The sequence below is a fragment of the Podarcis cretensis genome, assembly GCF_951804945.1.
Source record: "Podarcis cretensis genome assembly, chromosome: 6".
NCBI lineage: Eukaryota > Metazoa > Chordata > Lepidosauria > Squamata > Lacertidae > Podarcis > Podarcis cretensis.
The window spans coordinates 74,368,765-74,501,143 of record NC_137175.1 but is presented as its reverse complement, the minus strand read 5'-3'; the positions used below and the strand labels follow the sequence as shown (position 1 = coordinate 74,501,143).

General features: G+C 41.7%; 1 protein-coding gene and 1 long non-coding RNA gene across 12 annotated transcripts; one reads left to right on the top strand and one right to left on the bottom strand.

The window, feature by feature from the left end:
- Positions 1 to 31,124: 31,124 nt before the first annotated feature.
- On the top strand, positions 31,125 to 117,669 carry ZNF644 (zinc finger protein 644). 10 transcript variants are annotated; one of them, XR_013840016.1, is made up of 12 exons: positions 31,132 to 32,367; positions 33,546 to 33,605; positions 45,439 to 45,495; positions 77,344 to 80,350; positions 80,551 to 81,153; positions 83,633 to 83,755; positions 94,953 to 95,055; positions 96,228 to 96,582; positions 97,976 to 98,116; positions 99,630 to 99,796; positions 100,704 to 100,844; positions 116,536 to 117,669. XR_013840016.1 is itself a non-coding variant. In XM_079981105.1 (9 exons), the coding sequence occupies exons 4-9, from the start codon at positions 77,380 to 77,382 to the stop codon at positions 96,418 to 96,420; spliced, it is 3,567 nt and encodes a 1,188-aa protein (XP_079837231.1). In that variant the 5' UTR covers positions 31,505 to 32,367; positions 33,546 to 33,605; positions 45,439 to 45,495; positions 77,344 to 77,379; the 3' UTR covers positions 96,421 to 97,900. The 10 variants fall into 10 exon arrangements, 7 of the variants coding, with proteins under 7 accessions (XP_079837230.1, XP_079837225.1, XP_079837229.1 ...); XR_013840017.1 differs by lacking the exon at positions 116,536 to 117,669 and adding an exon at positions 104,280 to 106,324 and having other exon boundaries at positions 97,976 to 98,022; XR_013840018.1 differs by lacking the exons at positions 99,630 to 99,796; positions 100,704 to 100,844; positions 116,536 to 117,669 and having other exon boundaries at positions 97,976 to 99,595.
- Positions 55,191 to 70,738, bottom strand: LOC307219010. Of its 2 annotated transcripts, none has more exons than XR_013840252.1 (3): positions 70,667 to 70,738; positions 69,016 to 69,303; positions 55,191 to 55,428 (listed from the first exon to the last, which is right to left on the bottom strand). It is a non-coding gene; the product is annotated as an uncharacterized lncRNA (long non-coding RNA). The 2 variants fall into 2 exon arrangements; XR_013840253.1 differs by having other exon boundaries at positions 69,036 to 69,303.
- Positions 117,670 to 132,379: the final 14,710 nt, after the last annotated feature.

The window sequence follows — 132,379 nt, the reverse complement described above, 5'->3', positions numbered from 1 at the left end:
AGAAGATCAAACCTCTCCATTCTGAAGGAAATCAGCCCTGAATGCTCACTGGAAGGACAGATCCTGAAGCTGAGACTCCAGTACTTTGGAGAAGGGGGTGACAGAGGACGAGATGGTTGGACAGTGTTCTCGAAGCTACCAGCATGAGTTTGACCAAGCTGTGGGAGGTGGTGGAGGACAGGGGTGCCTGGTGTGCTCTGGTCCATGGGGTCACAAAGAGTCGGACACGACTAAACGACTAAACAACAACAAAGCAGCACCAAAGCGACCTCCCTGGGGCACAAGTGTGATTGGAGGTCCAGGGCTGTCCAGACAACAAGACCCGCCTCTCAGCCTCGCAGATGTGGTCCAAAGGAAAGCAGAGCAATACGTTTGGCACCAGCTTGGTTACAAGAGTTGCTGGAAGGAGGCATACAAAGTGTCATCCAACCATCTTAGGAACTCCACTCTGGATTTGTGTAGGTTTTACTCCTTAGCCTATTCTACTCCCAAAGATATCCCACAAGACAGCAGAAGGTTAGGTTCTGAGTTTTCCTTCTCCCAGATGGGCTACCTTCTCAGGTTGTTGAGCCCCCATCTGCCCCTATTGGAAAGCTATTATGTGGTTGAATCGGGGAATAACCGCAGAACAACTAAGAAAGCAGAATAAGTCCACCACTAACTCGCTATTGGTGGCGCTGTGGGTAAAACCGCAGTGCCTAGGACTTGCCGATCGTATGGCTGGCGGTTCGAATCCCCGCGGCGGGGTGAGCTCCCCTCTTTCGGTCCCAGCTCCTGCCCACCTAGCAGTTCGAAAGCACCCCTAAGTGCAAGTAGATAAATAGGTACCGCTTTATAGCGGGAAGGTAAATGGCATTTCCGTGTGCTGCGCTGGTGCTGGCTCGCCAGAGCAGCTTTGTCACGCTGGCCACATGACCCGGAAGTGTCTCCGGACAGCACTGGCCCCCAGCCTCTTAAGTGAGATGGGCGCACAACCCTAGAGTCGGACACGACTGGCCCGAAAGGGCAGGGGTACCTTTACCTTTTACATTTAACTCGCTATTATGGAGCGAAGAACATGCGGCAACAGACATCTGCAAGAAAACTCCCATTCTGAAGCCCTGCAACAAGCAGTAAGTACAGGAAAAATCCACTCAGGTGGCTCATGTCTTGCCCTACAAAAAGAAGTTAAAAAGCCCTGAAGGTTACCATCTAGGTGAATTAGGAGAAATCCTTTTTGTGACCCACAACAGGCCGGTTCTTCTTTGTAAAATGTGCAAAACATTACAACATTTATTCTTGTGTTTTTAGAAGAAGTCTCGCCACAGACGATGGCAAAAGGAACGGACGGAAGTACGCTTTTGTTTGGATAAATGAAATTGTGTTTCTCTTGTAACTGTGAAACTTTCTATTAAAAGATGCATATAAGTTTCAAAATACGAAAGAAGCTTGGAATGGCAAATAGATATGATAGATTTGCTACTCCCCCACCTGTTTAAAGGCAAAACCTATTTATGAGGCTTTATTAAGTGCAAATAATTCCCAGAGCTTCAGCAGAGAAGAAACAGCTGCAGAATGTGGACTCATTTGCATATAAATTACATGATTTCAGCTCAGAGAGGAATATTGAAAAATATACATTTCTACAGTGAAAGCCTGGAGAGTCAAACATATTAAGGTCAGATTGTGTGATTTCTGTCTCTCCCCCACCCAACTCCTGCATGTCAGTGGTAGCGAATGATCACACTTCCAAATATGTGTAGGCAGTGTCAATTTTACCCTCTCAAATAATATGTATTTTTAAATGTGCATTAATTAAACTACCACTTTTAAGTGTGCGTGCACATACATCCCCCACCCCAAAAATAAATTAGGTCAACTATCTAAGCCTTTTTTAAAAAAAATAAAAAATGGTAGGAACAGGCATGAGGGGTGTGCCTGACTGTGAATATTCCTTATCTCTTGTTCTGAGAGGTTGTGATGTGAGAGAAACATTGTGATTTAGATGAGGCAAAAAGAAAGAAAGAGAAAGAAATTAACTAGCCTCTTCAATCTCCGGAATATACCTCTCAACACTAATATGTAAAACACAAAGGGATATTTATTTTAACAGCTCAAGAAAGGCGGTCATTATGTATCTGCACAGAAATGGATTTAGGATGGTAAAGGTGGTCCCCCCCCCCACCGGGCGCACAAAATACAATATAATAATAATAATATTACCTATATTTATGCAGGTACCTACTGAGAAGATCCATAAAAAAGCAACTGTGCCAAAAGGAATTATTGTGACAATAAGACATATTTAATGTGCTGTTGTTTAGTCGTTTAGTTGTATCTGATTCTTTGTGACCCCATGGACCAGAGCACACCAGGCACTCCTGTCTTCCACTGCCTCCCGCAGTTTGGTCAAACTCATATTCGTAGTTTCGAGAACACTGTCCAACCATCTCGTCCTCTGTCGTCCCCTTCTCCTTGTGCCCTCCATCTTTCCCAACATCAGGGTCTTTTCCAGGGAGTCTTCTCTTCTCATGAGGTGGCCAACGTATTGGAGCCTCAGCTTCAGGATCTGTGATTCCAGTGAGCACTCAGGGATGATTTCCTTCAGAATGGACCGGTTTGATCTTCTTGCAGTCCATGGGACTCTCAAGAGTCTCCTCCAGCACCATAATTCAAAACCATCAATTCTTCGGCGATCAGCCTTCTTTATGGTCCAGCTCTCACTTCCATACATCACTACTGGGAAAACCATAGCTTTAACTATACGGACCTTTGTTGGCAAGGTGATTTTGTCTGGGAAAGGTGCAGGTAGAGGGAAGGAAGCCTGGTGTCATGATGACCCCAGACTCTGACTCCCCTTCTTCTGGAGATGGGGTTGGGGGTTCAGAACTGGAGAGAGAATTGCCTTCAGGGCTGACCCCAGAAGCCCCTTCACCCACTGGAAGCACTTCTGCAAGAAGAGCTGATGGAGACCATGCTTGGAGGTGTCATGGTGACTTCCTTAGATTCAGAGGACTCTGTGAGGTATCTCCCCTGTTCTGTTGGAGTAGACTGGAGAACGCTGGGGCCCCCAGGAAAGACAGAGCGAGCCACAGAGCCCCTCTTTTGGCGAAAGTTCCTGAAGCAACATCTAAGCACTGCTCTCATGCAGTCTTCAGCTCCGCATGGAACTGCCACCTCTCCGCTGAGACATCAGAACATCTGTTTCCTTCTGCGCTTCTCTCACCCTTTGGGAGCTCAGTGACGGAGACAAGATCCTATGTTCCGGATCTTATATGGAAGCAAGATGAAGTTCCAGCAAAGGAAGAAGACTTATTAAAATGATGGCTCATGCTAACAGCAAAGATTAGCAATCGAAATTGCGAAACATTCTTTGAGGATTGGAAAGCTGTTGCAGAATATCTAAAGAACTATTATAACTGCAAGAAAACACGAGCAGGATTTGAAATACAAGCAATCGTGGAAAGGCACTGAGGCTAATAATTTAGGATGTATATATTGAGTGTTAAGCAACGCAGGTGGTGCTGTGGGTTAAACCACAGAACCTTGCCGATCAGAAGGTCGGCGGTTTGAATCCCCACGACGGGGTGAGCTCCCGTTGCTCGGTCCCTGCTCCTGCCAACCTAGCAGTTTGAAAGCACGTCAAAGTGCAAGTAGATAAATAGGTACCGCTCCGGTGGGAAGGTAAACAGCGTTTCCATGCGCTGCTCTGGTTCGCCAGAAGCGGCTTAGTCATGCTGGCCACATGACCCAGAAGCTGTACGCCGGCTCCCTCGGCCAATAAAGCGAGATGAGCGCCGCAACCCCAGAGTTGGTCACGACTGGACCTATTGGTCAGGGGTCCCTTTACCTTTATCTTATTGAGTGTTAAAAGGTAAAATACACACCATTAAAGAATAAACATAGAACATCATGGAGGGGGGATGGGGAAGTCAATGGATAAATTAAACGTGTTGTTGAGGGTAAAGAATGCAAACTTTTGAAAACTAAATAAACATATTATATATCTCCCATGTTCAATGCCTGGCATCTGCAGTGAGAAGGATCAGGTAGCAGGGGGTGGTGCAGATTTCTGCTTGAGATTCTGGGCAGCCACAATACCTGGCTGGATGGACAAATAATCGGAGGTGATCTAAGGCAGATTCTTATGTTCCCTCTGCAGCAGCAGCATCTGTTCCTTTTGCAAACAACGGTGCTGAAGGAAGACTAGGTGGCAACAGAAGCACACGTGATGGGAAAGAGTGAGCCATGAAACCGACATCCTTCAAACTTTGCCAGCCCGAAATGATGCATTCTTGAGTCAGGAGAGTTGCCGAGAGGCTGAAGCCATATAAAAGAAAGACAAGGCACCGGCGTGCGACTGCTGCCTGCTCTCTCTGGGGCACAATTGTCTCCGACAACCCTGTCAAGAGAGGCTTGGACACATTCTCACTTCCTGGAACAGCTTTCCCGAAATGCCAGCATACATCGGGGAGGATGGTAATAAAATGGACATTGTGTCCTGCAAGAAGATAAAGTTGGCAGTTTAGATGGTTGAGAAACAGTTTGCGATAAGCTTGTGGTTCCATAGAAATTAATCCCAGCCCCTATATTTTATATCAGCCAATCAGAGTGTTCTTAAAGTTCAGGCAGTTAATAATATCTCACATCTTTGTAGCTTAAGGGATACAGTTTTCAAAATTATTGTAGTGGGGGAACAATAAATTCCTGCACCAGGAAGGCTGCATGCCATATAATTTATTTTAGATTTCCATCTTGGGTACATTATGACACTCCGCATGAAAGTCAAATTGTCCATGTAAAATGCTTTCCAGGTGATAAGTTTACCCCGAGGGTTCCTGTAAAATAATAGATTCAGAGTTATATCTGACTCTCACAATCTATAAAGACTAGTTATCAGCTTTTTGAAGGATCTGATAAGCAGGAGCAAAAAAAAAAAAATGTAGCACTTGGAGGCTGACATTTTTCTCATTAATGGGAGTGATGTTAGAGCCACTCGTTCCTTCTGGATTCGGCTGCAAATACTCCACTGATGTACATTTTGGGATGCGGCAGCTCAGAGTGAGTCAAAGTGCATTTGTCTAACCTGGTTCAGAAAAGTACTAGGCTTCTGGCACTTGTAATATTTCTGCCTTGTACAGCTTGCCCCAGCAGCTTTTTAAAGCACGGTCGCTCGCTGTATCTTGACCCGTTGCCGAATTCCAAACCATCACAATGTTAATGATTAGATTTGATCTATAGCATGTAGCATATGGATTTTATAAGAAGAGGATTGTTTGCCTATTATGCTTGGAAGGGGCGAGAGAGGGAGGCCTCTAATAGGCAGCGCCACATCCTCAGTGTTCTTTTCTTAACATGCAGAGTCAAAACTAGTTCAACACAGTGGCGTAGCATGGTTTGCTGGTGCCTGGGGCAGGCGTGCAGGAATGCACTTGCCACAAGTGTGTGCCCCCCCCCAGTGCAGCCAAACGTGGCTATGTTGCGCTGCTTGCTCACTCATAAAAGGGGGAGCTGGCTGGCCAACATGGCCCTTGGGCGAATCCTTGCCAGCCTGTATGCCTACCTGCAAACTGTCCGTTGTGCAGGACGCGACAGCCACGCAAAGCGAGACTGAGGCTAAGATGGAAGAGTGCATGGCTTTTGTGTCCTTTTACTGCTGCCCTGCCAGCCCTGTGTTGCTTTGCGAGGTTGGGATCCGATCTGAATGATTTGCCAGGTGAATCATCCTGCTGAACTCTCACCCTGATTGCTACTAAATGTAAGAAAGAACAAACTCTGCTATAACTTTCAGGGGTTAGAAGCTGGGTAGCCCCAAAGGTGTGATGGAAACCCATCTCCTTCCTGTGTTGAATTTCATTGCACCAACCTCTCGGGCTATGCAGCTGGGTGTCCACCAGCCAAACGCCACGCTTTGTATCTGTGGCTTTGGGGGAGCAACCTGATCTGTTTCAGAGCCGCTCCTTCCGAAGCGACTTGTTTTTCTGAACTGGATCTGTTAAAAATGAATCTGTTTTACCCAGTTAACAATACACACATGGTTATAACCCTCCTGTTTCACAGATGTGGGTGACATTTGCAGGCCTTCGATTTTCAGAGTGAATTAAGCCAGACAAATTCTTGTATTCTTTTAGAGCGTGGGTTCCTGGGGTGCTTCAGCTGCTATTTGGGGGAGGCAGGTAGGGGGGATAAGAAGAGGATTGTTCGCCTATTATGCGAGGGAGGGAGACCTCAAATAGACAATGCCACACCCTTCATGTTCTTTTCTTAACATGCAGAGTCAAAACTAGTTCAACACAGTAGCGTAGCGTGGTTTGCTGGTGCCTGGGGCAGGTGTGCATGAGTGCACCCCCCCCCCCAGCCAAGCGGGGCAGTTGTTCCTGTCTGAAACTTGCCTTGCCTGCCTGTATGTCTACCTGCAAACGGCCTGTTCAGCCTGGAAAATAAACTGATATCGTGAAAGCTCCACAAACCCCAACAGTTGCTGGCTTCTAAAGAAAAGTAACTCTGTAAAGCTGGCCTGACACTTCCCATGTATGGGAGAGGTAGGGAGAGTAAAACCATAAATTTCTCCATACATCTGGCATTATTTCTCACTTATGAAAAATTGCACGCTTTATAAACCCTTTGATCAGCATTCTGCAAACACAAACAAATGCACATTTGGGTCTAGTTATCCCGCAAGGTGCTGTGTTGCTAGCGTATTCAGAACGTTTATTAGGCAAATGCAGCAAGGGGGGGGGAGTCTTCTTAGGCCTCCTCTCCTCTTGCCTGCCCCTTCCCTCCTTTTTTTCCCTAGCAGCATCTTTATTTTTCCCTCCTCCGCCGAAAGGTTTTGAAAACAGATCATCGCTGCATTCATATTCCCAGTTGCGACACAAGTGGAATGAGAGATGAATCTTTGCCAGGAAACGGCATTGGTAATATTGTTTCATGTCCTGGCTAACATCTGTAAACATCTGTGCTTGCATACAGATTTCGGCAGGAGATTTCAGAACATATTTATTTAAAAGGTCAAGGAGGAATACAAACCCCATGATGCACTGCACACTAAGTGCTTTAATATGGCTTTCATACAGGTCTCATATTGGACATTTCCCCCTTCTAATTATGCTAACAACCTCCAGCCTGAGGCACGCTGAAAAATCCTCCATCTGCTTTAGGAAAAACACACACACAGAAAAGCCCTCCCCCCTTTTAAAGAGATAATTCCTTGTTTCTATTCCTAATACGAGCACTTAAAGAGGCACAGCCTGTTTTAAAAAAAAATGGGTTGTGTTCAGCAGTCCTCAATCTCTTTTGAAAGCAGAACATAGGAAGCTTCCTTCTGGAACATAGGACTGGCCCATCTAGTTTAGTATTTTTCACACTGGCTGGCAGCAACTCTGGAGGAGATATTTTCCTTGCAAAGCAGATCAGATACTCTACCTCTCAGCTGTGGCCTGTCCCCCAGAACACTCTATGTGAATTTATAGCTGTGTGGTCCAGATGGCTGCAATCCTAACCATGCTTGTGGGTGTGTAAATAACTTTGAACCCTGAGGGACTTAACCCATACACTCCAACATTCCTCAGATGAAAATAGGGACATTTCCCCCCTCAACTGGCCCTTCTGGCACCCCCCCCCCATTTTTGTCCTCCGCTCTCGCAGAGTATTTCCTATCAGAAGAAGGGCAAATGTCAGCATCACTACACTGACAAGACACGGCACACACGCCCTCCGTTGTCCTGAGAAAAACCCTTAATCCCGATTTTATTTAATTCTTTGGTAGATTTACAAACACAGACACACACACCAATAAATAAATTTTGGAAAAGGGGCAAGGTTAGATGCGGATGCACAAAGCACTGGGTTGCCATACAGTGGTACCTTGGTTCCCAAACTTCTTAGTTGTTGAACAAATCAGCTCCCAAATGCTGCAAACCTGGAATTGAGTGTTCCAGTTTGTGAACGTTTTTTGGAAGATGAACATCCAACACAGCTTCCGGGGCTTCTGATTGAGTGTAGGAAGCTCCTGCAGCCAATCAGAAGCTGCGCCTTGGTTCTTGAAAGGTTTCGGAGTCAAACGGACTCCCGGAATGGATTAAGTTCGAGAACCAAGGTACCACTGTGTTTCAAAAAGTAAACACCAGGACTCCCCAAAAGGCGTTTTTAAGGATTCCACCAGGAAAGTCCAGACATATGGCAAGACTCCTTCCGCTTCGCTCCCCCTTTCTTCCCACCCTTTCCTCTGCCTGCCCGTCAGAGCCAGCACATCATGAGGGGCTGGGACTCAGCAATGGCAGCCTCTTCTCCTCCTTGCCCGTTCTCCAGCAGCCTCTGCAAACTGCCCAAAGAGGGAGACTGGCTGAGGCAGTCATGGAGAGGCAAGGAGATGATCCTTCACTATCACTACTGTTAAGTTGTTGGTGAACATATCAGACGACACAGCGATTCTTCAAACAGCTCTTGCTTATTCACAGGCCAGAACAGAACTGAACTGAAGGGTTCAGCCAGCCTGCTTATACAGAGCTCCAGAACAACGTAATTGTAACAACTTTCTGTAACTATCCAATCACTGAACATCACTTTCGATCCCTTATTTGCATATGTGGACCTGAACTATCTACAGTATCCCCCTGCTGGCCCAGGGTGAGAATTTCAGTACATAACAACCACCACCCGGCCATCATCACTGCAGCTTCCCCATCTCTGTAGGAGTTGTGGACACAATTTGATGATTTTTCCGAACTGTATACCACTTGGCTCCTTGCCTCTCCTTGGGTTGCTTGCTCCTGTGTTTTGAAAACTTTGGAATGCTGGCTCCGAAGCCTCAATTCTCACATTCCTTTTGAAAACGCTCAAGTCCCTGTGTCTTAAAGCATGAGAGCCAGGTCAAAGTTTATTATCACTGCACTCGCGCCATGAAGGATAGCCAACTCTTTCAACAAACAAACAATTAAAATGCTAGTACGTAGGAGAGCCAAGGAGCAGATCTCTCTGGCATTAGGAACAGAAACCATAGCAGGACATAGCCAGAATTATGTTCCAGGTGAAACACATCTGAAATATTGGTTCAGTGAAAAAAAATACAGTAGGTACAGTGGTACCTCAGGTTACACATGCTTCAGGTTATAGACTCCGCTAACCCAGAAATTGTACCTTGGGTTAAGAACTTTGCTTCAGGATGAGAACAGAAATCGTGCAGCAGCGGTGCAGTGGCAGCGGGAGGCCCCATTAGCTAAAGTGGTGCTTCAGGTTAAGAACAGTTTCAGGTTAAGAATGGACCTCCGGAACAAATTAAGTTCTTAACCCAAGGTATATGAAAAGGAGAATTCCTGGATGCCCGGATCCAGGTTTGGGGCGAGTACTCCTTGGTGTGAAGATCTCAGCACAGATTTAAAACCACTAAACATGCAGCAAAGTAAAGCATGAAAATAATACTGGCTGTTAGGCCTTTAAAATATGGTCTTCCAAGTTCCTTCTGAAGTTTCCCTCTTGCCCTAGCATAGAAAAAGACCACACATTTGGTAAGTTTAAAATGGTTTACTTACAAACTCTTCAAACATCAGGTTCATGTTCAGAAAGTTGCACAGGCAGTAAAACTTGGCTTACTTGCAAAGTGGTGAAAGTTCTCAAATTATTGCTGTAGGAACTCAAGAATGCCTTGTGAGAGCTACCGGTATGTGGTTGAGCTGGACAAGCTCAGCCTCTTCACATGATGAACTTCTCAGGTAGACTGGGAGGGGAACAATAGGCTTGATTACCCATTTCCTCCCAAAGTAAGGAAAGTCGACATAGCTAAGCCTGGGATGACAGCTTAACTCTATGGTATTAACCCCTTCATGTATTAATTAGACTTAAGTATGTTGGTTATATGGGACGCAGGTGGCGCTGTGGGTTAAAGCCTCAGCGCCTAGGGCTTGCCGATCGAAAGGTCGGCGGTTCAAATCCCTGCGGCGGGGTGCACTCCCGCTGCTCGGTCCCAGCGCCTGCCAACCTAGCAGTTCAAAAGCACCTCCGGGTGCAAGTAGATAAATAGGGACCGCTTACCAGCGGGAAGGTAAACGGCGTTTCCGTGTGCTGCGCTGGCTCGCCAGATGCAGCTTGTCATGCTGGCCACGTGACCCGGAAGTGTCTACGGACAGCGCTGGCTCCTGGCCTATAGAGTGAGATGGGCGCACAACCCCAGAGTCTGTCAAGACTGGCCCGTACGGGCAGGGGTACCTTTACCTTTACCTTATGTTGGTTATAAGGGACGCGGGTGGCGCTGTGGGTAAAACCTCAGCGCCTAGGACTTGCCGATCGCATGGTCGACGGTTCGAATCCCCGCGGCGGGGTGCGCTCCCGTCGTTCGGTCCCAGCGCCTGCCAACCTAGCAGTTCGAAAGCACCCCTGGGTGCAAGTAGATAAATAGGGACCGCTTACCAGTGGGAAGGTAAACGGCGTTCCGTGTGCTGCGCTGGCTCGCCAGATGCAGCTTGTCATGCTGGCCACGTGACCCGGAAGTGTCTACGGACAGCGCTGGCTCCTGGCCTATAGAGTGAGATGAGCACACAACCCTAGAGTCTGGCAAGACTGGCCCGTACGGGCAGGGGTACCTTTACCTTTTATGTTGGTTATATGGGACGCGGGTGGCGCTGTGGGTAAAACCTCAGTGCCTAGGACTTGCTGACCGTAAGGTCGGTGGTTCGAATCCCCGCAGCGGGGTGAGCTCCCGTCGTTCGGTCCCAGCTCCTGCCCACCTAGCAGTTCGAAAGCACCCCTAAGTGCAAGTAGATAAATAGGTACCGCTTTATAGCAGGAAGGTAAACGGCGTTTCCGTGTGCTGCGCTAGTGCTGGCTCGCCAGCTGCAGCTTCGTCATGCTGGCCACGTGACCCGGAAGTGTCTTCGGATGGCGCCGGCTCCCGGCCTCTTGAGCGAGATGAGCGCGCAACCCTAGAGTCGGACATGACTGGCCCGTACGGGCAAGGGTGCCTTTACCTTTATGTTGGTTATATGAGAGAAGCTACCCCACATGAAGGGCCCTCCTTCCCACTTTATTCAACTTTTGAATATCTTAGGGTTTTTTAGTTGTATTAGCTGCACATTCCATGTCTTGTGGTGCATGATTTACTCCTGTCCTGCAAGAAGATAGATTTGCAGTCGTAGATTGCAACAAGTCACACCGTTTGTTGAATGAGCACTGACTTGTACATTTTCCTGCGAATAAAAGCAAACAGTGGTCACACATAGGCTAGTGTTGTCAGGCTCAGATCAACAATTTGTACTGTTTTTTGTTTTGGCTGTGGGGTGGATAGTTTTGGAAGCCTCTGACAGGTACCCTCTGATCCTGGTGCCTCCCAGGTATGGTACCATAAGCAGGCACTGGGTAACCTGCCTCTCAGTCTGGTCTTGGGTTTGGAGCTGAAACTGGCACCTGTGAGAAACTGGTCCTTCTCTTTTGGTTCCTGTCCAATCTAGGATGGATTTGTCTACTTTGTGTGTCTCAATATCTGAGCTAGGCCTACATGTCTGAAATAATGTTCCAAATGGCCCAAAATGAATCCTCACAAATATCTAAGGAGCCTACCGACATAATTTTTGGACTCTTGCAAGCAATGGCCGTAAATAAAAGCATTACCTTCTATTTCTTAATCAGCTCTTATTTCCTCAAATAATCCAGTGTTTAACTTTATACTAAACCATCGTCGAAAGCCATGTTTAAATTCAAAATTTATAAGAATGCAGATTCTCTTCTCTCTCTACTTTTTTTTTAAAATTAAATCCCCCATTGACTTTTAAGGTTCCTATTGTTGTTTTCATCTCAATAGGAATTTTTAAAAGCTCCTTAACAAGATCTCAAAGGGGTGATAAATCTAAGCAATTGTCCTTATTAGTAGTAGATTATCCACTTGGGTCTTTAACAGCCATAGAAATATTTAAAACCACTGGGATTAAAGTAGAAAGACATCCCCCTCCATCCGCCTCAAATACTAAACAACTTGTGAATCGGTCGCCCACGTTCCCAAATTAAATTAAATGGTATTTTGTTGATTCTACACATTTTTCAGCAATTAGGTGTTTGCTGATAAATCTTAAGGGTTTGGCTCTTCAGGCAATTGCCTTTATCAAGGGAAATAAAATGCAGGATTTCCCTGGATTCTTTTGTTAACGACTTTAACAAGACTTGTTTCTCATCGTTTTCTCCTACGCAATACATCGTGAGAAAAGTCATCACTGCGAGGCAAAGTTCCTATAGGTTCTGAATACTTATTCTCTTTTTAAAACGAAAGCTGGGAATTTGGGTATTATGGTTCATTGGAGTAGGGTGGGTAGGGGACTGTGTCCCCCCCCACCCCCACCCCAATGGATACCCATGAGTGCGATATATACAGACATGCATATGCAGAGAGCCAGTGTGGTGTGGTGGTTAAGAGTGGTCGTCTCGTAATCTGGGGAATCGGGTTCGCATCTCTGCTCCTCCACATGCAGCTGCTGGGTGACCTTGGGCCAGTCACACTTCTGTGAAGTCTCTCAGCCCCACTCACCTCACAGAGTGTTTGTTGTGGGGGAGGAAGGGAAAGGAGAATGTTAGCCACTTTGAGACTCCTTAAAGGGAGTGAAAGGCGGGATATCAAATCCAAACTCCTCCTCCTCCTCTTCTTCTTCTTCTTCTTCTTCAGTACTTTTTTTCTTTAAAAATGTTCAGGGGTACTCTCATTAAACGCTCACTTCCATCTGAGACTCAGGAAACACCATGACAGGAAACAAGGCTGCCATTGGGGGTAACAATGGAACTGATAATTCACCGTGCTAGAGAAGAAACTAATTTTTTTTTTAAATTTTTAGTTTCTTCTCCTGTTAGATTCACAAAATGTTTAGGGGTATGCTTCCCCCCAGGAAAAAAAAGCACTGTGCATATGAATTATGTATTTCCGTCCCCAAAATTCAAGTACAGGCTGTGTTAAGCGAACAGAGATAAAGTTAAACAATAAAAGTTTCCACAAGGATGTTTTCATATCTTTCTCTTTCTTTTCCTAAGTAAAACATTGCTTTCCACCCTCCTCTAGTACAGCTGTATTGCGAGCCAAGTTTGCATCCCCGTATACACAGAGGTGGTTAGCTTGGGAAAGCAACGAGAATACTAAATGATTACTAATAACACTTAATCAAATGCCAGTAAGCCTTTTCTATATTAATGCTCTCCTTTTGAGGATAGATTGAGTCGCATTTTATTAAAGAATGGAGAAAGTAACTCAGGAGTAACTCTTTAATCTTCAGCTGGAAAATGCAATTTTGAAAACCATTATCTTAGGAATGCAGTAATCAAACCAAGTAATCACAGATGTTAAGCCTACTTTGAATATTATTTAAAATACTTCCTGGATGAAAACAAAAATTGACAGGGCCATATCAGCATCTGCTGGGCTGCTGCTTTGTTTAAGCAGTTGCACATATTAACAAGAAAGGTTTATTCAAATGTGTTTTTGTGCCGGTGTGATTCTTCCTGAAAGTATCAAAGACTCTAAAGTCATTACGTGATTCATAAATATTTTCATTTTCCATTTGTTCCCACACAGGCTGTTAGGATTACACCGCAATTATTATTATTCTTTTGTTTTAATAAGCACTTTCTTCTAAGAAGAACAAAATCATTTTCACCAGCTGTATCCTGGGGCTCAGATGATGCAAAGGGAAAGAACTGAAAGGGAATCTGGCCCATATCTCTTCTAACATTATGCTCTAATCTCATTTTCACCCTACATTAGGGCTGCCATACGTCTGGATTCCCCCGGACATTACTGGGATTTGAAAGGCGGAATTGACACCTGGAGGGGATTTCTGAAAGGTGGCACTTTTGTCCTGGCGTTTTTGTAAAAAAAAAAGCTAATCAATTTTTTGGGTTTCCTTAAGAAAAATCTTAAAAACAACTGGTTTCCGGACAGAAAAGTTATTAGGCTTTTTTTAGTTTTGCCCACAAAGCTGTTAAGGAGCTGCTTTTATGGAAAACGGCACTGTCGACATGGGCTTCCGTACGTCTGGAATTTCCCAGACCTTTATTTTATCCATTTCCACTCAACCATTGCTACTGTATCCTTTCTTTTAGCATGATAACCAGGTGACAGCAAAAACTGCAAAAAAATTAGCAGGGGCAATTAGAATAATATCTAATACAGTGGTACCTCGGGTTAAGTACTTAATTTGTTCCGGAGGTCCGTTCTTAACCTGAAACTGTTCTTAACCTGAAGCACCACTTTAGCTAATGGGGCCTCCCGCTGCCGCCGCACGATTTCTGTTCTCATCCTGAAGCAAAGTTCTTAACCCAAGGTACTATTTCTGGGTTAGCGGAGTCTGTAACCTGAAGTGTATGTAACCTGAAGCATATGTAACCCGAGGTACCACTGTATTTGATTATTGATGTAAAGCTTCAGAATGTATTTTGTCTAGTTAAGTTTTTACCTCTAGCTTCAATACATTTTTTATTTTATTTTCTTGCTATGGCTCGTGGCTGATGCAGATAAAGGTTCTTCCGGCTCTTGCAGACTTCACAGCTGAGTGCGGTTTTGATCCCAGGTCTCTACACTGGCCAGCAGTGGCTCTCCAGGGTTTTTTACACGGAGGCATTCCCAGCCAATCACTTTGTGCTGTGGACATCCCTAAGCTTGGGAGCTATATGCTTTCTAAATTGGGATGGTCTCCCTTTAGAAATGTTGCCGAATAAGGAATAATCTGATCTGTGAGAGGACAGGAGAGGTGACCACAAAGAGAGATGGTTTGGCAAAGCTGCAGACCAGACAGCAGGCGCCTCAATGTTCTGGACAAACATCCTGGTTCCAGAGGGGCACAATAGGCCCAGGGTCAAGCTGGGTGGGTTGCCAAGGAAACCATGACCCCCCCTCCTTTATGACATCTCTTGTTGATGGCCTATAAAACAACCACCACAGGTGTCCACTGTGGGTTAGGAAGCAGGAGACAGGGAAGTGTGGAGTATTAGTCATGAGAGAAGCAGGCTCTGTTTTGGTTTGTTTTTGTTTTCTGACTTTGTGTTTTCTTATTTTGAATTGGTTATTTTAATATTTTAATATTTTTATTTTAGTATTCTTATTTTTTTAGTGTCTTTCTGCATATTTTGTATATAGAGAAACAACCAGGGTTATACACAAGGTTCGGTGGGCATTTCAGGTGGATAGTTTAGGTGGGGATCTTCATGAAAGAATTGTCCAGCATGTGTACACTGTAAGTAGGATTTTCTGCTTCTCTTTATTTCCTGAGGTGAGGGTCTGGGGTCCCCTGCGTGCTCAAGGCCTTGGTACCCCTTGGCTTCCAGTTCTGGCCTGCCTTAGATCAAGGGAAGTAATAGTGCCACTGTATTCTGCTCTGGTCAGACCTCACCTGGAGTACTGTGTCCAGTTCTGGGCACCACAGTTCAAGAAGGACACGGACAAACTGGAACGTGTCCAGAGGAGGGCAACCAAAATGGTCAAAGGCCTGGAAATGATGCCTTATGAGGAACGGCTAAGGGAGCTGGGCATGTTTAGCCTGGAGAAGAGGAGTTTAAGGGGTGATATGATAGCCATGTTCAAATATATAAAAGGATGTCACATAGAGGAGGGAGAAAGGTTGTTTTCTGCTGCTCCAGAGAAGCGGACACGGAGTAATGGATCCAAACTACAAGAAGATTCCACCTAAACATTAGGAAGAACTTCCTGACAGTAAGAGCTGTTCGACAGTGGAATTTGCTGCCAAGGAGTGTGGTGGAGTCTCCTTCTTTGGAGGTCTTTAAGCAGAGGCTTGACAACCATATGTCAGGAGTGCTCTGATGGTGTTTCCTGCTTGGCAGGGGGTTGGACTCGATGGCCCTTGTGGTCTCTTCCAACTCTATGATTCTATTATTCTATAATGGAAGCAGCTCCCACAACAGCGGGAGACCATTGGCAAAGGAAAAACAAGGATGATTGAGGGTAATTACCCATGCAAATTTCCCCCAGAGACAGGGGGAACAGTCTTCACTCACAATTGGTCTCGGTACCTGGCTCTCGCTCCAGCATGGATTGTGAGAAGAAGGGAGATGCTGAATGCAAAAGCACCACCTGCCGAAAACCCTCTTCAACAGGCACAATGGCACTTTTCCCTCTCACACTGCTGGATCCGCTCTCACTTAGATAAATTTCCCCCACCTCACTGTACAACCCTTTACCTGAAGGTTTCTTTTCCTTTCTAACCCAGATTATCCTGCGGGGGACCTTTGTGAGGGTATGTTTAGTAAGTTGGAGTCTTAGACAGGTTTTCTTTAAATAAACTAAAGATTTATTTAAGGCTAGATAGAATATCACACAAATGGATTAAACTTAGGTTACTTCAGGAATACAGTGCGATTTCACTTTAATTTGTCCTCAGTTGTTTTTGCGTTATAGGTTTGGTTCCTTTATATGGTGATACTTTCTTTCACAATCCTGCTCCTGAGATACTTTAAGTAATAGACCAAAGGGCTCTCCACACCCCTCCCTTCACTGGGTTTGGGAGTATCTTCTTTTCCTTAGAAGAATCTCTCCCCTCCAGACTAGATTTGAGTCCCAAGTAGGCTGTTCCTTTCCAGCTCCTACTTCTCCTGGCTCAACACCTGCCTTCCAGTAAACTTCCGGTCGATTCTTCCTACAGGACACCACACACTGTCCTTCACAATACAGTGTATGCTCAGAGTGGGAATTATTTTTCCAAAACCAACTCTTTCTCCCATTCACTCTTAATACCTCAACCTGTCTTCTAACCTATCTCCCAACCTCTCCAACCTCAATTCCAACCCACCTTAACCAACTCTCACTCTCCAATAACCCTCCTGGAACCACAGCCAATCAGAGGCTGCCATTCGTTAACCATTTGCTGGCAGGGAAAGAAAGAAAGAAAAGAGAAACACTTGTTGATCCAACCTGTCCAGCAAAACCAACATTTTCGTCACACCCTCCAATGCCGCCATTAAGAAGCAGAGGCTCTCCTGTTAATTAGAGTTTAATTGAACTAAAGTACAGGCACGTTCTAGAAAATATGAGATCACAAACTGCAGAACATAAACAACCACAAGGATTTTAAGGTTTGACTTTGAGATAAAGTCAACTTTGAGATGGTGTGGGGGGAGGAGAGCCTATGGTTTCTTCATTTAAAGTTTTCTTCTCTACATTTATGATTTGGCAACCCTCCTCTGAATGTTTAGTTCAAATTATATTTCTACAAGCAAGGAGGGAAGAAACTGGATTATAGATATGTAATATAACATTAGATGGAACTGTGTAAAAAAAAAAAAGGAAAAAAGGGAGAGAAGCTCTATTTTGCAAAAGGTTTATGATGGAAACTTAAGGCTGACTCTTCCCTATACTTTATTATTTACAATTGTGAACTGAATAACACTAAGAGGCTTGGAATTTAATTTAATTGGAAGTATAATTAATAATTTTTCTTCAGTTGGACGGAAGATTGAAAGAAGTCTGTGAACTTGCCAAGGAACTGATAAGGTTCATTATTGAGTCATCTGCAATTCGGCAGACTACTTTTCTTCCCAGGCTAAGAGGGAAAATTGTGAAAACAGGTTATTTATTGGGACAGAGTGATTTTTGCAGCTGTTGTTAATGTTGCAAAACAACAAAGGATGGGGTGGAGCAATGGAGAAATTTCTGAAACAACAATGGGATATCAGCTTTGTCCAAGGCATGATGGAGAACAGCAACAACTGGGGGAACGAAAGACATAACATCTTACAAGGACAGGAAGAAACACCACGGACAGAATAATTGCCACACACAGGAAGAACAAGGACATAGTTTGAGTTCCTCACTTGTAGCTTTATAAATCATTTAATGTGTCAACAGGAATAGAAGTTATTGATACTGTAGTTGTTGTATAAGGGATTATGTAATGAAAATTAATAAGATTTTGGAACACAGAAATAAAGCAAATAATCAAACCATCTATTCTAGCATGTGAGGGGCCCTACCTTATCTAAATTATATAATTCTGTATTTTAACTATTGGTATTAATAATTGTATTATAAATTGGTATTGTTATAATGAAGCTATTATTGGGTTGTAATTCAAAACTAATAAAAATTATTATCAAGGCCCCCCTCACTGCTCCACACTCTTTCCCTGCCAGCCTTACTGTTCTCCCTCTCATTTTATTCTGTATATTTATTATTACATGCATAGGAGCTGAAGGTGGCACAAATGATTCTCCACCACCCTAATTTAAACTCACAACCGCCCTGCGAGGTAGGCTAGGCTGAGAGAGAGGCCAGTCCAAGGTCACCCAGTGAGCTTCATGACTCCTGATCTCCCAGCTCCCTCGAGTTCAGCACTCTAACCACTACACCTCTCTCTCTCTCTTGCCTCTTTCTCCAACTGTCAACTACAACAGATATTCTCCCCCTGCCTGCAGGTCACTTTGCCTCTCTAAGCAAGATTCCACCCCTTTCCTCTCTCTGCTGTCCAATCTTCTTCTGCTCATCTTCTCCTAGGGACTTTCTCCATCTCCAGGCAGGGCAGAGTGGTCCTGAAATTATTAGGCTGAGGATGCCTTTGAATGCTGGAAACGCCTTGCTTTTCTTTTGGGGTGGCATGCTGGGATCCCTCCAGGGGATCTGTCACAGCCGTAAAAGGGGCTTCAAACTCCCACCAGCGACAATGTCTCTGTGTACATGAATATATATATGAGCCCTTATGCTGGATCTAGTTGATTGGCCAAACCGAAGTCTCCAGAAAACCAACAAAACAACATCTCACTCCTGTTGCTTTATCCTCTAGCAGGTGGCTTCAGTGGTAGCTTCTCTCTGAATCTGGAAGTTGTATATCTCTGTCATTTAAAAAAGGTAGAGGTAAAGGACCGCTAGATGGTTAAGTCCAGTCTAAGGTGACTGTGGGGTGTGGTGCTCATCTTGCTTTTCAGACCGAGGGAGCTGGTGTTTGTCCACAGACAGCTTTCCGGGTCATGCGGCCAACATGACTAAACCGCTTCTGGCACATTGCGACACCGTGATGGAAACTAGAGTGTACGGAAACGCTGTTTACCTTCCTGCCAGAGTGGTACCTATTTATCTACTTGCACTGGTGTGCTTTCAAACTGCTAGGTTGGCAGGAGCTGGGACAGAGCAACAGGAGCTCCATTGTGGGGATTCAAACTGCTGACCTTCTGATCAGCAAACCCAGGAGCCTCAGTGGTTTAGACCACAGCGCCACCCGTGTCCCATGCAATCGCTGTCAATCTTATTCTTCTCTTCCAAGAATTGTTGTCATCCTCTTATAACCCTGTTGCAGCTAGTAGTCTTTGCCACATCTTGGATATCATAAACCAATTAAGACTTATGTGAAGGAGTCCCTGCCCACGTTTTAGGTGACCTGAAGAATCTCCGTGTCTATTTGCTTTCTCTCCAAGCCCTCGATCCTCATGGCTGTCTCCTTTCCTACTCCTTTCCTAGTTGTTCTGATATCCTACAGTTCAGTTAACTGCACAGGGAATGCATGAAATCAAGGCTACCATCATTTCTGTTCCGGCTATTCTGCAATAATTCTTTTCCATAACCCCCTGGTACATGAAATAAGGCTAAGACAGGGTTTCTCAAACTTGGGTATCCATCTGTTTTTGGACTACAATTCCCATCATCCATGACCGCTGGTCCTGCTAGCTAGGGGAAATGGGAGTTGAAGTCCAGCAACAGCTGGAGACCCAAGTTTGAGAAAACCTGATCTAAGCGGAACCCAGCTCTCCGTAAGGCCAATTGAAGCAATACACACTGCAATCTTTAAAAAGTGGGGAGGAGCATTAGAACATTAAGTCTAGAGGTGCTCCTGCCATAAGAACAGTGAATTCAGAGTCCAAAATTACCAAACCCCACCGCAATCAGGGAGGGGGTGATGGAAGATCAGGTGGTGTTGCAGGTCAGAGTAGGTAATGCTCTCAAAAGTCTCATCTGGTTTAAGGGAGGTATGCATGGCGAGATCCAGGATTTGTCTTTATTTATTTTTCTCATTGTGTGTGAAGCAAGCATGTTTTTTTAAAAAATTAATTGCTGTGGGTTTGGTCTTTCAGCAGTGTAACAAAGAACCCGGCTTAAAATAATAGTGAGCTGCCATCTGCTGGTGTGAAAGTGTTATGTAGGTGATAAGACTGGATTTTGTTTATTATCCTGGATGTTTATTTGAGAGGCGTATTACAGTGGTACCTTGGAAATCGAACGGAATCCATTCTGCAAGTCCATTCGACTTCCAAAACGTTCAGAAACCAAGTCACGGCTTCTGATTGGCAGCTGGAAGCTCCTGCAGCCAATGGGAAGCTGTGGAAGCTGTGTCAAACGTTTGGGTTTCAAAGAATGTTCGCAAACCAGAACACTCACTTCTTGGTTTGCAGCATTCGGGAGCCAAAACATTCAACTCACAAGGCATTTGGGATCCAAGATACTACTGTATTATGCTTTTGTAACTGGCAGGTTACACAGTGAATTAGAGGCAGCTTGCCAATGTAACTCATAGAATGAGGCATCCCCGTTGGAGCAGCAGTTTCCGTATCATGAGGGACAGTATGTGTTTTGTGAGAAAATAATGAGTGGCTACAGAGAGCACTGTTGTACCTTTATTACCTTCAGTTGCAGTATAGAACCGAGGTACTGAGGTGGCTGTTGAGGGAAATTGCTTCGTTTCCCACATTTCTTTGCCTTTTGATGCTTAATTTCTTCCCAGCAAGTGGTAATCAGAGGCATACTGCCTCCGATAGTGGAAGCAGAACATAGCCATCATGGTTAGAAATCACTGGTAGCCTTATCCTCCGTGAATTTGTCTAAATTCCATTTACAGGCATAAGAGTTGGTGGTTATCACTACATTTGATGGGAGCAAATTCCACAGTTTGACTGTAGGACTCAGCTGTCAGGAGTGCGTGCAGGAGCCAGGCCTAAGTTTGTTCTGAAGAGGCAAGGTGTGGCATCACAGGTAAGGCTGATTGGTAACTCACAGCACGTGGTGGCAAGAGCCAGGAAGGAATATAAGGTCAGCATTTCCCTTCAGCTCTTTGCCACAGCAACACGCTTCCTGCCTTGCTGCATTTGGCTTTTTGCTTCCTGATCCTCGGACCCTTGTTTTTGTGACCCCCTGCTTCCTGACCTTTGGACCCTTGGCTTCTTGACTCCTGGCTCTCGGACCCTCGGACCCTTGGCTTCCTAACTCCTGGCTTCTGGACTCTTGTTCCTGCTCCCACCCGGACGTCCGGACGTCCTCAGCCGGGGCTTCGATCGCCTGTAGACATGACATCAGCAAAGAAAAGGTGTTTTAAATGCGTTACAACACTGTGACACCAGATGGCAATGTTTTGCCAGCGTGATTTCCCATTACAGTGGTACCTTGGTTTTCGAACAGCTTAGTTCTTGAACAACTTGGAACCCGAACGCTGCAAGCCTGGAAGTAAGTGTTCCGGTTTGTGAACGTTTTTCGGAAGCCAAACATGCTACGCTTCCAATTTGAGTGTTATGCTTCCCTTCTGAGTGCTATGCTGAGGTCTGTCAGCTGGTGAGTCCCGAGCACAAATGCAAGACGGAGGTGATATTTGGAACTTGTATTTGACGCTTTTGTTTTTGCTTTCTATTTTGCGTTTTTGTTTTTTGGGCTTTTTCAGTTAATTTGTTTTTGTGACTGTGCGGAACCCAGTTCAGTACATTGTTTATTGCTTTCATTTTATGGATCAATGGCCTCGTTAGATAGTAAAATTCATGTCAAATTGCTGTTTTAGGGGTTGTTTTTTTAAAAATCTGGAATGGATTAATCCATTTTGCATTACTTTCTATGGGAAAGCGCGCCTTGGTTTTAGAACGCTATTGAGCATCACCCAAAACACCCCAACTGCTGAACAAAACTAATGGCTTTTCTTTTTAAATGCCTTCTTCAAAATGGCACAGCTACCCTCTCTTATTTGTAGCTTATTATTATTATTATTTGTTCCTATTGTAGCGACATCAAAGCAGTTTCAAAGGAAAGGGGCAAGGGGGAAAAAATAGGTCAGCCCTTCATCTGAAATTGGAGATGAGCAGGTATTTGTAATGTTTCTCAGGTTTGTTTCCTCAGAGCGAGGTTGGCAGGTATGAGAGGAAGTTAAAGATTTATTTTTGGTACTACTTACCAGATGTCACACTTGCTCTTCGGAGACAGTTGCTTTCATCTTTCGCAGTACCTGTTCCGGGAGCGACGAAAATGTGATTTTCATCCAATTTTAAGCAGTGTAGCACATACTCTTTGCATGCCATTGAAGGCAGTGGTGGTGGGGGCCTGGATTGCTTGAGAAGGCTTCAGGCAGAGACTTTAGGTGTGATTTAAAAACTAAACACATCTATACCAGCTTTGTTGGTTCTGGAATAATCATAAAGGAATCCTATATAGCAGGGGCTCCCAAACGATCCCTCCGATGGACCACTTGAAACTATCCGAGGGTTTTGGCAGACCGCTTAATTTTTTTCCCTTTTCCTTTTTTTGCCTGTAGTAATAGTAGTAATATTTTTTTATTTATAACCACCCATCTGGTTGGGCTTCCCCAGCCACTTTGGGCGGCTTCCAACAGAATATTAAAAACACAATAAAACATCAGTCATTAAAAACTTCCCTAAACAGGCTGCCTTCAGATGTCTTCTAAAAGTCAGATAGTTGTTTATTTCCTTGATATCTGAAGGGAGGGTGCCACTACCAAGAAGGCCCTCTGCCCAGGTTCCCTATAACCTCAGTTCTCGCAGTGAGGGAACCGCCAGAAGGCCCTCAGAGCTGGACCTCAGTGTCTGGGCTGAGCGATGGGGGTGGAGACGCTTCTTCAGGTATACTGGGCCGAGGCCATTTAGCAGTTGTATTATAGCTTCGTCTTTGCCTCCCTGGAGAAAGCATTCCCCAAGCATGGGGCCACCATTGAAAAGACCCGTTCTTGTGTCATCACCCTCTGAATCTCTCTCATGGAGCAGGAAACACAAAGATGGACCTCGGAGGATGATTGCATGTTCTGGATTGGGTCATGTGGGGAAAGGTGGTCCTTGAGCTCTGAGGGTCCTAAGGTTTTATAGATCAAGATGTACACTTTGAATTGAGCCTGGAAACCAACTGGTAGCCAGAACTGACGTTATATGTGCAATATAATTCTCATGGCAAGGAGAGACAAAGGGAGCTGCTTTTGAGACTGACAGCAGTTTCGGAAACAAAGACATTCCCTTTGATACCCATACTTTGTCAGTATTCACGACAACATTAACTTACGGAGACCTTGGGTAGCGTGGGGAACGTTTAACAGCAAAAGGCCCAAACTCCAGGCATTTGTCAAAGTGAAACTTTGTGAATGACTAATATCCTAATCCATCAGGCAGTGCATGGAAAAGAGACGCTGAGCGCCACTCTGCCTGCTGATAGGAATTTGGCCCATGAAGGTGCAAGATGATTAATCAGTGAGGGATTCTCCCCCCTCCCAACTATTAATGTTATGTTTGGGAGCGGCTGCCCGCAGCTCATTAAAGCGTAGAAAATTTGAATTAAATTGTGAAGGACAGTACAAAACATATTCTCTGCACATCCCCTGCTTGAGCCTTGGAAATTAGAAAAATGAAGTAGTGAAGGAAGCTCGTCTTGTGATAACACTGACCCAGTGTGGTTTCGTGTGGTTTTTTTTTTTTTTTTAAAGTGTCAGGCCTGTCAGGAGTTGTACAGGCAAAAAGGGATTGAATATAACGCTGTCAGGAACTTGTGAGGACAGGGTGAAGGTAAGCAGCTGCTAATATAAAAGTGGGTGATTTAGATTACATTCATGCTAGAGGAAGAAGAAGAGAAGGAGTTTGGATTTGATATCCCGCTTTATCACTACCCAAAGGAGTCTCAAAGCGGCTAACATTCTCCTTTCCCTTCCTCCCCCACAACAAACACTCTGTGAGGTGAGTGGGGCTGAGAGACTTCAGAGAAGTGTGACTAGCCCAAGGTCACCCAGCAGCAGCATGTGGAGGATCGGGGATGAGTATGTGCCTCTTTGAAAGGTACAGCTAAGTGCAATTTTAAATGGGCTTTGTTCCATCTTAACTACATTAGCCTCTCCCAGAGGACCCCATTCTAGCTAGGGTGCCAGCAATGATGTTAGAGATCCATGGATCCTGTAAGAATGAGTCTCAGACTATGGTCTCCCTCACACACATACCCAGGAGTATAGAATGGAGTATATTAGGAATGCTGTCAGACTGTGGCCCCTCCAGGATGCCTCGTGACCTATATGGTGTAATCTAAGCCACTCAGGACTCAGCTACAATAGTCAAATGACAACGTTATAAATGTGTTATAACACGGTGACACCAGATGGTGCTGTAGAGCTGAAATCACAACTCAATTCTATTTTCCACTGTGAGCTTTAAAAGGGGTTTGTTTTTTCCTCAGAGTTTTTCAGAGCATTTTTTATAACTGTAGATCTAGCCCCAGATTATATATGCATTAAGGAAATGCTGGGAATAAGGGGAGACACGTCCAAGTGTCTCCAGCATGCTGTGTGTTAAAGGATGCCTGAATTTACAGAATTCAGAGCATTTGTTCACAGAGGCAAATTCTTTGTCTTAGTGCAGGGGACTCTTTTTTTTTTTAATGTATCACATAATTAATTGTTATCAATTGATTATATTAATTGATGTTATTGCTACGGTGTTTAAATTAATTCCCCTGGTTCATTAAATTAACAAATTCCCACCCTACTTGCAATTCCTAATCCAGACTTTCACACTCTCTGATCTGCATTGAACGTTAAGCTAATGCACTTGATATATTCCTATTACCGTTCGTTCAAACTACCCTTAAAAGCCACACACACACTTCCAACTTTTTATATTTGATTTACTGTTTCAAATTCTACCATGCCAATTAAAGAGAATTTATGTGCAATATATACTTTTCATCCCAGACTAATAAAACAATAAGACAGAAGCGATTATTTTAAAATCCCTTTGTTTTTTCTTCTATATATGTTTTTATCTTTGATCAGTTGTAGATAAAATAGCTATCTAAATAATGTGGCACAGAGCCTTGTCATTTGGATTGATAAAATTATAAAGACATTCAAATAAGATATTAATTTCTTATCCTGATGCAGTCACAGGTTGCTTTGAGAAACTCAAAATGCACCTCTGAAACAGCAAAGAAAGCCTCCAGTTTTGACTGTTCTGATTTGAAATTTTCTAGTCACCTAGCAAGATGAAATCCTCAAACTATTTACTTAGATGAATGGATATATCCCTTTCTGAAATAGTGGATATGCAAGATTTAGCCATTAAAGTGTTGGGGTAAAATTAAAATCCTCTCCAGTAGTAACTAAAGACAGAGAAAATCTTTCAAGAAAATTAAACACTTCATCAAAAAGAAGGAAGGGTTATTGTTGAGATTATATAGGAGGGTTTTATCTGATGATAGCCACCAGCTATAAATAGAAGACCCTTAGTAAATCTGCTCAGGGAATCTTCTTTTTCTTACAAAGCTATGTCCTTTAACACAAATATACAACTACATTTCATTCAGTCAAAGTATAACATAGCTCTTTCTCTCCATCTATGGGAGGCAGGAATAAACCTTCTGGGAAATGTAAATTATTATATTCTAACAGGAAAGGTAGGTTTGATACAGGAGCTGAAAAACAAACAATTAGTACATGTTACCAGTAACTTCATGTATGTGTGTATCTGTGTCCTCTGATTTGTATGTCCATCTATTCTGAAAGCTCATTTCTATAGGGGGGCTTACATTTTTTAAATTTTTGATTACCCATTGACACTATACTTTTGTGCTTTTAACTCTTGAGTGGCTTTAAAAAGAAAAAAACAGGAATAAAAATTAAAGTGTATAAACCACATCACAGACCCTCCAAGTCTCCCTGTTTTCCAGGGACATCCCTGATTTTGAGAAGCCATCCCCGTTTTTTAAATTGATTTTAATTTTATTTTATTTGAATGTCCCACTTTTCCTTAGGATGTCCCTATTTTCATTGGAGAAATGTTGGAGGGTATGGAATTATCCGACCTCCCCAGCTGTCTGAAGGCAACCCTGTATAGAGAAGTTTAAATTTTTTAAAATGCTTTTAATATATGTTGGAAGCTGCCCAGAGTGGCTGGGGCAACCCAGACAGATGTGTGGGGTATAAATAGTAAAATTATCCTTATGGCATGGGACCGCCCCTATTTTATTCGGAGAAATGTCGGAGGGTATGACATTAACCTGAGCAGGCTTGTAAATGGATTTAAAAGGGCTTGGCAAGTGAGTGGCTTAGTGGTGAAATGAATGATTTATGATAAAAGAATGCAACATTCTAAGTGACCCAAATAAGTGTTGTCTTCACTCCTCCTGGTGACTTCACTAGTAATTCTTCACTAGCAATTCACTACAGTGGTACCTTGCTTCTCAAATTTAATTTGTTCCAGAAGTCCGCTCCAAAACCAAGGCGCACTTTCCCATAGAAAGTAGTGGAAAAGTTCCAGACTTTTAAAAACAACTCCTAAAACAGCAATTTAACATGAATTTTACTATCTAACGTGACCATTGCTCTATAAAATGAAAGCAATAAACAAGGTACTTCAGTCACACAATCAGTCAGTAGCTGAACTGGGTTCCACACAGTCACAAAAACGAAAAAAGAGCCACAAAAACAAAAATGCAAAATAAATAGCAAAGACAGACAGACCTCAGTGTAACAATCAAAACAGAAGTGTAACACTCAAAATGGAGCATGTTTGGCTTCCGAAAAAAAGTTCGCAAACCGGAACACTTACTTCCGGGTTTGCAGTGTTCGGGTTCCAAGTTGTTTGAGTACAAAGGCGTCTGAGAACCAAGGGACCACTGTAGTAACATCCTTCACTATCAATTGTGATGGACGCTTTCCACTTCTTTGTCTATATGCTTTTTAAAAAAAGGTCTATTCTGGGTGCCATTTTCCAGAGCAGATAGGATGATTAATCTCTGGCTCTGTGTGGGTATTGTTATAAAATGGGGATGGGCAACGTTTGGCTCCAGAGCCACTTGTGGCCATTGGCTTAATTTCATGTTAATGAGGAGAATCTGAAGGTAGAGAAGGGGAGGGGAGGAGGAGAATGAGAGGAGGGGAGAGCCAAAATGGATGGAGAAATTGAAGGAGGTGGTGGGGCCAGGGGGAGAAGGAACCTGCCTGTGATCAGTTTAAAAAGATAAAGGGACCCCTGACCATTAGGTCCAGTCGTGGCCGACTCTGGGGTTGCGGCGCTCATCTCGCTTTATTGGCCGAGGGAGCCGCCATGACTAAGCCGCTTCTGGCGAACCAGAGCAGCGCACGGAAATGCCGTTTACCTTCCCGCTGGAGCGATACCTATTTATCTACTTGCACTTTGACGTGCTTTTGAACTGCTAGGTTGGCAGGAGCAGGGCCAAGCAACGGGAGCTCACCCCGTCATGGTGATTCGAACCTCCAACCTTCTGATCGGCAAGTCCTAGGCTCTGTGGTTTAACCCACAGCACCACCTGTGTCCCTTGTGATCAGTTTAGAGCTCAGCAAAAAATAAAAATAAAATTTATGTACCGGGCAGCGAGGAATGTTGGGTGGTGAGAAAGAAGGCGATAGTCTTGCTCACATTCAAACTCACATTCAAGCTCACATGCAAACTCACATTCCTATTTACAATAAACACACATACATTATATTGTCAGTTTCCCAAGGTTCATCTTGGAACAGGGACGTTATTTCTTCCCAGTAGTTTTACTACAATTGCAAAGATTTTTAAACAAAGACATAAAAAAGAATCTGCTCCTTTTGATATCTTTGTCCTTTGACAGCGAGAGTACTGTCTGATAGACTGACAGTGGTACTATTGCACTATCAGAAAGAGCTGTGGCGTCTGGGCATATTAAGATGCAGCAGGAGAGTCTGGAGAGAAACCCATGCTGTGTCCGGTGTATTAGGGATGAGAGTATACTCTGATTATATTATATAATCAGATCATCTTTGAAATTTAGTGAATTTCAAAGCTACTTTCAGTACTGTTTGCTAAGCTAAGCTGATTATGGATCCCTAGCGCTTACTTGGGTTTCTGCTACTACACTCTCAAGAAGTGGAGGTTCAGAATGTAGTCTGCTGCTTTCGCTAGGGGCTTCCGTTCTTTCAAATCACAAGTTTATTGCAACCCTCAATGGCACAGATTAATGGTCAAATTAAAGTTGGCGCGAAAGCAGCACGAGACCCAGTGTGAGGCCTTTGGTTGTGATAGTTGTACCCAGTGGCGCAGCGTGGGTTGTCAGCACCCGGGGCAAGGCAAGTAATTTGCGCCCCCTAACCCGTGGATTTGCGCCCCCTAACCCGTGGATTTGCGCCCCCTAACCCTAACCCCCAGATGTTGCGCCTGGTGCGGCTGGCCCCCCCTGCACCCCCCACGCTACACCACTGGTTGTACCCCCATCCTGGCTTGTTTGTACAGGTTGTGGGAGGTGTGTACATCGAGTGGTGGTTAACGCATCCGTGCAGGAAGGAGCCATCCTTTCCCTTCTGAAAGAGTTGGCAGTATGTCCACTCCTGGAAAAGTCCTTGCCAGTGTGGTGTAGTGGTTAAGAGTGGTGGACTTGTAATCTGGGGAACCGGGTTCGTGTCTCCGCACCTCCACATGCAGCTGCTGGGTGACCTTGGGTCAGTCACACTTCTCTGAAGTCTCTCAGCCCCACTCACCTCACAGAGTGTTTGTTGTGGGGGATGAAGGGAAAGGAGAACGTTAGCCGCTTTGAGACTCCTTCGGGTAGTGATAAAGCGGGATATCAAATCCAAACTCCCCCTCCCCCTCCTCCTTCTTGCTGGACTCTGCGGTATTTGACAACTACTGCCTGGTCACCAACATGCCCCAAATTATTTTATTTATTTATTTACTTCTTAACATTTATATACTGCTTGACTGTAAAACAAAACAAAAAATCTCAAAGCAGTTTACAAGGAGAACAATAGAATTATCAGTAGAAAGAGTTCAAAACTTCTGTTTAAAACATTCAAATAACCAGTGATTTTTTCGGGGGGGGGGGGATGTAGGGGTATGCATACCCCTAAACATTTTATGAACCTGAGTTTGGCCTCATTGAGGGGCAGTATTTCAATATGAGTAGGAAAATGAGAGTACCCCTAAACATTTTTTTAAAGAAAAAAAGCACTGCAAATAATAATTAAAATCTGTAATAAGCTGAACAAAGATTAAAACACATGCAGGCATTCCACATATAAAGGCAGGGTTGTCTAAAAAAAAAGTTTTTAGGAGGCTCAGAAAATAGCACAGTGAAGAAGTATGGGTGCTGTTCCACTGAAAGATTGATTCTTTACAAATGATGTGGGACTTGTAACAGTGCTAGGTGTGCCAAGTGGAAATGCTGTCTATAATAATAACGCTAATATTGATGTGTGAAAGGCTGATCATTTGCCATCTGAACTCCTTTACCATATAATTGTATGACGGAAGAGGCAATGATAATGTTCATATGTATAATGGATTATAAGTGCGTTATCTGCGATTTGCTCAGGTTAGCGGAATAACTTGAGTAATGCAAGTAGTGATTTGTACACATCGTGTAATGCAGCGCCATTGATGCCAGAACTATATGAGGTGTGGACAACTTTTACCATGTCTAAAGTCATTTCAATATGTGCCGGGCTATGTAGATTCGCCCATATGAGTTGTATACTGCCTTGGAGTTCAAAGACATGTGGTGACATTTCCTGAGAACCCAGAATAAGAGTGTATGCAATGAAGTTTTCTTTCTGGGATAGTTTGGCATTTCACTGCCAGGAAATATTTCCAGACATACTGGAGCCAGAACATCTTCACTGATCATATGACAGCCAGTGTGGATGGTCCAAAGATTTATACATAGTGGTACCTCGGGATGCGAACGAGTTCCGTTCTGGAGCCCTGTTCGCATCCTGAATGCAACATAAGCCGCGATGGCATGTCTGCGTGTGCGCAGGTCGCCTTTTGCCACTTCCGCGCATGCACATGACGTCATTTGAGCGTCTGCGCATGCACGAGCGGCGAAACCTGGAAGTAACACGCTCCGTTACTTCCGGGTTGCTGCGGAGTGCAACTCAAACGCGCTCAACCCCAAACCCATTCAACCCAAGATATGACTTTATGGGCCCAATTCCACGAGCTGGTTAATATTACCTTTAAATCCCTGAATGTCTTAAGACGAGGTTACCTAGAAGTCTCCCTCCTTCCATATGAACTGTATTATGATCTGCTCTGGGGATGTCTTGCCTTGTGTCTTAACAACAGAGAGTAGTTGATGGGAGAAACTCATGGGTAGGCAAACTAAGGCCCGGGGGCCGGATTCGGCCCAATCACCTTCTAAATCCGGCCTGCGGATGGTCCAGGAATCAGCATGTTTTTACATGAGTAGAATGTGTCCTTTTATTTAAAATGCATCTCTGGGTTATTTGTGGGGTCTGTCTGGTGTTTTTACATGAGTAGAATGTGTGCTTTTACAGTGGTACCTCGGGTTAAGAACTTAATTCATTCTAGAGGTTTGTTCTTAACCTGAAACTCTTCTTAACCTGAGGTACCACTTTAGCTAATGGGGCCTGCCGCTGCTGCCATGCCGCGGCGGCACGATTTTTGTTCTCATCCTGAAGTAAAGTTCTTAACCCGAGTTACTATTTCTGGGTTAGCGGAGTCCGTAACCTGAAGCATCTGTAACCCGAGGTACCACTGTATTTAAAATGCATCTCTGGGTTATTTGTGGGGCATAGGAATTCGTTCATCCCCCCCCCCAAAAAAAAATATAGCCCAGCCCCCCACAAGGTCTGAGGGACAGTGGACCAGCCCCTTGCTGAAAAAGTTTGCCGACCCCTGCTCTAGAGATTATGGAATATCCTTCCTAGGAAGGCCCAGTTGGCTTCCTCCCTGATGGTTTTTACTTTCGAAAAGCCATGTTTCTCAGCAGGTACCCAGCCTTTGGAACTGGGGGTGTTTTTGTGGTGTTCTTACATTTCCATAAGTGGTGTGACACTTCATCTGCTGCTTGTTTGTGGTTTTTTTTAATGTAAACAATTTTAATTGTTTTATTGCCTTGATAGGTGGTGAAGAGTTTTTATCCGCTGTTGCGCCGGCAACGTTTTCTGGTGACACCCCAGGTGCCTCTTGACCCCATTGCCGCTGCTGCTGGAAATGTGAGGAGAAGCACTGGCAGCACCGAGATCTTGTAGAGCATCACAAGATACCACTGGAACCCAGAAGCCGCCGCTGTCCCTGTTTCTCCGGTGCCATTGGACCCCTCCTGTCCTTCCCTTCAAAGTGTTGGTGCTGACCTTTAAAGCCCTAAATGGCTTTGTCCCAGTATACTGAAGGAGCATCTTCACCCCCATCACTCATCCCGGACACTGAGGTCCACTTCCAAAGGTGGTCTTCTGGTTTCCTCATTGCAAGATGTGAAGTTACAGGGAACCAGGCAGAGGGCCTTCTCCATAGTGACGCCCTGCCTTCAGATGTTAAGGAGATAAACAACTATCTGACTTTGGGAAGACATCTGTATCGGGAGTGTTTTAATGTCTGATGTTTTATCGTGTTTTTACTATTCAGGTGGGAGGCGCTGCGGCAACAGTGAGATCTGTGGAACTCCCTGTCTGTGTGCTTCATAGGCATGCTCACGCTGCAGCTCAGAAAATTGCTTCCGGCTCCTTTCGGACCATGATATCCAGCTGAGATTGAACTTCAGGGGAATTTGGTCCTGAGCGCCAAACCAGGCAATTGATCCTTGAGAAGTTATGGCGTGGGGAAGGCTGTGGGCCTGTCTGACATCTGCTTGAACAGGATGGGTTGCCATATTTTGAAAAATGAAAACCAGAAAGCCCTGAAAGTTGTTTTTAAGCCTTTTTTAAGGAAACCACCATTTTTTTTTTTTTTTTTACAAAACACCAAATAACCCTTGATTTTTCGATGGACTCGCCTAAAATTCAGGGCAATTTCCCCTGAATGTCAATCCTGACTTTGAAATGCGATGTCCGGGAACATCCGGAAGCATGGCAGCCCCAATGCAGGGCGAAAACTAGATGATAGCATAGTGTCAGAAGAAAGCGACGGGCCAGATTCCTTCCTTCAGCTCTTTCCGTTTGCATCAACTGATACCCAGGATATCGGCTGAACAACAGACCTTGTCCTCTCCCCGACGTCGCCTGGGGATCCCAGCGGCGTCCGGCCAAACCCGGGCGGGTGGCAGCCCGAACCAGGCCGGAACCCGGCAGCCAGAGGAAGCAAGTTCGGGAAAGGAGGGCAAAGGCGGGCGAGGGGCGGGAAGAAGCAGCAGCCTCCGCACATGCGCCTTTCGGTGGGTCGGCGTGATGCCGTCACGACGCCGCACGCAAGATCCCCCCCACCTCCCCCCGCTCCCTCCCTCGGCGTGACGCACGCCCTGGCGAGCCCGTGAGTTTTCCGTTATGATTATTATTCATTACGGGAGGGGTGGGAGGGAAGAGGGGAGGGGGGGGCGGTCTGGGAACGGGCGGGCAGGGCGCGCGCGGGAAGGAGGGAGGGGGGCCGGAGGGGAGGGGGAGGGGTCTCGTCTCCCTCCTGTCGCATCAGGGAACATGGCGGCTGCCTCCGGTGCGGCAAAGGGACTGCGGCCAGGCCGGGGTGAGTGGCCGGGGGAGAGGCGGCCTCGCAGGCGGGAAGATGGGCTCGTTCTTCTCCCTTCAGAGCGAAGCCTCGGACTGGGGGGGGGGGGGGAGGGGGCGGGGTAAGCCGCCGCGGCCGCCGGCCTCCTCCTCCTCCTCCTCCGGCCTCCTCGTCCTCCCGCGGCTCCGACTGGGCCGGACACCGGAGCGCCGGGGCCTCCTCTGAGGAGGGTTTTCTCTCTGAGGAGGCCGCAGGCGTGGGGAGAGGAAGCCGAGGCGACCCCCCAGCTCGGGAAGGCCGTGGAAATAGCGAGGTCACCCTGGCAGCGGGTGGGGGAAACCAGGGGCTCCTTCTCGTCCCTGGGGCGCCTTGGCTACTTTTGTTTGTTTCCCCCTCGCAGGCCAGGTGAAAGTACCTGGGCCTCCTGGGTGCCACTTTGTCAAGGCCCCCCCCCCCCAGCTTGGTCCCCGTTGCAAACGGCTCCAGCACAAGGCCGCCGAGGCTCTAGCCCCGCTGCGCCCTTGAGTTTCGCGATCCGACCGAGTCCCGCGGCTTCTCGCCGGTGGAAGCGGAGTGCTTTCTCTCCCCTGAAGCTCCCCTTTCAGCTCGCTGGGTCGGTAAGGCTCGCCTCGTCCCGCGAGCTCGGCAACTCCTATCAACGTGCCAGGGAAGTTCTGGAACTGGAACGTGTGAAAACGCACCAGGGACAATAGTAACCGTTGGTACTAATCGGCAGCGGACTCCCTGCACTATCCAGTTGCCTAGGGATGGATGGTGTCCTGAAATGTTTCCAAGCTCTTGTACACACACTTGTTGCTCTTCTCTTGGTCTGGCGCTCACATTGCAGGGCGAGAAAATGCCTCCACCGGCAAATCTTAACCAGGCACTTGCGATGTAACTGTTAAGCTACCAGAATGTGTGAGGGTGTAAATCACCTGCGTTTCGTTTTGATGGGAGAACTAACGTTCGGAATTCCTTGTCCCCAGGTTGATGAATTTCAAGATGTGAAAGAACTTGGGCGGAAGAATTTTGCTGCTTTAGTGTAGGTAAGGCTTCAGGAGACTACGATTCTACGCAGAATTAGAAATGGAGATATGAAAGCCAGGAGCACCTTAAACCGAGGTTGCAGGCACAGCAACGGAATTTCTGGGGTGCACTTTTTTACAATACGAAGCTGAAAATGAATGAACGACGGCTAAAATCTTTTCACATGGTCTAGTCCTTCCCCTGCCCACACCCCTAATATTCTTAAGAGGGTCTCTTCTCCAGTCTTTGGAGAGTAGCTGGTGGTTAGGAGGCAGAAAAAGGTCCTCCTTTCCTTCCACACTGCTGTTTTAATCGGAAATCTTAGGTGCAGTACTGCTTCTGTAGCTCAGAAGCTGCTTGCACTAAAGAAATTCCCTGTCGTAAAATGTGCCCAGAACAATGGGACTTTTGATCACTGATTCTACGTATTTCCTGGTGTGAAAGTCGTACGGCAAGGAAGACTTGAAAATACTTGACAAAACAAGATAAGCTAAAATGTACATTTAAAAAGCTGTCTATTCACCAAAACAATGCAGAGTACAAAGAAAAGGTCAATATGATAATCCTTTTACAACAATAGAGATGGTACTAGTGGATCAGTAGTTTTTTTAACATAGGAGATCTGGTTCATATTCAGGTCACTTCATGGGCTTGGACACACTGTTGGGCAAGTTACTGTTTTCTTTGCATGTTACTTTACCCTAAGTAATACAAGGTATGAGATAAGAAGTGGAAAAGTTAAAAAAGGGGCTGAAATCATGAACCTGTATATCACATCCATATTATCAGGAGTGACACATGAAATTTGCCAGTCTTTCAAAAGTTAATTCAAGAAAGGAAAAACAGTCTTAATATGTAGCTTTTCAGTTATTTGTAAAATGAGAGTAGTGGTAACCTTATTCAGAAATACAGGGCACAGTTTCAAATTAATGTATAAGTAGCACACCTTAAACCAATGACTTGGGAATATTGTCATGGTTCCCTTAAGATGGCTGCTGAAGTGTGTGCTTCATTGTAGTTTATCACATCAAATTGTTCCCAAGATACTGAAGTTCTTAAGATCCTGGATGTACCAATACTCTTGACATATGAGTATATTTCAAAATACTGGTGCTGCAAGGAAAACTACTTTTTCATACTTGATGATGCTTTTATTTTTTAATTGATCTGGGCAGGTAAAAGAGATAGCATTGTGCAGCATTAATGTGTCAGAAAGGCTTTATTAAAAGTAAGAAGAGGTGTTCAGAAGTAGGGTAGATAGACTAGGAAGGTCTGGATTTGAGTTCCTGCTTAGATACATAGAGATGTGATTGGGAAAACATACATCTTAATTACACTTTTACTTACTAATTCATTATTCATTTTGAATGTGAACAGAGCCTGCTTTGCTCTTAAGAACATACAAATGTAAGAACAGCCTGCTGGATCAGGCCAGTGTGTGGCTCATCTAGTCCAGCATCTTGTTCTCAGAATGGCCAGCAGGATGCCTGTGGGAAGCTTATAAGCGCAACATGAGCACGCAAGCACTTTACCTTCCCATTTCCACCAACTGACATTGCTGCCTCCAACAGTGTAGGTAGAGCATAGCTATCATAACTAGCAGCCATTGACAGCCCTCTCCTCCATGAATTTAATTCTGTCTTAAAGCCATCCAAGTTGGTGGCTATTACTGCCTCCCGGGGCATAGTTTGACTATGCACTGCATGGAGAAGTACTTTCTTTTATCTGTCCTGAATATTCCACGAAAGTGACAAATACATTTGAGACCTGCTATTCCAGGAAAAGTCGTCGCTGATGAGGTTTGCTGCCACCTTGCTATCTGTGGCTAAGTCATGATTTGCCTTAGTGTTGTGTCTGCACCTGAGCTTGTAGTTTTGCTCCTTCAGAAAAACCACAAATGATCCACAAAAAACAAACTTCATGGTTTGAGTGAGATAAACCATAGGCCTGAATTTGGATGTAATGCTGAGCTAATCCATGACTTAGCTCACATCAGTGAGGGAGGAGTGGGAACCCACATTTGCTTGTTCTCGCTATACCATGATTTTGCTTAGTGTTAAATGTGAATGGGGCCAATAACTTTAGCATGTGTTGGGATTAGCAAAAACCAAACCACAGAACTAGTGATCGCAATGGCCAGATGGGCTTATTACTAACAGTATTCATATTGCCTCTAGAAGGTAAACTAAAAAAGCAGTTTAGGAGTAATTGTTTTTGTTAGTGTTATATGCCTCATTTCCTCATAAATTTATTATTATTTATCCCTAGTGTTCAGAAGCATTGGAACATTCATTACATTTATGGGACTGTGAACCAATTTTTCCATATCGTTAAGTCAGGATTTGGTTAAAGTCATGTGATTTTTCTTTAAAAAAAGAGGAGCATCAGAAGATCATGTTTTCAAATTTGCATGGCTTAAAAAAAAAGTCAATTAGCATTTCTAAGATAAAAATAAGCACTCTTTGATGTAACAGTGACTTTAGTGCTGATAGGTGCTTACTTGAACATTTAGAATTCAAGCTATTAATTACTTCAAATGACAAATATAACACTGATTCTTTTATTTCAGTGAAGGATCTGAAAAAAATATTAAGACATGGCATATACTTTTGGACAACTTTGTATTGCGCTGGTGGACTTAAGTCTTGCTTAGTGAAATTCCACCAGTACTTTACAAGCTGACATATCTAGGAAACTAGGAAGTTACTGATAATTCACATTTAAAATTCTATCTAGAAATTGGTATCCCACATACTTAGGACATACTGTTGGCTGACTAGTTTTGTTCAATATTTATCCTTGGCCATGTTGGGGCAAATTATGGGACCAGAGGACAAAAGTATGTGGTGCGTAGCAAGAACTTATTTAGTTAAGTGTTGCAGCACCTTGGCCCAGTTCCATCCTGGCTAGCAGCCATCTGAACACCTTTGCCATGCACTCTGCAGCTATGCTTTTCTTCTGTATGTAGAGAGGGGAAATTTGCTGAGGATCCAGTGCAGAAGAACTTGGACAGCTGCTACGCCCAAGCACCAGTGGTGGCCTTCTTGGCAGTCTCCTTGCTCTCCAGATTAAGTCAAGAAGGCATAGAGAAGTGGAAATGGTTGTAGAATTCATTGCTGGGCATCTGTCTCCTTACGTCAGGAAGAGGGAGGGGACGAGAGATGCCAGCCAGAAACTCCATGCTGAGGCAGCTCCTAGTCTCCATGTTGCCACTTTCTTTTCTACCTGAAACAGTTCCTCTGTGTATGAAATTTAGCCTTTTACTTTCTTAGCCTTTCACTTTCAGGCTTAGACTTCTAGTTTTAGGACTGGTAGGAAGAAAGAATCACTATACACCTGTAATAAAGGGGTGTGTTTTGTAGGTAGGGCTCAGGACTTTTTTTCCCCATCGCAGAAAGGGAGAGAGCCTGGGATGTAGTCATCCGGTATGCAAGCAAGGAGTTCTTCAAGGTTCAGAGGAAGAATTGGGACACAGTAGTTGATTGCCTGGGGACAATTCTTTTTCGCCATTGACAAATGACTGTCACAGCTGTAGTAAGCCAGTGGCAGCTAGAATAACGAAAGCATCTATGTCATCAAAGCAGGGCAACCATGGAGAGAGGCTTGGATCAAAAGTGCCATTCACAGTCTCCTCTAATCTTTGGGGGTTCATTGGTTCCCCCCTTCAACAGTAGCTTCTTGTACCTGCTGAAAACAGCTTTTGAGACCCTCTGAAGGAGGGCCCTGTGAGGGGCCTCTATCACAGGAAAAGAGACAAGCTGCCTCCTGTATGGAAGTGTTTTTTCTGTGTGCAGAGACTTTGGTTCTCTGCCAGAGACTTGAATGCATGCATGTGCCATGTTGGCTTTGCTGCACGCTCATCAGAGCTTAATGTTTGTAAGATTGTTTTAAAAGCTTTAGGTGTTATAAAAAGTACTAAATACATTGTCCAGGAACATCCCACTGATAATAACAAACTGCTTTAAGTTGCAATGAAATATAAAGCTTTATACTCTTAGGCCAAAATATAAAGGCTGAATAGCTAATCTCCAAACTTTCCATCATTTTATCTGCTGTTGTGTTGTCAAAGTGTCAAGTTACCTCCTGCCTGGAGGCTGGAATGGAGTTTTTTATGGTTTTTTTTTTTTCTGTCTCCCAGCTGCTGCTAATAGATGGCAAATGTATTTTCAAAAATCACACAATTTGCAGATGACTGGGTTGTGGAAAGGAGGAGAATGATTTTCTGTTGTACCACTTTCTGTCCTGTTCTGTGTAAATATCCATTCACTGAATAGCTCTAGAGTTAGGCAGTGTTTCTGATAGTATTTGTAGTGACTGTCTTGATTCTTGAAAATTTCAAGCCATGGCTGTGTATTCAGAAGCAGCTACAGTTGCATATACTGTAGGTGTATACTGCATATACTGTAGGTATATACTGTAGGTACTATGACCAGTTGTAGTGGTTACTTGTGGTACTTGATGCCTGAGGTTTTCAACCTTTTTGGGTCCACGGTTCCCTTGATAAACTGCATTCTTTCTGCGGCACCCCTGTGGGGCTCAGGAGCCCAGTTATGTCCCCCTTTGTCTGCAGAGCTGGCAGCCTCTCACCCTTTTTCAAACACCCTCCTTTGTGTGTTCCCTCAGCCTCCTCTTCCCTTTCCCTTGGATTCCTCTGGGCAGTCCCTGGTGTCTGAGCTGCTCCATCCCACCCCAAAGAGAGGTGCATCCTCACAGGGCATCAGAGAAAGGGGGGGAAGGAAGAGGGACAGAGGATAGTATTGCCTGTGGCACCCCTGACCATCATTCATGGCACCCCACTTTCCATGGCACACTGGTTGAAAACCACTGGTTATGTTTATAAATCTACACTTTAAATTTGTTGTTGTTGTTTAGTCGTGTCCGACTCTTCGTGACCTCATGGACCTGAGCACGCCAGGCACTCCTGTCTTCCACTGCCTCCCGCAGTTTGGTCAAACTCATGCTGGTAGCTTCGAGAACACTGTCTGACCATCTCGTCCTCTGTCGTCCCCACACTATAAATTACAGGATGACTAATGACTATCACCTGTAGATCTGTGATGGGGGTGCCAAAAAGAGACTAGAGTTGATGTGGGTTTGCCTCCTAGAATCCTAGAATTGTAGAATTGGAAAGGACCCCAAGGGTCATCTAGTCCAACCCCCTGAAATACAGGAATCTCATTTAATGTTCCCGTGTCAGCTGTGGAAAATTATATTGGCATCCTTATTCACTTTAGAAATGAAGAATCCTTGTTGAATCCTTTAATGAAGATACAGCTTCAGGATTGCCCATCCTTTTACCTGTATATATTTCTGGGAAGAGGTCTCCCTTTCAGTGGTAGTAAATATAGACGACAGTGGTTGGAGATGGCACTTGCCTATCAGTCATCTCACCCTGCAAACACTGAGCTTTCGTCATTGCACACTTAGTTTTCACCTAGGCTTTTGCAGCAGCTATTTGTTGGGTGGGTGTGTGGCAGAGCTGTGGTAGCCGTCTTACGCAGGACAGAAAGATGGGTGAGTGCTGAAAGCAAATTCCAACTGCTAGCATTTGTACAGGTGTTGATGGAAGGCAGTTTGCTTACTTCTTCTAGAGGTCAGACCGTGGTTATGTAGTGAGTTAATTCTGCATAAGCTGTAATTGCAGGTTAGTCTAAGGTTCCCAGATTTTTTTCAATGAATCCGGGGACACTTTTCAACTTCCTACTAAATAGATGGATTTTGTCAGGGGACTGATTTGTAAATCTGGGGACTGTCCCCGGGAAATGGCGACATCTGGTAACCTTAGGTTAGTCTTCTACCATAGACAAATCTTGGAAATTTTTCCAATTTAAGGATGGTATAAAAATCTGACAAATGTCAGCAACTAATTGCCCAGTAAACTAGCAGTGTGGATAAATAAGAATTCTTCTTCAGCATCAACATTTTCTGTTGATCATTGACAGCCAGACGTGAATTGACATTTACAAATACTATTGATTTCAAGATTCAGATTTTGACTGCAGAATTTCATCTTTGAAAGGGATAAAATTTAAATGTGCCTGAAATTAGGCCTTTGCTGGGAAGCCTCAGGAGACATTTATAGTACTGTATTTGGCTTCATGGTGCATTCATTAGAGGCCTGGTTTGGTTGCCAGAGCAGAAAAACCTGCTTGTGTGGCCTGCCCACTTTTGGCAGCCTGGTACACAATTCATCATGATATTCTTGCTTCATACTATATTGGTGTGTTTTTATAGCTAAGTAGGAATGAACTCTGAAATCTATGTTTAAGTTAATCATATAGTTATTGAAATCTTCTGGGCATTAAAATGTCAGGAATTGTACAAGGATAGAAATGAAAATAAATTAGGATTTATTTAATCAGATATTGCATGTATGGTTGAATTGTAAAAAAAATACTATCATTTGGAAGGGATAAACATCAAACTAAAAGGTAAAGGTAAAGGTACCCCTGCCCGTACGGGCCAGTCGTGTCCGACTCTAGGGTTGTGCGCCCATCTCACTTAAGAGGCCGGGGGCCAGCGCTGTCCGGAGACACTTCCGGGTCACGTGGCCAGCGTGACAAAGCTGCTCTGGCGAGCCGGCACCAAACTAAAAAAAAGCTTAATACAGAATAAGCACTGGTGATAGAATCTGTTCACAGCTCAGCAGTATCTAAGGTGGAGTGCCTTTTGGAAATAAAAAAGAATATTTTTGTAGTAGTTTTTTCAGCACTCCAAGTTGGTAATTCAATTGAGAGAAGCTGAATTTTAATATTTAGAACAAAGTCATGAAATGTTTTATTCTACTACAGATAGAACAGTTCAATCTTGCTTTGTCTTCTGTTGATTTTGTAATGAATTACTTTCAAACTTTACAAACTCTTGTCTCAAGCTTCCTACAGTTCCTAGATCTGCTGCCTGTTGTCTTTAGTGTCTTCTGGTTGCCTCATAATTTTCCACTTTGTTCTCTTGCTTGGTTTTCATTTTTATTTTACCTTCTGATCAAACTTATAAAGCATTTTTCTCATCTCTTCACCACCTTGTCCATCACATTCCCTTCACTCTGCTGACACCCTTCTACTTATCAAGCCCAATATTTCTTCCTTCTTGCCATCCTTTTCGCTGTTTCCTTCCACCCAAATGCCCTGCTTCCTGACGTAACAGACATCTCCCTTGGTCTCTATATTTTAAAGAGCTGCTTTTATCTATCTTTGCTCAGAGTTGTCCTTCTCCCTTCTCCTCCATCATTCTCCCTTTATCTGATTTCTGTTACTCTTGGGTAGTTTGTAGGCAAAATATACCAGTTTTGTTTGTATTCAAATGCATAGTCCCCCCCCCAAATGCTGTACAGTTAATGCATATGATTAATAATCTTACTGTTGTTACAGCACATTGGAGTGTTCATAGCACTCAAGCTACAATACCTTGTAATTTGGATAGATCTGTATCTTGTGTTAGTTAGCTGGTTATACTAAAGTTGAGTTTTTGTGTTGTTCCTGGGTGTTGATTGGAGGAGTTACTTTGAGTGTAGGAGAGTGAATGTGGTAACAAATATGGCATAGACTTGCATAAAATGCTGCTTGCCAGACCCCTCTCCCCAATTGTGCTGGGCTTGGGCATGCTACAAGCATTTCCAAAGGGATGAGGCATTCTCTTCAACTCGGAGGGAAGGGGTGGGGCCTCAACCTTGCAAATATGCTGGGACTTGTAGGCATCCTGAAGATATTGGCTGAGCTGTTGGAACATGTCAGAACAATCTGCGGAAATCTCATACCAGTTAGAGATTGATGGGTCTATTTATGGCTAGTGGGAAGATGACTGGAGAAGCAGGAAGGCCTGAAAGCGTAGGAAACTTCTATGGATTTTTTCAAGCTTCCAGCTGTAAGTCAGATTTTTGAGGGGTAATTGTAGCCTACAATAGGGTAAATGAATAGCTATCTTCAAATTTCCTAGTTTAACAGAAGGAAGGAAAGTGGGTTCATTTTAAAATTGGAGTAGTTCTGTTCTGCAGTAGTGCGTAGTTGAAATGCAGATGAAAGTTGCGTTAGATGGCAATATTCTTTGGTGTAAGCTTATAGAAAAATAGAAAAGAGCACAAGTTAATTATTGCCACCTTCAGGTTTAAAGGGAGAGTGCAGTAAGAAATGCAGAATCGTCAGTGTTTGATACAAAAAGAAAATGGCTACCAGAAATGAGTGCTGGTGCAGCAACATGGCTTGCTGTAGTTTTTTATGTGCTGCTTCTACATCTTTCTGATGGTTTTGTTGTAAATTTTGATATAATTTGAAAAGAATTACATATATGTTATTTTGGTATTTTGAATTTTGTAATAAATGACGGATTCTACTGTAGAAATATCTGATTCAGATTCATTAATATACATAAAGTACAAGGAATTAAGTCTCAACCCTGAAAGATGCTGGATATCCATTTTTAACCCATTGCTCTGAAACAAAGCTAGATGCTGATCTTTTGGACACATTTAAGCATCTTAGGAACATCATAAAGTTTCTGTGGCACTGTACCTAGTTTATTTCAAATATATAGTTAAGCTCAGAAAATGTTGATGGTGAAAATGAAGTTTCTTTACATTACTATAATCAATGAAATATCCTCTTCCTTACTTGCAAATGGTGTAACCTCCCCTTCAGTACCTTCCCTCCACCTCATTGTTGAGGAATTTTTTTCTGGAATATTTTCCATTGATTCATTTCCCCCCCGAAATATGCCCGTTTCTAAAAATAAATGAAATCCATCTATAACCATGAATATGGATTCCAATACAATATTAGCAAGCTTGGCAGCTTCCAAATTAATAATTCCCAAGCAGTTATTCCTAGGAATTGTGTGAGAAAGTGTGTGTGTGTGTGTGTGTGTACGTTTTGTAGATATCTAAGCTGGGATGAGATACACAGAATAATCCAAACCAAGTAATGAACTCTCAGGACTGGCTGTGCAGTTAAATAAGAACCAAGCTGAAACTATTATTTCATTTCCTAACTACAATTGAAAGCAAAACTGAAACTAAAATTGTGATTGCTATTGCTTTCACTTTCAGCAAACACAATGAAAAGAAATTGACATTCCCAGTGTCTCTCTTTAGGGCCTGTCCCCAGACTTCCCTTTAATGTATTTGCTGTCACCACCTAAAGACTTTGGGAGCTCCAGGACTTCCACTTTGTAATATTACCCATATACCTTTTGAACTATTGACATAAGTTGAGACATATTTTGGTTTAGAATCTACCCAGACTAGAGCACAGATCAGGAAACAAACATTTATTGAGTGAGTGAATGCAATAAGCAGTCATTAAATGCAGCATTCTTATAGCTCTAGTTTTCTGATTTAACCGACTAAACATTTTATATCTATCCCAGTTACCCCAACTCTCCCTTAATTAGCCCTTGTGCTAGCCAGCACTAATTAACTGTCATTTCCTGCCTGCCACTCCCTGCCAGTCATTCTCTTTAGCTCTGCTTAATATTTCATTCCTCCACTGTTAAGTCAGCCTTCCACTTAGATGTCTGGTACAGAAACTGCTATGTGGCCATGCATGTAATTCTGCAGGTAGCGACTGTGAAACTGGAGGTGTCCAAGTTGGATTATAACTCTGAAGTAGAATTGTGGACAACCATGATACATCATGCACAATTATTTTGGTGTGCTAAAATTGTTGTGTTAGTAGTTTTCCCTGCCTTCATCCCTCCCCCTCTTATACAATGTAAGGGAAGTGCAAACTATCATCTTTATAAATTTTTTCAAGTTATTATTTCCTTGTAAGGTTTTGAGTTTCTTTAACATTTAAACCACTTTTAAGTATAATAATGTGCCTGATAAAATATGTTGATTCAAAAACTTAAGAATTACCTCATGCTAATTTTATAAGTCACATGATGAACATGTTAGAATTATGAATTTTCCAATTCAAACTCCCTACCACTTTAAAAATCCATTCTATTTTAAATTCAACTGTGGAAGAAACTGGATATCTCTGTTTGCAAATTAAGTTTTTCATTATTGATGCAAAAGAAGCATGTTTTAAGAAGGGAGATGCCAAGAAAATATGCCACTTAAGAGTTTTAAGCGCAAACATATAGATGCATCTGCTTAGGTAAGCTGAATTTGTGCAGATCAACAGTGGCCACATTTGGCATAACACTAAACCATAGTTTCATATTTTGTGAAGAAATTAGCTGTTTCCTGGGCTCTGGCATTCTCATCCCACTTAGCCAAGAGTTTGTAAGCTTTTGCCTTGCAGTATAAGAATCTTCCCATGTTGTCCAAATTGGGTGTAGTGATTTAACACTACATATGGTTTGTATTGGAAGAGTCAATTACAGCATGGTTTAGGTAACTATTACGATAGACAATAACCATCTTTGGATATAATGCTAAGCCTTGGTTTAGTGCTACATGAATAAACCTTCCAAACTTGTGTGATCTCCATTCCATGGTTTGAAGTTAGCTTTTTCTAGAACCAGTTAGCGTTAAACCATGGTCCTTGGTTTTGCCAATGAAGAAGCCACACTTAAGGAGAAGTGGTAAAAGTTTTGAATTCTGCTTCTAGACCACGGAGGGGAGGAGAGGAGAGGAGGGAGATGGTAAATTGACATTGATGGTAGGTTAATTTATGTAGAACAAAACTGGGGGCAGGTAAAGATAACTTTCAGATGGAGGACTGGATTCAAACCTGGCCAGCCTTCTGTGGGTAGCATTCTGATGGTGGACGGAAACTGTGGGGCCAAAAGAATTACATACGTTTTATGTTTAGTCTTGAGGAAAATGTATGTAAAATATATAACATTTTAAGTCTAACCAGCTGCTACATAATGATTTAGCATTGCCGCCAAACATGGCCAATGTCTATGGCTAAGTTACCTGAATCATACTCTGATAGATCCCTTTAAGTCATAGCCAATGGGAAATAGTGTTGCCTTAATAGGCACAGTAAGATGAGAGAATACTATACAGTGGAACCTTGGTTCTCGAACTTAATCCGTTCCGGGAGTCTGTTCGACTCCTGGAACAATTCAAAAACCAAGGTGCGGCGTTGAGTTGGCTGCGGGAACTTCCTGCACTCAGGCAGCAGCCACGTTGGACACCCAGCTTACGAAAAATGTTGGAAAACTGAAACACTTCTGGGTTTTTGGCATTCAGGAGCCAAAACGTACGAGAACCAAGGTACAACTGTATTGCATACTCCTTATTCTCCATGTATATCAGGAGTAGCCAGTTTGGTGTACAATTCCTGTCATCTCTGATCATGGGACTTGCTGGAGGGGCTGATGGGAGTTGTAGTTCAAAACATATGCAGTATACCACAGTAGCTGTCCCTGGTCTGTAGCTTCAGTCTCGATCCTCCATGTTCTGTGTCAAAGCAGGATTATTGCTGATTCACTGAATAAAGCTTTGAAAGGATTTTAATTCTGTTGCTGCCACTGGTATCTTGATTCCTTTGTTGCATTCTGGAACATTTTGTTTTTTTCATCCTAGCATTTTATTAAGTACTGCCTAAAATAACAGGTTTCTATTTCAGAAAAACTCTGAAAAAAAGTACTTCTGTTTGTAAAGAAACGTGTATGTACTTCAGCAGGGCTGAAGACTGATGGGTACTCAGGATACTTGAGCATTAATCACCATATTCTTCTATAAAATGTAGTCATTGGAGAGTTGGAGGAAAAACGTGTATATAGAGGTTTCATTAATGGGATAAATGTTTAGGTATAAATATTAAGAAAATAACTTATGTGGTGTTTCATTGTTGGTGAGATTGAATGATTGCATATCCATTTGTACAGCCTGGGTGCCTATCAGGGGTATAATAAATTTGCTTTCAGACAACTTTATCATAGTCTTTTATTTACTGCTTGTAGGTTTGTCTTGGTATTGGATCCAAACTTGCAGCTTGAAGAGGGAGAAGGCAAACACAGGTAAGCAGTAAAAACTTCTACAGGTTTGTATCTCAGTTGGAATAATAACTAATGAATATTCAGAATCATAACTAATTTCTTTTCCCTCGTATGATGTTATATTTCAGGTTTACAGATTTACCCTTTTTCATAAATAAACCATAGTGAAGAAATCAAAATGCATGAAGTTTTCATTAAAGCAAATGTTCTTGCATATAATCATCTCTGCAAGAAAGCCATTAGTTGTCATTATGTGATTATTTATTTGTATACTGCTCTTTATGAAGATACAGGGCAACCCAAGCAGTTTCTGTGCCAAAACGGTGCCTAAACCCTGATTGAAATGGATCTAAAAAATCAGTTTCCTCCCAAGAGTGCCTGGGTATGGTCTGCGACCACCTGCTCAAGAACCTTGCCCAAGAAAGGGAAATTGGCCACTGGCCACTAGTTTCTTAGATTTTCCAAATCCAGTGAGGGTTTCTTGAGCAGTAGTTTTACCACTGCCTCCTTCAAGCAGGCAGGTACCACCACCTCTTGAAAGGAGGCATTAATCACCTTTCTGGCCCAGCCAGCTGTTAGATCTTATCAGTCATGGGGGGCAGGGATTCAGAGCGCAAGCGGTCACCCTGACTGATTCAAGCACCTTGTCCACATCCTTGAGCCTTGCTAACTGAAACTTGAAACAACACAACAGGACTAGACAGTGTTCAGATACCCCTTGAGATTAATCTGCTGTCACAGCAGATTTACAATCCCAGTGGATGCAAGCAATTTAATTCTCACAGTGCTTTGCAAACAAGTCACAATGATACCTTCAATTCTGCCACCTCTTTCAGACCAGACTGTAAGCGGCCCGCACTACCTGGAAAAGCTGTGCCAGAAGGCACAAAGAGGATGCTATGGAGGCAGCACAGTATGCCTTCTAAAGTGGACTCTATAATGAGCCCTCTCCAGTGTGCAGTTGCATGTGACTGGAGTTTACCTGCACTTGTGTTTAAGCTGTCTCCCAGCTTGTTTCCTTACCCTAAGCTCTGGACTATTACCAGGAAGCCAAGTGGGCTCTGTGAAGTGGGAAAGGGCTCTCAAAGGCCATTGTGTCAGCATCCTGAGCAATTTGGATGTTCCAGAGGTTGGCCAGGGCTTTGACAGGAGTGCCAGGCATATCAGCAGGTAAACCCTACAAAGATGTCTGGAAACCCATTGGCTCCATCAGCCTCTGAGAGTGGAAAATCCTAATTGGCCTGTTGCAGAGGAGAAAAGGTGCTGAAAGCCTAAATCTTGCAAGAAGTGATCTGACCATCCCGAGGGACTGATGTCAATATCCCCCACTTTCAGATGGTTGAACCCCTTCCTGCCTGGTTGAGAAAACGTCCCAAGTGTGGCCTGCTACATGCTTTGGGCCGGTGACATGTTGAGATAGCCCCATGGTCGACATGGCAGCCATGGAGCCACCCCAGAGCCAGTTGCCTCAGCATGAATGTTGAAGTCCCCCAAAACCGGCAGTCTGGGAGTCCTCAGCACTACCTCTGAGACTGGCTCTGTCATCTCAGGCAGGGAGATTGTTAACAGCAGGGTGGGTTGTAAACCAGCAGAATCCCTAATCTGTTCCAGTTGCCCAATGCCAGGAACACACACTCAAGATTGCCTCCCCTCCTCTATCCAACTGGACAGTGAGCCTGGAAAGAGAAAGAGAGAGAATTTCTATAGACCACTAGAAAGAACTCCCTCTCCCCAACCTTCAAGCCTACCCTGATGCTGCATCGAGTACCCAGGTGGGCACAGCTGAGTGAGACTTGTTCCACCCACCCAGGTCTCTGTGATACAGACCAAATCTGAGCTGACCTGTCATTCAGCAACAACAGCCCAGTCGCAGATCCAATAGCTGATAGGACAACCACAATTCCCCATGTTGGAGAAGGGACTGTCGCACAGCACAGTCACTAACTGCCTGTGCTATGTGCCCCCTACTCAACCTTCCCCACCCTCCACACCATACCTTCCCCCCAGAACCACTGTGATTGGGGTTGCTCCTGCTCTTTCTAGCTCCTCTCCTTCCATGCAGATCTTATGTTCCCTTACTTTAAAAAACAGCAAACCCTCAAATGTAACAACTTACAAGTTAAAAGCAGTTAAAAACAATTTAAAACATTTTAAAGAGGGCAATAAAAATAGAGGACTTCCGGGTTGGCGCCTCCGACAATGGCAGAATTCCTCTGATTTTGCTCCTCCGTGGAAATCAGGGTCTGGCCACCACGGCGAAGGCGGAGACCCACCAAAAACCACAGGCGGGAGAAGCCTGTGAACGTGGGATTCGGCTGGCACCTTTTGCGCCTCCCCTACTCACGGGGAGACCCGGTTTGGGGGTTCCGGAGCGACGTGGGGTGAGCGGCGCGGTGCTTCGAATTGACTGCTTCTTTCACGGAGTGAAGCCACACTGCTGTTGCCGGAGAGCGCTGACTTTTTCCTGTGGACAATTTGATCCTAAACAACTACCCGTGAGTAGAACGGAAAACTGGATTTTTAAACGTCTTAATTTGGCACCGAAACGGGGAGGTTTCAAACAGGAAGTCCGCCTCCCCCTTTTGTAAATAGATTGAAGCAAAGAGCTTGCAAGCTAAAGTCTTGGAAAGTCCTCTGTAAAGGATTAAACTTCCATCGGCTAAAATCATTAAACCCCCCTTGGAAGCAGGAGAAGGGGGGGGGGAATTTGGGATCGGGTAAGCCTGCAGGAGAGAGTGAAGAAAGTTAAATTACCACCGCTCTGAACCTGGAAACGGGCTGCTAGTAAGACTGACGTTTTGGGAAAGTTCATTGACTGTGAATAAAATGTATCTTGACAGCTAGTTAAATAAGAGAAATACATTGTTTCCATTGTCTCCTGCGTTTAAAAAGGAGTAAAAGTAACTGAAAATTGAAACTAATTTTATTGCTTGAACTGTGCTTAAAAGGATTGATACAAATAGAAATTGTTTCCCTCTAGAGGGAGCCTTTGAAACTGTTACAAGAGTTGAGCTGGTGGAATCTCCAGCTGCAAGATAAAAAACCGTGAGAACCAGGGATTGACCTTGGATAGGTTAAGAATGTCGACAGAAGAAGCCTTAGTGATTGCATTATGTAAGATAAGTGATTCATTGGAACAGCTCCACAAGAAGACGGATTTGATGACGATTAAAATTGATAACTTGGGACAAAAAGTGACTAATTTGGGACAAAGAGTGAACATCTATACAGAAGCCGTTCAGGAATCGATGCAGGAATCTACTTTGGTGTGGCAGGCTGTGGAGAAGGCGAGGGAGAAAGTTGTTGTTGAACCTAAAGTAATACGGGTGGAGAGGGAGAGAGCCCCAGCCTTACAGAGGCAATTTGATGACTATAAGTTGTTGCCTTCTATGATTGAATTCAGAGGTCAGATTTTGAGGATTGGAGCCCTGCTTGGACTGGAGAAGGAAAGTTGGATAGATCACCTCATGCAGGGATTTACTGACCTTTGGGACCTGGACCTGGGTCAGGAGGAGATTGGAGTTGTGGGGACTTTCAGATTTGGAGGGATTTTGAAACACGTCCTGAAATATCTTTTGGATTTTAGTTTTAATTACGGAGATTTGGCTGACCTGTCGAGAAGGAATAAAAACATTGCTAGGTCGGAGCTTCCCCGAGATCTACTCTTCAGCATCAAAGGAAGGAAATTAAGAACAAGATCAGCAGAAGACAAAGTAAAGTGCATGTATAAATATGAAGAAGACCTGCAGAAGGGACTTGGAAAAGAGTTAAGAGCCTCGGACAGAAGATCACCAGGTTGATGAACTATATGGAATTGACGGAAATGACTGGCAGAATCCGAGACTAGGGAGAAGAGACGGTGGAAGAAGATTGGAAAAAGTTTAAAGTTTATTTATAGAAATACTGTAAAATTAATGAGTGTCAGAAAAATGTTGGAATGAAATTATAAGGCTTTAGTAGAAATGTTATAAGGAGTTAAGCATAAATAAGTATTATAGTATTAATGGAAAAGAAGGTTAAAATAAGTTAAGATAATTATATGACAGAAAATATAGAAAGATGGAAAGGAATTGCTGAAACAATTAATAGAAGTGGAATACAAAAAGGGAGGTGAGAGGAGGTTGATGAAACAAGGGAATGAAAGATAAGACATTGAAATGGTATGATGTATGTTTTTAAATTGTTTTTGCTTTGTTTTGTTTAGTCTAATGTGTTAATGTTGCGTTGTGTACTGTTTATATATTGTATCGTATTGTTTTCTTTCTTTCTTTTGCTTCTTCTTTTTTTCCTTTCTTTTTCTTTATTGTAAGGTTTAAAAGTAATAAATATTATTTTAAAAAATAAAATAGCAATAAAACCCTGCAACAAAACCCCCTGTTCAGCCACTTCAACTTTTTGTAGCTGCCCCCACCCCCGGGCAAGGAGCAGGTCATCCAGGACTCACAGCAAGATGGCAATTTGCATTTGGATGGCAAGTGCAAATCCTTCTGCAGCTCATTAACCATGACACCTGCTTCCATAAAACTTACGTCAAGCTATAAGTTCTGAGGTGTTCCAACAATAGTTTATGTGTTAAAACAAAATAATAACATTAAAAGCCAGCAGTACTTAAAATGTGTAGAAAAGAATAAATAACTGGGGTGTGTGCCCCAAAATAATATTTGGCCTGACACCCATGCATTCAGTAGAATGTCCTCTACTAGATAGCTTTTAGTTACATATTCTCTGTGCTTTGTTTGGGCACTGACCCATCAGTGGACCCATAAATCCTTTTAACTTGGAATTGCTGAAGTAGTCTACTTTTGAACATACCCCCCACCTTACTTATAAAAGCCAATAGTTATTGATGCCATCCAGGAATTTATCTAATCCCTTGTTTTACCAACTGTTGATAGAAAATTGATCGTACCAATTTGGTATTGTAGTGAAAGGTACCCAGGAGGGCCATCCCAATAAAATAATTGATGGAAGTTATTAAGCCATTTGCATTTTATTTTTTTAAATCCCTTTATTGAGACCTTCCCTTGTCCAATAAAACAGTCTAGTTACTAATAAGTACTGTGGTCAACAAGGCTCAGAGTAAAGTCCAAAACCTACACAAACTATGGAGGTGTCTTAGTAATCTCAATTTTTAAAATGTAACATATTGTGCCATAAACCATGCATATAAGATAGTTATAGCAGCTGCAAAAGTATAACTGCAGTAATCTTGAGTGTGAACTTCTAGTGACAACAGCAAATCTAGCATACTTTGCAAACTTATTGGACATGACCTGAGCATTTTCTAATCAACATGACTGTTTGAGCTGGGTAGACAGAATTGTTAAATGAAATGCATTATTGCTGTGATGTTCTCATTGCATCGTCTGAAGAGACATCATCTGCCCCTGTCCTTTATATCGGCAGCAGCAGACTTTACCAGTTCTGAGGCTATCTCTCTTGACATCTTCACATTGTGTGTTGTCTGGCTTCTATAGGCATGAAAGCAGGCCTTGTCTACCATTGTTCAAGTGTTGCTGCTGCTGTATTTATAGTGTGTAATGATTTTTATCTTTCGAAAGCTTTTGGTGCTGTTTTACAGTTTGTTTTCATAATTTCATAATTTGTGTTTTCTTCAGATTATAATCATGTTTTTATATATGGTACTGGGTCACTATTTGAGGAAGGGTTGTTTAAAAGTTGAGTAAATAAAATAAGTAAATATTAAAACAATATTAGCTGCTGCTTGATCATGAGTTTAGGATTGTTTGTGGAGACCATTTGGATGCATGAGTCCATATCACCATTAGTTTTATTGTAATAAAGGAGTAGGCAATTCAGATTCATTTATTTCATAAAATTTATACACCACTTGATAAAAAGAACACTATCAAAGTGGTTTACAGAAAAGTTAATCTGAGATTGCTTGTATACACTACTCTTCATTTATTTGCTATATTGCTTAAAAGGGTCAAATCTTTTTGAACTTCAAAAATGTTGTAGTTGGCACTAGGATTTGAGGGCAAGGAACTTTGGGGATATTTCTGTTTTTTTGATGTGCTAAGCTGAGTTAGGTTTTTCTTTGCTAAGCCTCTGGAATACTGGTGATGTTATCAGTTGCTATATTCTATTCAGAAAATAATAAATCTGCTCTTAGTTTCTTAGCCTGTGTATGGCCTTGTTTTTGAGCTTATGGGGCACTTGTCTTCACCACATTTATGTCTACCAGTTATGTTCCAGATACAATCACAACACATGTATGACGTACTTTGTGGGTTTGGATGGTATGTACACCATCATTTTCATTCAAATGGAACAAATCTGTTCATAAACGGTAACTCGCAAAGCATTGTGGGAGAGTGCACAGCTTGTGCACACAGGCATTGTGTCTCCTGCATTGGCAGTTCGGCATTGACAATTCTAATAAAATTTGAGGACTTTCTCTATTGTTTCCTTTGAAGGATGCCAGTGACATTTGGCCCAGAAGTGTTGAGGTCAACCCTCAACAACACATTTTGCAATTATCTTTCTGTGCGTAGAACAGAGAAAGATCCTTTACTGTATTAGAAGTTGCCATTAGGTCTGGCTTTCAATTGAAGTGAGTGTGCTGGTTGTCCAAAAGCATTTTTGCAGATACAGTTACATTCTTAAGGATTCCAAAACCCGGATCAGCACGTTTTTCACAAAATGAAAGTCATGATGAAATAAACCCCAGTATTGCTGGGTCAGAAGGAAGGTTGTAACTGGAAAAGGGTTTGTAACAGGTTTTATAAACCCGTGAGGTATAGATTACTAGTAAATAAAAACTTTAAATACATTTCACAGCTTCACTTTGACCCAGCACCTGATGTGCATGGTGTACACAGGGGTAAAATTGACCTCAAAAATCACAAAAGTAAAAGCTTCAGTATTTCACTGAAGTATGGAGACTCCCCCCCCCCCACACCACAAATAATTCCCAGGTTCACATAGTTGAGGACTACTTGGAATATAGAGTTGTGGAGAACGGACACAAAAGTTTTATGTAATTTCCAGTGCTATTGGGATGTTTATAGCCCCGTCTCTTGGGCAAGGGGTAAAGCCCTGTACGCTAATAGTTATCTCCATATTAGTCCTTTTCACACATTATTAATGTGTTGGGCTCTCACAGTTTCAGGGTGGAGTGCAGCTACTCATTTTGCCTTGCCAGCTCTGTCCTCTGATTGTGTTGCGCATAGCTGTCTGCAAGGAAACCCCCTACGCTTCAGCAGCTTCTCACACATAGGAAATCCGTGGGATTGGGAACACTGGTGTCCGGAATGCATCAAGTCTCTGTCTGTGAGATGCTGCTTGTGCATAGAGATTCCACTGCATACAACCATTCTTAACATGTGGTCTTTGAGGGCATGGCATAGTTAGAGTGGAGCTTGAAACCGTGATTTTCCTATTTGCAAGTAATATGCAAATAGGGCTATTGTGGTGGGCAGTTCTGTATGTTAAGTAAACAAATACAGTAATTAAAAGTAATCAAGTAATTCTTGCTTTCATGGCAACTATTTCATAGAATGATATTCTAAGGGATGTGTTGGTGGTGAAGGATACATTCCTTTCTTTTCCTTCCATTGTATGTAACACATTCCTTGTTCCTTTCCCCCCATCCAAAACAAAGCATTGTTTTTCCATATAGAATGTGCTCCAGTTATGTTTATTTCCCTCTCTTCTAACATGCATCTAACACCATGCATGGCTTAAACTGCATGTTCAGATGTGGCTAGGGCAGTAAACTTTCCTGTTGAGAAGAACTATTGGTGAAGATTTGTTCGTCCAGTGTTGGAGCATGAGTCTCCATAATCATGAGGTCTTGCAAGATCCATTTTGGTTGATTATCTCAATGCTTGGGAAATAACAGTTCCAATATTTGTGAACATCGGCGAACTTCAATTAAATCTTGATAACAGAATTAATATGCAAGCAGACCTCCATCCGAAAGGGATGTGTGTACACAAATTGTAAGTGATTACATGAAGAGTTATGTTACATCAGAGCTTTCAAAACTGTGCCACGACACATTAGTGTGTTGGCTGCACTGTGTAGATGTGTCACACAAATGCTCCCCACGCTCTTCCCGGGGCTGGAAAGGGTTAGTTTAACCTCCAGCTTCCTAGTCAAACTGAATTACACAGTATGTAACCAACTTGAAAAGTTTGAAAAGCTCTGTATTGCATGAATGTAGTTGGTTTTTTAATGGAACAACTGGTGACATTTAACTTAATGGGATGTGGTTGAGAGAGAGAAAGTTGATTAGTAGATGTCACAATACAGCTTGATATCGCCTGCTACTGCATGATCGCCTTCAGCATTACTGCTACTGTTCTATATATTATGGGGCTGGAAAATAGTCACAAATACTTGTTGCTTTCCATTCTACATTGCAACATTTATGTGTTTATATAGTTACCACCCTTTCTTCCTTGAAACCTTTGCATAAGGTCTAAGAACAAGTTGCAAGTTGAGAAGGCCTGCCTTAGGTTACACATTTCTTTTTTTTTTAGTTTAGAATGCTTTGTTATATCAAATTCACACTGCTGCTCTTTTTCAGAAACAATTTTAGGTGGGTGTTAAAACCATTAACTCACTTTCTAGGGTGTTTATTTCTGAAATGTTGCTAGTTTAATTTGTAAGAAATTTGTCTCAAGAAGCATCATAAAACCTTAGCAGTCAGAACAAAGATCCATCCAGTTCATTATCCTGTTAACACCAAACATCTCTGGAATTCTTTGAGGGCATTTATAACAGTATATTACTACTGCTGTAACTGCTACTATTTTGTTGCTGACATTAACTAAAGTGCAACGTCCCTTGGGTCCTCATTGAGCTCATTGGGGAAGCCAGAGTATCTAGTTGTATAGTTAGTTGCCCAGCCTCACCATAAACATATCCATGGTAAACTGCTGCAGTAACTTGCAGAACTACACAGCAACAGGACTCTCCATAAATATGTTTGCCTTTCTAGAAATGTAGGGAAAAACCTTTTTACCAATACCCTATATACTCAAGTATAAGCCGACCTGAATATAAGCCAAGGCACCTAATTTTACCACCAAAACCTGGGAAAACTTATTTACTCGAGTATAAGCCTAGGGTGGGAAATGCTGACAGCGGCAAAGGCGGAGGAGGAGGAAGGAGCAGCCCAGAAGGGCTGCTTTCAGGCTGCTCATTCCTCCTCCTCCACTGACAACAGCCTCTGTCGCTCGCAAGGGGAGGCACAGGAGCCGTGCTTGGTAGAGCAGTACCGGCGGCAGCAAACAGTAAGTGGGACCCTCACTCGAGTGTAAGCCGAGGGGGGCTTTTTCAGCATAAAAAATGTGCTGAAAAAGTCGACTTAAACGAGTATATATGGTAATTTTCAGATCACTTTTTAAAGATTTTGCAGCAAAACTGTTTTACACACCAAATCCAAATTTGAAAGCTAAATAAATTCAAATCATAAGAGCCTCTCAGATACACATTTTGATGTGAATGAAATGCAGAGATGAAATATTTAAAATGAAATGAAATAGAAATCTATTCAAGAAAAGCTATGAACATATGTATTTTCCAAAAGAGTGTAGTTTTTAGGTTTATTTAAATTTAAGAGAGTTGTTATAACATGATCTACCAACGGTATCTTACATGTTGGAAAAATAAAAATATACATAGACAGAAGGTAAATGTTGATCTTGCTCCAAAAGCAAAGGGAACTTTATTCAGTTGTGGATATGTGGAAAAAAGAGATGATTTTGGAAAATCTTTATAGATATTGTTTAATATTTGAAACCGTTTAATATTTAAAACTAAACTAATCAGTCAACTGATTGTCATCTAGAGCAACTTCCTTTGGTGCTGAAAGCATGTCTTCAATCAGGATTGGTGCTGGAAGTGTATCTTTGAAGAGGCTAAATCTCTTTAACTGATGTGCAGTTGATTGTTTGTTGGAGGGGAGCTCCTTTGAAGCATCTGCAGTAGGGAAAATATTCCTTTAAAAAAATGGAAACAAATCTTTCCAAAGGATGCTTGGAAGTCTGGTAAATTTTATGAGCCACTTTGCTAAATATACTAAATATATAAAAAATACTTTTTAAGAAGACTAAGATAATATCAAAACACAGAGTATACTGTAAAGAATTGTTTTATTTATTTCCCCCAACAATTATGACATTTAAGTTTAAAAAGCAGATTCACTTTACAGATAGGAAAAAATGTAAAATGCAGCGGCCACAAGCAAAAGCAGCGTTGAGTTGGATGAGAGCCCTACATATAAATATTATTTAATTGAAATCAGAATTAATTTAAAATTGCCCAAACTTCCACTGCAAAAGGAACTTAATTCACCTGGAAATTATAGGAACTACTTTCAGGTGTAAATATTAGATTTTTGAATTCAGTGAATTGGTTAATCTAAATTAGTTCATCGCAAGCCCTGCTCATATCTGAGAACTGAAAAGCCAGTTAATGTATGTGGTGCTTAACAAACAGTATACTTTATTGGCAAGTGCTGAAGTTATGCAGTAACCATTTCAGTATAGTTAATGCAGGAACTACACATGAATGAAATATAGGGTAATTTCAAGAGAAGATCTTGTTCTGTAAGCTGTCTTCCAGCTTCTGAACACAATGACTTGGATCCGAAGATCCACACAATTAGTTCTGCATGTCTCAGCAAACTTGGGGGTTATTTTTCCTCAAAGATCAGTCACCCTTTTCACAGCACTGGGCAAATTACATGAAGCTGAAGGGACTCTCGAAAGCTGTTTGATATGGCTGAGGAGTCTGCTACTAAAAAAGAGAGAGGTCAAATATAATTCTGGATGTGCCCAAGCTGTTTGACCTGCTTAAAGTAGTTATTTGGATAGAATAGTAGAATTGTAGAGTTGGAAGGGATCCCAAGGGTCATCTAGTCCAACCCCCTGCAATGCAGGAATCTCTACCAAAGCATCCATGCTAGATGGCCATCCAACCTCTGCTTAAAAAACTCCAAGGAAGGAGAGTCCACCACCTCCCGAGGGAGACTGTTCCACTGTCAAACAGCTCTTAATGTCAGAAAGTTTCCTTATGTTTACCTGGAATCTCCTTTCCTGCAACTTGAAGCCTTTGGTTTGAGTCCTACCTTCCAGAAAGGGCGAAAGCAAGCTTGCTCCATTGTCCATGTGACAGCCCTTCTGATATTTGAAGATGGCTTTGAAGATATTTGAAGATGGACTCAACTTATGTTCTCACATTTTGGTTTACTATACACTTAGTACCAAACCAGCCTATTAGACAGTGCTATAGTTGAATGGTGATAGTACAGTGCATGTCATAATGCAGTGTGTCTCAAAATTTGGTTCCCAGCAGTTGTTGGACTACAACTCTTATCATCCCTAGGGATGATGGAAGTTGTAGTCCAACAACAGCTGGAGTTTGAGAAATAGTGATGTATGGTAAAAAAACAACTGTGTCAGGTTCTGCAGCAGTTTCAGCCTCACAAATCAGGAGAACTTCTGTAATTGACATGGATCAACCACTAGATATGAGAGAATTAATTTTAAGTTTGAAGAAAGATATCCAAGATTTTAAAAATAATGTAAATGAAAAGGCAAAAGCAACAGAAGAAAAACTTATTTCAGTGGGAGTTAAAATAGATGAAAATGTGAAAATATCAGCTGAATTATCAACTCAGGTCAACAATTTAGTACAAAAAAATTCAGAACTGACGAAAATAGTGCTAGACCTTAAAGGTAAAACATAGAACCTAGAGGAAGCTCAGAAAAAATTACAAAATGAAAATAGAGAGTTGAAAAGGGAATGCGATAAGATAAGGAAAGAAACAGCAGATCTGAAAGCACAGCAGGATTCAACTTTGGACTCTTATTGCGATGTTGCAAATGCAGAGAAGGGAGAATACCCTAAGATTCAGAGGACTAACAGAGGACGCAGAGGAAATAATTGAGAAAAAAATCTCAAAAGAGCTAGCAGCTTGGTTAGACCTAGAAGAAGCAGAAGTAGCACAAAAAATAGAAAAAGCATTCAGAGTCAAATCTAATGTAGCAAAAGCAAACAAATGGCCGGCTGATTGTTTAGTCTCTTTTAACTCTATGGATTTCAGAAATAGAATTTTACAAGCTAGTAACAAGAAGAAATTTCAATTGGAAGGAAATGATATTATTGTCCACAAGATTATTCCAAATCGGTTGATAAAAAAGAGAGAAGCTTATAGACCTCTGGCCGAGGCACTAAAGGCAAAGGCGGTGGACTATAGGTGGGAGTACCCGGAAGGCATCTCTTTTTTCTTTAAAGGGAAACATAGAAAGTGCTTGTCGGCATTAGATGCGGACAAGTTCTGGAGAAAGTACCGGAAAGACCTCGGAGGAAAAAGGCAATTGTTGGGAGAATCGGAGGATATTGAACAAACAGTTGAGAGTTAGGAGACAGATCTAAGAAGGGAATTTATTAAATGTATACTGAGACCTTGAATGTGTAATTTTTTTATTTTTTATTTTTTTTTAACCCGTTGACGTATCATAAGAAATAAAGTATGGATTATAAATTTATTACTTGGAACGTAAATGGTTTAAATGAAAAATCAAAAAGGAACAAGGTGGAACATATTCTGGTTAAGCAAAAATATGATCTAATCTGTCTGCAAGAAACTCATGTAGCGGAAAAACATAAAAGAGTATTAATAAATAAGAGATTGGGGCTTGAGTTTATTGCATCAAGTAAAGAAAAAAAGAGAGGGGTGGTAATTTATGTAAAACCTCAGCTGGAGCCAAAACTGCTTTACAATGATGAAAAAGGCCGAACAGTGATTATAGAGGTTAAGATTAATAATGAAAAAGTGATAGTTATTGGAATTTATGCACCAAATGAAAGAAAATCCGAATTCTATCAATTCCTGGAAGAAAAAGTCATAGAATATTTGGGGGGGGGGAATTATATTATTAGGAGATTTTAATGGAGTAGTCAATCCAAACATGGACAGGACAATAAAGAAGAAAGAAAAGAGGCAGAACAAACTCCCAACTACATTTTTCCAATTAATAGAACTCCTGAATTTGTTCGACGCTTGGAGGTTTAAGAATCCAACAGAGAAAGAATTTACACATTACTCAGAGCCACATAAATCGGCGGGACGAATCGACGCGATCTGGACAACAAAGGATTTATTAAATAATATTACAAAAGCAGAAATCCATCCAAGGACAATTTCTGATCACAGCGCGGTCTGGGTTAACCTTAAAGGAAAAGAAGAAAAGGTTAAAAGGTGGGAACTTAATGAGAGTATGCTAAACAATGAAAAAATTGTACAGAAGGCCAAGCAAATCTTAGAAGAATATTTTAAGTTTAATTTAAATCAAGGAGTAGATCTAGAGATGGTTTGGGACGCAGGTAAAGCCGTCATAAGAGGCTTCTTTATACAACAAAACACATTCCAAAGGAAAATAAAGGAGAAGAAGAAAATGGAGATCTGGGAGGAAATTAGAAAAAAGGAAAGGATCCTTTTCCAAAAACCAGATGATGAACTAATTAAGCAAAGTATAAAAATTTTACAGACGCAATTCTCCATGATAATAAATGGATAGAATGGAAGATAAAATGGTTGAGACATAGAAATTTTGAGTTTGCAAATAAACCTGGTAAACTTCTGGCCTGGCAATTAAAGAAGAAAAAGGAAGATAGAATTATCAATAAAATTAAAATTGAAGACAAATGGATTCAAGAACCGAAGGAAATTAGTAAAAACTTTGCTAGTTTTTTCGGAAAACTATATAAAGAAGGTCCCGAGACTCTAGAAAAAATAATTGATTATTTGGGCAAAAACAAACTACCAATAATACCTAAGAAAAAACTGAAATCTTGAACTCACCAATAACCGCTATGGAGGTGCAACAAGCTATACAGAGATCAAAATTAGGAAAGACACCGGGCCCAGATGGTCTTCCAGCTAATTACTATAAAAAGTTAGAACAAGCATTATTTCTTCCCATGAAAGACCTAATGAATAATATTCTGGCAAATGGAAAACTTCCGAAAACCTGGAAGGACAGCTTTATTACTCTTATCCATAAACAGGGAACAGATGCCTCAAACATGGCCAATTACAGACCCATTGCACTGCTAAATAACGATTACAAGATATTTGCAGACATTCTTGCAAATAGATTAAAAATGGTGCTGAAAGAGATAATTCATAAAGATCAAACCGGATTTCTTCCTGGACGATTTATGCAATCCAATATTAGATGCGTGATTAATGTATTTGAATATTTGGATATTAAAATTGATAAACCAGCAGCTATTATGTTGGTAGACGCTGAAAAAGCTTTTGATAACATGTCCTGGAAGTTTATGAAAAAATTAATGGAAGAAATCGGACTGGGAGAAAATATTTGTAAAGGAATAAATGCCATCTATTCGGAACAATATGCAAAATTGATCATCAACGGAAGAATTACTGAGTGCAAAATAAACTAGGGAACCAGACAGGGCTGCCCACTGTCTCAACTGATATTTATCTTGGTGATGGAAGTATTGAACAATCAGATAAGAAGGGATCAGCTTGTTAAAGGCATCACTCTGGGGAAAAAAACATATAAAATTAAAGCTTTTGCGGACGATATACTTGTTATGACTGAAAACCCTAAAGAAAGTCTGAAAAGAGTGCTGGAACTGATTAAAGAATTTGGAGAAGTGGCAGGCTTTAAGCTGAATATAACAAAAACAAAAATGCTTGTTAAAAATGTAACCACAGAAGAAAAGGACGACTTAGAAAAAATATTGGGCCTGAAAATCTCTTCAAAAGCGAAATACTTGGATATTTGGATCACCCCCAAGAACATAAACTTATTTCAGGATAATTACACCAAAACTTGGCTAGAGATTAGAAAAAACTTGGTAACCTGGAGTAAACTAAAATCAACATTTCTGGGTAGGATTTCCATTATAAAGATGAATGTGCTTCCAAAATTAATATTTTTATTTCAAATGATTCCGATACTGGGTGAAGCAGGTTGTCTCAAGATATGGCAAAGAGAAATTTCCAAATTTCTGTGGGAAGGGAAGAAACCTAGGATTAAACACCTGATCTTAATAGACATAAAAGAGAGAGGAGGCTTTTCCCTACCCGACCTAAAACTCTATTATGAGGCAGCCTGTTTCACCTGGCTAAAAGATTGGTGCACATTGCAGGATCCGGACCTCCTGGACCTGGAAGGTTTTGACAACTGTTGGGGATGGCACGCCTACCTAATATATGGAAAAGTGAAAATTCATAAAAATTTTACTAACCATATAATAAGAAAGTCACTCTTTGCTGTATGGGAAAAATATAAAGACCTGATGGAGCCTAAAGTCCCGTGGTGGACTTCTCCAGTAGAAGCCATAGCAGTAAAACGGAAAAATACTCAGGAAAGCTGGCCAACATATAAAATACTTGTAAAAAATGAAGATAACCAAATAAAATTTAAAAAAAATGAGGAAATAAGAGAACACATTTCAGATTGGTTCCAATACCATCAGTTATTTGAAAAATTTAAATCTGACAAACAAAAGGGGTTCTCAGTAGAAATTTCCCGATTCGAATCTGATCTTGTAAATTCTAAAAGAAAAACTATTTCCAAAACTTATCGACTCCTCCTTGACTGAACAGTCAAGGAGGAGGAGGTAACAGTGGCAATGGTGAGGTGGTCCCAGGATTTTGGCCATTCAATAACCATGGCCCAATGGGAAAATTTATGGAAGATCAATTGGAAATTCACAAACTGTTACACGATTAGAGAGAACTTTCAAAAAATGCAACATCGATGGTATCTAACACCATGGAAACTTTCAAAAATTTATAAAAATGTGTCAAGTAATTGTTGGAGATGCGGAGACTCAGGAACATTCTACCATATGTGGTGGACATGTAGGAAAATACAGGTATTCTGGGAGAGTATACATGCAGAACTGCAAAAAATGCTAAAGATCTCTTTCAATAAAAAACCAGAGGCCTACCTCCTGGGAATAACAGATTTGGATATTCCACAAAGGAGGAAGGGTATCTTTTTATATGCGACGGCAGCAGCAAGAGTTTTGATCACAGCAAAATGGAAGAGTAATGAAATCCCCTCTATACAAGATTGGATCCAAAAGCTGACAGAATATGCCGAATTAGATGGTTTATCAGAAAAAATAAAGAATAAATCAAAACAGGAATTTGTTTCTAAATGGGAGGTTTTCAAAGAATATCTGGAAAATAAATATAGTAGTTTAAATTCTGTTGCAGCATTCGAGGAACTTCAGTAGTAGTTGCTAGGTACATAGAAGAAATTAGATTTATTGAGAATAAGTTTAATTATGAAAAAAATGTGTATTGGCAATAAGTAATATGAATTTGAAATATGGAATAGATGGGAAGTTGGGTCTTTAGTGTTAAGACCAATAGATGTTTTATTGTTTGCCAAGAAAATTATGTGTCTATGGTTATTTTTGTAATTTGTGTGTAATTTGGTATTTGTGTTTTTTTGTGTGTGTTTTTTCTTGTTGTATAAATATATAAAAAAATAGATAGTGACATAACGTTCCCTTTGTGTTTTTTTCTGAACCAAATTGTCAACGATTCTAAGTAGTTAGCAGTGTAGTAAAAGGACAGGATTAACATGTATGTAAACAGAAAATTAAGGACGCAGGTGGCGCTGTGGGTTAAAGCCTCAGCGCCTAGGACTTGCCGATCGAAAGGTCGGCGGTTCGAATCCCTGCGGCGGGGTGCGCTCCCGCTGCTCGGTCCCACCGCCTGCCAACCTAGCAGTTCGAAAGCACCTCTGGGTGCAAGTAGATAAATAGGGACCGCTTACCAGCGGGAAGGTAAACGGCGTTTCCGTGTGCGGCTCTGGCTCGCCAGAGCAGCGATGTCACGCTGGCCACGTGACCCGTGTCTCCGGACAGCGCTGGCCCCCGGCCTCTTGAGTGAGATGGGCGCACAACCCCAGAGTCTGTCAAGACTGGCCCGTACGGGCAGGGGTACCTTTACCTTTACGTAAACAGAAAATTTAGCTTACGCTAGGGATGAGGTATGTCATCTTTTTCACTTTGGATGTTTAAGCAAACTGATCTAATTTGCATTTCTCAAACATGGATTGGAATGCAGTTTTCCTTCAGAATTTTGAGGTACAACTACACTCAGCTCAAAAAAGTTCAAAAATTCATAAAGCAACTATTTTGGAGTAAGATATGTCTAGAAATTGATACATTGAGATGATAGATATTTAAATATGAATGTTCGTGTGGACTTCAAAATATCATTGCAGCTAAATGCAGAAAAGGTACTGAACAGATTTACGATTGAGCACATGCAAAATTGACAGAGACTGGAAATAGACTGATCCAGTCATCCATATTTGCCCCTTGAGCTAGAGGAGGTGAACAGAATTGGCAGTTATAGAATATGTTGGATGAGGGAAACAGATACTAGAAGTAAGATTGTCTGTTAGGTTAAGAGTAGAAAATACAGTCGTACTTTGGTTTTCAAACAGCTTAGTTCTCGAATATTTTGGCTCCCGCCAAATGCTGCAAACCTGGAAGTGACTTCCAGTTTGTGAACTATTTTTGAAAGCTGAACATCTGATGGGGCTTCCACGGCTTCTGATTGGCTGCAGGATCTTCCTGCAGCCAATCAGAAGCCGCGCTTTGGTTTCCGAATGTTTTGGAAGTCGTATGGATTCCGTTCAACTTTCGAGGTACGACTGTACATTCATCTGATTATTCTGTGTTCAAGTGGAAATTTTGGTTGGCTAGTAAAACTTGCATCATTTAGCTTCTGAATGTGATATGGAACAGGAATCATTTCAGCAATGAGATACTATCAAAAGTAACTGACTGAAATATAAACCTACCCAAATTTTGGTATACCTTTTTGTATGCTAAAAGACTGATAACCTGCTTCTTGTTTTAGGTACAGTTAACATCTATTCCAATGAATTACTGACACATTTAGAGATCAGTCATGTTATGAACATTTTAGTTGGGCCTTCTAGCATTCATTGATACTTTCTTATGAAAAATCCCTAAAAGCTATTTAGCCACAATAATATGTAAATTAATGTTGGCATAAAAAAAATAACTTTGGAGTGATAAGATCTTATCATGCCTGATAAGATTTTTTTTGTAACAACTACTGAAATGTCATCTATTTGCATCTATTTAACTATTGGCTTTCCCCTTAGAGGCCTTCTAAATGAATGTTTTAACTTAGTGTGTCTATCTGACATGTACGGCTGTTTGATGTCAGATTGTTAAGGCCGATGATGAAACATTTTCAGACTTAATTTGCAGAAGGTGAATTCCACTTTGTGAGGTGGTTTGAACTGAATGTTGGATACAAAATGTGACTACCACTTGGTGGCAGTGCCTTGCTTCAAGACACAAGTCTTCATTAACATTTTAATTCTGGAACTGAGTAGTGATTTGTGCAAGGGGGAGTTAGATGTAGGTTAAAATAAAACCAATATATATGTTAAAAGTGCAGAATTCTGTGAATTCAGAGATGGCCTTGAACATGCAGCATCATGGCCACACGCATACACAAACCCCAGTTCTAGGTATAATGGAATCTGTGAGTTATCTGACTTGCTAGTCCACTTCGTACAGTTTCCAGGTATGGTATCTGACTAAACTGAACTCTCTGAAGAAACAGCCCCCCGCCCCCCCCCCCACTGCCCAGAACTGCCATGATAAGGAACTGGTTCATGTTTCACAAAGATTTAATAATCAGCATGGTTATTTCTGCTAGTGCTTTACTAACATTAGATGGACAAGTTTTTGTAAATTGCTTAGAGGTGTGTTTTTTAAAGAAATATAACAATCAAGTAGTATATAACTTTTTAAAAATGAATGAATTAAATAAAATTGAGAAGCAAGTGGTCACTTGTCTGGGTATGTCTGGCAAATGAGGCTTAAAAGTAACCTACCAGAACATTCATACCTCTTTTTTCTGATTTTCCATTTCTGATTAAACGTTTTTAGAGAGAAATTGTTATTTGCATATGCAGGAAGTTTGGGTTGTCTGCATCTGCAGGAAGGGCTGCTTTCCTAGTGGTAACAGGCAAAATCATATCTGCAATAAGTTTTCAGTACCCCTCCCTCCTTTGGAAGCCAGTTTGTGATCAGTATTGTAGTGCAGCACTAACTAAAAGCAGTTCTCATGTACTTTTTCCCTATTCTTTGCAGTGGCTGTTTCACAAGAAACATTTAATTTGGACATGCCGGTAGTAGAACTGATAAGTCCATAAAAGTTATAAGCATTCCCTACCACCACCAAAATAACCCCCACCTACTTGTCTGCTGAGAGATCACAAAGATACTTCACATTTTCCCCTTGCCTGTCACTGATTGGCACCAACATTTAGCATCTTTGGGCAGCTGTCAGTGTTGCAGCATGCCGTCAGGGTTTTATAATACTGCATGCTCTGCCCTCTGACTGAGAAGAACTTGGTGGCTGGGTCAAGCTACTAGTAAAATTTCTCACGGTGCCTCTATGTAGCATCAGTCTGGGACTATGTGGAAATCTAAAATGGCAGCCTAGGCAATCAACTCTGCTACTGCCTGTCACTGCTGCTGGTTAGGGTTTGCCATATGTCCTCTTTTTCCAGGACATGTCCTCTTTTTCATGGGTAGAAGCGTCATAGTGGCCCATAGTTAAAAGTAGAAGTCGGCAAATGTGTCCTCTTTTTTGCACTTCAAAATATGGCAACCCTAAGTTTGGATGCACTGACAGGAGGAAGAGGTTGAAAAACTGGGCATCTTCTAGCACTTCATCAATAATTACAGTTCGTCAATATCCAGACATTTTAGTATGGAGAGAACAAATGTTTTTAGATTTTTGGATATGCCCAATAAAAACAGAATGTATATGTACATTTGCTATGTACACGCACCCAAGAATGAGTCTGAAGCTCAGTTGAGTTTACTTCTAAAAACAAGGTTGAATTTTAAGTCTATCAATAGATAAAAATGGAATTTCATTTTAGTAGTCTGTTTTTTGTGTGCTATTTTCAAAACTAGAGCTCTGCACTGAATCAGGATTTTTGTGTGTGGAGCAGTGTCTATTCTGCTGTTTTCTATGTAGACTCAGAGGTTGGCTTTGTTTACAGAAATTCACTATCGTGAATTTCAGTTTTCATGTGAAACAAGTATCTGGCGAAGATAAGGTTAAAACCTAAGGATATTTTTTGATAGAAAAAATAATTAATTTGAATCTCAGCAGTGCCATTCATACATTTCTTTATAATTTTTTATCCGCAAATATTTGAGTATACAATTTTAAGGGGGTATCAGTGCTAGTCTGTTGCAGCAAAAGCAACAAAGAGATGTGTGCTACCTCTAAAGGCTAACACATTTTATTATGACAAGCTTTTGTGTACTAGAATATCAGTCACAATATGATTAAGTGGACTCCAGTCCACAGAAAGTTTTTTCAGAATTAATTTTGTCTTGAGTATAGAGGGCTTTTTTCTCTTGACCCACTAGTAAACAGTAATATATACATTCCTGGATTGAAATAATTTAAGCAAAGACTTCTGGAAGATAGATGTCAGGATGCAGATTTGAACAGCAGAGGCCATCAACATGCGCAATTGCTTAGTTTGCCTGTGTATTCTTTTTCTCCCCCTTTACTAATCTACTTACTGTATTTATAGGCTTCTATATTACAAAGTTCTCAGGGGATCTTACAGTAAAAATCAAATTAAATTACAATCGAACAGCAATAAAAAAAATGGCAAAAGGATAAACACAGCACAAAATTATTCAGAGAGCATAAACGGCTTAAAACTAGCAGATTAATAAAGCCAGAGAAAATAAAAAAGACCTTTTCCTGCTGCTGAAATGATACCCAGGAACTAGCATCTGACAGGCTTATCATGGGAGAACATTCTATCATGAGCCACCACTGAAAAGGCCTCTGTCTTATACAGTGTTGGGAACTGGGATAGAAAAGCTAGGAGTCAAATGGCTCTTGTGACCTGGGTTTGGCAAGACTTTTTATATATTATTTTGATAAGCACGAACTAATACGCAGTTCACACAAGTGACACATTGTTAATATCACATTTTTAACAGAAATAGTTTACAGATTTTTAAATTGGTGTTTACAATAAAAATATTGGTACTATACTTCAGTTTACTCTTTATTGTTAAACTCCTTAACATATTGTCTACCCCTGGCATATACTTCGAGGCTTCAAAGCACATACATTTAATTGTTGAGTGTCAACCAGGTGTAAAAAATGGCATCCGTACTTTTGGAGGTGCTCGCAAATGGAGAATCTTTAGGCGCAAAATGTGCCTGGTGCCCTGCTAATTTCGAACCCTGCTCTTACAACCTTTTGCCACATCTTAGTTGGTGGAGGCATTCAGGGAAGAGCCTTCAGAGAAGATCTCATGGTCTGGATAGGGACCATGGTGAAAAGCCTGAAGATCCTTGCTCAATTGCACTTTTAGTGAACTGAAAAATAGCTTGCTTCTGGGGATGCCTTGCTACACAAATAGTTTTAGTTTGCTTTTGGCAGCTCACCAGGTAGTAAACATTTTATATTGTTATATCAAAACTGTTGTTTTTATACCTCTTAGAAGTCAGACTAAAGCTTACAATGTATAAAGTGTTGTTGTTTTTTAAAAAAAACATTTTACAAGAATGAAACCTCATTCAACTTCTTATTTATTCTATAACCATTGTGAAATGTGGAGGGAGGGAAGTTACCTTGCAGAAGCATAAATCACTGCACTGACAGGAATCTTTCTTAGCGTTGCATTGAATACAAACCTAAAACTTTTATTTTTAATCAGCTTTCTTTTTTAGCAGATCAGATTACTTACACATTTGGCTGGTCTAATAAAGGTATTGCCCTACTGGAGTTTTTGGAACATTACTACATTTGTTGTTTTTTTTTATCACTGATCATGTTTGTTTTTTCTTTCATTTTTTGTGAACTAGTACTATATAGGCACTATATAAGTATCTCTTGTTTTGATCTTAACAGCGGCTGATACTGAAAATGCCACTTCCGTTTTGGATGTTTTAAAATTAACATAAAGAATGGATGTTACAGAAACATCTAGGGATGTGGCCTTAAATTATTGAAATTTATACTAAACGGATCTCTCAGCAATAGTAAGTGCAACAAAAATTGAGTATGTAATAAGCAAAAACTTGTTAGCAGCTTTAATGAGTGTTGAATCGCAGCTAGAGGAAACTGCTGGTTATTTGCCACTGAAAAGATATTCATTTTAAATATAGTCATGTGACAAAGGTGCATACTAAGTAAGTTCTTAGTTCAGAAAACAATTTTTTTAGTTCTTGACATTTCACTACTCTAAATGGAAAACTCTATAGTGTTAATTTAGCTTGAGGCACTTTTACCTTTTACAAATAGGTTGGTTTTGTTAATGGAACATACATAATGCATGCTACTTAAGTTCAAAGAGAAGAACCCATCTTTTTATAGTTAAACTTTAAAGGCTCTGGTAATGTTGAGTTTTAAAGTACTTGTACCTGTTGTTAAGAAGTGCTTAACTTTGTTTTATTCTTAATGCTACAACATCAAATGAAGTTTTCTGGGTAACATCTCTGGCAATTAGAAGTATGTAGTCTCATTTTTGGAGGTCGTGGAAATACTTCATGTATGCTCAAAGGAGAAAAATTAATTTGACAAATGCTCTAGGGATTCTTAAGTGAACTATATATATTTCTCATGCCAAACTACTTCCGAAAACGATTACTACTTTATGTTCAAAATCTTTCTTGCATATTAATCACTGACTTGGAACTCTGCCCTCCTTATGTTAACGCTGCTCCTGATTCAAGTTTGCACTGGAAGCTGGCATGTTTTCATAGATTTGAGACCTTTTTGACTTGTAGTTGCATGAACACCATAACACCATGGGACGTATTCTCATATAAACAAGACATTACAACTTTTTAATCCTTTGTGCCCTGATAACTTGAAATTGAACTTTTAATCCAATTGCACCAAATCACTAGCAGTTTTAAACCTCGTGGCCTTAGTCCATTATCGATAATGTGCTTGAGTGCTGTGAGCCATCACATATTTAGTGGGGTAGGAGAGCTGAAAATATTGTCAATGTATTTCACATCTGGCAACCAACGCGTCCCTTTAATTTCAGATAAGTACATGGGTAGCTGAGTCTGGAAAGCTTGGGACACATTTTTTTGCGGCCTTCTAGCTTCTATGGTTGGTTCATTTACCAGAAGTAATGTATTTAGTGTTAACTCTGGAAGTGTATACTCGATTTTGACCAAACGAAGCCTCGTCTGCCCATGTACTTTCTGAAACTAAAGGAGTGCATTGGTTACTAGATGTGATTTTTTTCCCTAGCTCTCCTACCCCACTAATTGAACCTTTCCTAGAATCAGCCTTTGAGGATTCTTCTATTGACACTCTCTTTCGTCTGACTACACTGCATAGTCAGTCACCAAAGCTGCTATCAACCTCAAATCCCCCCACCCACACAAGCATAATTTAGAGCTCAAATTTCTTAGAGATTATTATGCTTTTGTTAGTGAATTACCTGCTTGAGTAGTGAATTACCTGTAACAACAACAGCTGCAACATTTTTTGCATACCAACTGCATTAAGCAGCATATGCGTAATCACCATATGCATGAGTTGGTCAGACAAAACAGTTACATGAAATGCATTGTTACTGTGATTCTCATGTCATTGACAGAGATGACACCTGCCCCTTTTCTTGATGGCAGGCCCTATCATTTCTGAGGTGTCTTCTCTCAACTTGTCCAAGACCAGTTGGCTGTGTTTCTAGAGTCCAGTTAGGATTTGATGAACTCAAGCCCCAGGTCTGCGAGGAAGAGAGAGGTATTTGGGGATGTTCATTCCATTGTGGTTTCAGTTTCCAAGCAGTTTCAAACAGTGTAGGCATTTGAGCAGGCAATGTCTAATAGATTGGAAAAACGAATCTATTGCTGTTTGATTATATATTTGGAAGTGTATCATTACAGGTATTTACACCACCTTTAGTTTAAGTATAATATACGATGATCTCAGGCTTAGGTTTGTGGTCTGAGATTGCTGCTTCTTCATTTATTTTGTATAAATATATACCCCAGCCTTCTGATACCTGTGCACCACTTAAAGTGGTGAACAACAATTAAAATCAGCCATAAAATACAGTTTTGAAGAAAGTGTCCGATTTTACAAAAGCTGCTTAACCAAGTCATGCTGTTGATCTCTTTAGGTTGGTATTGTCTACACAGATTCATAGCAGCTATCCAGGGTTTCAAACAGGTATCTTCCCCAGTCCTACTTGAAAATGCCATGGTCTCAACCTGGAACCTTCTACATACAAAGCACTTAACCCACCATTGAGTAATGGCGTGCTGTTGAGACTTCAGGATTTGCAAGGAATGTCTTAGGCCTTCTTTTCCTTCCTTCCTTCCTTCCTTCCTTCCTTCCTTCCTTCCTTCCTTCCTTTTTGATGTGCCAACCATAGTCTGATTTCCTCTTAGCTAATCCCATGAACAATTAAAATGTTAGCAATTGTTACTTTCCATCCAGAACCCTGTAAATTTGGTGTTGGTATCTCAACCATTGTCCTGAGTTTTTCAACCACTGTCCATTCTTAAGTTTTCTTATTTACTTACTAAAAACATTTAGGCCAATCTGAGGGTGGGGCACCTAATAATTAAACAATTTGAGAAGGGATAACCCCCCTCCTACAAATATACATCAATAATTTTAAAACAGCAGAGTGGTTGTACTACATTGTTCAGCATCACAATCAACAAGTCACAATGACCTAAGAGACCAACCAGGTGTTGATCTGGTGCTGAAAAGAAAAGAAAATTAGCGACAGACATGCCTTGGGTTTAGAGCTGTTGGGCTGCTTGATTATAAAGATGACAGATGCAACTCTCAACTGCATATTTTGGAAAACTCTTCCTGTAAACAGAGGGAAGGGGTCATCTAAAGGTTCTTGATTGAGAGTTGCCATTAAGCCTGGCCACCTGCTGAGGTGAGGACACAAGCATTTGCAGATGCAGTTAGGGTGAAAATGACCCCCAAAGCAAATCAGTAAGTATTGCTGAACAGACACTCAGCAAATCACAAAGATGAATTGGGGAGTGGGTGGGTGCGCATAAAAGTTGGCTTTTATGTGATGGGAAAAACAATGAATTGAATGTTTGTAAGGGGGTGCTGTAAACCTGTTGGTTCAACTGATTCCTGACGCCATATGTAGTGAGTGATCTAAAGCAGGGATGTCCAACAAGTTGATCAAGGTCGATCGCTGGGTCCCTTTCCCAAGTGTTGGTAAGCTAGAATCCGTTGGTAAGCTTGCCCCGCCCTCCATTGTTGCACGATCTGCCAAATGGAAGACGGAGTTTACTCAGAGAGGCTGTTTGTCTCCTCAGCGATCTGTTGGTGAGGGCAACAGCTTAGCCTTGAACTCCCCCAAAATGGGGCTTTTCTCCTCCCTAAAAAAAAAAGCTCAACAACTTTGCCCTGAACCACCTGAAAACGGGGGTAGTTCACCGCCATTTTTTAATTCTGTGAGTAGATCACAGTCTCTTGGGAGTTGGCCACCCCGATCTAAAGGAAAGTAAGTAATTCGTCTATTATATTATGAAAATACAGTTTTATTTCACTCTCTGTGCACTTTCATCACAAATCAACTTCTTGAGCCATGCTCTGAAATTGGTTTTCTTAAACCAATCATATTTAATAAGATCAAGGGCATTTTGTCCATGTTTGGACAACTTACAGTTAATTTAAGATGGAAGTGAAAGCTTTCAAGTTCTTCCTAGTGGCTGTTTCTGAGCCCAAGTTTGGTTCTCATAACACTAAGGCACAGATTACTGTTGTGTCTGAATAGGACTCATAGTATCATACCTTCTGCTCATTCAAGAGCTACTTCATCCCTTATATTAGTGCTTTGTATGAGAAAAGTAAAACTAAACCACTGAAGCTCATTCTTGTGATAGCAAATCATGGGTTAGTGTTGAATTTGAATTGGGCCCATGGTAGCATTATCATAACATTCAGGTTTGGGTACTGTTGGGTGGTTCCCTGTGGTCTATTTATATTTTGACCTTTTTAAATGTAGGCATGGATTCAAAGGGGTCCTTACAGAGGCAGCAGGTGTGTTATGTTCATGGAGGGGCTTATGTACTGCTCATGTTAGAGCATTGTATGAGGACAACAATGGAAGCATGAGGACAATAACAGAACCTCCCTGTTATAGCACTGTATCAACTTTTTTCCTAGCACTTGCACAAGCATTTACATAGCTGCGCTAGTGGCTATTTTCATTCTGCTCATGGTTCTTTGGATCCAACCCATGGTGCTTTCTAATTGAATATGACAAACCTTTAACTGTAACTGCTAGTGGGCAACTAGCATAACATTTAATTTGGTTATGTGGCTAAATGAGCTAACATTTGAATGAGGACACTGTTATCGTTTGTGTAACCATATTACATGGAAAAGGTTGCCATTATGAAATAGGTATTCAGTGAATATTAACCTACTTGTAATAAATACAATTAATAATGTACATAAAAGAATAAAATTAAGTGCATTTTGCTACAAAGAATTCTTAATGAACAGAAAGTGGGCAGCATAGATATGACAGGAAGGTTGAATCTAATCTGAATTACGAAGTGACCTAGGAAGTTTGCTCAGAGGGGATTACAGAATAATTATGTTAATATGCAATTATCACCTCATTTCTTCTGTAGTAACCTCAAGATGTAGTGTAGTAAGGGTGTTATAGCAAGTGCTGATAGTTTGCAAAAATACTGATGTTTGAGATTTCCGAGACAATGAGACTAGCCTGAGGCTGTTAAGTGATGATCTGTCATCTTGAAGACAGATCTGACCTTTGTGCTTCATTTCTTAAAGCTTACATTATATGGCTACAGGCAGCTATAGCTGCAGAACTCATTAAGGCTCCCCCCCAAAAAAAAAATTTGAAATGTTTATGCAAAAAACGAGGATATTTTAGAGAATTTTTTTTTTAGGTTTTGAAAAGGAGAAAATAGAGAAATGGTTATTAAAGCATTGCGACACTGAGTAGTGTTACATTTATAGAAATCTGTTGGAGCTACCTTCTCTTTAGGATTTTGAATAGAAAGCTAGCACACATTCAGCACATCTCAGGTGTTACAGTTACTCTTTAATGTCTCGTCCTATCGATGTTCAAAGTGCGAAAGAACCCCAGTTGATGGAAGGCTCTCAAATCGAATAGAAGCTTCCATGAGTGGAACTTTGGTTTTTGCTGCTCCCCCCTTTCCTTTGCAGCCCCCCCCCATATGCTCCAGATCAGGGGTCAGCAAACTTTTTCAGCAGGGGGCCGGTCCACTGTCCCTCAGACCTTGTGGGGGGCCAGACTATATTTTGAAGGGGAAAAAAGAATGAATTCCTATGCCCCACAAATAACCCAGAGATGCATTTTAAATAAAAGGACACATTCTACTCATGTAAAAATACGCTGATTCCTGGACCGTCTGTGGGCCAGATTTAGAAGGTGATTGGGCCGGATCCGGCCCCCGGGCCTTAGTTTGCCTACCCCTGCTCTGGAACGGCATGGGAGGTGATGGAAGAGGCTGCAGGAGGGAAGGGGGAATTGGCGAGCCCTCCTGCTGGATTGGAGAACCTTTTGGCAATGAAGGTGGACACAGCTGAAGCGTGTAGATGGAGGGCACAAGGAGAAGGGGGCGACAGAGGACGAGATGGTTGGATAGTGTTTTCGAGGTTACCAGCATGAGTCTGACCAAGCTGCGGGGGGCAGTGGAGGACAGGAGTGCCTGGCGTTCTCTGGTCCATGGGGTCACGAAGAGTCGGACACGACTAAACGACTAAACAACAACAATTTCCCTTCAGGCTGAAAATAATATTGAAATGTATCGACGTGACAATTCGAGGCATTTGCTGATGACCTGAATGGGTTGGGTATTATCCCTCATAACTTGACAGAGGCAGAAGAGCAAAGAACTCTGGGAGGCAGGCCCTCCATTCTCTCTCTTGCCTGATGGATCAGATCCGTTTCCCCCATTTCTGGCTGACCTTTAAGCTTAAGTTCTTCTACTTTCAAATATTCTTTTTTACTGATTGCTTCTGGTGCTTTCGCGTTCCCTCTTATTCCCCTTTCACTTTCCTACTGTATTTTATTTCTGACTTACTTGTGTTTTCCTTTTCACCACTGAGATAAACAAAAAACAGTTTAATGTGGTGCTTTGTCATATAAGATTTTAGCCAAAGTGTTTTGTAAATTTCTAATGGATTCAGTTGTTGTTTTTTAAGATAAAATGCTTAAGGAAAGATAAGCATCATCAGTTCTACTATTTTGAAAAACAAGCAAGTTGTACCTTTATAAAAGGAGTTTGGTGGATTGTTTATTTAATGCAGTCTTACCAACATGAAGCCACATTTCACACAGCAGGACTTACTTCGATACATAGGGTTCAATAGCATACTACCTAATTCCTGGCTTTCGTGAAATGTCTGCATAACTTAACTTCTTTATTTCTTCTATGTAGTAACAGAATCTTGTTTCGGCTGGCAACTCATTATTTCTTATTTTCTCAAACAGAGTTTTTCCACACAAATATTCTTTATTAATCTTAATTTAATATTCATATTGAACAACAGCTTGCAATAACACAGAGTGCACATTTAAAAGTGAATCCAGCAATCTGTATTTCATTATTCTCTTGCTCTACAAATTGTCAGAAAATAATACTGTTTAGTATTGGGGTTTTTTTTAGAGTTAAAATAGAATTAAACTAAAGGCACCCTTGGCCAAGAAGCCAAATTCATAATTTGTGTAGATTTAAAAGGGCAGTTTGTGACTTTTACAATCACAATTTTAATTTTGTACCGATGTCCGTACTGCAGACTATTTGACATCAGAAGTGCCCTGAAAAAGTCATAAACACCATGAAGTCCATCATGTCAATTCCACAATCTATGCTTGCCCTCTCAACCATTTAGGCTGAGTGATTATGAACTGAACTATCATGACCTGTATGGACTGCAGATTGGATGTGCAGTAATCCTGCAAATTAATTTGGGGTTACGTTCTGGGGATCCCGTCTAAAGCCAAAATCCCATATCGTCCAAACATAGTGGGTTCAATGGTGGCTGGGATTGTCAAAAATGTTTTAGCGTGGACACCCCCCTCATTCTGCTCCTTTTTATTTTTATAGGATTTTTTTTGCCAAGCTCGTAAAGCTGAATGCGCACAAGTTAAATGCATGTCACTTGTGGGCTTACTGTACTGCATGTGATCCAGCACTGACTTGGTTTTGGCACATGGGAAAACATCTCTGTTAAAAAAAACTTCTGGCTTCTTTTGACAGATAAAATCTGTTTTGATATTAAAATCTTTCTGTGCCTACAGATTGGTTTAAATTAAAAATCTGAGTCAGTTGAAAAGGCCTCATTGCTTGTGAACAAAATTCTATGTGGTTTAGACAAAAGGGTTATGTTTAGTTATTAACCTCAGACAATATTGTCTATAAAAGTCATACTTTTTATATGCATAAGGAGAAACAACATTTCATGCAGACTTGCTTCAGGTTCTCTTGAAACCTTTCTGATAATGATAATTGCAGTCTCCAAGCAAATATGATATTCTTAGTTTACCACCCTGCTGTTCAGGGGGTACCAACAAAGTTGCTTTAAATGGGAAGCGTCTGTTCTTTCTCTGAACCCCTAACACCAGAACAGATGGATAGAACATGAAACGTGAAAGGTTTTACCTCAGAGGTGGCAACAGTGAAGCCACTCATTAACACTGAATTTACCACTTCGTTAGCAACGTTGCTTCCTGTTGAGAAAAGCTAATATAGACTCTCAAATTGACTGAGCATACATTTGTCTACTTCTGTGAGTGTAATAAGTTGGAGAAAATACAAATCTTTCTACTGCATAAACATCACCAAACATCTAAAACTTAATTCCTGTACTTAAGTTTTCAAGATACCTTGGACTTTTGCTTTCATTTCTCGTAACATTTTATACTGCTTTTTAATATTACTTTCATGCCCATTTTTAACCTTTGTCTATGTGATGTTGTAGTTCCTACTGGGTGCTGCATTATCACCATTTTAGGGTGATAACATTTAGTTCAATTTATTAGAGGAGTCTACTTTTATTCATTTGTAAACCTGTTAATATACAAATGCAATGAATTTTAAAAGCAAAGTTATTAAAACTTAAGTATAGCTTTATAAAGCTTAATGAATACTAGAGTGTAGATAAATTCCAAGATATTTCAGTGCAAAATCCTTAAATATTTGACTTTGTTTTCAGCCTCTCATCAGTATGAAAATATTGATTATTCAATACTTAAATAAATTGAAAGTATTGGCCTGAATTTAATCAAATGCAAGACTGCTAAGTGCTATAACAGTATTATAACAACCTTTAAATGTTTTTGTATTTGGAAAATGAGTTAAGATGGTTTTGCCAACCATAAATGATTTGTCTGTTAAGTAACTGAGAAACTTTAACCTTAGTAGCGTTAAAGTATTGCTTTATAGTGTGATAATTGTTGTGCCAATTTCATTGGTTAGAAAGCAGGTTAGGAGCAAGACAATTTATTGTTTGGACTACTTGCTGACTTGCCTCACTTAAAATATATTGAGAGATCTGTACCTATTATCTTGGAAGATTTTATCTAAAAATGTCTAAGAATTAAGTCACAGTTGTTGAGAACCAGAGAGCCATGTTAGGCAAGGATGACACTTGCATGTAGGAGGGTGAAGCGATGTTCCTTATGCAGCACCATGAGGAAAGGATGGGTGCAGGAATTGGTGTCTAAATGATGCAGCAAGACTTTTAAGAATCTATAGGCCACAGTGGGGAATATGGAATAAGGTGGGGTGATATTAAGTGGACTAGGAGCTGAGAAACCAGTGTTAAAATCAGCCATGAAACCCACTGTATGACCATGTGCCAGTCACTGTCACTCACTCTGATCTGCTTCACAGGGTTGTTGTGAGGATAACATGCAGAAAAGGAGACTAATGAATGTCACATTGAGCTCCTTGGAAGAAGGTGGAATGGATACTGATAAATAAGGAACAGCCAAAATTAAAAGTTCAGCCAGCTTGTCTCTCGTTTTCAGTTGGGGGCATGTTTGGAATCACGAAAAATTAGGGACAGAATCAGAATATTCAGCCCCGACCCCCAAACACTGGACTTCACATGTAGGTCCTCAGCAAATCTAGTGTGTGCCTGTAGGTGCTGGATGTGTACTGAAACACTAAATAATACACATAAAGATTTCAACTATATTTATACTTAAAACATGATAGAGAGATTGGTTTTTATCAGGCTAAAAACAAAAAAATTGAAATTCTGTTTTCTTTGATCTGTCTCTGATTTAATGGCGGGAATAAAAATTTGGGCTTACTTAGAGTAGACCCAATGAAATCAATGGGGCCAAGATACAAGTTTGTAATAACCAAGAGTTTTGTGGCATGCTAAAAGATTGTTATGGCATAAGTCACAATGTAGTTTGGCAAGTCTGCTGTATGTCTGGATCTAACCTAATACATTTTTCTGCTTTCCTTTAGGAGACTTGTAAAAATTGTTGCTTTTTCAGTATTCATTAGAAGTAACATTTATAACTTTTCCATGACTCTTGAGATTGAGTTTTTAAATTTGGCATAATTTCCCCTGGAATTAGCTTCTTTAATTAATAGTGTTTGTGTTATATATTAGTGGTCTTACAGTGAATGGTCAGTTTAGTAATGAAAATGCTTTTTAACTGATCCAGATTTAAACATAAAAATGTTTTAATATATTATAAAAACTGCCTGTCTCAGATACATAGAAAAAAGTTCTAATAAGGATTTCTTTGCTTTTATTCTAGCATAAATGTGCTTAATGGGCAGAGCAGACCAGCAGTATGGATGAAACGGAGATCGATACTCAGATCGTTGGTGCTAAAGGACTGCTAGATGACAGCAGCTTCATTTCTGAGAAGCAGAGCAGCATTCTCAAATCACAAGAGAGTGAAACATCATTTCAGAAAAACACGTTAACTCTGCCTGAAGAGCTATCAAGGGACAAGTCTGAAAAAGCCTTAAGCGGAGGCCAAACGTCTCTATTTATACACTCTAGTGCTCCTACTGTTTCAAGTGAAAACTTTCTTCTGCCTACAGGAACTGCTGTTAATGGACCAGTTTCACACTCCACTTCCATCATGAAGAAAGGCAGCATTTCATTAACCACTGCACAAACTGTGGGCCATCAAGCAGATTCTTGCTCAGCTGGGACGGTGGCACATGATCAACTTCCCACAAAGACTTCAACCCAAAATTCAAGTCCACACCAACATTTGTTTTTGTTACCTGAAGCAGCTCATGCTAAGAACCTGACACATTCCATAAAAAATCTACCTCCCTCTGCTTCAGTTGCTTGTGACACACAGCCATCTATACGAAAAAGCATAAAACCAGATAGCACTTTAGTAAGCCAAGTAGACATGTGTGAGGATAGCAAAAGCTCGCTAGAAAAAGATGGCGGTAGCAAATCACTAACAGCCACATCCTCAGGTACAGGTGACTTCAGAACTGAAAGTGATGCAAACTGGGACCCACAGAAAGAGTTTATAGAATTTCTCATGACAAATGAAGAACCTGTAGAGAAGTCACCAGTCCAGCCTAAAGTGGGCGTACCAAAAAGGAGGAAAAGAAAGATGGATGTTAGCAAAATCACACGTTACACTGAGGACTGTTTTAATGAATCAAATTATACTCATGACAATTCAGAATCACTAGATACTGAGTTTTTGGAGCAGAGTGAGACTCTACAAGTGATAGAATCTCATAAATTTTCTTTAGCAAAAGTGAAGCCTGAATCAACAGATGAGGAATTGGAAGTTGTAGATGCCATCCAACAGTTGATTTATAACCCAAGTAATAAATGTGCAGGTGATTCTTCTCCTATTCACACTAGCACTTTTCTTTCTAATACTCTGTTAAACAAATGTGAACAAGATGAATTGGAACCACCAACTAATTTCAGTACTGATGAGCCTTCATTTTATCCCTGTACAAAGTGCAATGTCAATTTTAGGGAAAAGAAGCACCTGCACAGGCACATGATGTATCACTTGGATGGCAATAGCCACTTTCGCCATTTAAATGTTCCAAGGCCTTATGCATGTAGGGAATGTGGTCGGACCTTTCGAGACCGCAATTCCCTTCTTAAACATATGATAATTCACCAGGAAAGAAGACAGAAACTGATGGAGGAAATTCGTGAATTGAAAGAGCTTCAGGACGAGGGTAGGAGTGCACGGTTACAGTGTCCACAATGTGTATTTGGTACCAATTGTCCCAAAACCTTTGTGCAGCATGCTAAAACCCATGAGAAGGACAAAAGGTACTACTGCTGTGAAGAATGTAACTTTATGGCAGTGACAGAGAGTGAACTTGAATGTCATCGAGGGATTGCTCATGGGGCAGTGGTGAAATGTTCAATGATCACTGCAGACATAGCTCAGAGAAAATCACAGAAAAAGGCATTAGCGAAAGATTCCTTCATGGAATCGTCCAAAAAATCAGCTGACTATATGTGCAAAATGTGTCCATTCACTACATCAGCCAGAAGCATTTTGAAAAAACACATGGAATACCTGCATCCAACATCATGCATAGACCCTTTCGGTAGCCGACTTAGACTAGAAAAAAGAAAAGGTCATATTATAGAGGACCCTTTAGATTTTGGTAGCAGGACTAAACATTTCGTCAAACAATCATCTGCCTTTCCAAAGAACTCTGTTTTAAAACAAGATATAAAAAGACCATTTGGCTCTGCATTCCAGTCCAGTAACTTTGCAAAACTTCACAAGAGACCCCCCAGGATACAGAAGGCTCGGAAAAGCGTTGCACAGTCAGCTGTAAGTGTGTATGGTCATAGCTCTACAGACAAGCCTATTTTGAATAGAAATAGCACTGGCCAAAAACCTAAATATTTGCATCATTCAGGAAAGCAAAAGACTAGCGTCAGAGCTAGCAATAATTATTTATATAGATACAAACATGAAAACAATAGGATTAAAAAATCTAGCAGCCCTTATCTTTTACACTTAAAAAGGGAAGCTGCAAGATCTGTCAGGTCCTTACCTTTATTATCTTCAAATAATTCTCATAGATTTATTATGGATTCTCTTAACTATGATGCAAAAAGACCAGGAGTCTATAAAGATAAGCATGTAACTGTAAAAAGGTTGGTTAAAAGATCCAAAAGTGAAGGCTCTGTAAAAGGAGATGATTTGGACAGTTATCCAGACTTTCTACATAAAATGACTGTTGTTGTTTTGCAGAAACTTGCTGGGAAAAAAGACAGCTATGAAACGGAGGATGAAAGTTCATGGGATAATGTTGAACTGTGTGATTACACTACACGGTCTGTGGAGGATGACTCTTACAGTGATATTAATCAGGAGCATGTAAACCTGTTCCCTTTATTTAAAGGTAAAATGGAAGAAGAAACTGGTGGTAAATCCTCTCTTAGATATGAGCAAAATGACGGATTTTATTTTGAGTATTATGAAGATGGCGAAGGTAGCAATTACCTGCATGATTTTCAAGACCCTCATAATTTAGAAAACATAGGCACAACATTGCCAAAGCATAACTCAGTTTTCCATTGGACTGACTTATCGCTTGAGAAAAAAAACTGTCCATATTGTCCAGCAACTTTTGAAACAGGTGTTGGATTGTCTAATCATGTCCGTGGGCATCTTCACAGAGCTGGGTTAAGTTATGAAGCCCGTCATGTTGTCTCGCCTGAACAGATAGCAACAAGCGACAAAATGCAGCATTTCAAAAGAACTGTAACAGGAACTCCTGTTAAACGCGTTAGAAAAGGTAAGATTTTTCTTTCCTTATCCTATGCAAGGGGGGAGCGGGGTGTATAATAATGTGGTTGCAGGTCTGGCTATCTTACATCCTGCCTCTCATAATAGCTTTTATTTCCATTCATGGTAGAAACTTTTAATGTCTACGGTTTAAGCAAGCTGGGTCCTTAGTGTCTGACAAATTGATAAATGGATGATTTTTCTTTTTAGCTATTGAGAAATCAGAAAGTTCTTCAGAACACACATGCCAACTCTGTGGAGGTTGGTTTGACACTAAAATAGGATTATCTAATCATGTTCGAGGACACCTGAAAAGGCTTGGTAAAACCAAATGGGATGCACACAAATCTCCAATCTGTGTTCTGAATGAGATGATGCAAAATGAAGAAAAATATGAAAAAATCCTGAAGGCATTGAACAGTCGGCGTATTATTCCCAGACCGTTTGTCGCTCAGAAACTTTCATCAAATGAGTTTTTATCTCAAAATGTTATACCTCTTGAAGCATACCGCAATGGCCTAAAGACTGAAGATATATCTGTATCTGCATCAGAGGAAGAAGGGCTGAGTTTCCTCAATGAATGTGATGAAGCAAAATCAGTACTACATGATGAAAAAAAAAACCAGTCAGTCACACTGATAGAACTTTTGAAAAATAAGAGGTTAGGAGAAGAAAGAAACCCTGATACCTCTCCTCAAAAGATCCATAATCAGACTGCAAGAAAGAGGTTTGTTCAAAAATGTGTTCTTCCATTAGATGAAGACAGTCCTTTGATGTATCAGCCACAAAAAATGGACTTGACTATGCAGTCAGGTAAGAGGCTTGTTACAATTTTAATAACTTGGAAATACATTACAAGATAAATCCCCCCCGTCACCCCAATATTCTAAAAGTAATTATTTTCTTTGAGACTGTTTTTCCCCTTTGCAAGGTTCTAGACAGAGAAATATTAATGAAATTAGTTTTAACGTTAAAATTGCCTTAGTTTTCTGCATACAAATTGAGTTCTGAAAAGAGAGTAGCTTTTGCTCTGTAATGGCTCTTGAAGATGCATATAAAGAGGAAACGAGAACGTCTACTTAGCAAAATATGGTATCACTTAAATAGCAGACACATCTGGGAGAACCCCTTGATCTTTCTTAGACTGTAAGTGTTGCAGATATATAATCGGTTCATAGTGTTAGTATTGTTCTTTTATCTGGTGTAAGTGAATGCACGACTTACTGGTTAACCGGGTGATGTGTTGTCTGATCTATGCCTAGATTTTATACCCTGTCAGAGTAACTGTGATGGCCATACCCCCTGAACACAGCTGTTGCCGTCAACACAAAATCCTTAAAAGTTTTAGATACATCTCTTAGAAATTGTGCCAACAGTTTTATTCCTTTAGACTACTTCCTCCCCCCCCCCCCCATTCTAGCATAGTTTTAGAATGCTCTTCTGAAAGGTGTCTTTCAGTCTTGGCTGTCGTGGCTCTGGAAAGCTCTGCTCATCTCCTCCAACACCTCTGCACAGACCTTATTGCAGCTATCTTTTCTCAGTCTAGTTTGAGTGAACGATTTATGTAAACTGCTCTGCGATGAAAGTGCTTGATCTTGTCTTATACCCTTTTATCGTTTTGCTGGTACTTAAAATTATTACAGTGTGGTTGATAAAAGTCTTGTTCACTGAGCATTACTTGATTTGCAGACCCATGTGATCGACCTGTTGCTGTGTAGTACCGCTATGGACTGTAGGTAAAGGACTGAATGTTAATATTGCCATATAAAAACCCTGGATAAGTGAGGGTTTTTTTCATGGGGAAGCATTCATATATTTGAATCTATCTGCAGTCTGAAGTTCCTTAATATGGCAACAGGTACAGCACATGAGGCCACTAATTCTGTCTTCTACTTTTGTCTGGTTAGGCACTCTGTCTTCACACCAAATTCTGCCTTAGGTGACCATGGTCATAGATCATGGGGACTGAAAATATCAGTTAACTATATATATAGAGAGAGGGAGAGAGAGAGAGAGAGAGAGAGAGAGAGAGAAACTTTAAGATCAGAGCTCCCCCAATAAAGTTTATTTCTTGGACAAGCTTCACGTAAACTTGGAAGATGATGTTCAACTACAGCTTGTTAAATTTGGAAGTAATGTGCTACTTAATGTTAGGTAGCCTGCCTTCTAGGTTTCACTAAAAAAAGCTGCTTGCATAATACTAATAGTTACATGAATAGAGCCCTTAAGCTAATTGTGGTTAACATAGCATTTGACAATTAACTCACTCTCCTACTTCAGTTATTTAAACTTTCATAATTTTAAGTCTGTTTTTTTTTTAAAATATTTTCTCAAGTATATTATGAAACCCAGTTTTAGTGTATATTGCAGTAAATCTAAACTTTGGTTTTTTCATGTGTTGGAAGCAGCCCAGAGTGGCAGGGGCAACCCAGCCAGATGGGTGGCATATAAATGTTCTTCTTCTTATTACCTGACAGGATTCTTGTTTTGATAAAAAAGCTTTCAAATAAATGAAAAACCTTTTCCCAATTTGTTGAATGTGTTGTCTAAGACAATATATTTCTGAGGACAGTGAAAATTTTGTGCCTCTATGAAAGTAAAGTTGAGAAGAAACCATTTTTATTGGTTTCTTTGTCTGAAACAGTGTAGTATGGTTTGACTGTGTGTTCTTTCCTGCGATGTTTGTTGATCATTTATTTAGCACAAAGATTTTAGCAAAAACTACAAATCATTAACTTTCATTATTGATTGCGCATTCAGAGTAATGAAGATAAAATGCACCAAATAAAATGTTTTGTCTAACAGCTGTGCAGTGGTGTGTTTTACCACCTTTTCCTCCCAGCCTTCATCAGCAACCTAATTTAGTATTGAGCCTTTTACAGTCTTGTGGGTAAAACACTTTAATTACCACTTTGTCAACTAGACTTTATAATTCTCTTTATTGGGAACATTAGAAGCCTTGAAACTTCTTAACAAAACTGTGCTATTCAAATTGCAGAATTGTATTTTGGGTTTAGGAAATAATCTGTGCAATGTGAAGATAAGCAGGAAAGTGATAATTCAAAGAAGCTTAGGAATTCAAATCATGCCTTCCATTTTTTTTGTACAAAATAGCATGTTTCATGCTAAATGTCACATGCAGAAGTAATCGCCATGAGCTTGGCTCTTTCTAGTATATGAAATAATTACGTTGATGCGTAAAAGCAACTTTTAATACAGAATTTTCCAAAACGCTTTTGAGAGTTTCACTTTTAAAGAGAGAACTGGATTATAGTTTTCTTTTGAATGATAGGTATGCCTGTGAAGCTTAGAACGTGTGTGCATTGCAATACGGCGTTTACAAGTGCTGTTAGCCTGTCCAACCATTTGCGCGCTTATGCACGAAAGAAGAGTGCTGGACTTTTGACTGGGACAGGTATGTTTGTTACAGATGTAAAATCAAGTCTGTCTGTATACGTTTTCCTCATCAGACTTGACAGATTCATATGCTAATTCAGTTGACATTTAAAATTTTCTGAAACAGAAGTTGAATTTGAGAAACAGAACTTTTAGCAACTTGTAAACTTACGTTGCTAATGTCCATTTTTTTTCCATGCCTGGTTTTTATTTTCATTGGTTCATTTTAGATCCAGCATTATTTTCATGTGTACAAACAGTTGAGAGCGGAATGCCTTTTTGTTTTCTGGCTAAATGCAAAAGGAGCTGCTTTTATAAATGAGGGAGATTTTCACCAATTATTTGTTAGGTGAATTGAGAACAAGCTCGGATAAACATAGACAATTATATGTGGTACAATTTTCAGCACATCATGTTCAACAAAAGCTACTCTTATTTTCTCCCATATATTTATTATCAGTTACTTTTTTTTTACTTTGGTCTTCCACAAAATGAAATAGTAACAACAAAGTGCTGCTGTGTTTTGTGTATCCATTTGGTGCTTTATACTGTACTTGGATTTTGACAGTGATGGGACTTTTATATAAATCAGATCCACCCAACTGCAGTAGTCTTCAACTGATGGGCCCTGACACACTATTGAGTCACAGTCCGCTCCCTTCATGGGGTGGTAACATTACATTGGCTTAGGCTCCGAGGTGGCTTATAAAAACACTGTAAATGATCAAGCACTTAATCATAAACTGTCATACATAGAAGTATGATAGGTTCTTAATATCAGGCTTGTGTTATTGTAAATGTCATACTTTGCCATAACACTTGCAAATGGATACACATTCAGAATGAATTGGAATACTTTTAATTTATTGCTTAGTTTCATAGGTTTAATTGTGTAATTACCCTCTGGCAACACTGAAGGGGTGGAATGTTAATACATAAATAGCCTGCAACATTTCCATACAGATGTTTAATTTATCTGCAAACCTGGAGACTGCAATGGATATTGTCACAATTTTTTATGCTTTGCAAATCATAAACGGCTGTCTCCTAACTCTATGTGTGTGATCTGGAAATAAATCCCTTTCAGTTGTAGACTGTGCCTGGCTATTTAGTATTGTCAATTCAAGTGAATAATTCTACTACCAATTTTCCTATGAGAATTGGAGAGCAAAATCCTGGTGTTCGTCTTCAATTTGACACCATTTCTTTAAATTTCATTGTTTCCTCTTATTTCTGTTAGCAGTTTCCCTAGATAAGAGAAAGCTGCATTTTAGGGAAAGAAAATGTTTACTCTTCTGTGACAAAAATATGCCCCTGTGTTCAAAGGTCATGTTAATTGCTGTACTATGTAAATATTTTCCTCATTTCAGCTTAATTTTAATACCTAGGACTAGTATTTTTCGTAGTGTTACATATTTTTGAAGGAAATGCCATGGCCATAAATTCCTTTGAGCATTTTTCAGTTTTGTGCCCTAGTTGCATAATTGTATGCATAAATGACCTTTATTTTTATATGTGACAATTGCTATGGGACCTTTTGTATTTTACTTTTGAATAGGAGAAAAACTATCAACTATCAAACTCACTGAAGCTGAAAGGAGTGTTTTTCCCAGGGCTACATGAGCTTCTGGTCAAGACATTGGCATTTTTCACTACTCTGCCTTTGTTTATTTAATGACTTGTGGAGAACACGAGCATGCCCTTTCCTCTAATGGTCAATTGAGCCCAGTGATTAGATACAGATGCTACCATGAAAAGGGTAAGATTTAGGATAGTGATGGTCATTGTCAGCCTGGAACATTGCATTCTCCCTGACCAAACTGCTTAGGGATTAGTTCCAGGACATCCCTGGTATCATTAGATCGCTCTACCCTTAACTGTCAGTTGCAACTTGAGTCTGGTCTGGGACACCCTAGTTTTATTTAACAAAATTTATATACCGCTTGATGGTAAATAAGCAGTTTACAATGAAGAGTGAATACTCTTTATCTTCTTAATAATCACTATTGTATTTAGTCTGTGAATTTCAAGGTGTATAAAAAGACATGGTTTTAAAAGTAATTTTTAAAAAATCAGATATAGTAAGTTTCAATTATAACAAGGTGCACTTTTAAAATAAAGTCTTAATTTCATGCAAATATATGTCTTAAAACTGAATTTATATAATTTGAGAGGCTAGTCATCACAAGATTTAGTACTACAATTTACATAATGCTTATATTATGTCTTGATATTTGATGTCAGAGACTAGAAGGTCATCATAGGCTCTAGAATCCAGGTAATGCTATTCTGTTTCGCACCAGGATTATCCACTGAGCACACATAATCTACTTCTATCTAATGCTTTAGCTCCCTAAACTCTGCAATATGTTCAGTTCCAATAGACCACCTTTAATTCATGAGTCTACCAGTTAAATGAAATACACGTTCTTACTGCTTTCCCTCTTGTAGAGAAACTGTGTTTTCATTCTATTATTATTATTACTACTGTATTATTATTGTTGTTATTAATTAAATTTATCCAAGGATTACAGGGCGGTTTACAATATAAAAACGCAAAAATGCACAACCTAGTAACAAACAAAAACAGTATATAGATTATTTAATTAGCTGAAGACCTAGAAGAAGAGGAATGTGTTTTCCTAGCGCCTAAAGATATGTAATGAAGGGGCCAGGTGAGCCTCCCTGGGGAGAGTATTCCACAAACGGAGCCACCACAGAAAAGGCCTATTCTTGTGTTGCCGCTCTCTGGACCTCTTGCAGAGAAGGCATATGAAGAAAGGTCTCCTATGATGATTACAGGGTCCGGGTCGATTCATATGCAGAGAGCTGCTCCTTGAGGTTGAACCATATTGTGGCCGTAAGCCACAAACAGGGAGCCACTGCAGGAAAGGTCTGTTCTCATGTTGCCACCCTCCATACCTCTCATGGAGAAGGCACACAAAGAAGGCCCTTTTTTAGATAGATAATACTTTATTCGGCTATAAGCCCACAAGGTAAATCAAAGCAATAAATAAAATAGCATTTTACATTCTAAAATATCAACTAAAATATTTCAGCGCATAATCTCCTTCACATTACTTACAATCTCTAGATGTACCGTATTATGGCCTTGAAGATAAAGATGGTGCATAGAGTTTACTAGATTTTTAATAGTCATGCAGCATTCCATGAAGTCTTTTATATGAAAGAACTGCAAACAGGAATCTGGCAACCTGTAATGTTCTATAAGAGTCAACGTCCTGGAGTAGATAAGCTAGATGTAATTCAGGTGGTTTAGCAACAATTTCCAGAATGGTTGAACTCAGAATCTTTGATCGGGGAACAGTGTATAAAGGGCAATTAAACAAGATATGATAAAGGGATTCTATTGATTTGTTGTCACATGCGCATAAAACAGAGGTTTTACCGTTAGAAAATCTATTGCTCAGCACATTTGAGGGGAACACATTAAATCTGGCTCTAACAAATGCGAATCTATGCGACGCAACCGATAAGGTAGACAGATATCGAGGTATCTGGGATATAGATGTAATGCCCTGATTTATCGGAGAACATGTACCTCCACCTGTAGTGAGATTTTGTTGCAAATCAACCTCCTCCAATCTTTGTTTGATGACCTTTTTAGCTGTAATTAGATCTAACTTTAGTATATCGGAAGGAGAGATTCCATAAGACAACAGTTTGGAATGGATTTTTGTTGCCCATGGGCTGGTGAATTCATCTCTCCAAAGGCACTGAATAAGATGGTAATTTGGCAATATATGCCAAAGGGACAGCCAATAATTAAAGGCATGTCTCCACATCAGAATCTCTAGGGAGGGGGTCTTAAGTTCTAAGCGAATGGCAGAGTTGCTTACACAGGAGGGTAATTTCAAAAGGCGTCTGAGAAAAAGATTTTGCAATGTCACCAGAGGCATGAGATTTACAAAGGCGCCCCATGAAGGGACAGCATAGGCCATAGTTGCAACCACTTTTGCACTATAAACTTTTAAGGCGGATGGAACATGCATAACCCCCTCAGTAAAGAAGAAGCGTAATAGAGCGTAAATAAGGGCTTTAACCTTATTTTGTAGATATGTGATATGGGCTTTCCATCCCATATTATACTGGAAGTAAAGTCCTAGATATTGAAATTTGTAGACTGAAAGAAGGCCCTCAGATGATGATCACAGGGTCCAGGTAGGCTCATATGGACAGAGACAATCTTTGAGCTATTGTGCTCCTCAGCCATTTAAGGCTTTGTGGATCAAAACCAGCACTTTGAATAGGGCCCCAAAACTAACTGGCAGGGCAGTTGGCTCAGCGTTGGCGTTATATGCTCAAACTGTCTTGCCCCGATGAGCAACTTGACCACTGAATTCTGCTCCAGTTGTAGTTTCCAAACTGTCTTTAGATTCTATAGCACAAAAGACAGGTGGGTTGTATGGCCTAAGATAAGATAAAATAGTAAGGTCGAAATGTTAAGCTTATTTAAAGTTCTGATCAGGACTATCCTAAGCTGAGGTAGGTCACCATAGTTAATAACTTTATATTTTTGAAGGGATTTGGATTCTCTGACCTTGTCACCAAAATGTATTGGGCTGTTTCTAGTCCTAACTGCATTTGCTGGCGATAATGTATTTCACTGATATTTTGAGAATTATTTTCTGAAGTCATTAGAAATAATTTAGAATCAAAATGCGTGTAAGATTATTTATTTATTTTTTGTAATCTTTCATTTATTTCCAGTTAGTGTAAGATGTGTAATCTGGTTGTGTGGCAAAACTAGAAGAATAAGCAGAAGCTCTTGCAATGGGCTTCCGCTGGTTGAGCTGGTTAGAGGAATCCTGCCCTAAATGGGCATGTATTCTCTTCTTTGAGTTTATTAGCATTAAGAAAATGTGATTGGATGTTAGCTGAAATTTTTGTTTCACGTACAACAGTTCTTGTGACCACCATGACACCACAATGCGCAACTTACGTAGCGTAAATGTGTTGTCAGGTGTGTCATTTAATCTTGTCTCGGCACTGTCAGAATTCCTTCCCTACAACTTTAGTGATTATTTATTTATTTTTAATAATTTTTATTAACAGGCCAATCACATCACATTATTCAAATCACATTAGTTCCAAATTATACAGCCAAATTTTAAATTTTGTTGAGGGTACCCATACATCAAGCTCCGCACGAGTCCAAAATTCCCGATAACTCCAGGCATCACTTATTTTACTGCTTTAATTAGACAGTTCTATCCAGTTCGATCCGGATAGTCCTTTATTACTTTCTTTTTCATCTTGTTATCATATATTCCTTTCTTTGCGATCTCTGATGATTCTCACAAGCAGACTGAAAACTGACGTCTCTGTGTGGGTTTTGTACTCTTCAAAAACCAGGGACAGCCTCTGTTCAGCGCTTCCATAAACAAAGTTAATCTTCGGTCTGTCCTTTTATCAGGCTAGCCAAATAAATCAGGGGGCTCTGTCAGGTAAAACTTGCATTCCAGTACTCCTTCTCTTTCGAACGATCCTGATTCTCCTCCCCCTGTCCTTCTTTCTCCGGCAAGCCAGTCTTGGCGAGACGCCATTTTTTAACTGCGTCATAAAAATTTTCCTCTTTCTCACTGTTCACCAGTCTTCTCTCCTGTTATAATCCATCCCCACACAGTTCTTAAAATCCTGCTTATGATTAATAAAAACGTGACGATCTTATTTCTTTCTGGGGTGAAGGGTTATTAATATCACATTGTGCAAAGAAAAAAAGAGTTTTTTCCTCCACCCCCCCCCATTCGTTCCAAACATACAGTCTCCTAGTGGTGATTCATCAGAAGATTTACTTATCCATCCGTCACTCCCGGTCACAGAGATCCATTAATCAGCATCCTTATCTGTCGAGCTTTACTTGATGTATGTGCTTCAGCTTCATTTCCAATTGTATGTTTCCAATTATAATTCCGAGCTGAAGCAACCAGCATGCGCTAATTGGAATCGGCGTCAGGAAGAGCTGACTTCACCAAGGGCTCGTGGCAAGTGTTCGGCACCCCCATTTCTCGGATCAGGGGGTACATTGTGAACACCGCTGGCAAGACAGGGCCCCCCACATCCTGGGTGGGAGGGAAGGCTGCATACTTCCCATAGCAGCCCCTTAATTACCTCGTATGGGTCAGAGAGATGTTATTGTCGGCCATCTTCCAACGCGCCACCTGGTGTGATTATTTATTTGTACTAAACCATCACTGTAGGGTAACTTGCAGAGCTTTACAAAAAGAGAGAGTTCCCTAACCACCTGAAGCTTACAGTTTGAATACAAGTCATAGAATTGTAGAGTTGGAAGCGTTCAGGAGGGTCATCTAGTCTAACTCCCTGCAGTGCAGGAATCTTTTGCCCAACATGGGGTTCAAACCCATGACCCTGAGACTAAGAGTCTCATGCTGTACTGATTGAGCATCAGACAAGGGGAAGCTTGAACATACATTATTGCTTTTAGGGAGTGGGTGGAGCTGTGGTCTAAAGTCGGAAGGTCAAATCCGCGTGATGGGGTGAGCTCCCATTGCTCTGTCCCAGTTCCTGCCAACTTAGCAGTTTAAAAGCACACCATTGCAAGTAGATAAATAGGTACTGCTGTGGTGGGAAGGTAAATGGCATTTCTGTGTGCTCTGCCTTCCGCCATAGTGTCCCGTTGCACCATAAGCGGTTTAGTCATGCTGGCCACATGACTCAGGAAGCTGTCTGTGGACAAACATTGGCTCCCTTGGCCTGAAAAGCGAGATGAGTGCCACCCCATTGTCACCTTTGACTGGTCTTAACCGTCCAGGGGTCCTTTACCTTTACCTTTTATTGCTTCTCGAAGAAAGATAATAGAATTACACATTAATATGTTTAGTAGATAGATAGATTTTAATGGTTATTTATCAGTAACCTCAACTTGGGCGTGACTTCGAAAACTGTAGAAACATATTTTTCTACTAGACCCCCACCCCACTTTATTGAAGCATGTAGAAGCTTCTACCTGCTTCCACTCAGGTATATCAGGCCCTTCCTGGTTGGCTCCTGCTAGCTAGGCTGATGCCACCATGGGAAATGTTATTCCAAAAGAACGCACAGAAGCAGGAAAAGTCACCAAAGTACTGGTGTCAGTTGGGAACTTCATATTTTTGCATTTGAGAGAGGGCAGTTGAACAGGAAATTTGTCTACCAAGTGATGGGCAATATGATCTTTGAATATGAAAACCTCTTCTTAAAAAAGGAGACTTCCCTGACATTTGTCTTCCCTTCAGATGATGATAAATGTTCACTTGAAAAGAAACAAATCAATAGGGTGTTGCTACAACCAAGTGTTAATTCCTGCAGGTTTTGCAACATCCCACATGGGCTTGACCTGCAATTTGAATGCATAGACAAATGTCATGTGCAGGATCTTGCTGTGGAGTCATTTATTTGTATGTGTCTGTCAGTAAATTGCCACATCCTATGTTGGTCACAGATCATTTGTTGGAAAACTTTCTTTCCACAGTTTCCAATAAGCATTACCTTAAGTTTGATATTTGCCCGTGAAACATTAGCTGTTTATGTATCTGACTGCAGATGGAGAATAAATTTACAGATAACTTCTTGAGGTTGCAGAACTGTTGTGAAGGACACACATGTTAAAGTACAGTAAAAATACAGCATTTAAACTTTCTGTGGCATACTTCTTGGTTATTTCTGTAGGGAAGATCATTCCTGTTAACAAATAGTTTAATGTTAATCCGAGTTCAAGTATTATTAGCTAACACACGGAATGCTATGTAAGAAGCTTACAGATTTTATGTTGCTCAGTATTGTACTATCCGTTTATTTTTGTTAATTGGCTTCCATAAAACTTTGTTTTGAATCAAGCAGCTTTTATCATTCTTGTAAGAATTTATATGGCTCGCTGTCAGTGGTGATCTGGTAACATGCTATATTCTTTTACCATTGGAATTAGCTTTATTTTCTACAAGTTTGGTAGAAAGTGTTTAAATGGTGATTCCTTGGCCAAGCTATCATCAGCCTGGCATATTCAGGAATGGCAAGGAGACTTCTCTTGTTTCTCTGAGATCTTTCCCCTGTTGTACTTCACTGTGTTTCTTGGAGATTCTTCTCCCTTAGTCCAACATTTACCTTCTATTGCAACTTTGGTGCCTTCCAGGCTCCTTTCTTTTATTTAACTCTGCTTCCTTAGATAATGCTCTAAAAATGAGAGTTGGAAGGTACATCCGCTTCAATTCCCTGCCAATGCAGGAAACGCTCTATAGCAGGGGAAAGGAACCTCTTGGCCCAGCAGGGCAGAACCTCATTTAGCCCCATCCCCATTGAGTAATTTTGGCTGGCGGTGCTTTGTCCAGATCTTAGGCAAGTCAATTGAAAAATAATGTTTTCTTTTCGGGGGGAAATGCCTTCTAAAAAAAAAGCTCAACAATTTTGGAGTGTTTGGTTTGTGACCAAGACAACACGCCTGTCAAAGTCACTTCCCAAGCAAGCTGGTTATTGGGAACTTGGGAACTTCAGTGCATGGGGCTTGCATTGGATAATTTTACTAATCAGATAACTCATATTGGTCCTTGGGTAAAGACCAATGGAAGGGGGCACTATTGGCTGGCCAGCAAAATATACAAGGCCAGAGGCAGAGAAGGATAAAGACCAGAAGGCAGAGATGGCGTAAAGATTAGTGGAGTTGATGTGTGCCAAGTGGTCATGAGATGAAGACTCATAGCTTAAGGTAATCCTAGAAGAGGAAGGACCAGAAGAAAGCAGCTGGAGGTAGACACTTCTGGAAGATATGTGCTTAAGGAAGCAGATCGGCTCCAGCAAACAGGCAGCGTGGAATCCCTAAGATTGTGGTTCTGACTCAAGTGAGAACTTTTTCCTCAGAAAAGCATATTTGCTGTGACTGAACGTTTATCAGGCCAGTGAGAAGCAAAGTGAGGGTTGGAACTGAGAGAAGATGTCATTGTAGATGCTAGTCCTGCTTTGTGACTGCTGGCTGGTATAGGGAGGATAGGGAATTAAGTCCTGAATTTAAATAGAAGGTTAAATAGGGAAAAGAGATTCCATATTCCATTCCACATTCCATGGCAATTATGCCAAGTTTAAATAAGGCATAACATTTGAAGTTGTAACGTTTTATCTTTAATAATATATTAACCTGCAGTTGTTAAATTAATCTAATTTCTGCATATATTAATGCCTGTAATATATTATTTTGTTCTTGTTTAAGCTCTTAGTTGATCAGATCTTATGCCCACGCTTTGTTATCCAGACTGTTATAAAAAGGTGAAATCCAGGGAGTGGTTATTGTGGTTGTAATGGGTGTTTATCAGCAGGGCTAAGTTAAAGATGCATATATTTTTCCCCACACTATTCATGGTTGCATTTCTTCTACAGCCTATGTAAGCTTTTCAGTCATTTGGTACGGTTAGTGTGCTGTGACATCTAGAGTTTTTGCCTCCAGGAGGACATTCTAAATCAAAGTCCCAGGACTATTTTAGCTTTCAGTAATCTGTGCAAGAGAAGAGCTAGCTTTAGAGCAAATAGCTGGTGTAATCTCAGACCCCTAGAGCATTTGCTGATGGCAGGTCTAATAATTTGAGAATTGGGAAGAGAGGTAGATTTTATCCCCCCCCCCCGAAAACTGTTTATCTTGGGAAATCAAATCTAAGAAAATGTGAGGAACTAAGCAATAGTGAGCTTTTCGCTATTCTTGGTCCTGCTGCCCATATAGTGGTCTTTAATAATTCTTTAGCCTGGTTTTGCAATTTATATATCCAAGACACACATGCAGAGATAGGTGTTATTTGGAACTGTGCCTTCTTCCTTTTTTGCCAATGCTTGTCCTTTAAATAGTAGCCAGAAAATGCTGTTATGGATGGTATGGCATCTCCAATACCAATACAATTATCATAGTTTCATTCCGAAGATAGAATTTCCTTGGTGATGCTCAGTGGTTTTTGAGTGCAGCAACGCAATACATTTTCCATTTCTGTGTTTTATTATTATTATTATTATTATCTAGGTGATAGGAGGAAACACCTCATCCTATAGTTTGTGGATTTTTGTTTGAAAATGTTATGTTATTTGATTTGAGGTATGGACAAAAGCTTGCTGTTAAGGTCTTTAAAGTTTACCTTGACTCACTGGATTCCAGCATATATTCTGACTGTTAGGTTGTAGTAGTTGTCAGATGGAAACTGCAGGCTGTCCTGCCTTTTATCTTCTTCATGCCATAAGTAGCTTAGATGAGGAATTTGGAGGTTATATTATATTGAGAGCATTTTACTGTACACAGTTTCTGACATTATCCTTCTCTGTAGAAGAGGGTTACATTAATCACAAACTTAAGTAGGTATTTGCAAGTAAAATTCTTGCTTTGTTTCCAGCTCTTTTGTACTGCTGGTACATGTGCTTGGATGAAGCTGCATGCATTCATTTTCCAAAATATCCTAAGTGTTTCATGTTCAATTACATTAGGAACTAAACAGTGCATTCTTGTCAGACTAGGCTTTTCCTTTTGAATTCCCTACATTGCTTTATTTCCTTTTGTACCTCAAAAGAATTCACATCACCCTGACACAAATCAGTAATAATTCTGTAGCACATCTGATTCCAGTACACCTTATTAAAGGGACAATCAGCAACGGTTGGAGATCCTGATACTCTTCAGCCTTAAGAACTTAAAACCAAAACAAAACCATTATCATAAGACTCCTTTAGCATACAGAACAGAAAACGTTTCAGTGTAATATATACAAAAGTTCTAGTTATGAAGTTTGTGAAAACATACTTTATATTTAATCATTGGTCCTTTTGAGTTATGGTTGTTGGCTGCATGATGAAAACAATTGATATTGACATTTCAAATGATATTGAAGGCCTCTATATTGATAAAATTTACAAGCAAAGCATGATGCTTGGGTTACCAGTTAGGTAGAATGACTTAGTAGCCTGAAATGTGGTTTGGTCATCAAATACACATGTTTTAAAATTAAACTTAAACTGTAGGTGTCAAGCATGTAAGCTCATTTGTGCATGAAAATGGTGTGCACACTTCAGCTTTATGATGAATTGGAAAGTGCATATTTTCAAGTTACAAAATTTATTATGGTATAGAAAATAAGTGAGTATAGAAGTATCCTTTAACATATTTCGGGGGGAGGGAATTATCCAGTAAAGTGCTCAAAACTTATATCTATCTACATGATTTTATTTTCTCTTCGTAGCCATAGATTGTAAGCAAAAAAAATCAAGATCAAGATCTGGGAGCAAGAAAAAAATTCTGCCATTACCTCATGGTGCTGATGAAGTTTACATACTCCGGTGCAGGTATATGTGGGACTGCATTGGGTCATTTGGAGTAGCTATAGCTTGTTTCCGATTTGTAGAAATGCATCTTGTATTTGAGTGTCATGTATGTACAAAAATTATAGTTACCTAGTGACCTGTGGACCCAATGATGCTCACCATGCATGAGTGTAGCCGATAGCTGCCCCCCAAATCAAGTAAATAAATGAAAATACTTAACTAACTGACCAGTTGTGTTGCTGATAATTCGAGAAGTCCTTTGGGGGAAATGGGAAGTCATTTGGGGGGAAACTGAGAAAGCCTTATTTTCCTTGACCCCCCCCCCCTCCCAGGCCCTCATTACTTCCCTACATCCCAGCAAATAAGTCACTGCTAATGAAAGTGAATATTAGCAAGGCTTCCCCACACTCTAGGATTTTAAGGAAGGGTAACTTAATTTGGGGATGGGTAGAGTTGTACCTTGTTTTGCAACTGGGATCTGTTCCGGAGCCCCGGATGCTAGACGAAAAGGACGCACGACAAAGCGCGTGCGTGGAGAGGTTTGTGCTTCTGCGCATGCGTGAAGTGCGATTTAGCGCTTCTGCGCATGTGCGAGCAGCAAACCCAAAAGTAACCCATTCCAGTACTTCTGGGTTTGCCATGGGCAGTCGACGAAATGGACGCTCGACGAGGCTGACTCAAAACAAGGTACCACTGTACTACCTAATTAGAACTTTACTTAGGTAATAACTAGCACCTTGAACTGGACCAAGAACCTCACGTTAGCTGTTAGATTATTTTCCTTCCCCCTATTATGAGTTGGGACTCACAAAACACTTTGCAGCAGTAGCATATAGCAGAAGATCATTCCTGCCCTCATGCTTATTGTCTAAAAAAACACAACACAAATTGAAGAAAGATGGGGAGGGAAGAAGAAAACCAGACACCAGTTTTTAATTTACAGTTCTAATTTTAGAATTAGAGGTATAATTTGTGATATAAAGTTGTATGCTTCTGTTTTTTGTATCTAGAGTTACTTATATCTGTGATAAACGATAGCTGAATTAACACCCAGGAATTTTTTTAAATTTATCAGTGATATGCATACTCAGGCTTAGTTTTTCTGTTGTTATTTTGTGAATCTACTGCACCTAACATAAAGTTCAGTTGCAATGCTAATGTGCTTTATTTGGATGATTTTAAAAACTGTGCAGGTTTTGTGGTCTGGTGTTTCGGGGGCCCTTGTCTGTTCAAGAAGACTGGATAAAACACCTTCAGCGCCACATTGTCAATGCAAATCTTCCTCGAACTGGGGCTGGCATGGTGGAAGTAACGTCACTGCTTAAAAAACCTGCCTCAATTACTGAAACTTCATTTTCTTTCCTGATGGCGGAAGCAGCTTCATAGAACGTTGGAAACACTTCATATTGCATTGAATGAACATTTTAAATATCTTTGTTAGTTTTTTTAAGGTTAAAATAAATTATCTGTTTATAAAATCTGAAGCCGGAAAATGGGGAGAAGAGTGACAGTTAACATCCAAACAATTGAGTACTTAAAACAGTTACCGTAAGTAGTCTTTATATTTTATATAGGGTGGAAGATGTGTTTTTAAAGTTTACTATGTTTTTTGTCAATTACTGTGTTCACTATTGATACAAGCCCATTACACGTAAGCAGCCGTTTTTAAAATGTTGCACATGGGTACTTAAGATAGGTTTTATGAAATGAAAACATTCTTTACAGTGTTACCAGAATCAATGCTCTGTTTATTAAACAAAAACCCTTGCTTAGTAAAATATTATATTTTGTTTGTATGTATGTAGTGTTTTGTACAATACCAAGAAATGCTAATGCAATTAACTCAGTTTAGGGCATTAAATATCATGTACTTCATTGTTCAAGAGACTGTTCCATTCAAATAGGGCAATTAGTACTACTCTTATCTAGCTGTGTAAGTGTTTTTTTTAATCACTCGAGACTCTTTTGTACTAAAAGTAGAGGGAAACTTGTTAAACAAATTTCTAAAAATGTACATAGTACTGGAAACTATTTGTGGTAAGGAAATAATATTCTTTACTTGCATTTCTCACTGACAATAAAATGGTGCATCCATGCTACCTCCAACTTTGTCAGCAGTAATGGTATTTCCCCTTTCCATTTGTTGCATCAAGCACTCACAGTTTTCTTTATTTTTAATCACAATTTTCTTAAGTCTTTCTTTTTATGCCTAGCTTAAGTATGAGTTGCTTACAGGACATTTTTGACATTTTTTGCCACCTCTTTTATTTAATACTGTAGAAATGTACTAAGAAGCATTGCTCACTACATGACTTAGCCTAGACTTTTCATTTTACAATTGTTTAAAGAAATCATAACACCCTTGGACAAAAAAAATAAGTTTCTACATATGAAGAGAATGTTTACAATTTGAATTTTAAAACTTGTTTTGGATGTAATTATATGTATGAAAACTGTAACACTATGCTCATGCTAAGGACCTATTTACAGAATTATTGAAATAAATGTGCTGTGAGGATGGAAAAAATATGGTGCAGGTGTCTTGGTCAAAATAAGTATTGGCTGTTCACAAAAATGAAATGTCACGTTTCAACAAATAAGCAAATTCCTCTTTTGAAAACTGGTTCTGTAATGCAAGTAATGTTTCATTTTATTCATGTAGGGTGACTAATACTGTAGTTAAGCCAAGGAAAAGCATTGATATTGTTTTGCGTGTAAATAAAGTTATAAAAGCAGTTGAGATGTGAGGAGTATTTTGGTGGAGAATATACATACCTCACAGCCAGTGAAATTGCTTTCCTCATGGTATATCTCCTTACCAAGAATATATCTCTCTAAATAAAAAGGTTAAAAGAAAACATTAAAATGTCTGTAATGTGAACTATTATTTTACATTATGTGTGGCATACAAAGTTGATTTTTCTCTTTCGATCTTTTGAAGGATCTCAAGCAAAGTACCTGTGATGAAAATGTAATATTAGTTCCCAGGTAAAATGCATCTGTCTTAAATGTATAGAAACTTCTATAATTTGGCAATGGTTTCAAGAGCAGGCAAGGAAAACCAGTGGAAAATATAGTGCAGGCAAATCTTTTGTGTGTATGTATAGAGACGGAAGAGATTCATATCAGCATCTCCTTTACTGTACATGGTTGGTATTACTTAACAAAAAAAAGTCTTATGCTTAAGCAAATGGAAACCACAACTGCACCCAGGGAGGGAAATGGTTTTTGCCTCCTCAAAACTGAGTTTCCTAATGCAGCCAATCCCAGTTGATCATCAAATCTGTACTACAAAGCCTGGTCAATCAGCTGACGGTTGGTTGTGCAGGGCTCTCTTCAAGCAGTGACAATCGGCTGGTCGTCAGCTGATAGCCAGGGCTTCAATACTGCAGAGGGCTTTGCAGATATGTTGATCAACTGATGGGCGGTTCCACCAAAACGCCTTTGGGCTCAGCCATGACTCTAACTATAAGGCAAGTGAGTGTGGCTTGGCCAAAATGGCCTCATAGACCCAATGAGGAGGCCTGGTGGATTTAATTAAATCCATGGGCTGGGAGGTCCCTCACCCCTGTTCTCGATGGCAATGCTTCATCAAAACTGTATAACATTTGGTGTTTCTTTTAGAAATGGCAGAAGTAAAGTTAAAGTGTTCTACCTGCTTATTTGATAGCCTAAAAATCCATATTTCATACTCAATCCTGCAGTGATTCTTGCACTTGAAAGCTTGAGGAATGTCAGACTAAGGTTCATTCTCTACTTTTCAACCATCTGTGGCCCAAAGAAAGAACTGCAGGGAGACTTGCTTTTTGCAGGTCTGAGCAATTAGGAAGCCTGCTCTCGCTGACTGCTGACCACCTTTGCTGTGCTCTCCTCAACCATCTCTGTCACATACAAAAAAATATTCCTCCTATTTATCTGAGAGACTATGACTTGCCGAGTTGTCAAACCAGGATTCTTAACCCAAGACTTCCTAGCCAAAGCCCAACATACTACACAACTGTACACTTTTATCTTGAGCTTTTAATCTAAAGGTGGGTGGTGCCGTATAAAGTTATTGTGCATTGCTGCTGGCCTCTACTTTGTACCTATCATTTTCTTTCTAAGTAGATGGGAAATGTGTGACCCTCCAGATGTTGCTGGACCACAACTCCCATCATCCCTTGCCATAGACCATGCTGGTTGAGACTGATGGGCGTTGGGGTCTAACAACAGCTGGAGACCCATAGGTCCCTCTTTTCAGCCTTTCTGCTTCTTAACTGCAGCTTTGCCACTCTCAATTTACCCATGGTTATTCCCCAACCTCAGTCCTATTCCTATGGACTCACAGCAGACTCAACCTTCATTTGTTCATTGGAATAATTTTTTTTCTAGAACAGTGACTTAATAGATAATGAGATCTGCCCCCAGCCCAATCCTTTGGGGGGGTGCATTTCATGCGCTACACAACAAGGAGTGTCCATATTTGAATTTTTATATAACTACAGTTGTTCTCTACTTATGAAATGGCTACTTGATATATTATTCAAATATTTGAATAAACATACCCAGTGAGTTGAGATGATATGCTGGTAGAGTGATGGATTTATTTCTTTAAGATGCTACATCCTATGGACAAGTCTTCAACAATCATTGCCTTTCTGATCAGTGTCAAACCTAGAGTAATTGTTCCTATTGTAAAATCTCTCGTGCTGTGGATTTAAAAAGAAGCAAAGACCCAGAGTTTTACAGAACAGCACAACATAAAGCATGCATCATAGAGCAGGTATGCATCACTTTAGATACACTATTTGCAGGACCTGAATTATTGATTCCTCAACACTCCAAAGCTTTAAGATGTACAAAAGGGCCAACAAATGTTCAGTTATATCTTTCGCATTTGCAAAATGCTGTGCTGAAGAAAATTGGAATAAAAGTGGAAACATTATATGCTTCTCTTTCTGTACTGGAATCATATTGCCATTCTGATTGTTTTTCGGATATTTAAGATAGCTGCATTTATTAGTATTCCTGCTGTATATCTTAAAACGGGTACAGACACAAATCATGTGTCTATAAGTCTGTGAAACGCAACCCAGTGCAACTTGTTTATACCTTAAGTTTGTACCGCAGTACCAAATGCTTCAATCTGATTTTCTCTCATTTCATTCTGACTGCGAGTGTAAAAAGAATGACTGACAAAGTAGAGTGTGAGTTAACAAGATTAAACTGTATTTTACCTGAGTAAGGATCTGCATGTCAACATAGTATATATACCACTCACTCGAAATGCCTTTCATCTGCCTCTTTCACAAAGAAGCCAATTATATCATGTAAAAATAATGTATAAAATAGCATATCTGCTTTCTAGGATGTAGAAACTGCTGGGAACACAGCTCAAAACTGTATAAGAAACGAGAATGGCATCAGAAAATAAGGTTCTGTGTGCATTTCTATTACCTGGGAGCCTCTTCAATTTGTCATCATTCTTTGCTGAATAGAGTTCACATCTTCTTGTTAATGTTCTTGAATGTGAATGCTGAAAGTTGCTGGAAGATGTTGGCTACCAATAGAGTTGACTAAAGTGTAAAATTGTAGCAACAACTCTTAAAAGCAGATAAGCAGAATTTCTTGTTTACGTATTTATTTTTGAGTAAGCCTGTGAGTGGGAATTCTCTCTCTTCTGCGTGTAGCTTCAAATATGTTGGTTGACATGATTTAAGAGAAGAAGAACCAGGGCAATAAAGGATTGGAGCGTCTGTCTTGCCCTGGACAAAGCATCAGACTTGAGTGTTTCTCCTTAAGTGCACAGCTGGTTAGGTTCCATAATGAAGGTAAGATGCTTTTCTTCTTCTTTTTTACAACTCCTGTACAAACTTGCAGGGAGTTCTGGTTAATAATGAATGCAGTAGATGTCACAAAACTTTCCATACAAAATTAAAAGGCAGTTTCTGATTTTAACTGGAACCGTGCCAGATAAGCTCAAACTACCACCACTAGAAGCAAACAAATTAAGCAACCTGCAGGCTAACATGATTTCTTCACAGTATGGAGCAGATGGCAAATGATTTAATTAGGGGTGAAAAAAGTGCTGGCTTTACATTTCAGTTTGCTTTAAGGTCTCGTTCTATGGAGCAGACTATGGATGGTGTGATGTCAAACTAATGCGTTTTTAGACCTTGGTATTGAGTAAAAAGAAAATGGGAAGACATGTCTCTAAAAAATCAAAAATCTGCCCAAAGGAGCAATTATGTAGTTTAGTCTAGACTACTTGCCACCTTAGTAAGTTTTATTAGTAAGTTAGTTGACACCATGGTTTATAAGCCATCTGGATTCACAAGGATCTGCTACTTCCACAGTTCTGTAAGAGTTCTTGGAGCAAAATTTTCAAAGCTATTACACGTAAAATATAATCTAGCTTTTCTTTTAGTAAAAAGAGCAAACCGGGGGTTATCTTGCCAAGTTACATATACTGAAGCACTTTGATTTGGGTGGATTGCATAAGCTGCTTTCATCATTCTACAAAGCGTATCTGAAAATCCCCTAATCCTAGACCTTCAGCCGTCGTGGCTGGGGCTGATCTAAGTTGGCGTCAAACTGCATCCAGAGGGCCATAGGTCCTCCGCCATGTTCTAAAACTGTTGCTGACTTGTATTGCGGTCCCCTCTAACAGTGCTGACTATCTGTTGCAGGGTGCTGAATGCAGTGTTGCTATGGTACCACTCAGCGTAAAAAACACACACCATCCCTACAAATCCAGTGTTGCTACTTTATTCAGTGCAATCCAGAGAACCATGAAGATTCTCTTAGGCAGCTGGGTTTTTGTCTTAACAGCACTGGAGAGTCACAATGTACAATATATATGAGTCAGCAAGGGTCTGTGTGTCCGCTGGATGTAGACTGTTTTACATTGCACAGCTCCATTTGTGCATGAGAGCGTAGGTCATATATTTCATTAGCAGCTTGCTATAATGCTCTATCAATAGTAAAAAGGTACCCCTGCCCGTACGGGCCAGTCGTGTCCAACTCTAGGGTTATGCGCCCATCTCACTTAAGAGGCCGGGGGCCAGCGCTGTCCAGAGACACTTCCGGGTCACGTGGCCAGCGTGACGAAGCTGCTCTGGCGAGCCAGCACCAGCACAGCACACGGAAACGCCGTTTACCTTCCCGCTATAAAGCGGTATCTATCTACTTGCACTTAAGAGTGCTTTCGAACTGCTAGGTGGGCAGGAGCTGGGACCGAACGGCTGGAGCTCACCCCGCCGTGGGGATTCGAACCGCTGACCATACGATCAGCAAGTCCTAGGCACTGAGGTTTTACCCACAGCGCCACCTGCGTCCCTTCTATATCAATAGACCGAGTACTAAAATAAAATAGGTTGATAAAGGATTATCCATAGGTAAAAAATGGATCCTTTAAAAAATAATTCATTACATCTGGTAATATAAAGTATGATAGTTTGATCCTGTTCAAGTGTGATTCCTAGTTATTGAGCAGAAAGATATGGTAAGTTACATATAGTCCCAAAGAAAATCAGATAGCTCTGTGTCTTATGCTTTGAGGGGGTCACCAGACTTATGGGTGATGATTAGCCATAGAGTAGCAAAATCTTTAATACAAACTTTGCCCCATTGTACTTTGTAATCGATTTGAAATTTTTTAGAAACTGCCATAATGTTCTCTATACTACATTGCCAGGTGCAATTTTGTTTTGTTTTTGCCTCTTTCTGATTCTGAGTTATGATTAAATTTGCACCCACTGTAACAGAATTAACCATCAGTTTTGGATGGAGATCATTGGCATGATCAGGGAATGCAGATAGCAAACATAAAATGGGATCATGGGAAATATTTGTAATACTGTACCCATCTGTTGCAATATTTGCATCCATAGAGAGCAAATCGAACATGATGATCCATGTGTTGTTGATGAAATGCCAAACTAGGTAGTTTCTGATGCAGTTTATCGTGTGTGTGTGTGTGTGAGAGAGAGAGAGAGAGAGAGAGAGAGGAGATACCTGATGAAAGAGTTGCTGAAAGGCTGCAACCACACAACCTTGCCTGTTATGCTCGAGTTCAAGCCCCTGAGAGTTCGTTGTTGCCGGGGGTGAATGAGAAGTCGTACCTGTAGATTTATCCATCTGTTTCAAACAGAAAAGAGCCACAGTGCAATTATAGAGCACATGCATTGAATGCAGGAGGTCACAGGTTCAAACCCTGACGTATCTGGGTTGCTATAGGACTCGTTTATCAAACTACAAAGAGATGCTGCTCAGTGTAGACCACAAGTGGGGAACCTGTGGCCCTCCGGATGTTGATAGACTCCAGCTCCCATCAGAACCTGCCAGCAAAGCCAATGGCCAGGGATGATGGGGCGTTTCAGTGATTGGCTCATCCCACTCAGTATTGCCTACTGTAACAGATTTTTCAGTAAATAGATAGTCGGGTTCTTCCAAGAACAAAAAAGAAGGTAGCTGGTAAAAGCACACCACTGCCCTGAAACTAGCAGTGAGCATGTAGTCAGACAAAAATCACAAGGGGGAGGCAGCATATAAATTTTAAAGGGCTTTAATGTGATTTAAATACCATGATGAAGTTGCATTCAGCAGCAGTCTGGCCACCAAGTACAGCGTAAAATTATTCTCCACGGAGACGCAGTCCTACAAACTACTTTACCATCAGCCATCTGGCCCAGATTTAATAAGCGCAGTTCAGTGAGTGATATGTAACCCAGGGGGGTGTACTAAATTTGCCTAAACATAAGCATATAATCAGCTCATAATAAAAACCTGGACGCATCTCCAATTTTATAATGCGTTGGGAGTGTTCTTCAAAATCCAAAAAACCATTGCTTGCTTGTCAGTAAAAACCACTGTTTTCTCATTCTTCTGTTGAAGTAAGACACCTTCCGACAGAGAAAGGGAACCTCTGGGTTCTCCTATGGGGTTTCCTTGCTGTTGGCTAGAGGAAATTTCTGGCCTTGCAAGCAAAAGGAATATAAAACTCAAGTCTCTGGCCTTGCATGGGTTTCAGTTCTGGAAGTTGATAGATGGGGAACATCTTTCAGCCTGTGGGTCAGAGATGCACAAGGTTACCCTTTTGAGGGCCAAATGGGAGGGTCAGAGGCAAAGTGGGTGGGTTAAAATTTTAAATCCTCACCTTTGATGCAAATAATGGACATGCTTGTTTTGTGTTGTTTTATTTTTGCCTGTCCTCCAGTCCTCTTTTTTTCCTAGTGTAGTGTTTGCACCCTCTTTACCTTTGTGAGCCTTGCCAAGTGTGGCTGTGTGGATGTTGACGTCACTCTTGCTGCCTTTCTGTTGTCATCTGTCACAAAGATGGTTCTTGGCCTGCGTCAGCTTCGGAAACGATGCTTCACAGCAGTAGGTTGTCCCAAAGAGAGATGCTATTCTTAGTGCATGTCTCCCTAGCGCAGGAAATTCCTCCTGAGAGATGCACAGTATGCAGAATTCCAGCATAGTCATGCTGTTGCATTTGGCCTGCATTTCCGTGTTGCTTGCAGCCCTAACAGCTTGAATTGAAATCCTTGAAGGGCATCATTTGCTGAATTTTTTCTCAAAACTGATCTAGTTGTTCCCGCACTTTGGAGTCTTTGAAACACCCACGAAACTTCTCCAGAGAATTCACACACTCGGTAAGAATAGCACTGTCTGCTGTTGATTCTAGTTTCTGCTTAGCCAGAGGATGCAAGTATGTTATGCACCCCACCCCCCAGCCTGACTCCAACACACTCAGGAGCAGCTGGCTTTTCCCTTTGCACTTTTAGAGTGAGGTCTGAAAGATGGCCAGTGATACCAACAACGTAAGCAAGGTTACAGGGCCAATTGTGATCGCTAAGTTGAGGTGCAGACCAGGTCTTTTCCGTGGTCTCTAGCTACCTACTTGGGAATTGGCAGGCAGATAGGACCAGCGAGGCAGCAGAAGTTGAAAAATGTCTGCCACTGATAGTATGATCTAATTGATGGAGACTCATTGATTTGCTGCCCTTCATCAGTAATGGTTCCAGGGAGACTTACAATAGCTGCACAAAAGGTGGATTACAGCTTCCATCATCCCTGACCACTGACCATGTTAACTCAGGCTTTGGGGAGTTCAGAGTCCCAACAAGATCTTGAAGGTCACAGGTTCCCCATTTCTGGTCTAGAACCTTAAGAGAGGCCAGTCTCAGAATTGGAGCCATTGTTATGAACCTTCTGAGCAAAAGGAACATATTTGAAACTACTTTGGAGTTTTGTTTCTTTGCCCTGGAAGTGGGTTTAACACTTTCTGTAACATGAAAACTGCATTTTGGGAATTGGGAGAGCACAGTTTTCAAGACATGAGGATACCACCTCAAGTGGATCATATTCCAGTAAGCAATGCCAAACACAACAAATATTTCCTATCCTAATTTTATCACAATCGCCAACAATACATGCTTTGTTTTAACACTGCTTTGGATTTTCCCTCTTAAAATTAATAATTAGAAATCTGATGTGTTGCTACAAAGTTAACACAACATTCAAAATAAACTGCAGCTCTTGTTAGGCATCTGTTGACATTTTAAAAATAAATTAGGATAAATAAGAAGAGGTGATGGAGGAATTAAAGTTCCCTTTGTTTCAGTTCCATGGAAATGAAATCTGATAGCTTGATAACAGACTTGGGCTGAATAAGCCGCTGTGTATTAAGTTACTCAAGGACTGGGAGCAACAGCTGACCAACTGCAGTTCATTTACTGTTTGCTGTGAGGAGCCTTACTGGAAATTTATGGAGCAGATGGTCAAACAATATTCATGGCCTTATGTGCCCGAGTTGTTTTAAAACCCAGATAGGAGCCTAAGGGAGGTATTCAACGTCATGCTAATTTAAAGTCGCTTAGTGGTGTTCTAGTTGCAGCTAGTAGAATGTCTTGCGCAAGAGGAGGTGCAGAAAACAGCCATGGTTCTTGTCACTGGTTGTGCAACAGGTTGCTGCTGTGGTCCTGAAGCTTCCACCAGTGTTATTGTCATGCAGCATTTTGTATTGCACAACCTTTTATTTTTGTGCTTACACTAGTGCAACAGGCTTTGCCCTGGAGGCTGGAGAAGGTTGACTCTCAGCCTGAGTCTCCTTGACATCTTTTGATATCTCTCGGGTAGTGATGAAGTATACATTAAACCTAAGCCACGGTGTTCCTGGATTAATGTATATTTCAATTTGATCACATTAAAACACTTTTCTAGTGTTTAAAGTTATCCATTTGACTAAACTAAATAAAGAAACTGGAGGAACTGTTTGCTCCCGATATGCCAACAATCAAATAAAATTTTGTAATAAATGATAAAAATACAAATAACGAGCTGTTTTCTTTCCTTCTCTGCCTTCTCCGCCTGCTGCTGGGAGCTCTGCTTAAGAAGGCTGAAGCCAGCTGGTTCTCGTCAGCGCCTTCTCCTCAGTCTTTGAAGCTGCAGGAGAAGTCTCTCCCCCTTAAGGCTGCTGTTCAGCAGGTGAAGCTGATTTCTGTCCCAAGGTGCCCCTCCACCTGCCAGATGGGTGCCGGCTTTCGGGGAACACAAGAGTGGAAGTGTTGGATCAACTGGGGGAAGGGGAGGCATATGTGAGGCACCTTCCCAAGAGAGTTTAATGAAGTCCATGAAATTGGCTGTAAACCCCAAATCTCATGTTCTTTGGCGATCACTCATGGCCAAGTAAGATTGTCTTCCATGAACACGGTCTTAACAGTGAGTCCATAAGTGACTGTGGAGGCCAATTCTGGATCCACACGTCCTTCCACAGTGGGGACATAGGTTTCCGTGCAGGAGTCGATCATGGTGAGGGTTTGCCAAACATGCCTTCCTCTTAGCTCATTTCTCCCTTTCATCCTGAGTTTGAGTGTCTTCAAAGTCCATGACACCTTTGGTAAAGGCTGTTCTCCAACTGAAGTGCTTGCAGGCCAGTGTTTTTCAGTTTGTCGGGACCAGCCTTACGCTTTCCATTTTTAAGTTGCTTTGGAAGACAATCAGGCATAGCCCAGGCCTGTGAAGCTGCTTTTCAGGTGCTTGGAGGGGGTGGTGCGAGGCATCCGGGCATTAGCAATGCTAGCCAAGCCCTGGCTCCGTGGCCCACCTAAACCGAGGGATTTCTGTTTCCCGCGCAGCTGGCAGAGCCCCTCTTCGCTGGACATGGGACTGCCACATGCCCTGGCCTTCACAGGAGGCTCATAGTCCCTCTCTGCATCTCTATTCCTTTTTGGCCACTATCAAACGAGGGCGATGGCAACTGCCCTAATGATCCTAAGCTGAATAGCTGCCCAGCCCAGCTTCAGGTCCCCCACCAAGTGCCCCCCCCCCCGAGAACCCACCGCTCTCAACCGACTCAACTATCTCCTCCCCAATATTCACACTCCTTTTCCAAGCCTCCTCCAGTCTACTCTCTCCACCAGAATTCCACTCTCTTCCCCGCTCCCTCCCTGCTTGACATTCCCTTAGTAACTCTAACAGCATTACCTCAGTTACCCTATTACACACAATATTTCTTACAGATTTGTGGGGGGACTGCACCAAACCCTGTGAAGGGAAAGGACTTGGTATTCTCCTGGCAGACGTGGGGAATGGATGCACAGTGCACCTGCCCTGACATTGCTCCCAAAGAAAGCTTGGCCCACCCACTTCAAAGACGAGAGCACCTCATTTGCGCTCTCATGCAGGAAGGTTCTCCCATTCTCCGTTTACGCTCAACTTGTATTCTCCCCGCCCCATGAAAATCTTTCCTTCCTCTGAAATATGTAAGAGGAAGGGAAATTTCTTGATTTACAAAAATACGTGCATTGTCTCTTTTTTTCAAGTTGTGTTTGGTGTGTGGTAGCCCATTCACATGTTCAGGGATTCTTCCCTCAAAGCAACCCATAGCATAGAGTTCTGCCATGCTTCAAGGATACCGTCTTCCTTCCTGGATCTCCATTGTGCTCCTGCAGAAGCGCTCTGTAAAAAGAACAGGTAATTGATGATGATGGGCGAGGTACAAATAATAAATGTTCTACAAGTGAGACCAATGTCAACACACCCTTCAGTGATGTCATGTGGAAGAACAATAGCAAGGAGAGTTGGCTCCTAGGTCCTTTCTTTGAGCAAGACCCAGAACATGCATGTAAATAAATGTAACCCATGTTCATGGCCTTTATACCAACCTAAAAAAAAGAAGTAGTAAAGGACCCCTGAAAGTTAAGTCCAGTCACAGACGACTCTGGGGTTGCGGTGCTCATCTGCTTTACAGGCTGAGGGAGCCGGCGTTTGCAGTTTTTCCGGGTCATGTGGCCAGCATGACTAAGCCGCTTCTTGTGCAATGGAGCACCGAAACCAGAGCAGCACACGGAAATACCGTTTACCTTCCCGCTGGAGTGGTACCTATTTATCTACTTGCACTTTTTGGTGTGCTTTCGAACTGCTAGGTTGGCAGGAGCTGGGACCGAGCAATGGGAGCTCACCCCGTCGCGGGGATTCGAACTGCCAACCTGATCGGTAAGCTCAAGAGGCTCAGTGGTTTAGACCGCAGCGCCACCCATGTCCCAACCTACAGCTACCCATAAAGTCTTGCCACTGAAAAACTACGGGTGGCTGTTCTACCTACCTACAGCTACCCATAAAAGTTTTTCAGGTGTAAATTTTCATCGTCATTAGAATTTATTACCTGCACTTCACCCTAAGGTCCCAGAGTGGGTTACAACTTTTTTGTAAAAAATAATAATCAGTAATAGTTAATATGTAAAAACCCTGTCCACTCCAAATATGCTGGTCCATTGCCTTGAGGTGGTAGTGGACTGAATGTGGGCCAACAAACTGAAGCTGAATGCAGGCAAGACAGGTGCTGTGCATTTGGGGGTTTTGGATCTGGGAAATGGGGAGCTGGTTACACTGCCTGAAGGAGCCAGTGTGTAGTTTGGGGGTACTCTGAGATTCAGCACTGCCACTTGAGGCTTGGATGGCCTCCATGGTTAGAGTTAGGGTTTTGCCGGCTATGAGCCTTCTTGGACGGAGAAAGTTTGGCTATTCAAGCACTGGAAATCTCTGCTCATTACACTGCCCTTGACGACTGGAGGCTACAAGTCTTGGCAAGCAGGATACCAACTAGTGCTACAGGTGGAGTGCCTATTACATCTGTTTTTAAAAACCTGCACTCTCAGCCAGTTTGTTTACAGACCCAATTCAATGAGATTTTTCAGATATACAAAGCCCTAAATGACTTGTGCCCCCAAAATATCTGGAGGAGTGCCTTCTGCCACATTAACCTGCCCAAATGTTGAGATCTGAGGGCAGGGACTGCTCTTGGTGCCGCTGCCTAACAAAAATTGAGTGGTGGGAGCACAAGAGAAGGTCGTCATGGTGGTAGTCCCTAGCCAGAGATGAACCTTGTATGTTGTTTTGTCAGCAGGTCAAGGCATACCTCTTTTAGCCAGGTCTTTGGAGAGGGAACGGGCAAGATTAGTGCTATCTCCTTTCCCTTACATGTCTTGAGATTACTGTGTAACACTTTCACAGTGTTAAAAGGTAAAGGTAAAGGTACCCCTGCCCGTACGGGCCAGTCTTGACAGACTCTGGGGTTGTGCGCCCATCTCACTTAAGAGGCCAGGGGCCAGCGCTGTCCGGAGACACTTCCGGGTCACGTGGCCAGCGTGACATCGCTGCTCTGGCGAGCCAGAGCCGCACACAGAAACGCCGTTTACCTTCCCGCTGGTAAGCGGTCCCTATTTATCTACTTGCACCCGGAGGTGCTTTCGAACTGCTAGGTTGGCAGGCGCTGGGACCGAGCAGCGGGAGCGCACCCCGCCGCAGGGATTCGAACCGCCGACCTTTCGATCGGCAAGCCCTAGGCGCTGAGGCTTTAACCCACAGCGCCACCACTGTGGTTTTATTCAGTGTGTTTTACCTTACTGATTTTGATGTACCCTGCCCTGGGACAGTAGGTGAAGGCTGAATAATAAACACAGACAAATCCAGCTCTCTATCCTTGAAATATGTAACACAAGTTAAAATTTTAAGTAGATAACTGTCCTAAACTTTGTTGCTTGAATTTGACTGATTCCTTAGCACGCACTGATACGACACAAATCTCCTAACAACGATGAATAAATTTTTTATTTCTTGCATGTAGTTTATTAGTGATGGATAGCATATGAGATAAAGGTCATTGTACTTTTTGTAGTTTTGGATTCCTAGGCTAATTTCCTTCTCAAGAAGGTCTGAGTAAAAACAAACAAAAACCAGAGTTGCCAATTGTTTCAGGGTGGGGGGGGACCCTCTTTGTTTGTTCTATCCTGTTTGTTAATTTTTGTGGGGTAATCTATGCAAAGAAGCATTCTGTCCTAGATTCTCATCCTCTGCTGGACACCAGCTGTCGAGCGTGCTAAAGATGAACTTGAATCCCTGCAATTGAAGGCTCAGAGGCTAGAGTAAGCAGTTTAAGACAGTATTATGCAGTCCACGGCCACATGGTGGAATGTTGTTAAAATCTGATCCCTTTACCAATCCTCGGAGCCAAGAGAAGAGAGGACTGGCATTTTCCACAAGTAAGAGAAAAGTGACTACTAACTGAGAGTCTGCCTGCTCAAGGAATTGCTGCCTCCTTTTGTAAATAAGAGTTGAGATTGTGCAGCTGTGTGCGGGCATTGTTTTCCATTAAATATCTAACCCCCCAAGAAACCATTCTTTATCAACTTGCAGTCATTGTATAGATCACACAGATGTATGGCTATAGGTTTCACGTTGATCCTTAATGCCAAACACTGAAAGTCTTCACTAACCTGCATATGATCGGGGGATTACTGAGGCAGCAGTTAACTTCTTGTGCCCTGAGCATGACTGAATACTGGGGGAGAGATTTCAGGGGGCAACAAGTCACCCCTTCACAGGAACAAAGCAGCCTTGCACAGCAAGGCTTGGCTTCATGGTGAAAATGAGGCGAGCTATGGTGTTGTGGCGCTGTGGGTTAAAGCCTCAGCGCCTAGGGCTTGCCGATCGAAAGGTCGGCGGTTCGAATCCCTGCGGCAGGGTGCGCTCCCGCTGCTCGGTCCCAGCGCCTGCCATCCTAGCAGTTCGAAAGCACCTCCGGGTGCAAGTAGATAAATAGGGACCGCTTACCAGCGGGAAGGTAAACGGCGTTTCCGTGTGCGGCTCTGGCTCTGGCTCTGGCCAGAGCAGCGATGTCACGCTGGCCACGTGACCCGGAAGTGTCTCCGGACAGCGCTGGCCCCTGGCCTCTTAAGTGAGATGGGCGCACAACCCCAGAGTCTGTCAAGACTGGCCCGTACGGGCAGGGGTACCTTTACCTTTACCTTTTATGGTGTTGCTCCAGCAAATGTCAGCAACTATAGGAATCAGACCTTAGGAAGTAGATGTGGCTCTTTTTCCAGCTAGGGTAGTGTAGAGTGTCATAACCATCCAACAGATTACTTGATTAGGACTTGCAAAGGAATAAAACTTCCAAGAAATGATTGGGAGGCAAAATTACAATGTTTTGGACTTTTTAGTTTTGGGGGAGGGAGATGAGTTTGGGCGGGGGGAGAGGTGATGTGATAGCAGTGCGTGGTGTGAAGAAAGTGGAGACAAAAGGAAGGACTTCTTTGATGAAGACTAGGGCTGCCATGTGTCGGGCAAGTCAATAGGAGAATCACTTTTTTGGCGTTTGTCTAAAACAAACAACTCAACAATGTTGTGGTCTTTTGGAGTTAATGTTTGGAATTTGCTCCTGCAAGATGTAAGTGAAATATGGAGTTAATGTTTGGAATGTGCTCCCGCAAGATGTAAGACAGACTCCCGCAAGAAGTACGCAACAACTACCAGACTTTTAGAAGACATCTGAAGGCGGCAGCCCTGTTTAGGGAAGCTTTTAATGTTTGATGTATTACAGTATTTTAATATTTTTTGGAAGCCGCCCAGATGGGCGGGGTATAAATAAATTATTATTATTATGATTGTGGGGGGGGGGGCTGCCAACTTGGATGACTTTAAAAAGGGGTTAGACAAATTAATGGAGGATAAGAATGGCTTGCTAGTCATGATGGCTATGCATTCCCTTCAGGATCAAAGGTATCGTGCCCCTGAATAGACTTGCTAAAGAACAACAGAGGAGGGATATTGGGCACATGCCTTGTGGGCTTTCTAGGGGCATCTGATGGTCAACTGTGGAAACAGGACGGTGGACTGCATAGGCCTTGGGATCCATGCGCTCTTATTTTGTGCTCTTCCAAAGACCCCTCTTTGTGCTTGCTGCAGTAAGCGATCGTGTCTCTACTTGACAAACGTAACATGGGAAAAACCTCAGCTATTCGATTGCTTATCCTATTGCAAAAAGTAGCTTGCGACTTCAGCCCTTATTGTTTAACTGGGGGCTGATTGCTCGTGGTTTACGTCTGGGACAAGCTGATAAAGTCTAGTTTGTGTTTTTCACCAGCAAACTGTCAGGCCGGGCAGAAGATCTTTGGTACTCTTGTCTATCAGACTCCAAGGCAATTGATGACATTACATTGGTTGTTCGTTTCAGATCTGCTGAGCCCCATGAAAATCAATAGTTTTCCATTATCAGGTCTGGCTGGGTCACTGGTCTGTCAATGAGCTGTTACAATTGGCGTACAAGGGTGAACCTGACCAGTCAATTGCTGCTGACAAGAGGAAAACATGCTGACAGCCAATAGAACAAGTCAGAACACAGATTTGCACTTCATCGAAAGAGGCTCAGAGCAAGGCCATTGTCGAGATGTAGGGCACACAGAGTTTCTGCTCTAGGAGAGACTGTGGTGTAACCTTTCTAGGGAATAAAATCCTTGTCTGATGCAAGCTATGCATAGGTGAGCTAAGATTCAAATAGAGACATTTGCTAGCAAGTGAACCCACAGGCCATAGGCCCATGAGGTCTGACATCTCAATTTTTGCCCCACTCTTTAACATGCTCTTCCAAGCTTCTCAGCTACCATTTAAAAAAATGTTGAGAGATCATCCCAATATTAGGATATTAATTATTTTCAACCTTTTATTAGCTCCTTTCAAGTACTGAATCCCGGGCTTTTCACATTATTTATGCCTTTGGTTCTGTTTGATTCTTCCAGAATTCAACATTCAGTTGTGTTCTCTCATGAAACAGGAAAAGGAGGGGAGGGGAAAAGCACACACAATTCCCTAGTCATCACTGGAAGTCAAATTAGCTGGGGTGGAGACCGGACTCCTCCAAAAAGAAATCTTGTGGATTTTAATTTTTTTCCTGTGGTAAAGAGGGAAAAGCAGAGCTGAGTAATGCCGCCTTGCTTGGGAATAATAATAATAATAATGAGATGAAAAGTTGCCGTTTGACTTGCAGCATTTGGTAGCTCGAAACCCCGATCAGATCCCTCATAGCATTAATTAAAAAGAACTTGTTTTTTTAAATAAAATGATGCACGGTTTAGGCGCCCCCTCCACCTCCCCCATATCTATCCTCCGCCTCCTCTTCTCCCATGTGAGTCTGTGGGCTGAAGGGAATTCAGGTTAATATGTTGACACACTTAACAATGTAGGGTCATGTTGCACCGCATGCTTCACTGGTTTGCTTGAGCGCCGCCTCTGACAGGTTCCTAATCAGCCACTGCCCTAAAGGCAGAGGCAAAAGAGAGGGATTTTAATTACTGCTCCAGCCTAGGCTTTGCCAGCATTAAATTGAGACATAATTAGGCCTCCGAATTTTAATAATTGTCCTAGCTAATTGGGCAGACAAGTGCGTTTCAGCAGCATGGCGTGATTAGATAATTAGTATTTCCAAATGACAAAATTGGGCTCTTGATTACAAAGTTGAGAGAAATGAGTTAGGGGGCGGGTAACTGGGAAGGAGTGGAGGGATGGAAAGAGAGAGGACAAGGTAGCTCAGGAAAGCGGCTCTTTAGGAGTCAATTAAGAGAGAGTTTAACGGTGCAAGTAATTTGGTAGCCATTCAGAGATGTCGGAGAGCTCACTTGAGAGAGATGTGAGCATTTTGGCTGCAGAGGGCAGCAGGCTGAGGAAAGCCGGCTTTGAAACTCTGCAATTATATCATTATTTGGGGCCTTCGTGTGTTCGCTGGTGGTGGTTCACTAGGCCCTTTCCTGCAGGTGGTGCGTGAACTTCAGAAGGAGCATCTCATGGGCCTCATTCTTCAGCAGTCTTAACTCACCAAACTTCCTACGCAGCCTGCTGTGGCATGGAGGAGGGTGGCGAGAGGTCCTGCAGAGCAATGGCCTGGCCAGGTAGCACAGCTGCCTTGGGACATTGAAAGGTCAAGGATCTCATGATACCTTGAGCAGAGAGTACCTCACAGCAGCTGCAAGTAGTTCACAAGTGAGGCCTGCAGCAAAACCTTATAGTCTGGAGTGGTCCCAGACCCTCCAAGTTTCCAGGGACGTCACTGAATTATAGAAGCCGTTCCTGTTTCTGATTTGACCCTATTTTCCTTGGGATGTCCCTATTTTCACTGGAGAAACGTTGGAGGGTATGTGATCGTGTGCAGGATTCCAGCTTTTCCAGAATTCTGCATTCTATCCCTCTTTATGGTCGTCTCTCCTAGCACCTCACTAGTCAGTATTCTATGGACACTGAGCCATCCTGGTTTCCTCTCAGGATTTCCCTCTATTTTTTCAACCTGCAAACCTTGGGGCCCCCTCAATGCCTGCTGTTAACACCTTCCTATAATTCCTCACTTATAGTCTACCCTTTCATCCAAGTCTTAAGGTGACATACAGAGTTCTCCGTTGCCCCATGTCTCACAACAACCCTGTAAGGTAGGCTAAGCTGAGAGACGGTGAGTGGCCCAAGTTTGCTAAGCGAGTCTCTTAAGTCCTAGTCCGGCACTTTAACCGTGACACTGGTTAAATAACATTTAATAACATTTCTGCTGGACCTCTGCAAACTGTGGTTGAAGACATATCCATTAGAAAGCCGTAGGTATCTTCTGACATAGCTAATGATATGGACCTGCTAACCCTCCCTCCCTCAGTAAAAAAAAAAGTGTAGAAAATAACAGTAGACTGTGAAACAAAAAACACATTCTCCCTCTCTCCCGCTCCCAACGTAGCACATGATGACAATGATTGTACACTCCAAGGGTTATCACAACATACTTGTAGTACAATTATAAGTAGCACATTGCTACTATTTAACCTCCATGTGCTATACATGTGTGGCAAAGCATGGTCTTCCTATCACCAGGGGGCATAACAGTGCACAGAATAACTAACCAGCACTTCTGAGCCTTCTGCATTGTAGCCGGACAGCTTGTTGCCTCATTGCTTAGTTTTTCTTCCAGGTCAATGGGCAACAAGATGGCCAATGTGGCACAATGTAGTTAAGTGTTACACATTGTTTTATGCAATACATATTATCACTTGGATGCTGCTAACACACTGGTTTGACCTCCCCACCCAGCCACCCTTCATTGTCTCTTGAGACAGACGGATGCCAACAATATACAGTGGTACCTTGGGTTACATACGCTTCAGGTTACAGACTCCGCTAACCCAGAAATAGTACCTCGGGTTAAGAACTTCAGGATGAGAACTGAAATCATGTTCCGGCGGCGCGGCGGCAGCAGGAAACCCCATTAGCTAAAGTGGTGCTTCAGGTTAAGAACAGTTTCAGGTTAAGAACGGACCTCCGGAACGAATTAAGTACTTAACCCGAGGCACCCATGTATTGTTGCATACCACTCCAATCTCTGAGCGGTGTGAGATTGCAGGGGTCCAGGTGCCTACCCAGGGTTTCTGTATCCTTTTTGGAAATGAGGCACAACAGAGACTGTGGTGCCTTTATGATATATGGTTTATTTACACATATATATCTGAGTCTAAAATGGAGAGTTTCCCAGCATGACACTCCAAGAGGGTCTCTTTCTCTGGGGGATAGGAAATAGTTTGATGAAATTATGTATACCATGGAGAATGTGGAATATAATACTAGTACTTGAGATCATCCAAGAGGGTCTCTTGCTTCTCCCTTCCAGTAAAATCAAATGCCTGTGTGTTTAGGAGAGGCAAAAGGAAGTCCTTCATATATAAAGATGTGGTGGTAGCCATTGATTTAGATGGTGTTAAAAGAGGATTAGACAAATTCATTGAGGATTGGTGTGTCAATAGTTAATAGCTATGATGGCTAAATAGAAGCTCCATGTTCAGAGGCAGGGTGCAGTTGAATGCCAGTCACCGGGGAAGAGCAGTAGGAGGGGGCTCTTGCTGTCAAGCCTTACTTGAGGGCATCCTTGAGAGATCTGGTTGGTGACTTTGTGAAAGAAGATGCTGGACTAGATTCCCACTGGTCTGGTCCACAAGGACGCTTCTTGTGCTGCATGCCACTTCTTGCAGAAAGGAGTTGGCTGTTCCTTAAGTTACCTGCAAGATCAGAGATGAAGGTAGAGTTGGGCATTTGCCAACATCACTTGCTGAATGAGAACAATGCAAGTCTAGCAAGAACGGAGGATGTGAATTGTGTGCTCAGGATTACTTCACATTTATCCATTTTAAGTTTCTGTTTTCTAGTTTCCTTGTTCTCTTCTAGGACCAGTTCACCCATATCTGTGGTTACATCATCTGAAAAATGAACACTGATTCAGCTAAATGAACATGTTCCTTTGAAGAGTGAGCTGAGATGATATGATATGGACCAGCCATTGCTGTTCTGCTTTAAGTTGGAAATGGAATAGCAACTTTGCTTCCAGACTTCTGGAATCCAAATAACATTCTGTAACAAGTTGGACACTTGCCCTTTATCCAGACCCAAATTTTGTGTGTGTGTAATTTTCATTAGGATGGAGAGGGTTCAATATTCCCTCTCACTCTCCCCCTGCACTGCAATTTAGGGAAGAAGAATAGAAACTGATAGGGCAATGCTACTTAGAAAAGAAAAGGTTAAGGAGATAGAGTTGATTCCTAGAGAGGAGGAATGACCCACAGAGGAAGAAATGATAGAGTAAATTCTATATTGGCCATAACCAGCCAGGAAAGCTGAATAGCTGCACAGTGGATCAGCTACACCTGAGGAAATTATGCAATGGTTCCGTTGTGCTAAAAAAAGCCCACATTTTCTTACCTGTGGGGTTGAGAGTGTAGCTGAGCAGAGAAAGCATAGGCGCATGATTTGAACCTGATGTCATGCATATGCCTCATAAAAAGCAAGTGAACAAAGCATGGCTATTCTACAGTAAATGCCCAGGGTTAAAACAGCCATGGAAGGTCTACCTGTGATGTTTGGCCTGTGGTGGACTCATTACCCAGGTAAGTTGCCGTGATGCTGATCTCAAATGATGCATATGCAGTAGTGGCTGGTGTCCATTGGGAGTGGCAGGGCAGGAGGGTGGCCAATAGTAGGTAGAGCGAGAGCCAGGGGTGAACTCTGGAAATATGGTGTCCTGAGTGTGGACAAAATTTGGTGCCATCCCCCAACTTTTAGTAGGTACCCCCTTGGCAGCCTTTGAGGAGGAAGTGTTCACAGCACCCTGAATCTGGCACTGCCAGAGCCAATGAGAGCCAACTAATTCTAGTTTTGTTTCCATCTTCCCTGCTTGGTTCTGTTGGGGCATCATGGCAAGAAAGGCAATTGAGACTGGCAGCCAGTGCCATAGCCTAGGCAGGCTACAAGTACCATACCTTATTACAGGCTATTTTTTGACAGTTATTTCACTTTTTTACAAAATGGTTTTTGTTGTTGGCATAATTCTGCGTTTTGTTAACCGTTCTGATGAATAAATACTTAAAATAATATCTGAACCAATGATTGACCGCTTAGTTAATCAAGTTTGCCTCATTTTTAAAAATGACTAAATAGATGCCAAAGTTGCTGGGTCCAGGGCAGGAGAGGAAGAGAATGGGTATTAAGTCACTCAAGAGAGGCTTTTCCGAAGGCATGGGTCTGCTGAACCTCTTCCAAAAGCAACAACTTTTCCATACGTCCGGATTTTCCCAGACATTATAGGCATTTCAAGGGCAGGATTGATGTCCGGGGGAAATTACTGAAATTTGTCAATCGAAAAATCACATTTTGGGGTTTGTCTTTTAAAAAATGCTGAACAACTTTGGGGTTGTTCAACAATTTACAATTTGGATGGTTTCCTTAAAAAAAGCGTAACAACTTTTTTTTGGGGGGGGTCTTGGTTTTCACTTTTTGAAATAAATATGGCAACACTTATCTGTTTGGAAGTAGCTGGGCTCCCATTTTGAGTTCACTTTTTGCCTTCCACAGATAAAAATCTAACACCCACGGAAGAAAGGTGTAATATCAGACTGTCACAAAGATTTCGCCTGCCTGTACACAATGCGAGGGTTTCTCTCCCCTCCCTGCCCGCTTTTTGAAGAATTTCTTTTATGACTGATCACTCAACACCTTGTTGGCTCTGATTGCAGAAAACGCACCTTATAAATATATGATAACCACCCTGTAATAGGGAGTGTGACAATTTACTTCACAGTGTGTTTCAGGCTGCTAATTGATCGTTTCAGTCCAGGGACTATGCAGAATAAATTACAGCCATCAAAAGGATATCACAGTTCATTTTTGTAGAATTGTGCTTGTGTCGCTTCTTGTTCATCTTTTGTCGAATAAACCACATTAATCCGATGCGCTTGCTATTAATATGACTATTCAGACGGATCTGCGCGCAGCCACAAGGGGGCGCTCGATTTGCATCCTTTGGCAAGCCATGCCTGTTTAAACCTACCTTGATCAGATTCCGGTTCTTTTGTAAAAGGCCTGGATTATGCAAGACAGCGTGACTACGGCTGTGCTCCACTATTTTATAAATTAGCAGGAGGGGGAAAAATACATAGAAAAATGTTTTTTTTATGAGATTTTTTTCCCCTTCAATTTTTAATTCCTCATTGAGCGATCAAAGAGCTGGCAAGAGCTGGTAAGAGATTAATCCTGAGCTGGTAAGCCCTTTAAATAGAAACTGTTTTTTTTTGTTTGTTTCCTTCCAGTCCTCTTTAATTTCTTTATAAATGGTAATAACAACAGCAGCAATAACAACAACACCATCAAGATATGACCTGGTTCAAACCAACAGCCTATGTTTTGAGAAAAAACGTCTGAATCTGATCAAAGGCTCAAATAAAACGTGATGAGATGTATTCCACTTTTAGGTAATTCATCAAACACTCTTTTATTATGATGATTAAATAATAATAAAATAATAACTATTATTAGTACAGAAGAACTAATTTCTTTCTTTAAAGAAAGTAAAAGGGCTGAGTTACTTCTTTCCAAAGGCTTTAGGAGAAATCATTCCTTTCTTAAGGCTGCAATCCTATACACACTTTCCTGGGAGCAGGTAAGGTTTACTTCTGAGTAGAGAAGGCTAGGATTTCATTGAAAATCACAAAATGAATACATATATTGTTTCAAACGAAGCGTACATTTATCAGATATACGTGTGTGTTTTACATTTAGTCTATCTCCCGTATTGGAAGAATATGTTGGAATTAGAAGAACTATTTTGTTGGCTAAGGGATGAAGTAGAGGGTTTTTGGTCTGCTTGATATGATGAAAGTTGACCAATGAATATTTCAGGCGCTTGTTTTAGACAGCTTTGCAAGCAAGTACCTGTAAAGACAGTTCTTCCATTTGAAAAATAATAATAATTGGTACCCACCTTCAGTAAAAGACTCTGCCGCCCCCCTCAAGAGCACTTTTTCTTATAGCTTTCCCTAAACAAATCAGATGCTAAAGCAAAAGTTTTTTCTCTGCCAGTGCAGCCACCTGCTTGCATTGCTCTTATTCCCTCCAGAATCACATCTAGGAAAATCTGTTAAGACCATGGTGCCTAATGCAACCTTTGGGGTGAAAAGCAGTGCCTGAATTATGGGTGTGTGTGTGTGTGTGTGTGTTGATCCCTCAGCTCTCTTGGATAACACAAAGGGTACTCTTTGCAGCAGAAATAGGAGTGGGGCACACACGTACTTGAATGTGTGTGCTGAATATCAGGATAGGACCTCTCATGTGTCGAGACCCATATTATGCGTTTGAGCCGATACCCAGAAAAAAGACCGCCTGAGCTGGTAGGGATAATCCTTAGTGCATCGCTAGTTCTTCTTTTCACTCAGGTGACATGCTCGTTGACTTAGTGTTGACATGTACTTCAGTCAAAAGGCTGCTGTTATCTGTATGTATTGTCAAGATACATAATTCCATCTCTGATCATTCGTGCTGTGCTAATGAGAAATTATTCTCTCTAGAATGCAGTAACTCCAGAGTGGAGCAGTGGTTGCAGGGTTTTACGACTGTGAAATACCCGGAAGATGAAAGGACATATATGCATATAATTTTGCAGCCATCAAATCTGCATTTGCAAAATCCAAACATTTTTACACGGGGTGTGTGTGTGTAAGCATAATGAGACTTGTTTGGAGAAGAGGGAAATTTAGAAATTGGATTGGTGGCAGTAGATTCTCCCCACTCAGAGACAGGAGGCGTTTTGATGCGTTGTCACTGAACCCACGTAGCTCTGTATATTTCATAGATTGATTGAAACTGATAGCAAGACATTTCTATCTATTTCTAATATTGGCACAGTGTGTGTATATCTAGCTATCTAGCTATATCTGTATCTATAGGATAGGGATGATTTCATATTTCTTTGTTGGATAGCACCTTGCAAATATTATTATTATTATTATTATTATTATTATTATTTACTATAGATTTGCAGATCAAGACTTATGGTACAATCCTAAGTATGTCTGCTCAGGAGTAAGCCCAATAATAATTGCTCTTGCTATTATTATTTACTATAGATTTTCAGATCAAGACTTATGGTACAAAATCCTATGTGTAAGTAAGCCCTGTTGAGTTGAATGGGACTTACTCCTGTGTAAGCATGCTTAGGTTTGCAGCCTTAGACATTTGTAATCACACCTTTTAAGAGTTGATATGCATATGAGCATGAATGGAAAAGGAAGAAGATGCTCTCATTTCTCTTCACTGCATTATAACTGAAGCTACAGTATAAACTGAGTGGAAATGGCCTTCTGAAATTCTCTGTTCTGTTTGCAGGCAGTGAGGTTGGGGTATTTCTCTGAATATTCTCCATTGGGAGAAGAAAACCTCCAATAGGTTTTGTTTTTTGCAATAGGACCACCTGTTGTGCATTACAGCTTCTCTCTCATTTCTCAAGATACTATTTTTCTGCTGCTACAAGCCTCAACTCTATTGGTAACTTGGCCACCATTTTGCATCTTTCAAATTGTCCCAGGCATAATATTGTTCTGGGGTGTTATGCTTGTGTAGGGATGGAGGAGAAAATTGATTCTGCTCTCATTCAAAGGCAAATCTACCCAATTCACACTACCTAATTCACACTTTCATGAAACAACATGTGAAGTGAAACACAGGCATCCTACGAATTTTGCATTTTGTAGGAGCTAGCAGGAGTTCCTATGAAGAGCACAAAATTTATTGCAACGCCACCAATAGGAAGTAGATTTCCATCCTGCCTTCTATACCTCTCCCTTGCTTATTTTTTTTTAAAACCAGCTAGTTAATACTTAGTTATATCGATGACATGGAGAGCATCTGAAGTTTAGAAAAATAATGCTAAAACATTGAAATAAAAAGGTAAAGGCACCCCTGCCCATACGGGCCAGTCTTGACAGACTCTGGGGTTGTGCGCCCATCTCACTCAAGAGGCCGGGGGCCAGCGCTGTCCGGAGACACTTCCGGGTCACGTGGCCAGCGTGACAAGCTGCATCTGACGAGCCAGTGCAGCACATGGAAACGCCATTTACCTTCCCGCTAGTAAGCGGTCCCTATTTATCTACTTGCACCCGGGAGTGCTTTCGAACTGCTAGGTTGGCAGGCGCTGGGACCGAGCAGCGGGAGCGCACCCCGCCGCGGGGATTCGAACCGCCGACCTTTCAATCAGCAAGCCCTAGGCGCTGAGGCTTTTACCCACAGCGCCACCCGCGTCCCTTAAAAACATTGAAATAACCAGAAATAAATAAATAGGTGTGCAATTTCCCAAAAAGGCATTGTATAGCGCAGGCATCCCCAACCTGTGGCACTCCAGATGTCTTGGCCTACAATTCCCATGATCCCTAGCTAACAGGACCAGTGGTCAGGGATGATGGGAATTGTAGTCCAAAACATCTGGACGGCCGAAGGTTGGGGGTGCCTGGAAAACGGCTATAATGTCTAAAGGTAAAGGTAAAGGTACCCCTGCCCGTACGGGCCAGTCTTGACAGACTCTGGGGTTGTGCGCCCATCTCACTCAAGAGGCCGGGGGCCAGCGCTGTCCGGAGACACTTCTGGGTCACGTGGCCAGCGTGACGAAGCTGCTCTGGCGAGCCAGCACCAGCGCAGCACACGGAACGCTGTTTACCTTCCCGCTATAAAGCGGTACCTATTTATCTACTTGCACCCGGGAGTGCTTTCGAACTGCTAGGTTGGCAGGCGCTGGGACTGAGCAGCGGGAGCGCACCCCGCCGCGGGGATTCGAACCGCCGACCTTTCGACCGGCAAGCCCTAGGCGCTGAGGCTTTTACCCACAGCACCACCTGTAGATATAGTTTGGCTGATATCCTGGGGATCTCTTAACAAACAATTCTCTGCACTCCTGCAAAACTACAGTTCATTGTTTCTTTGTGGGAAGCTACAACAGTGAAATCTGTTTTCAACCCTCTTTAAATTGGTAGAGAATATTCCGTTCTGCCAGAGATTTGCAGAAGCCCAAATCCGCCTTTATACTCCAGGGACTGTAGAAGACCTTGCAAAAACAATCTGACTGGACATGTGCACAGTTTTTATTACAAAAATTATTACATCAATCAACATTCAGAAATCCCTACCTCCTATGACAAGCATCAAAAGTCTATTTAATTACATTAAACTTTTAATTCATTTCAATTTTTAAACAAATGCAAGTTGCCATGTGCCTTTGGAGATGCAAAGCCATGTTATATCGATGTTGCATATGTAACAAAACTACACTAGGTTGATTGAGTAATGGTTTTCTCACCTGGTCAACTCTCCCAGAAATAATATTAATGGACAATATTAATATTAAGTCCCAAAGTTGTGAGATCCAGATTTCAAGCTGGTCTGCACTGAGAGTCTTGCAATAGTAAGCTGTGCTACAGTCACCAGATGAGGGATGAGATCCCTGTGGGTAAGTTGTTGAACAGTTTCTGAATAGTACAATAGGAGTGGTATTTTAGGATCCAAAGAGATACTTTGTTTTCTGACAAGGTCTGCTTCTTGAAAAACCTTTTTCCAAAACAAAAAGACTTTGGGGCATTGCCACCACATGTGAACTAATGAGATAGTAACATTACATTTTCTCTAATGCATAGCTGATACATTTTTAGCTGGCTTTCTCAATAATACTGGGTATATATACCATCAATATGTAACTTGGAGTGCATTTTCCTAGATGTTTACTGAAATGGATTTACAGGGAACTTTTAGCCAGATTCTGTTGCAGAATGTATCGGCTACTCTCTTTTCCCCATCGTGCCTTTAGAGATGTGAGAGGCGGCAGCATTAGAAAGTTTAATGCTTTGTAGATTTGGGAGACAAGGCCTTTACCTAATGGGTTGTAAATGGACACTATCTTTTCAAAAGGAATTTGGATTGTTAATTGCCTTAGAAAATTCAGGACTTGGTACATTGCATACAAATTACTTGGCACTCTAGCCAATTTTTGTTGTAATTCAATTTTTGTTGTAACTTGTAAGACATTTTGGACCTGTAAGAAAACATTTGAGCCAAAAGGGCCTCACTCTCTCCCATTGTAGTAGTTCATTATCAAGTTCATTAATTTACATATTCTTTTTCTCTTTAGGTTCTTTGGGCCTTTAAGTTATAATAGCTGGGAACAATAAACTAAACAATATTCCACATGTGTATTTCATGTTCATGTTTTGTTTGTCTTCCTAAGTAGATTTTATACTTCAGCATAGCATCTTGTAATGCTCTGAATGGTGGAATTTTTATTTGGGCAAGGATTGTTTGAATGAATATGAATTGAACTATAAACTGTGTGTACACTGAACTAGTTCATTTCGTAAATGTGTGTTGAAATGAGTTCCTTTTGGGTCATGTTATACTTGAGCTAGAACAAGGTCCTTCTAAAAATGAACTTCCCAAGCTCTGTTGAAATTGCATCAGTATTTTCTATGGATCGGGGAGCTCCACTGTTTACCATAGCTCTATGTCCTTTTCCATGAGCCACGGAAGCAGAATAATTTGTGCAAAAGAAGCAAAGCTATCCAAATGCACATAATTTACACAGGTTGTTAACTGGTGGTGCAGAAAGGGCTAATCTGTTGGACTCCAACTCCCTTCATCCCCAGCCAGCATGCCCAATGGTCAGGGGTGATGGTTGTTGTATTTCAGCAACATCTGATGGTCACTAGATTAGCCAACCCTGTTGTAGATTTTAGTATTTCTTGACCCCACCACATACTATACAGAGCTTAGGATATAAAAGGGTTCTTCCAGGCTACCTGCCTATTAAGCATTCATATTGATTTTTATATATGCTGTAAACCACCCAAAGTGGCTGGGGAAACCCAGGCAGATGAGTGGAGTATAAATAATAAAATTGTTGTTTTCATTGTTTTTGTTGTTCTTGTTTGCTTGCACAGAGCTTACACAGAAGTTAAGTTAGACTTTATTAAGCATTCATTCATATTGTTTTGTGGGGAGATTGTACAACCATGAACATTTGTCCTGGATTCTTTGCTTGCACAGTGCTGATACATCTTCCTGTCGATCAATCATTTATCCCACACTTTCCCCAGTGTATTTCCCTGTCACATTCTTAACTGCAAAAAGTCCATAAAGACGTTTCTTGGATCTCTCTCTTGCAAAATACTCTCGGCCTGAGTGGTGAGCTGGCCTGAGTGGTGCAGAGGCCCTGGAAAGGTGGGATCGATTTCACATATATATGAAATCTCTCTCTGCCCCTAACCCCTGGACAGGGGTTAGGGGCACACAGAGAGACCCTGGCTGTCTAGAAAGCCCCAGAGAACGTATAACTTGAGAGCCAGACCCCAGCTTTTGTGCCAGGCTGCCTGCCTTTTCATCCTACAAAACAGCACCCCTGGCGCCCCCTGTTGTTCACTGCGGGGTGTATCATGCTAGCAGACTGTTTTCCAGGCGTTTCCTAATGGATGTGAGCAGAGACGGCTGATGGGAGCTAATTGCTTTAATTGGCCGCTGCACCATTAAAATTTCTTTTTGTAATTATAGGATTTTTTAATGTGATTATTATTTTACGTCAAGTGAAAGCTATTCCACACACCCCTCCCCTCTGGAGCAAAGATTGGGAGATGTTTCAGGCACTTTGAAATAAATAATTCAGGCTTCTCTCTCATCCCCATCCCAACCTCTGATCTCTTCCCTCCAGACCCCTCATTCAGGAATGGTGAGTCCCCAGCCTGTGTTCCCCCTCCTCTCCTAAGGCAGATTGCAGTCCCAGGTGGTGGGGTAGACGTGAGCTAACAGGGAGTATGTTGCTGCAAGCTTCACCACCATCTTAATGCCACAGTGTCATGTACAGTGGCACCTCGGGTTAAGAACTTAATTTGTTCCAGAGGTCTGATCTTAACCTGAAACTGTTCTTAACCTGAATCACCACTTTAGAGTTTGGATTTGATATCACGCTTTATCACTTCCCGAAGGAGTCTCAAAGCGGCTAACATTCTCCTTTCCCTTCCTCCCCCACAACAAACACTCTGTGAGGTGAGTGGGGCTGAGAGATTTCAGAGAAGTGTGACTAGCCCAAGGTCACCCAGCAGCTGCATGTGGAGAAGCGGAGACGCGAACCCAGTTCACCAGATTACGAGTCTACCACTCTTAAGCACTACACCACACTGGCTCCTTTAGCTCCACTTTAGCTAATGGGGCCTCCCGCTGCCGCCGCGCCACCGGAGCACAATTTCTTTTCTCATCCTCAAGCAAAGTTCTCATCCTCAAGCACTATTTCTGGGTTAGCGGAGTCTGTAACCTGAAGCGTATGTAACCTGAAGCGTAGGTAACCTGAGGTACCACTGTATTATACGAAAACTCCCTCTAAGAGAGAAGCTCACAGACCTCCTTCTCCTTTACATCTGCAGGTGGGGCAGAGGATGTGCTGGACTCTTGTCTTGCCTCAGTAATGGACTGGATGAGAGCCAACAAACTGAAGCTCCATTCTGATAAGACTGAAGCACCGTTAGTGGGTGGTTCCCAAGACTGGGGCGGAGTGGATGGGAGTTTGCTTGCTCTTGATGGGGTTACCACTCCCTCTGAAAGAGTAGGGACTCAGCTTGGGGGTTACTTCTGGACCCTTGGCTGTCGCTTGAGGTTTAAGTGGCCTCAGTGGCACAAAGCGCCTTTCGTCAGCTTTGGCTGGTGGCCCAGTTGCGCCCCTTTGGGACAAGGAGAACCTAACTTCCATCGTCCATGCTCTGATAACCTCTAGGTCAGATTGCTGCAATGTGTGATAAGTAGGGCTGCCTCTGTAGATGGTGCAGTATCTCCAGCTGGTGCAGAATTTGGCGGCCAGGTTATTCACCAGGGCCAGAAGTCTGAGCATATTACAGTGGTACCTCGGGTTACATACGCTTCAGGTTACATATGCTTCAGGTTACATATGCTTCAGGTTACAGACTCCGCTAACCCAGAAATAGTACCTCGGGTTAAGAACTTTGCTTCAGGATGAGAACAGAAATTGCGCGGCGGCGGCAGCGGGAGGCCCCATTAGCTAAAGTGGTGCTTCAGGTTAAGAACAATTTCAGGTTAAGTATGGACCTCTGGAACGAATTAAGTACTTAACCCGAGGTACCACTGTACACTGATCCTGGCCTGACTGCACTGGCTGCCAGTTAGCTTTGGGGCCCTATTCAAACTGCTGGCTTTGATCTATAAAGCCTTTAATGACTCAGGAGCACAATACCTCAAGGATCACCTCTGTCCATATGAGCTTACCCGGACCCTGTGATCATCTTCTGAGGCCCTTCTTTGCGTGCCTTCTCCAGGAGAGGTCTGGAGGGTGGCAACATGAGAACAGGCCTTTTCTGTGGTGGCTCCCCGTTTGTGGAATGCTCTTCCCAGGATGGCTCGCCTGGTGCCTTCATTATACACCTTTAGGTGCCTGGCAAAAGCATTCTTCTTCAACCAGGCCTTTGACTGATTAACATCCTATACCTTTTTAGATGCGTTTGTGGGAATGGGTTGGGAGAGGGGGTTGTTGGTTTGCTCTTGTTTTTATTACCTTGTGTTTTTATGTTGCAAACAGCCCTGATATCTACAGATGAAGGGCAGCATACAAATTTAATAAATAATTATGTTGATAAATAATATGGGACGCGGGTGGCACTGTGGGTTAAACCACTGAGCTTAGGGCTTGCTGATCAGAAGGTCGGTGGTTCGAATCCCCGCAACAGGGTGAGCTCCCATTGCTCAGTCCCTGCTCCTGCCAACCTAGCAGTTCGAAAGCACATCCAAGTGCAAGTAGATAAATAGGTACCGCTCCGGCGGGAAGGTAAACGGCGTTTCCGTGCACTGCTCTGGTTCGCCAGAAGCGGCTTAGTCCTGCTGGCCGCATGACCCGGAAGCTGTATGCCGGCTCCCTCGGCCAATAAAGCGAGATGAGCGCCGCAACCCCAAAGTCGGCCACGACTGGACCTAATGGTCAGGGGTCGGGGTCCCTTTACCTTTATGATAAATAATATTGATGGGCTCCCCAGAGTTGGAGACCTTAGCTGGCCCAGTCCAAGTACCAGATGGCGAGTTGGGGGCTGCACTGATCACCTGACTTCCCTTAACCTCCCTCCGGCTGCGTCTCTGCAGCAACCCAGGATAGACAGTGGGAGCGGTGAGGCAGTAGTGAAGTTGTAGTTCCAATGCTCCAACAGCAGCTCCGCTGGCAAGTTTTCACCGTGCCAACCTCCCTGCCACCTGCCACCTCCCCCTCCATCCTTGTGTGTTGCAGCATCCCAGTGGGAGGGAGGTCAGGAGAGTAGCACAGCTCCAACACACCATCTGCTACTCTAGCAGACCCTCTGCTCTGTACTTTTCGAGCCACTTCCTTAGCTGCTGATGCTCTGCTGCCAAAAAAAAATCTATTATAGTGTCTTGGGTGGGTGTGGGTGTGCTTCAGGGCTGCCCCCCCCATTGAACTGCCTTCAGTGTTAGACTGATCTTCTTAGGGGTGGTGACCTTGCTTCTTCTCCATGCCAACCTTGTGGGAGGAGACTTCTGGCTCAAGGCATTTCCTACCTTAGTTTGAACTCAGATTTTTCCTATCAAGCACGTATTTCTTGCAATAAACATAGCTTCCTCATTCCCCCAAACTTGGGAGTATTAGATTATATCCCAGGTAAAGTGTGCTTCTCCAGTGGATAGTCAGTGCTCAGTTCAGCTTCACTCCAAATGTCAACCTGAGCAAGGATAGGGATGTACAGAGAGGTGTTAGCAGGGCAGGCCTCACTATCACCCTCCCAAACTCAACCAGGTAAGCTGCAGTGATGCCAAGGTCAAGCCACTACTGATATGTCAGTTTAAAGTAGTTACAGTAGATTGCAGATAAACGGCTCAGGATCGCAATGCTTCAAGGACCGCCTCTTTCCATATGAACCTATCCAGACCCTGAGATCATCTTCTGAGGCCCTTCTTCATGTGCCTCCTCCTCTAGAGGTCCGGAGAATGGCAAAACGATAATGGGCCTTCTCTGCAGTGGCCCCCCATCTGTGGAATGCTCTACCCAGGGAAGTTTGCCTGGCGCCTTCCTTATACACCTTTCGGCACCAGGCAAAAAAACCTTCCTTTTTAACCAGGCCTTTGGTTGATCTGATTGACATCCTGTGCCCTTGTAAAATGTGGTTCTTTTTGTGGGGGTGCGGAGGGCGCTATTGGGCTGTTGTTTGTATTTTTATTATGTATTTTGTGGTTTTATATCTTGAGGCCTTTTTGAGATCTTGAGACCTTCTTGAGATCTTTTATTCTGAGACCACCGGGTATAGGGCGATATATAAATTCAATAAATGATGATGATGATAGATTGAATGCATATACAATGCATCTTACCATCAAGGGGAAGACTGTGACCAGGTGACCTGACTGAAGTGCTATTTTCCTAGAAAAATAGGTACCAAAACTCACCACGAACCTCTCCCTTGTTCTCTTATAATGGCAATAGTGCCCACCTGAGAGGGGCCGGAACTGAGTTCTGGTGAGTTCCGACTGAAAAAAGCCCTCCCTGTGTGTCTGCTCAGTCTGGTGCCTTAAGTAATAACAGTTGATGGGGAACTTCAAGGCACCTCCTCCCTCCCTCCCTCCCTCCCTCCTTATGGTCTTCATCTTTAAATCAGACTTGGATCTGATGGACAGCCCTTGAAGTAGAGGACTCTTTCAGGCAGAGGACCGTCCATTGTAAAGTAGCGCACACAGCCAACTTAGTTTGTGGGGCTCTCCTACTGGAGTGCTGGTTTCCGCACCGGATTCTATCTGGGTAGCAATATTTATATGAAACTCTTTAACGATGAGCCGCACTCCATGCACCCAATTCTGGATGTGCGTATCCCAGCGTGTTGCTTTGCATATGCTGCTTGCCTTAAAGCTTCTTCCACCCCGATTCAAAACAAACACTAAATAAAATCCAGCGCCAGACATGAATCCTGACATCCCTGTGCCCAGCCTCTGACTGTGCGGATTCTGATTCTGAGAAAACGCTGTTTCCTTATTGCAAAAAGAAAAAGAAGGGGAAAAAAGGAGTAAGGATGAGCAGCTGGAAGACCAAAAAAAATTATTACTTTGGAAGCTCTGCGACTCATTTTTTATTTGTAAAGATTTATGAACAGAAGAAGAAGGTAAAGTTTAATACTTCACAGAAGAGGATGGTGGCAGAAGGGACGCCGACAAAAGAAGGCAGCGGAATAGCAAATACGCTTTATGCGAAGGGAATTATTCTTTAAACATAAAAAAATCAGAGATGTGGCAATCACCCGTCCAACTCTGCGGCTTTCTGATTGGGACGCAAGGGTGAGATCTTGCTAACAATGCGCAGATCTGTATATTTAATTGCGACCCGCTTGTATGTTCCTGTTGAGGGAGGATGCAGATGACAAGCGCATTTTATATATATATATATGTATCTGAAGTTGACAAAACCAGGAAGGAAATAACTGACAGATGAAAAGACAGCCAATGCTGAGCTAACAGGCAAATACATCAGTACAAAGTCACCTGCTTTCTGTGGGGAGCAAGAGTTTGTTTTATTCTGCCTCTCCAGAGTTTTATCTTCTGTCTGTGTGATGGGCAAGAGAGAGGGAGGGAGAGGCAGGGAGGGAGCTGGGGGAAGAGAAAAGCTAATGTGCCCAGTTTAGGATATAAACATGCAGATGAGATGAGAGATCTGACATCATGTTTCACTCAGGACTTTAAACAGAGGAATAATACAGGCTTTCTCCTGCTGTGGAAAGGGGGGGGGCAGAGAAAAAGGGGGAAAGACTGTGATCATTAAAAAAGAGAGAGCAACCTAGCAGCTGGTTCTAGGTGTGTTTACACAAAGAACCCATTCAGTTCAATGAAACTTACTGCCTGCCAAGAAAATGTGCATAGGATTGCAGCCTTCAAGCCATTTGCACCTAAAATGTGTCTGCCTGCAGGGACGGCCCTACCATTAGGCAGAGGGAGGTGGTGACCTCAGACACCAGTAGGCAGGGAGTGGTGCTGAGATATTTGGAAGACAGGGCTGTGTGTTCCCCATGGCCTGCTGCCTATATCTGCAGCTGAGTATGCTATTCTGTCAGCAGGACTGCAGTAAGATTCAATTGCTGTACATGCAATTGGGAGGGGGCATCTTCTCCTTTGCCTCAGGTGGCAAAATGTCTTGGGCTGGCTCTGTTATCAACATACATCTGCAAGAAAAATGCTGTAAATAAACCCTGTGGCACAAAGACTTTGGGTATGCAAACATGGATACCTATTTAGAATTGCCTATTTCCAGATGTGCCTTCCTACCCATACATTAAGGTTGTAGGTGGGAACCTTCAGCCTTCCATATAATGTTGGGACTACGACTTCCATCATGCCTGACCATTTGCCATTCTGGCTGGGGCCCATGGGAGTTGGAGTCCAGCAATATCTGGGCATTCGCCATCTCTGCTTTAAGCTCTTCTGCTCTGAGGTGGGGCAGAGAGCATGGTGCCCCAGCCATGGAATTTTATCTGCAGAGAGGTCTGCCACCAGAAATATCTTGCTGTCCTTTTTGCAGCAGGCAAATACCTCTTTATTTTCTCAGGCCTTTTACCCTTAATTTACACCCAAATGACGATAATTCTTTACCTATAATGCCGTGTTGCCTTTTAGTCTTTGCGATTTTATAATTATTTTTTATTTCTATTATTCACATATTTAAATGGTTTTTTTCCTGGTACTCTGCAGTTCTGTTTTGTTTATTTTTTTAAAAAAACAACCCGATGCACAAATTCTTATTGCAGGGCATTATAGATATTTCTGTATTAAGAGAATAACAAACGTTAGACAAAGTGAGATGAGTTTTATAGCATTTCCTTTATTCAATAGTGTGATCTGTCATCAAGGCATGAGGTCCCGATAGACTAAGTGGTAAAATGTTGCATTAAAATCCGGTGAACCTCATTTATAATCTTAAAAACTCTGTAATGTTAAATGTTATGAGCATGATATTTAAACCACCACTTACTGTGTTAATCAATAGTTTCCCCAAAAGCGCTCGCACTCTCTCTCTCTCTCTCTCTCTCTCTCTCTCTGTTGTATGTGCAAAGGGTGTGGGTGGCACTATGGTCTAAACCACTGAGCCTCTTGGGATTGCTGATCAGAAGGTCAGTGGTTCAAATCTGCGTTGCTCTGTCCCACCTTCTGCCAACCAAACAGTTTGAAAGCACACCAGTGCAAATAGATGATGATGATGATAATTTATTTATACCCCGCTCATCTGGCCAGGTTTCCCCAGCCACTCTGGACGGCTCTCCGCAGAATACTAAAAACACGATAAAAAGATCAAACATTAAAAACTTCCCTAAACAGGGCTGCTTTCAGATGTTTTCTAAAAGTCAGATAGTTGTTTATTTCTTGAACATCTGATGGGAGGGTGTTCCACAGTGTGGGCGCCACTACCTAGAAGGCCCTCTGCCTGGTTCTCTGTAAATAGATACAGCTGCTGCAGGAAGGTAAATGGTGTTTCCATGCGCTCTGGTTTCCGTCATGGTGTCCCATTTCTCCAGAAGCGGTTTAGACATGCTGGCCACATGACCCGGAAAGCTGTCTGTGGACAAACAGTGGCTCCCTCGGCCTGAAAATGAGATGAGCGCTGCAGCCCCATAGTCGCCTTTGACTGGACTTAACCGTCCAGGGGTCCTTTATCTTTACCCACCTCTAAAAGCAGTTG

What these genes read in the sequence shown, in the direction of transcription:
- ZNF644 (XM_079981099.1), top strand. Translation starts at nt 77,380, where the DNA reads ATGGATGAAACGGAGATCGATACTCAGATCGTTGGTGCTAAAGGACTG. An exon ending in TGTTAAACGCGTTAGAAAAG is followed by an intron (nt 80,351 to 80,550) that starts GTAAGATTTTTC and finishes TTTTCTTTTTAG; the next exon opens with CTATTGAGAAATCAGAAAGT. An exon ending in GGACTTGACTATGCAGTCAG is followed by an intron (nt 81,154 to 83,632) that starts GTAAGAGGCTTG and finishes TTTGAATGATAG; the next exon opens with GTATGCCTGTGAAGCTTAGA.